Below are 123,316 nucleotides of genomic sequence, written 5' to 3' on the forward strand. Positions count from 1 at the left end.
TTTCGAGCCACGTGCTTAATTGGGTATCTAAATTATTGCTTGCCAAATGACTCAATGACGGAATGCATATGACTTGTTCTAGAAGACCGTTGTTGGCAGGAGAAAATGGTCTGATGTCATTTACCAGTTCATTGGTCATCGCGGGCGCGAGTTTAATAAATCAGAAAATTTTTGAATGAATCAATAAAAAGATTGTGCTGTAGAAGCGCTAAGGTCACACTAAAAAATTATCCTTGCGTTTTTCTTTCTAATAATTTAGATTGGACTAAGCGCACAATTCTGTGAAGAATGTTCAAATTGGTATAATATGAAATTAAAATTTTAGCGTAGTCTCTCTAAGCAACCAAAAATTCCGAAGTACCTGAAAAGTATCCACTTTATTAGAGCTCTAAAGTACGCGTAGCACTTTATGGCAACTTGAACATACAGAACAAGTTCCGAGAAAACTTCCTCGCTGCATAAAATCTGTACAAAGAACTGCTTCAAAGTTTTTTCTGCTGCGTCGGGTGAACATTCAAGTATTCCTTAAAAACGGACTATTCAGAATGCTTTGTATGCTGCTTAAGGGGAGGTAGGATTTAAATGATGCAAAAAATAATTATATTTGAGAATTTTTTTTTCAGAATTATCGTGCATCAAAATAAATTCAAATGTTTTGCTTGATAAAAAATATTATTCGAACAACATTTTGTAATTTTTTCGTGGAAAACTATTGAGAAATAAGCGAAAAGTACGATTTTTAACGAAAAAATCCACTATTTTGCAGCAGTAAAACCTCCCAAAAATAACAAAAAACGAAAAGGAAAACGTTGGGGTCTGGTTTTTCATATATAGAAAATGTGTGCAAAATTTGGAAAAAATTGGTGCAGTAGTTTTTGAATGACCATGGACACGAATTTTCAAAACCTGCTTTCGAGAAAAACGCGTTTAAAGTTTTATGTCTATAAAATCGAAGGAAACAATTTATTACTCTAGGGATCCCGTAGGGTCTAACATTTTCCAAAAATCATGATTTTTCTTTTATAATTTGTTATAATGAAACATATCAAGAATGTTTTGTAAAGTTTTTATGTCAATCGAAGCAGAAATAATGGACCTGTGCGCCGAACTCTCACTTCTTCGCAGTATGAAATAAGCATACATTTTTGGTGATATTTCGTTTTGAGCTAAAGCGAATGTGGATCGAATTCCGTTGATTGTAGGTTAAGTAATCAGAAAAATAATGAAGAGAAACATTAACCGTTTAGTCGTTTGACAATTCTGCTGTCCGAAAACATAAATTCGAACAAATAATTTGTGGGCGAGACGAAGTTCGACGGGTCAGCTAGTCTATATATATATATAAAAATGCAGAGATCATTCTTTGTAATCGCATCACGTAAGAACGGATGGACGAATTGAGATGCTTTTTTTTTGTTTGATCAGTTTTTACCCCCACCGGGTTCGTACATCAAAAAAATTAGGAAAACTTACCGGAAAAGTGGGAAAACCAAAAAAGTTATTTTGTATGGACAATGGGATTTTCCACTGAAAAAGTCGCCAATGATTGCTAGATCTACGATTGATGTTTGGCGCACAACGAGTTCCAACGAGTGTTTGGCCGTCGAAGAAAAGATGCTAGATCATTGAAAAAATCGTTTGGCGCGCTACGAGTTGTTTTGTGTGAAGATTTCACATGCATACTTGATGTGATGTGATTCGTCATTACGTCGAACCACGTGCTTAATTGGGTATCAAAATTGTTGCTTGAGAAAAAGTTCTGATATCATTTACCAGATGATGAATTGTGTTCAATGGAGTCAGATAAATAGTATTGGTCATCATGGGGGCAAGATTACCAAATCAGACATTTTTTCAATGAATAAATGAAAAGATTGTACTGTAGAAGCTCTAAGGTCAAACTAAGAGATTTCCCTAGCCTTTTTTTCTTTCTAATGATTTAGACTAAGCGACTTATACTAAGCGCACACAGTAAGTGACTATTAGATATCAATGTTCAAGATGATTACCATAAAGAATATTGAGACTGTCATTTCATATTGCATATTCTGTGAAGAATGATCGAACTGGTAAGATTATTAAATAAAATTTAAGCGTCGTTTCCAAGCAATCAAAAGTTTCGCAGTACCTGAAAATATTAGATCTCTAAAGTACGCATGGTACGCTTTTTGATAATTTGAACGTACAGAACAGATTCTGAAAAAACTTTCTCGCTGCTTAAAAACTGTACACACCTAATTATTTTTTTTTACGGATGTCGGTACAGTTTTACTGACTTTCAAACAGTTGAAAATAAAACAGTTGAAGAAGGCTTTTTGAATATATTCACTCAATGAAAAGTTACCGCCAGGAATTAGTGCATTTGTGCACAGCAATCAATTTGCACCATTATTTTTTGCTCCACAAATCTAGAAATTTTCACAGATTTTCGTCCGAAAATGATGTTATTTGACAGATCTGTATTTCTGCTGAATATTTTAGTTATGTTTACTGAAATTCTTCATTATTTTTTATTAATTTTCCGAATATTGGTAAAACGTCGTCAACTGAGTTCGTCAAGAGAAATGACTTTTCAGAGTTCACAGACCGTGTCAGTAAATGTATCGTAACTTTTACATAAGATTTTCCGATATTCAGTAGTTCCGTAGATAGATGACCGTAAGTTGAATAAATTTTAAGTATCTTTCAGTAAGTATCGTTGCCGCAAAAACTATTACCGAACACAAAAATAGATTTTTTTGTGTATAAGAAACTGCTTCAAAGTTTGTTGTTCTGTCGGGCGAACATTAACGTATGAGTACCTGTTCCTAAAAAACGGACTGTTCAGAATAGAAATCTGTGAATTTGTTCAATTTTTGCTTAACAGAAGAATTTCACACTAATTTTTTGTGATATTTCCTGTTTTGGGCTAAAGCGAATGTGTGCCGAATTTCGTTGATAGTAGGTTAAGTAGTTAGAAAGATAATGGAGAAAAACGTTAACAACATAGTCATAGGTTGACAATTCTGCTATCCATAACCATAAATTCGAACAATTAATTTTTGGGCGAGACGAAGTTCGACGGGTCAGCTAGTATAAAATAAAAATAGAATGAATTTTTCCAGTCTTTTCCAATATAATAATAACTAGAATATAGATGTTGGCTACAAGGGTAAGTCTTGCTGAGGAACGTGAACATGCCATTCAAATGCAAAGGAATTATTCGATTGGGCTCGAAAGCGAAAGGAGGAACAACTAACACGAATTTTCTTATAATGTTCAAGAAACATCTTTTTGTTTGGACCATGATTATTTTAATTTGTGTAAAATTTACATTTCTACTCTAATCATCTTGTATCTCCTAAACCACAAGTCGAATCTGACTAAAATCATGAAATTTTTATGGGATCTTTCGTTTGCATCTTAGATGAAAAAAATCGAGTCAGCCTTCAACGACAAAAATGAGTAACATAATTTCAATTTCGTCTCTTATATCATCCTGTAGCTCCGGAACCAGAAGTCGAATCCAAATGAAATTCAGAAACCTTATATGGTAGCAAAAGATTTCATATGAATCTACGTTTGTAGAAAACGGTTGTACCATCTCCGAGACAATTGAGTGAAATAGCAACGAAGACCATCCCGTTCATACGCACAGAGGTGTAGATACACAGAGGTGCGAGCGCATAGAAGTGACGAGTTACAGAGGTGCCATCGCATAAAGGTGCGAAGACGAAGGAGTGCAAAGACACAGAGGTGATAAAGCAACCCAGTGCTGATCTTACAGGTACCAGAATTTGTACGCTGCGTATGATCGAAAGAGATGACATATATCGTGTGGTGCTACACTGCAAGAATCACATTTGATCGACACCAAGAGCAATAGCACTGTACCTGGGGTCAGGTACAGGCATCACACCAAGTTCTGTGGTGACCACAACGACGGCAGAGCAACTGAGATAGCAGAAAACGACAGAAGACTGCCAATTGGAAATCGTTGGATGAGCTTCACGTCGTTCTTTACGATAGATAAACAGAGACAACAGTAACAAGGTAGATTCAATTTAATTTAATTTTTTTATTTTTCTCATAACTTAAATTTTTATAACTATACATAAGTTTTCATTTTGATATTATTAATTTACAAAAAAAAAACAGTTAATGTAATGGATGATCTTATGGAAGATCATCCGAATCCGATTCCGGATACTAGTAAAATCTTAAATACTCGAAGGGCTAAACATTATCCAGAGGGTACCACTGGGCCATGGATAGTCTATTTTCAAAAAAAGAGAATGTATTAAATTTGATGCAAATTACAAAGGAATTGACATCACATTTTTCAAAAGTTGTAGAAATCTCTAAAGTTAATAGAGATAAAATTCGAGTCGCTGTTAACGATTTGAAACAGGCAAACGATATTGTAACCTGTAAATTATTTGCTGTTGAATATAGAGTTTACATTCCATCGAAAGAGGTGGAAATTGACGGAGTTGTCACTGAAGCTAGTCTGACAGCCGATGATTTACTTAAAAATGGAGTTGGTCGTTTCAAAAGCTCCATGCTTGAGGAAGTTAAGATACTCGAGTGCAAGTAATTGTACTCAGTATCTATTGTCGATGGACTCAAGTCTTATCGTCCCTCAGATTCGTTTCGCGTATCATTTGCCGGATCTGGTTGCCTAGCCATCGATAAAATTCGTCTTCCTGTTCGGCTTTTCGTACCGCATGTTATGAATTGCACGAACAGTAACAAATTCGGACATACAGCTGCTTATTGTAGTAATAAATCTAAATGTAAAATGTCAAGGGCCTTATAAGGATAATTTTTGCGATAAAAATATTGAAAATGTGTTTATTGTGGGTAGAGTCCTCATGATCTTTCAGTATGCGCTGCATTTAGGATGCGTAAAGATAAAATAAAGCTGTCTTTGAAAGCACCTTTGGAAATCGAAAACGGATATTCAAATCTTGCGGAGCCAGAGGAATCTGGAAATAGTGAAGATACCTCGTTTGTCACTCCTCAAGGGTCTGTTAAGAGGAGATTACCAAACCACAATTTTCCAAAAAAGGCACCTAAAATTACACCTTCAAAAAAGCCAAATTTAAAAGCAAAAACTGTGCCTTCTGGTTTGTCAAATTCACAAACCAATCCAGGAACTAGCACAAGAAGAGACAATAAGCCAGAGGGCTCCGTTTTACAGCCACCATCAGGATTACTGAAGTTTTCGGAAAACATTCAATAGCATTCAGGGCGACGAGGAGACCTTTCATTTGGGACTGGTTTGATCGGTCCAGTCATATCTGAAATCTCGATCTCTATGTTGGCAACACACATACACACACATACACACATACACACACACGGACATTTGCTCAGTTCTTCGAGTTGAATCGATTGGTATATGACACTTGACTGCAACGGGTTGCAACTAAAATTTTGGAATTTTTTCGAGTATGTATGTGTTAGCTCTCTCTCTCTCCTCTTTCTGCTACTATTTTCTGTTTGCTTATGCTTGCTCAGTTTTGCTCAAAATGCCGTCGAAACAAGAAGTATTTCGCGAGCGCGTTGTACAGTTCTATGAACTGCACAAAAATCTCAGGCACAAAATATACGGTACAACATTTTAAAAGCGAAAATGTTGCGGTTCGACTCTTCACCATATCCTAAGATCCCCAACAACTGCTCGCAAGAAAGTAAGTGGAAGACCAGCCAAAATTATGGACGCAAAAGGACTTCGTTCTCTTTCTCGTGCCTTTAACAACAAGGATTCACTGAGGCAACGGGATGCCTCAAAAAAGTTTAACTGTTCGCACCAGTACATCTGCAAAACATTGAAAAGAGTCGGAATAAAGTGCCGAAAGAAGACACGAGCCCCGGAATATACTGACGCGCAGATTTCAACGCTGAAATTCCAATGTCGCTGGTTAATCAAAAATTGTTCCGGAAAAATTTTTGTTTTTTACGACGAAAATTATTTCCCTCTTTCGAAGACGTAGATTCCCGGAAACGATCAATACTATTCAACGGATAGTTCTATTGCACCTCCGAACATAAAATATTAGTTTAAACCTAAATTTGAACAGAAAGTGATGCTGTACATTGCCATTTCCGAGAAAGGTATTTCTAAGCCATGGTTCAAGCCCTCTGGGTTGGCAATCAATTAAGATGTGTACCAGAACGAATGTTTGAAGAAAATCTGTCAAAACTCAAAAATTTATCTGGATTTGTCTGGGTCTACTATATACAACGGCTTCATTTTCAGTGAACAACAAAAAAAAGGTCTCCCCACCTATTGTATAGAGGCCAAAACCGTAAAAATCTAGCGAGATCTGAAAAAATCTAGGAAAATTTGGAAAATCTGACAAAAGATCTGGTTAGTTTGAGTGTCTGGTGAAAGGAGAAAAGACAAATCTGGCAACGCTGCATGGACCTAAGCATTAATTTTTCTGACAGCTCACTTACAACCACAAATGCACATTTGTCATTTTGAAGTTAGTTTGTTTTCATCACGAGACACCTTACACGCTCTTCGAACATAACTCATGGTTTTAGTTGTGATTACTCAAATTCATAAACTGGAACAATATGTCAAAATTTGAGTATGGATTATAGTAAAATAAACTCGTTGCCATGAGTTCTTTCGCATTTATTCATACATTAGAGTAAGCGTTGAGTTTTTAAACATTTGAGTGAAAAAAATACTTCTTGCAGTTCAGTGCGTTTTCATTCTCGGAATATTCTTATCGAAATAAAGAATGCAAGAATACGTCGTTTTCCATTGCCGTTTCTAGATCCTGTTTTGAAAACATGAATCAACGTCAATCATAGATGTTTTGTGGTTTCAATTGTGCTTAGTGAAAAGCGCAACATATCAAAATAATTCAATTTAGACTCCAAACCGTTCAAAAGGAAACGGTTTTGATCACTATTTTGCGCATTCAAAAGAAAGAAGAATTACTTTGTATATGAAAATTAACGAAATTTCGTCCCTTAACGCAAAAATGAGTAGAAAGGTTGTAACTCAAGTTTAGAGTATGTGCACTTTTTCTGAATGTGAGTGATGTGTCACTTAATTTTGAGTTATGTTCAATGAGAGTGTACATCAAACAGTTTTAAGTACGATTCAGACGATCAGTCAATTTCCGTCAGTGTTAACGGGACTTCGCCTTTAGTTTTGATTAGTTTAAAGCTTTCAACAGTGAAACGAATACTCATTTCGGACGTAAAAACGTTCTGTAAGGTTGACATAGTGTTTTAATAAGCGTTACACACAGCTTCTTTCCATTACCATTCCTTGCTTGTGACGGTCGCCTGATATAGCGTGGGAATCGTACTTTAGCCGGATAATATATCGATAGTCCCACCACAAAAGGGCCTAACTGTAAATGAGAGCCTCTCTTTGTTTGCTTTCTCTTTTGATTATTACGGAGTCATTACTGCAATTTCTTGAAAGTTTCCAATATAAATCGAAAGCTTGTGGTTTTAACATGAAAATTTTGCGAAGAGTGAGGTGTCAAACATAAAATCAAGTAAATCGTGAAAGAAAAAGTAAAAAGTAAACAAAGAGAAACTGAAGACAAACACGAGAAAAGGTCGTAAGTGCAAATGACAGTTTCTCTTTGTTTACTTTCTCTTTCGAGTATTACGGTCCAATCAGTAATCTTTCCATCTAACACTTCACATAGGATAATAGTAAAAACCATCAACTTCCGATATGCACTGTAGAATTTGTTGGAAATAACTGGAATTTGCCGTAATTATTGAAAGAGAAAGTAAACCAAAAGAAACTGTCATTTGCACTTGGGACCTTTGCTAATGTTCATCGAGAACTGTCATTTGCAGTTAGGCCCTTTTGTCGTGGGACTATCGATATGATTTTTGTTTTCATCACGAAACGCCATCTCTTTTATTATCAATAATTTGCCACAAGGGTATAGAAAGCTCTACTGCAGAAAATATCAAATTGATCGGACCGACCCACTGTTTCTGAAATATATATCATTGAAAATTTTCAAGGGATTTTTGCTTACTCCCTTCGCAAAAGTAAGGCTAGGGTAAAATGGCAAATTGATGATGCGAATTGTATCTTTTGACCATAAAGAACATGCACTATATCACTATACGGAAGTAAGACGTATTTCTGTTAAATTTCTTCGATATACCCAACCCTATCAGGATAACAAAAATAACAGTGTCGTCGAATCGAAACATATCATATGCTGGAAGGGGAGCACAACTTGAGAATGCCGGCAGAGAGTCCTTGAAATCGAATAGGCGTCGCGCGTGCTAACACTGCCTCTTCATTGACAGCGAGCTGTGAGAGTAGTGTCGAGTATGCGACAGAGAGACTCAATTTTTCTCTTCTAGCTCTGCAATCTCCGTGTTTTGTACTGCAGCGGCTGACGCTCAATGGGTCTCTTCTATGTGTATGGTTTACGGTTGCTCCATCCTCGCTAACTAAACCCGGAATGGGGAGGGGAGCCTGTTTTTCTCTGAGTTTTTCATCTATCGCATCGCATCCAATCCATTCCCGTGACGTGCCGTGAGACGTGACCGCGAAGGCAATATTTAGGTACGCACAGCTCAGTGCCGGCCGCGCCAAGTCATTAACGATTCGGTCGTCGGTTAGCGCTGTTGTGTGTGCTTCGGAATCTTCGTTTGTGCGGTTTTTGGTAATCTCATTCTTCTTTGCAGGTGTGCGGTGATATTTTTTTCAATTTGTTTTTTTTATTATTCTGCACTGCATGGACCAATACCATGGAATATTCCGGAAATTTGTAGACAATCATTTCGGGACCTGAATCTGATCACCGGTGCGTGTGGTGGTCTGTCTGTCGTTCGTGTTGCGACGTGGGGGAGAACTTGGAGAAAATTGCAAAATCGCAATAAGTTGTAATTATTTGAAAAGCTATCGGTGTGCGGTTCCGGCGACGACGGGACAGTATGAAACAAGAAACGGCATACACGAAAACAGCAAACGTACACAGACAGAAAATTGTGCCTGTGGCTGCTGATCGGAAAATCAGCATCGTGAAGAAGATAGTCGTGTGCGTTTTTTTTGGTTGACCTTTGAAGGGTGGGGTGCTATCCAGAGTGCTGGAGCAATGTTGTTATGGAGCGTACAGCCCAGCACGGTCAAGGACAAAGTAGTGCAATGCTAGGCAGTAGACGATTTTGCTATGACGCAAAAGAAGTGACTGGTATCCAGTTTTCGTCACTAGTAGTGAATGACGGCCATAAAATTATGTACCTGAAATATGAATTGAGCGGCTTTTTATTTGAGTACAATCCAACTTATCAGAGAATGATCCAGTTTGATATATTTTTTTAATAACAGTTTGAATCTTTGGAAAATGGCGATTCTACTAAAGTTGGGCCGGGATGTTTTCGGGCTTCTTTCAACCTGTTTGAAAAAGGTTGTCTGCTGTGGTAAGGAAATTTTAAGTGACCAAAAGAACGCGGCTATTTAAACAATCACAGTATGCTTTGCTGGATTCCATAACTCGTATCTTAAGCCAAGGACATTTTTCGTTTAAAACAATTCCAGTTACTGAAGCTAATTTGTTATACTGTGACGAGTTTTTCTGTGTGTGGTTGACAGCCTAGTTAGCTTAATAAATATAATCTCATAAATTAGTTCAACGTGTGATGTGCAATTATTCTATTTGGTCGTACCGAAAATGAGACGTAAGGGTTTGGTACTGCATTCTGAAACGGTAAATTTCGCGGGTAATTCGCAGCGGGTTCCTGGTTCATATTCCCTGATTCTTGTGGTAAACTATAAGCAGTACAAGGTCAGATTGATTAGTTATCGGTTTGACAATCACATGACTCCTTGGAAGAATAGTTATAGTCAGCAAAAGTGAAACATCCGATTTGGAATTTCACACTTGATTTCAGTTCTTAACATAACGAGAAATGTTACATAATTGCTCTGAATTGACTTATTTCTTTCTGTTTTTACTCTGTTTATTCTATTTTTAAAAACATGTTTTAATCCACCTAGTGGTGTAATGATGCCTTTCTTATTAATATTTCATGAGAAATCGAGTTCCGATGAATTTTTTGTCAATCTATTTCTAGAGCCGGAATCCGGAAAGCGTCACAGTCGTAAAAAGTTTTGTGAAACCATTACATAGCCAGGCCTACAAGTTCAAATAGTCATAAAATCTGCTTTGAAAATTACCTATGTCATGAATTTTATGACGATTAGACATTTTCACATTTGATTATCAGCCTGAACGCTATTGTTTTTGTTCTTTGATTTGTTGTTTACTTTTTGAGTTATGCCCAGTTTAATGTCAAAATTTGCAGTTTTTTTACAATATCTATCACAATTGAAGCGAAGGACGATTTCAATATGCACTTGAAAAACTGTGTACAGCACCTAAAAGACAGTGTACAGCATCCTTTTTCATGACATTTTGTGCAGGAGATGAAAATCATAATTCAATTTTCTCAAGAACATCTCGACCAATTTTCACAACTTAGGTTCAAATGAATGATCATACAATTCAAAAGAACCCTGTCGAATTTTATCCGGATATATCTCCGGAATTACAGGCTGATAAGAATAAAAAAAATAATTTCAACAACGTGCTTTATAGATGAGATCAGTTTGGCAGGTCTGGTTAGTTGATGACCAAATCCACTGATTTCTCCAGAAGCATCTGCTCAGATTTTTACAAACATAGATACAAATGAATTATCGTCACATAAGTTGATGTAAAATTTGTCCAGACCCGGCTTCCAGTTCCGCAATTACAACTCATTTCAAATAGTAACACTTATGAACATAGAAAAAATATAAGAAAGGTATAATCCATCTATTAGCGAGCACTTGAAATGATCAAAAGTTTAAATTAATTTTTTTTATTACCCTTTTTTATAAATATAAAATATAGGTATAGAATTCGCTAAAACTTTAGAAAAAGGGCGAAGGGCCGAGTGCGTTTACCAATCGATTCAGCTCGACGAACTGAGCAAATGTCCGTGTGTGTCTATTTGTGTGTTGTCAATAAAGAGGTCGAGATCTCGTCGGCGACCAAATAAACTTATTTTAGTTTTACCTGTATTCGGTTTTCGATCCCGGAAGGTACGTAAAATTTTATGTGGAACGCACTACGATTTCTCTAAGATGGCTGCACTGAGTTTCGAAAATTCGATTCAAACGAAATGGTTAACAATCCATCCAAAAAATCTTCAAAGTTGGACTCAAAACTATTTCAATTTATTCGTCATACTAAGTCATGGACATACGTACTATTTTTGGTTATGCTAGTTTCTGAATACCGTTTCTGGAAGTACCATAAATAAAAAACAAAAACTTTCAAGAGAAACTCTTTTCTGCATCTCATGGAATGCTTAATCGATTGTCACACGTTTACATTAAAAGGAATAATGTTCTATCTTCGATTCGTCTTGCAGTTCCAAAACTACAAGGTAATGAGTAATTGAAATTTTAAACTGTCATTTAAAATTACGGTCATTAAAAATATTTCGTGAAAACTTAAAACATCGTAGAATATTCACGTACAAAATACATCCTGATTGAAAAAAGGTACCATTTCACAGCTAGGTGGTTTAAGCACATTTTTTAATTTTTTATCAATATAATCATTTGTAATTACAGCATATATATAAATAAAGGGTGATTTTTTGTTGGTATCTTTTTTGCAACACCGTTTTTGACAGATCACGCGTGAATCGTGTCTTGTGTCATTATCAAACTGTTTGGTCTATAATTTAATCATGAATCATCTTTTGGTCTATAATTAATTCATGAATGGGTGCTAGCAAAGCTGAGGGAAATTCACTTTACTATCGAAAAATTGTGTTCAGCGACGAAACTCATTTCTGGTTGAATGGAAACGCCAACATTATTGCAGTATTGCAAGCGCTACCAATGCATCTAAAAAAAGTCACTGCTTGGTGTGAATAAGATTTTAATGCATACCTTTTCAACCAAACTTTAATCCATTGAAATTCTTTCATTCTTTCTGCCACAGTGCCGTAAAGTGGCTATGATTTTATTCAACTGCAGCACCGTGATCAACCAAACCAAACACTGGTAACAGACATTTATGCCTGCACCGGCGTTGTGGTTTCTTCAACACGATTGCAAACACGTGCTCATGTGTGTTTGGTGCCGATGAATTCGGTTGTGTTTTGAAAACGGTGTAAGTTTCCGTTCTTACGTACACGGTATACGAAATTGAACAAAGCACGCTGTGTGCTTCGTTCACGAAGACGGTGGTGTTTTTTTCCAACATACCAGCACGTATAGTTTTGCCATTTCGGAACCGGAATTCGGATATGGATGAAATTGCTCAGTATCTTTTAGGCCGATTAGAGCTTTAATTTGGATCAAAATTTATGATAATTGTTTTAAGCATAGCTGAGAAATCGAAGTGAGCTCGGTTTTCGTAACCGGGAACTAGTTGTCCCAAAGTAAGTTCATTGTGTTCTTAGTGTCAGTAGGATCCATAGTACTAACCATGCAATGATTCTGTACACTAAGAATCGGCTGCGAAGTCTGTTGAAACAGAAAGGCCAAATTCCACAGAAGGAATGTAATGCCAAGACTTTGACTTTGACCTGACCTTTTAATTTCGAAACCGAAAGTTGGATAAAGATAAAATTCGATAGCAGACTATGGGAGCATCCCGATCAGATGGTAATAACAGAATTATATCAACTGGAGTAATTTATTTCAGTAATATTTTGTGACAAATTTTGAAATATTTTTGGCTGGTAAGCTGGTAAAATAACAAAAATCATAACAAAAAAGACTCTAGCGGGAACAAAATCGTAACAGATTTGGAAACGTTTGTATCACAGTTATTATTGAATTTTATATAACTACAGAAGTGCAAAAGCAGAAATTTATAACAATAGTTGTAATAAATCAGTTAGCAAATTTAACACAGAAACACTATATCACAGTCAACTTTAAGCATCGTTTCAATCCAAATTGTTGAATGATTTTTTATTAAATGAATAATTTATTTAGTAATCTATGGATCTGGTTTCTTGCTTTAGTTTTTGGAAATTCTGATCATTATATTTCGATATAATGGAACAGAAGAACTCATTTTTCCAACAAATGAACCTTATCATAAGTCTTGCAAACGAAAATAAAACATCATAACTGATTTTCATTCGTATCCGAGCAGTCGTCCGCGATACACTTGTTGTTTTTTCGCTCCGTATCGGGACGGTATCGATTACAAAACCTCGAGTGCGAAGGTGTTTCCCTAGCAAGGGCTGGAGGAAACATTTTTTTGTTCTCTTAGATCCAGTGGTTGATCGAGTGATAAACACCGGCAGCAGACAGTGGTATACACACTTGCTTGCGACCATTTATACCTGTCGCTTCAATAGCATCGGCACCAGCAGTGAGTGACTGGATCATCAAGGTCACGCGAGAGAAATAATCCAAGCAAAGGACCAACTCACCCATCAGCTCAACAAACCATACCGGTGAAGTAGTTTTTTCATTTTATATTTCAACTTTTTTCCTACTTCTCACTATCCTATCTATTTTTTCTATTTTCCTTGATAGTGTGGGAGACTTTGTTTCTCCTGCACAAAAAATATGTCTTCCGATGAGGGGAACCTCGGGGAAGATGATGATAAACCTAGAGATGAGGAACGTTTGGATGAATATCCTGATAGTGATACATCTGAAATGGATATCCCCGCTCCCCCTCTGGGAAAACCACCAATCCGTCAGAAGGTCTATCAGGATGACGGATCGGATGGCCCGTGGGTGGTTTACTTCCGGCTCATAGCTAAATCCCTCAGAGTCCTCAATATTTCTCGAGATCTGACTAAACACTACTCGGCAGTAAAACACATGGACAAAGTATCTCCGAACAAACTGCGCGTTGTCGTGACTGATCTAAAACAAGCAAACGACATTGCTACCAATGAGATTTTCACGAGGGAATATCGCGTCTACGTACCTTCTCGGATGGTGGAGATCGACGGTGTGGTCCACGAAGAAAGTTTAACTGTCGAAGATCTGATGAAGGATGGGATTGGCCGCTTCAAAAATCCCGACCTTCAACCAGTGAAGATATTGGAGTGCAAGCAATTGCACTCTAAATCGACACAAGATGGAAAGTATCATCCATCAAACTCTTTTCGTGTGACCTTCGCCGGTTCTGCACTTCCGAATTACGTTGTAGTGGGAGGGGTTCGTCTACCTGTTCGGTTGTATGTACCGAAAGTAATGCACTGCTCAAACTGCAAACAGATGGGACATACGGCTCAAGTCTGTTGTAACAAACCACGATGTGGTAAATGTGGTGAGGGACACAGAGATGACTCCTGCAGGAAGTCAATCGAAAAGTGTATTTACTGTGGTGAGAATCCGCATGCTCTTTTTGAGTGCTCTAAATATAAACAACGCGAGGAAAAGCTCAAGCGAACCGTGAAGGAGCACTCCAAACGATCTTACGCGGAAATCCTCAAACGAGCTACTCCACATATCTCTGACAACCCATTCGCTTTTTTGTCGACTGACGCTGATGTTTTAAATGACCCCGACGAAGGACCTTCTTCTGTTCAGCTAGGAACAAACAGGAAACGACCAATTATGTTCTCTCCTAAGCTTCCTCGCAAAGGTCTTAAAATACTAGAAACTAAAATATTAAAACGGAACCAAAACAACAATGTCACAGAGCCGAAGCCAATACCTCCTGGATTTCGAAAATCGAATTACAACCAGGAATTTCCAGCACTTCCAGGGACACTGAAAAACCCAAGTGATCCCAAAACACAACCAGAAAACCCGACAAACGTTGGATTACTGAAACTCTCTGATATCGTGGACTGGATATTAACAGCCTTCAATATAACTGATCCTCTTAAAAGTATTCTAACGGCTTTATTACCAACAGTAAGAACATTTTTAAAACAGTTGACTGAACAATGGCCCCTCCTTACAGCGATCGTATCTATCGATGGCTGAAATACCTACAGAAATCGAGAATATGATCACTATACTCCAGTGGAATTGCAGAAGTATCATCCCAAAATTAGATTCTTTCAAATTTTTGATAAATTCGCGTAACTGCGACGTATTTTCATTGTGTGAAACATGGCTCACTTCAAATATAAACTTTGACTTCCACAATTTCAACATTATACGCCTGGATCGAGGAGACTCCTATGGAGGGGTTCTTTTAGGGATCAAAAAGTGCTATTCATTTTATCGAATTAACCTCCCCTTGATCCCGGGCATTGAAGTTGTTGCTTGCCAAATCAGAATTAGAGGCAAAGATCTTTGTATAGCTTCTATCTACATACCTCCCAGAGTCTCGATAGGGCATCGACGACTTGCAGACATCATGGAGCTTCTTCCCACTCCGCGGTTAGTTTTAGGAGACTTTAACTCGCATGGTACGGGGTGGGGCTGCCTATATGATGATAACCGTTCTTCGTTAATTTATGATCTGTGCGACAACTTCAATATGACAATTTTAAATACGGGTGAAATGACACGCAATCCAAGACCGCCAGCCCGCTCTAGTGCGCTGGACTTATCCCTTTGCTCGACATCACTACAGCTAGATTGCAAGTGGAAGGTAATCCCTGATCCCCACGGTAGTGATCACTTGCCGATTTTGGTTTCAATATCCACTGGTGCACAAACACCGACATCAGTCGATATGACATATGATCTCACGAAAAACATCGACTGGAATTCCTACTCGATCGCGGTATCCCAAGCTCTTGAAACGAAACAACCAGATTCGCTTGAAGAAGAATACAAATCCCTAGCTGACTTGATCCTCAACGCCGCGATTCAAGCCCAGACCAAACGAGTACCCAAAACTACAATCACTACGCGACCTTCAACCCCATGGTGGGATAAAGAGTGCTCGGAAATATATAAAACAAAATCATCCGCGTATAAAAAATTTGGGAACAGTGGCAAGCGCGAAGACTACGAAAAATATGCATCATTAGAAAAGACCATGAACAATCTGATTAAAGCAAAAAAAAAAGGTTACTGGCGTCGGTTCGTCAATGGCCTATCTAGGGAAACATCGATGACCACTCTGTGGAATACAGCCCGTCGTATGAGAAATGCAACCACTAATAACGAATCCGTAGAATATTCAAATCGCTGGATATTTGACTTCGCCAAGAAAGTTTGCCCGGATTTTGTTCGGGAATCGAATACCTATCGCGTCGCGTCCTCTCGATACACTGAAAACGATACCCCCTTTACGATGACGGAGTTTTCTCTTGCCCTCTTATCGTGCAACAACAATGCCCCAGGGCGTGATAAAATTAAATTCAATTTGCTTAAAAATCTTCCCAATATCGCGAAAAAACGTCTGTTGAACTTGTTCAACAAGTTCGTCGAACAGAACTTTGTTCCTCAAGACTGGAGACAAGTGAGGGTTATCGCTATTCAGAAACCGGACAAACCAGCCTCCAACCACAACTCGTATCGGCCGATTGCAATGCTTTCCTGTATTCGGAAACTGCTGGAAAAAATGATTCTGTTTCGTCTCGATGAATGGATGGAAACAAGTGGCTTGCTTTCAGATACACAATTTGGCTTCCGTAAAGGCAAAGGAACGAACGATTGCCTTGCGCTGCTTTCTACAGAAATTCAAATGGCATTCGCTCACAAGAAGCAAATGGCATCAGTATTCTTGGACATAAAGGGGGCTTTTGATTCAGTTTCCATAAAAATTCTCTCGGAGAAGCTGCACAAGCATGGTCTTTCCCCACTTTTCAACAATTTTTTGCACAACTTATTATCGGAAAAGCACATGTTTTTTACACATGAAGACTTGACGACCTCACGAATTAGTTACATGGGCCTTCCCCAGGGCTCATGCCTCAGCCCCCTTCTTTATAACTTTTACGTCAATGACATCGATGAATGTCTTGAAAATTCTTGCACGTTAAGGCAACTTGCAGATGATGGCGTGGTGTCTATTATAGGATCCAAGTCTACCGACCTGCAAGGACCATTACAAACTACCTTAGACACTTTGTCTACATGGGCTCTAAAGCTGGGTATCGAATTCTCCACGGAGAAAACTGAGTTGGTAGTATTTTCCAGGAAGCGTGAACCTGCACAACTACAGCTTCAACTAATGGGTCAAACCATAGCTCAGGCCTTCACATTCAAATACCTCGGAGTCTGGTTCGATTCCAAAGGTACCTGGGGATGTCACATTAGGTATCTGAAACGAAAATGCCAAAAAAGAATCAACTTTCTACGTACAGTGACCGGGACTTGGTGGGGAGCTCACCCAACAGATCTTATAAGGCTGTACCAAACAACGATATTGTCAGTGATGGAGTATGGATGTTTCTGTTTCCGTTCAGCCGCGAAAATACACTTTATCAAGCTGGAGAGAGTCCAGTATCGTTGCTTGCGTATAGCCTTGGGTTGTATGCAGTCGACTCATACGGGGAGTCTCGAGGTACTGGCGGGAATTCTCCCGTTGAAAAACCGTTTGTGGGATCTCTCATATCGACAACTCATTCGATGTAGCGTCTTAAACCCGTTGGTTATCGATAACTTTGAACGGCTAGTCGAGCTTAATTCTCAGACCCGATTTATGACATTGTACTTTGATTTCATGTCACGTAACAATAATTCTTCTTCCTACAATCCTCACAGTGTTCGTTTCTATGATACTTCTAATTCTACGGTGTTTTTCGACACATCCATGAAAGAAGATATTTATGGAATCCCGGATCACGTATGCCCTCAAGTGATCCCAAATATTTTTAATGACAAATTTAGAGAAGTCGACTGTAATAAAATGTTTTACACTGACGGATCACATCTCGACGGGTCCACTGGCTTCGGTATTTTTAATGAAAATTTCACCGCCTCCTATAAACTCAGTGATCCGGCTTCAGTTTACGTCGCAGAACTAGCTGCAATTCAGTATACCCTTGAGATCATTGAAACTTTGCCCACAGACCACTACTTCATTGTATCGGACAGTCTCAGCTCTATCGAGGCTCTTCGCTCAGTGAAGCCTGGAAAGTACTCGCCGTATTTCCTGGGGAAAATACGGGAACAACTGAGTGCTTTATCTGAAAAATCATACCGGATTACCTTGGTTTGGGTCCCATCACATTGTTCCGTAAGGGGTAATGAGATGGCGGACTCACTGGCCAAGGTGAGCGCATTACAAGGTGAAACCTATGAAAGACCAATCTGCTTCAATGAATTTTTCAGTCGTTCTCGTCAAGAGGCACTCGTCAGCTGGCAAACCTCCTGGAATGATGGATATCTAGGACGGTGGTTACATTCCATTATACCGCAGGTATCGACGAAAGCTTGGTTCCGAGGGTTGGATGTGAACCGGGACTTTATTCGCACAATGTCAAGACTTATGTCCAACCACTCTTTGCTCAAAGCGCATCTTCATCGTGTTGGCCTTAGTGAGAGTAATCTTTGCGTTTGCGGAGACGGTTATCATGACATCGAGCATGTTGTTTGGGTGTGCTCCGAGTATTGCGACGTCAGACTCCAGCTAATTGATTCCCTTCGGGCCCAAGGTAGACCACCTTATGTTCCAGTCCGTGACGTTTTGGCAACCAGAGATCTCCTTTACATGACCTACCTCTATAACTTCCTCAAAGCTATAAACGTGCAAATCTAGTTCCCTCTCTTTCTCTTTCTTTCTTCTACAGTGGTCCTACCCCAAACGAACTAAACACTGGTCAAGCTGAATTGCTGGAAACCATCCATAAATGACACACCAACATCAAAGTACACCAACAAAGCATCCGAGTTTAGTATAGTCTCTTCCTCGTTACAATCTGGAGAACGTCGAGAACCCGGAAATGCAAAGTGTGTTTAAAAGATGCAAGCTATTAATGAATGATTTGTAATATCAAAATATGTTCAAAATCAATACAGTATAGGTCCCACCCTCCTGACACTCCTTTACTAACTCTAGGGGAGCAGGTCGCCCCATAATACGGCTTCCACTCTTTTCCACCTAACAACAAGACAATCGGCCACGTTAAGCTAACGCAAATGAGCCCAATAAAAATTTTATTATAAAAAAAAAAAAAAAAATCATAACTGATTTTGTTATTATATTGTTATCATAAGTTTTAACTTTCAACTGTTTTCATTTGTTAAAAATCTCAAAATAACACAAATTGTTATACATATCAACTGTTGATATACTTGTGTTATGATTTTGTTATGTGCATCTGATCGGGATAGCGTTTGAATCTGAGTTTGTGAAAATCGGTCACACCATCTCTGATTAAAGTAAGTGACAATTTTTTTTCTATATTTTTGGTGCATCCTTTAATTTCAGAACTGGAAGTCTGATCGGGATAAAATTCAAAGCTCCCTATGGGACCAGAAGACCTTTCATTTTAATATGAGTTTGTTAAAATCGGTTCAGCCATCTCTGAGAAAATTGAGTGACATTATTTGTCACGTACACACACAAACATTTGCTCAGTTCGTCGTGCTGAATCGAATGGTATATGATATTTAGTCCTCCGGGCCTCGGCTGAACAATCGGTTTACACAGCGATTGCATAGCCTATATGAGAAAGGCAAAAATCACAAAGTCTTAATAGAACTAGTTGGTCGCATAACTCCAATCTGACAAAGGAAACGAATCTTTCTTTTCTTCAAATTTCGATTTTATTTATTAATGTATTCTCCTTGAAGAGTAATGTACTACCTTGATAAAAACGTTCCCAGAATTTATTCAGAAGATTATAACTACAAGATTATTCATCGAAATCAATATTGTCCCCTTCAAAGTAATCCTCATCGCACTGCAAGCGCTTGATCCAATCGTCGAAGAATATTTTATGTTCAGTTTTCGGTATAGCCATCAGTGCCATCTGCGATTTTTCCATAATCTCATCTCGGGTGCTGAAACGCGTTCCACGGAGCGGTTTCTTGAGTCGACCGAATAGGAAAAAGTCGCAGGGAGCCAAATCAGGCGAATTCGATGACTTCTGAATGGTATTCGTTTCGTTTTTATTTCTCGACACTAATATTTGGTCCTGGATCAAGTTTAAAGCAGAGGTGGAAATAAGCCCATTTTGTGCACGAAAACGTGAATCACGATCTCCGATTGTGAACCAAAAAACCGAGCACCGTGATTTAAAAAATTGAGTAACAAACCTGAAATTGCGATTATATGGGAAATGAAATTGGAGACCTTTTTAAATTCTAAGTAAAGCCAAAATTTATCTTATCAAAAATAGTTCGTATCAAAAATAGTTCGTGTCAAAAATAGTTCGTATCAAATCCATTATAATAAATATGTGATATGAAAAGATAATACTGACTATTTTCTGAGAATCAAAAAAATTGATTATTTCCACCCCTGGTTTGAAGATCAAACTGTTGTCACTTTTGATTCCAGAGATAGAATGGCACACATGAAAATCGTTCAGTATCCTTTTGGGTACGCCGAGCAATTTATTGCTTTTCTGTTTGCGCTGTACTTATCCACCACACAAGTCCTTTCCATGTCTATTTTATCCTTCCGTTCTCAACAGGAAAATTATGAGAAGCCATGGTAAGGTACAAATCTCCAAATTTTCAGAGGAACGTGTCATTTGAGCCAATTTGTACTTTCTAGCATTCCGAAGAATAGGATTTCACAATATTGCTGTAGTGCGTAAAAACGAACCAAACGATTTAAGTTTGAGTGAGGGTAGAAAAATCAAATAACGGTATGGGGACAAAAGGTTGATGTGTAATGTTTGAGTTCGGCGAATAATTTACAATTTATCTTCGGAACTCCATCTGTCCATGAGTAAATGGAAAATGTTTTTCCTGTGGGGACTGGCTAATTTCGAAGCATTTAGCCAACCGTGCCGACCTTAATCTAGCTTCAACAGTACATTTATCGTCCAATTTTCCATTCCCTTCTGCAACATCAATAAATGCCTCCGCAGAAAATAACTTTCGGAGAACTGAGGTATCATGAGCAGCCACCGAGTTATCGCAGTAACGTTGCCAGCAGCCCTGATAAACACACATATTCGTGTGTGCGTACGTGCCATTTCAGACAGAGCCTCCGCCGGCAGTGGTAGAGGAGGCTCCCGTCGACCGACTCAACTCAAGCCAAGCACCCGGCAGGGTCACCTCGATCGACAGCCAGGAACCCGAGACCAGCAGCGATTGTGCAGGAAGAAGGCAACAGCATAATTGCGCTGTGAATGAGAATAAAGACCCTGAAACCATTGGCATTTCGCTCGCACCGGTCGGCAAGGGTTTTTCATTGTGCCTATCCCATGGTGGTTGTGCCTATACGTACTCGAACGGATCGACTTTCTGCAAGGCGACAACGAGTTTTCGCTTCGCACACCAAAACAATGTAGCCGAAACGGTTCACCGGGTGTTGTGGGTGGGTGGACAAAAACGGTCGATACTAGCGGAAAGCGGTAGCGGTGCTGGTCGTGGTATTGTGATTCAGATGATTCAGATCCGTATCGCAGCGCTAACTACATTGCTTTGAGTGTGTTTGCATACGGTGTCAATTTTGATACGGTCGTTGATGTTAAGAAGAAGAAAAAAAACGTTTACAACTTTCGATCGGCGTGAAAGGGATTTAAGTTTGTACCGTTTTTCGACTGCAGTAAAATTCAAATCAGTCGACTTATATGAGCTGCAAAATTTTTTGTACAATATTGCTTATTTATCGACATTGTTTTGATTTAGCAAGGAATCGCACGACACACTTTGCGTGTCAAAATGTTAATTTTATCGTTGGAAGCACGCTACACACCAAAAAAATCTAAATTTTACAGGTGACTCAATCCCTCATACGATGTAATTCATAAACAGTCGGTGTTGAACAGTCGTTCGCACCGCACGCGTATAGCTCTTGGCTCCTGGAATTTTTTTTTCTGGCTACCTAGAGTTTCATTGATTCAAGGCTTCAGTCTTTTTCAAGGCTACCTGAATCACTAACTAAGTGACTAAGTGATACAAAGAGTGATATTAGAGTGACTAAGTGATATTAGAGTGACTAAGAAATTAATCAGCCTTTTTTAAGGCTAGCTAGGAGTCTAATCGAAGACTAATTTAGCCTAGTTAATTTAATTTAAAATTTCATTAATTTCAAAAATGCCTGCGTCCAACCGGAAAGGCAACAAGCCTAAGGCTAAAAATAATTCAATACGGAATAAATCACAATCCGTTATTCAACATTTTTCTAATAACATTCATGATCTTATAGAATCTGAATGTAAAAATAAAAGACAACGGACGGATTTCCCTTCCGTTGATCCTATGCCGTCTAACAATATTTACGAGATTCTTCCTGAATCCGATTGTAGCGACATAGAAGAAAATTCTTCAAAAATTCCCAAAATGGACGCTTGTCGTTCTGGGAAGAAACATCAATCTATGCCACCAGTGACGGTGATGATTTCCGACTTCAAAGCATTCCGTACTGAGCTTTCTACTTTTCTCCCGGAAGTGAAAGTCTCATTTCAAATCGGACGAAGAGGAGAATGTCGAGTCTTGGTGGATGGATTGGAAGATTACGAAAGTCTTATTCGATATTTGTCCGAAAAACTTCATAAATTTTATTCATATGATATAAAATCAGACAGACCTTTCAAGGCTGTCTTGAAAGGATTATCAAATGATCAAAGTATTGATGAAATTAAAAATGAACTAAAAGAATTGCTTGGTTTTGCCCCTTCCCAAGTAATACTTATGAAAAAAAGAGCGAATGGTACTTCTAAACCACGCTCTGGAATTTCCCATGAACTTTACCTAATACACTTCAATCGAAGTGATGTAAACAATTTGAAAACTTTAGAAAAAGTACGTTTCATTTCCCACATTAAAATTCATTGGGAACATTATAAACGGCATAATCGTATTGCAAACTTAACGCAATGTCGTCGTTGCCAAGGCTTCGGTCATGGAACCAAAAATTGTCATATGGATATACGGTGTTTGAATTGTGGTAAATCGCATTCGAAAGACGCTTGTCCAATGAATGAAACCACTGATAAATTTTCATGTTCAAATTGCAATGGAAATCATAAATCCAATTATTTGAAATGTCCTGTCAGGGAAAAAAATTTTAAACGCTCGTTCGCTTAGACAACAAGTCAAATCAACGACCTTAAATTTACAGAACATACCTGAAAATTCTTCTAAGGCACCTGCCAATTCGTCTTCTAACGAAAACAATTTATTGACAGGTAGATCGACCTCGTCATCATCTTCTTCTAATGTCAGTTATGCTGGTATATTAGGTAGAAATCTATCTCCTATTTCTTCTAATGTAAATAATCAAAACACAGGACCGCCTTGCAGTTCTTCTTCTAACGAAAACAATTTATTAATAGGTAGACCGACCAAATCATCTTCTTCTAATGGCAGTCTACCTACAAATATTCCTTCAATGCCATTCGCTTCTTTAAATGAAGCCGATTTAGGCGATATAACTGAAAATAAAATGATCTACCTACAAGATCAACTTTTTCAAATGATCATCCAAATGAATTCGACTTCATCACTTTTTGAAGCATTTCAAATCGGATGGAAATTTGCAAATAATATTATAATGAATTTAAAATTTAACAGTGATGTTAAATAATTATTTGAATATTTTAAATTGGAATGCTCGATCTTTGAAATCGAGTGAAGATGAATTTTATAATTTTCTCAAAGTTCACAAAATTCATATTGCCATTGTGACAGAAACTTTTCTTAAACCAAATGTAAAATTGAAAAGTAATCCACATTATGTGGTTCATCGATTTGACAGGTTTACTGGAATTGGTGGTGGAGTTGCCATTTTTGTCCAACGGCAAATTAAACATCGAATTTTACCTTCTTTCAATACTAAAGTTATTGAAAGCTTGGGAATCGAAGTTGAAACCATTCATGGAATTTATTTCATCGCTGGAGCATATTTGCCATTCCAATGCACCGGCGAACAATTAAATTTCTTTAAAGGCGATTTGCAAAAACTTACAAGATATCGATCGAAATTTTTCGTAATAGGGGACTTAAATGCTAAGCATGTCCAGTGGAATTGTAGGCAAAATAACAGTAATGGTAAAATACTTCATAATCAACTCTCAGCTGGTTACTTTACAGTTCTTCATCCCAGTAATCCTACTTGTTTCTCTTCCGTGAAAAACCCGTCTACAATTGATCTGGTTCTAACAGAACAAAGTCACATTTGTAGTGAACCGATTACTCATGCTGATTTTGACTCAGATCATCTTCCTGTAACATTCAGACTTTCCAACGAAGCTATAATTAATCCAATTAGTTCTATTTTCAACTATCATAGAGCAAATTGGTTGGATTACAGATCTCACATTGAAAATCATGTGGATCATGAAACTATTTTAGAAAATTCTGCGGATATCGACACAGCAATTGATAATTTGAATCATTATATTATCGAAGCTAGAAATCTTTCAGTTCCCAAAGCTCAAACTAAATTAAATTCTCCTATCATCGATGACAATCTTCAACTGCTCATTCGGTTGAAGAATGTTCGTCGACGACAATATCAACGTTCTCGTGATCCTGCTATGAAAAACATAGTTAAGGATTTACAAAAAGAAATTAAACATAGATTTACTCTTTTGCGAAATGAAAATTTCGCTAAAGAAGTTGAACAAATTAAACCATATTCTAAACCTTTCTGGAAACTTTCTAAGGTTCTTAAGAAACCTCAGAAACCTATTCCTGCTCTCAAGGAAGGAAATCAAATACTTCTTACAAATGGCGAAAAAGCTCAAAAACTTGCTCAGCAGTTCGAGAGTGTCCACAATTTTAATTTGAACGTTGTGAGTCCTATTGAAAATGAAGTCTCACTGAAATATGATCATATTTCAACCCAAGTGTTATCACACGATGACATTATTGAGACGAATTTTGATGAAATTAAATCAATTATTAGAAAACTTAAAAACATGAAGGCTCCTGGTAATGATGGAATTTTTAATATTCTTATTAAAAATCTTCCCGATGTTGCCTTGAGACTCCTGGTTAAAATTTTCAACAAGTGTTTTTCATTAGCTTACTTCCCAAAAAGATGGAAAAACGCTAAAGTAATTCCTATCCTAAAACCTGATAAAAACCCAGCAGAAACATCAAGTTATCGCCCAATTAGCTTACTTTCTTCTATCAGTAAACTTTTTGAAAAAATTATCTTGTTAAGAATGATGACTCATATAAATGAGAATTCAATTTTTTTACCAGAGCAGTTTGGATTTCGTCATGAACATTCAACTACTCATCAACTTGTCAGAGTAACGAACATGATAAAATCAAATAAATCTTCTGGGTTATCCACTGGAGTTGCTCTTCTAGACATAGAAAAAGCATTCGACAGTGTTTGGCACAAAGGTTTAATAGCAAAAATGTCTGATTTCCAGTTTCCTATTTATTTGATCAAAATGATTCAAAATTATTTAACTGATCGTACTCTTCAGGTTAGCTATCAGAATTGTAAATCTGAATTGCTACCCGTACGAGCCGGTGTTCCGCAGGGTTCGAGTGTAGCTCCAATCTTGTATAATATTTTCACTTCTGATCTTCCAAATCTACCCGTTGGTTGTCAGAAATCGCTATTCTGTGACGACACAAGTCTGTTAGCCACAGGTAGAAATCTAAGAGTGATCTGCAGTCGCCTACAAAGAAGTTTAAATATTTTCAGTGATTATCTGTCAAAATGGAAAATTAAACCAAATGCAGCAAAAACGCAATTAATTATCTTTCCTCACAAGCCAAGAGCTTCTTTTCTTAAACCAAACAATAATCACATTCTCAAATTGAATGGCTTGGAATTGACATGGTCTGATCAAGCTAAATACTTAGGTTTAACGTATGACAAAAAACTCACTTTCAAGGATCACATTGAAGGAATCCAGGCAAAGTGTAATAAATATATTAAATGTTTATATCCTCTTATAAACAGAAATTCTAAGCTCTGTCTAAAAAACAAATTGTTAATTTATAAACAAATTTTCAGACCAGCCATGCTTTATGCGGTACCAATTTGGTCAAGCTGTTGTTCCACCAGGAAGAAAACGCTTCAAAGGATTCAGAATAAAATTCTGAAAATGATTCTGAAGCGTCCTCCCTGGTTTAGTACAAATGAGTTACACAGACTCACAAATATAGAACCATTAGATGTAATGTCACATAATATTATAAGCAAATTCCGACAAAAATCGATGCAATCTTCAATTGAATCGATTCGCTCTCTGTATTAGTTAGTAAGTTAGTATATAAGTTCCTTTTCCCCATTACACAATACAAGTAGGTTTAGAATTTTCCCTACACAAAAATCTCAGAATTGCGGAAGCAAATGATGTCTTCATGGTAATAACCAAATCATATATATATATATATATATATATATATATATATATATATATATATATATATATATATATATATATATATATATATATATATATATATATATATATATATATATATATATATATATATATATATATATATATATATATATATATATATATAACAGGGCTGAAAAGTCACCACTTGTGGCTGAACACCCAATTTAAATCTTAATAATTTAATTTTAACTCATATTCCAATAAATAGTTATTTAAAAAAAAAAAAATGTAATTCATAAAGACCTAATTTGTCATATGACGGAAAATTTCATTTTTAATCACTTAATGTTAGATTAGCTTGAATTTTACTGGTTTCAACTGTAACTTGCATTCTGTTAGCAGGTGCGATAGTATGAATTTGAATGCACCTTTTACCAGCCAAGCAGTTGTGTGCTTCTGTGGCTCAGTCGATTAACAGACGTGCTTTGCGATCCAATGGTTGTCGGTTCAAGTCGCGGCGCTCGCTATCAGTATTCATTTTTTATTATTTAAATGAATTTCATGTTATGGAATTTTGGACACAATATTAAATGTTCTTCCACGTAAATTTGCGTGAACTGCCACGCTCCATTTATGTGCATCTAATAAGATGTAAAATCACAGGGTTTTTTTTCGAAGTGTGTAGGTTTCATTTGTTTGGCAAAATCATGCCTAGCTTTTCATTGTGACGATGAAGGCGAGGAAGATTGAAAGAAGTGACATAAAAACTATGTATCTCCTTTCCATACTCTATTTTTGATTATTCACAGGGAGATGCGTTGAGGAGTCCTGAAAAGGATTGCTTTTTGCTGTGAAAATTTTGTTTATATTTTAAAATGAAAACTGAGGGATTATGAAAACACTGTCCACCACCGACCTTAGCTTTTGTGTTCATTAACATATTTCATACAATGATAAAGCAAAATCCTTTTTGCATTCATTAACTGATGACTCAGCGATTCATGAGTTATATCTGGATGTTCCTATTAAGCTAACCGTAATGTTTTTACTGTTAATTTTGGTAATAATTGATATTTAACAAATTTAGCACTACCGAGATTCAGAGCCGTAGTGAGCATTTCTGGTGCCCGAGGTGAACTCAAAAATAGTCGTTCTGCCAATTTTTTAACAAACATTATTTCATTTTTCTGTAAGGTTATCTTGAGTAACATTTTCAATTTTAGTAAATATTTGTAGCTCACGGAGTGTTACATCATAAATCTTGCGTTGAAACTGTAAACTCCACAAAAGCCTTCTAAAAAAACCATTATAAGCTCATATTGCAGCCAAGTGAACAGGATCATAAAGCAAAATGAAGAGCCAACATACCCCTGCGTCAAATCTATTTCGAAATGATTCAAAATTAAAGAAAGTTTCAAAACCGACTTTACGATCAACATTGAAATTATTAGAAGAGTGATTCCGTACGAAATCGAAGGTCGATTTTTTCTTGTATTTTTTATTTGGCTCAAATTTTGCATATGCATTCTTTATGATCAAAAGAGACAATTTGCATCCTAAGCCTTACTTTTCAAAAGGGACTAAGCAAAAATCCCATCAAAATTTTCAATAATATATGTTTCAGAAACGGTGGGTCCGATCGATTTGGTGTCTGCAATGGTTAAGGTAATTATAAGGATTATGTAAAAATATTTAAAATTTTTTGTTTGATTTTTATTTTTGTCTTTCTCTATAGAAGTATTAGAATTGCTGGAAAAACCGACTTTCGAACGGAGCCTCGGAGACCCATAGTGTTATATACCATTCGACTCAGTTCGACGAGATCGGAAAATGTCTCTCTCTCTCTCTCTCTCTCTCTCTCTCTCTCTTTCTCTCTATCTCTCCGTGTGTGTGGGTGAGAGAGAGAGAGTGTGCTCAAATTTTCTCAGAGATGGCTGAACCGATTTTAACAAACTTAGGCTCGTTTGAAAGCTATTATTAGGCCATTGATCAAGTTCGAAGATCAAATGATTGCGACTTTGGATTTCGAAGATATGATGGTATAAGTGACGTAACCGACAAAACGCGTTGTATTTTTACGCGCTCAATTTTCTCAGAGATGGTTGAACCAACTTGAACAAACTTAGGCTCGTTTGAAAGCTACTGTTGGGCCATTGATCAAGTTCAAAGATCAAACGGCTGTGACTTTTAGTTCCGGAGATATGATGGTATAAGTGACGTAACTGACAAAACGCATTATTATTTTACCGCGCAAATTTCTCGGAGATGACTGAACCGATTTCAACAAGCTTAGGCTCGTTTGAAAGCTATTATTAGGCCATTGATGAAGTTCGAAGATCAAATGATTGCGACTTTGGATTTCGAAGATATGATGGTATAAGTGACGTAACCGACAAAACGCGTTGTATTTTTACGCGCTCAATTTTCTCAGAGATGGTTGAACCAACTTGAACAAACTTAGGCTCGTTTGAAAGCTACTGTTGGGCCATTGATCAAGTTCAAAGATCAAACGGCTGTGACTTTTAGTTCCGGAGATATGATGGTATAAGTGACGTAACTGACAAAACGCATTATTATTTTACCGCGCAAATTTCTCGGAGATGACTGAACCGATTTCAACAAGCTTAGGCTCGTTTGAAAGCTATTATTAGGCCATTGATCAAGTTCGAAGATCAAATGATTGCGACTTTGGATTTCGAAGATATGATGGTATAAGTGACGTAACCGACAAAACGCGTTGTATTTTTACGCGCTCAATTTTCTCAGAGATGGTTGAACCAACTTGAACAAACTTAGGCTCGTTTGAAAGCTACTATCGGACCATTGATCAAGTTCGAAGACCAAATGGCTGTGACTTTAGGTTTCGGAGATATAATGGTATAAGTGGCGTAACCGACAAAACACGTTGTTTTTTACCGCTCTAATGTATATAAGGGTCCCAATATTTTGGTATCACCTCTAATTTAATCTAATCTAATTTAAGCGATATTGTTCAAAAGTTTAAGTGCCTCGAAAAAAGTATCCATGCAAAATTTGACCTCAATCGGAGATAGGTAAGGGGTGCTACCCAGCGGTTAAGATTTGAAAATTTTCGATCTTGAGAAATTACCATATGGAGTACATGAGATTTCCGAAATAACAATTTTTTTTTATATCAAACGTCTTGAAATTGCATGAAACGTCGAGATTTAGTGTCATCTCAAAAAAAAATTTTCAGTTTTCAGTCTCAGAAAGCAAAGACATCATAGTAACAAGATATCCAGCTCTCATATTTTTCGATAAATCTTTGGCAATATCCTTTTTTGCGAGTATGGCGCCCTCAGACGAGTCCGCATCGAATCTCGTATATAGAAGTAGGGGAGATAAATGTCAAATTCGTGCGCGCCAAAATAGCAGCACTGCGCATCCATATATTTGACATGATCTGTTGAATGTGATGCCTTGCGATGGCGTTGCTGAACTGAACATTGATTTCGCTCCAAGCTGACAGGGTCGGCAAAAAGTCAATTTTCCGAAAAAAAAATCCGACACTAAATCTCGACGTTTCATGCTATTCTAAGACTTGGCATCAAAAAAGTGGAATTGCCTCAGCCGGTTACTTCACAGTTCTTCATCCCAGTAATACGACTTGCTTCTCTTCCATGAAAAATCCTTCTACAATTGATCTGATTCTAACAGATCAAAGTCACATTTGTAGTGAACCGATTACACATGCTGACTTCGACTCAGATCATCTTCCTGTAACATTCAGACTTTCCAACGAAGCTATAATTAATCCAATTAGTTCTACATATCATTGGTTGAACTACAGATCTCACATTGAAAATCATGTGGGTCATGAAATTATTTTAGAAAATTCTGCGGACGTCGACACAGCAATAGATAATTTGAATCATTACATTATTGAAGCTAGAAATCTTTCAGTTCCCAAAGCTCAAACTAAATTAAATTCTCCTATCATCGATGACGTTCTTCAACTGCTCATTCGGTTGAAGAATGTTCGTCGACGACAATATCAATGTTCTCGTGATCCTGCTCTGAAAAACATAGTTAAAGATTTACAAAAAGAAATTAAACATAGATTTACTCATTTGCGAAATGAAAATTTCGTTAAAGAAGTTAAACCAATTAAACCATATTCTAAACCTTTCCGGAAACTTTCTAAGGTTCTTAAGAAACCTCAGAAATCAATTCCTGCTCTCAAGGAAGGAAATCAAATACTCCTTACAAATGGCGAAAAAGCTCAAAAACTTGCTCAGCAGTTCGAGAGTATCCACAATTTTAATTTGAACGTTTTGAGTCCTATTGAAAATGAAGTCTCACTGAAATATGATCATATTTCAACTAAAGTGTTATTACCAGATGACATTATCGAGACGAATTTTGATGAAATTAAGTCAATCATTAGGTAATTTAAAAACATGATGGCTCCTAGTAATGATGGGATCTTTAATATTCTTATAAAAAATCTTCCCGATGTTGCCTTGAGACTCCTGGTTAAAATTTTCAACAAGTGTTTTTCTTCAGCTTACTTCCTAAAAAGATGGAAAAACGTTAAAGTAATTCCTATCCTCAAACCTGATAAAAAGCCGGCAGAAACATCACGTTATCGACCAATTAGCTTACTTTTTTCTATCAGTAAACTGAAATTGAAAAAAATATCTTGTTTAGAATGATGTCTCATATAAATGTGAATTAAATTTTTTAATCTGGGCAGTTTGGATTTCGTCATGAACGTTCAACTACTCATCAACTTGTCAGAGTAACGAACATGATAAAAGCAAATAAATCTTCTTGGTTATCCACTGGAGTTGCTCTTCTAGACATAGAAAAAGCATTCGACAGTGTTTGGCACAAAGGTTTAATAGCAAAATCGTCTGATTTCCAGTTTCCTATTTATTTGATCAAAATGAGTCAAAATTATTTAACTGATGGTAGTCACCACTTGTGGCTGAACACCGAATTGAAATCTTAATAATTTAATTTTAACTCATGTTCCAATAAATAATTATTAAAAAAATGGGTACCTGTAACAACTAACAGGTACATTTTTGTAAGATCAGGAAAAATTTAACAATAGGCTCACCCTAAGAAAATAAAAGGTCTATTTATTTCAGAAAACTAGGGTTCATTCTTTACGATCACTGGGAAACATATGTTCTGATTCCTTTTTCATATATTTTATACATTCCATAAATAATAACATAGAATGAATACAAGCATTTGCTTAACAATTTGTTCACTGTTTGAAAAAAAAAATGCTTATATGCTAACAACCCGCATGAATAGATACCATAAACAAACTATACCAGATATCGTCAAACGTTAAGGAGTATGGTTTTGATTATACATGGCATAGGTTGTTAGGCAGATCTAATGATACTTTTACATGCGGAAAGATTCAAAGATCATCCAAAATCGTTAAAAAAAAGAAATCCTTATTTTTTATAACTTCTGAAATTTACAGTGAGATAAGAACTTGTGAGCACTCACTGTTATTTCAGCTTTTGCGATCTTCTTACATAGTCGAGCATTTACAAAACGAAAAATTTATGCTAAATTAAATTAATGGTAGATCGTTAGCTTAATTATCTGCCTGATCACGAGTGGAAAATAATTGCTTCATCTAACACTATTCTTTAGCTTGTCTGAGTGAAGCCAAATTGCAGACACTTAAAACAAGATACCAATAATGGTTTTCATTACCACAAATTACCAGGTAGTTATAATGAAACAAATTCGAAATAATGTCATCCCACCCAAACAATGCAACCATATTAAATGCCATGTCAAACTTTCCAAATGCTCGGACTCGGTATCTGTTTAAAGAAACATGAAGATGAATTGCTTTTCCTAAAAAAAGTCTCTTCTCCTCCTGTCACACGCACTCCTGCCGAAAGTGATACCAAAAAAATATTTGCACGTAGAGAGGCAAAAACATGATTCAACAAAATAGTACGAACAAAAAGTAAACGGTTGGAACCTTTTGCGTGTGGGTACTTCTTGCCTTGTATGTGCGACTTTTCATGCATGAAACTTGTGTCGAGGCAGGCAAACCACGATCGAACCCGACAGGCGAAGAGAAAACCATACGCGGACCAGAGGTTTAAAGTCTGTGGGGTGGCGCGCGCGACATCGTCATCATTTTCCCGGCTTTGGGATCCAAATCAAGTCCGCGAATTTACGGCGACCCCAACCGCGAACAGCAAGTGCGTTTGTGTGAGAGCTGGATGCATTTTTCCCCACACACTCCGCTTTTGAATCGATGCCAGATTATGCACCCAAGTATGTACATATAGTACTTAGCCGCACGGTGTGAGTGTTTAGTGCAATGGTGGCCGGTCTTCTTGGATGGCTGTGGTCATCATCCCGTACGAATCTGGAATTGTGTTTTACATTTTTTTTTCTTCGGAGGTAACAGTGACAGTGTATCCAGCTAATCGACACGGTTTCCGGGCTCTGTTTTTTGGACTGCGGTCGGAAGTGCAGTCAGTTCAGGATCGAATCGAGTACGACGGGGATGTCGTGAGTGATGCGATCGTTGGTTCTTGCGCCATACGCATTGAGAAGAGCAGTGTGATTGTACTGTGTAATATCATTAATCGATGTTGTGATGTTTTATTTTTGTACAGGTGTTTGTAAGTAGCTGAATATTTCGAAGCAATAATTCAAAAGTGATCAAAAGTAAGGGAAATAATTACAAAAGGGGGAATTCCCATTTCGGGTTTGTGTGTGGAAGTGTGTCAAGAAAAGTACGCGTACGTAATAACGACGTAATAAAAGTAAAAATAATTCAACTCAAGAAGAAGCCAAATATCAAGCATTTTTTGATAAGTAAAACGCAGAACCAGAATTCAACCGGAGAGAGAGAGAGTGTGTGTTGTTGCCGGTTTCGTTGCCATCAGCAGTAGAGCATTGCTTGAACTACCGAGCTTGCGTGAGTGAACGAACGGATAAAGAAGGAGAGACTTTGTAAAGTCGAGCAAGTGAGTAACGAAAATATAAATGTACCTTAGGCTAAGAAAATGAGCTTCAACGTGAAACATAATTTACAATACAAAATTTGTTCAATATGAGCAGTTATCGTAGTTATGTTCCAAAATCGACCTTTACCTTTTACGTTTTATGCGTGTTGTCATCCAACATTTAGTATTTGCTATCCACTGGAACTAAGCTATGTATTATAATATTTCACATTTTTAATATAAACCTTTTTACCTTTTTTTATAAATATAAAAAATAGGTATAGAATTCGCTTAAACTTTAGAAAAATTTTCCGACGCCCGGAGGGCCGAATGATATATACCAATCGATTCAGCTCGACGAACTGAGCAAATGTCCGTGTGTATGTCTGTATGTGTGTTGTCAACTAAGAGGTCGAGATCTCAGAGATGGCTGGACCGATTTTGATCAAACTAGTCGCAAATGAAAGGTCTCCCCGTCACCCTGAACGATATTGAATGGTTTTGAGATCGGATGTTTACTTTTTGAGTTATACGAAGTTTTATGTCAGAATTTTCAGTTTTTTATAGTATCTGTCACAATTGACCCTGAAAACAGAATATATTTTCAGTCTTAGATTCCGCACGGTAATACCTATCCAACAAACCCTAGATTGTTAAAATCCGTCCATTTTTAACGGAGATATCGCAATTTTTGTGTAAGCGACTTTTTCCCCTATTCCAGCAGTAGAAGTTTTGAGCGCTGTCTGGCAAAGAAATGCTTGGGAGCAACATAAAACACGATTTTTTATACTGTCACATACATTTGTTTTCTAAGTACCCAAAAGACTGCTATGATATTTTGCCTCGGACCGATTTTAGCACGGCTCGTTTTTGGCAACATAATTGTTCGAATATGACATAAATAAACTAGATGATGGCAGCATTTTCGAGTTGATAACAATTCCATAATTATATTGATTTGAACTACTTATAGCAATAAATGCTGGAAGAACATAACACCCATATACCATTCGAATCAGTTCGTCGAGATCAGCAAATGCGTGTGTGACAAATAATTTCACTCAATTTTCTCGGAGATGACTCAACCGTTTTCTACAAACTCAGATTTATATGAAAAGTCGTATGCTCCCAAACAAGGTTCCTGAATTACGTTTGGTTCCGACCTCTGGTTCCGGAGCTACAGGAGGACATGTGAAACGAAATTAAAATTGTGTAACTCATTTTTCTCGTAAATGGCTGAACCGTTCTAAGATTCAAATGAAGTCTAAGAATTTTCTAAGATTCAAATGAAAAGTCTTTAGATTCTATAAGACATCTTGCTTTTCAGTCAGATCCAAATTCCGGTTTCGGAGATACATGGTGATTAATATAAAAATGTCTATTTCACATAAATTAATCAGGTTTATCGGGTTTGCAGATTTGGATAGTCGATAACCAAATAAACTTATTTCATTTTTGGTTGTATTCAGTTTTCGTTTCGGAAGGCACCAAAAAATTTAATTCGCACTACGATTCCTCAAAGATGTCTACATTGGTTTTCAAACATTTTGAAACAAATGTAAACTATACAGCTACTCGTGAATTTATCTGACTTCGGCCATACCGACTTTCGAATTCCGATTCCAGTATCGAATCGTTTCTCAAAGCTAAATATCAAGCATTTTTTGATAAGTAAAACGCAGAACCTGAATTAAACCGGAGAGAGAGTGTGTGTTGTTGTCGGTTTCGTTGCCATCAGCAGTGGAGCATTGCTTGAACTACCGAGCTTCGTTTTCTCAAAAAAAGCCAAATCGAATTTCAATAACAAAAATTCAAATTGATATAAATAAAATTTTATCCAATTCTGACTTCCGATTCTGGAATTGTAGGAGGATGAATTTTTAAAATTCTAAGATGACGATATAGAAGATCCCGAAAAGTTTAAGCGATATAGAAGATCCCAAAAAGTTTTAAGTTGGTCTCAAAAATATTGCAATTTATTCGTCATATGCAAGGACGGAAAAAATCAATCATCACCCTGAATACACACGATCATCTTTCACTATGCATCATCGTTCCATTGCGTACTCAATAATACATAACAGAGTCACTCAAACTCGTTCGGTATCATACTGCGTGCGATGGCGGAGAATAAGAGAATTGAAAATCGCAAAATTTTGAAACACGAACCCAATTGCCAATGCATGAGTTAAAGAGTGCCAGCGAACATCATCGGAAGCGATTATGTTCGTTCGTAAAAATGAACCAACTGTTCGTGTGCAATCGAAAATCCGAACGATTGACAAGTGTGACTGGATATATTCAGCAGGAGTTAGATCGAAACGATCTGTTGTAGGGAAGGGTGGAAAAAAACTGGCTATGGCAAGATTGCATGATGAGTTCGGTCGGCTGAATATAAGTTTTTGCTTGAAGGGCAATGTGCATTATGATGATCGTTACATTGCCAGTTATGTTAACATGTTACAAGTTTGATGTGCTATTCTAGTCAGAGTTAATTAGGTCTTTTAAGACAAATAAGATGAGATTGTTAGTTGACGAATGAGGAAATCAATTAGTTCCAACTCTAACAAATTTGTCCGCCGATCATCGGTGCATTTCATATAAGTTTGTTTTGGAAATCTGGACATAATCATAACTGTATCTTCATGTAAAACCTCTCAATAGGCATAATATTCCAAAGCAGTTGTTCCCTTTGTTGCTTGCTCAATCTTCTCAAGCAACAGTTTATGCATTTCTGTTAATCATATCAATCAATGCATATTCTGACTCATTTCAGGAAGATCAAACAAGTAACACTGGGAAAACCTTCCTTCGAAAAATCTTCATACCACCAGTGTTTGCATTATAATGTTAACGAAATGTTTTTGATTTCCTGAGATTGATATTGGGTGCTGATCAGTGCTGCACAATTATCACCTAGTCCACCTCCGCTAAGTATGGGGAAAATTTCTTTCCTTTCAATATCACTACAGTAATATTATTTAAATACACACATGATTATGAATGATCATTCTCACTATTATCAGCCATGCAGCGATTTGCACTAGCAGATGATGATATTCAGATGTCGGAAGTCCAGTACGCAATAGCAATATGCGCAATAGGATACAGCGAAAAAAACAATACAATCTGAATATTGATTATAGAGACAAAGGACTTTGTTTTAATTCTAGGGTTGATTAAATCTCATGGTCTAAGTAACTTTATTGCCCTTATTAAACGCTATTTAGCACGAATTTTGTGTATAGAAGTAACAAGAGTGCAAATATTTGTGCGCAGCACTTGAACCAGCCCTCTACTGGGAAGCCTGTTGGCTACGATAACACTTGCTACAGCACTCTTCCACCGAGCTGGTTTGAGCGCTTGTTTGTGTTCGCTCTAGCCAAGTTCTCCGCTCCTGTTACTTCGGTGTATGAAAAGCAAGCAATAGTGACATATTTTTTTAAACCTGCATAAAAAATGTACCTGCAATTTACTCTGCATGAAACATGCTTCGTGATTGAAGTTATAATTGTCATTATAATTGTTTTTAATCACAGAGTGGCATATTAAGATCAGATTTAAATTGATTTTCAATACATCACCCACCATATTGAATTTCAGCATTTTCAGTGAGAATCTCTGCATGACTGATAATAGTGAGAATGTTTTTGAATGATTATGATTTTATTATCACGTTCGAGTTTATGGATCATCACTTCTTGTCAAGTACTGATACTTTTTTGAGTTTCATTGAATTCTTGAATGATTACGACATTCTATTCAGTTTTGTTTTCGAAGTTTTCGATAAAAAGACACTGAAATAAATTAGTTTGAATAGGAAAAAGTTTGGTTGGAAAACTTTATTTCCTTAGCCATATTATAAAAAAATTATTGCCCCATTACCCAATCACCAGACTGGTGATACACGATCACCTTCTGTGATTGCTAAATTTCTGGTGATCACCGCTTGATCACCGTACGTGATCCCTCCTCCGATACCCCAGAGGACAAATTTAGTTTCACTTAAACAACACCATAATTGACATATTAGACGAAAATTGGGAACTACTCTATGTTCATCGAATTTTAATTTATTGGGTGCTGATGGGACTAACATACACCAAGCGGTTATATTAATAATTTTAGACTATTAAAAAATCACGATTCAGGGTTTTAGATACAAGGAATAATATTGTTAACAGAATGTTTCCGCTGATTTGTAAACAACAACAGTTGAAATGTTTATTATTTTGGATAGCGCATGCGTTATTATAAAGAATTATTCCTATTTTTTTCGATATGTGTTATATTTATATAACCCCCCACTCAATATCTGTTAGTAGCTTTCAAACGGGATGCTTGCGGAAATCGGTTCAACCATATCTGAAAAATGGGACTCGGAGGATCCGTTTGAAAGTCGGATTTTGCAGCAATTCTTTTACCTCTCTATAGGGAAAAGCAATATATTCAGTTTGGTCCAGTAATTTTATTGTTATCGTGTGTTCCCTAACGGTTTCGAGAAAACGCGCAAAGGGAATATCTCCGAAAGAATTGTAAGACTGATTTTCCAATTTTGCATTCATGATTTCTTATAATTATTTATCGATTGAAGCAAACATTGTTCATTCATTTCTTTTGCTCTCTTGTAATATGCTGTTACAAAAGTTGAAAATATAATGTGCATAGAAAATAGGTTTTCAGTTGAAAATGTTAGTTCCTTTCGGCAACTGTCAAGCCTCTACTGAAATATAGCAAATCGAGATACTACAATCACCTGAAAATACGGTATCATAAATTTTCTAGGTGAGCGGGCCACTAGAAACAACATCGTGAAAACTGCAAATAATGTCGCTTTAATTTAGAAAATAACAACTTTTTTCACATATTTGCAGCATGAATCAAAAATGCACTTAAACTTCCCGTCGGCTCGTGAAATCACCCCACGGATACGATTATTTTGCGCCTGCCTTCATTATACTCCAGAGCGTTAAAAGAATGGATCGTCTTGAATCACGATTCAAAATACTTGCAAATATTCGGATTGCCGAGCGAGTTAACTCATCATTGGTTCGGATTGGTTCCGAACATGTACTAAGCAGAATTCAAATGGCAGCGCTCCATAACGAATGAAAGAGAGAATAAATGCGAGAGAATTAACTATTGCGCTTTGCCGATCGGGTGTTACTTGAGGCAATCGGGTGTTCGGCAGAAGCACACTTATGAACGAATAAAATCGAGTGACTCGCATCAGGTAGAAACGTGTCTATGAGTGCTAGCCGAGTGAAAATAGATACGATTATTCCCTTCCTTGGTCATATGGCCATACGAATCGGTTTGGACTATGCTGGTTCCTGAATACCGGCTCTGGAAGTACCTTAAATTACCGTAAACTCTAAAGTGGAAATTACTTCGACATATCATGGAATGTTTAATCGATTGTTACACTTTTAGATTCAAATTCGATCCGATGTGCAGTTTCGACATTACAGAGTAATGAGTGATTAAAATCTCAAATTGCCACTTAAAACGACGGACATTAGAATAATGTCATGAAAACTGAAACACCGAAGAATATTCATGCAAAAAACACATGCGGATTGATAAAAAAAAGGTATCATCTCACTGCTAGGTGGATTAAGCACGTTTTAGTAAGCATTTACTACGACCAGCAATGCCATACCATCACAAAGCCAATTTCGCATATTACCGTAGAGCGAAAAATGTATCAAAACAGTGTACAACATTATGAACCAAAAAAGGTTAGGTTATATTACCCATGTTGAATATTGGAAGCGACTTCGTCATTGCTTTGATTTTAGTAGACAACTTTCGTAACATGAAACTGTTTAAAAAGCATCATTGTTGACCAGGTTTTAAGTAAATGAATCTGAAATCTACACAGATAAAAATAATGAAATTTACACGACATGTAAATCAATAGTACCTGTTGAATCGAAAATCTGATTTAATACCATGACTGATGCAAAATTAAATATGAATTCAATGATTTTTCAATAAACAAGACTGTATGTTTAAAAAAAAACACTAAGTTTGGATTTGTTTATTTTATTTATTTATTTACTATTATTGTGTCCATCGGATACAATATCTAAATGGACAATTAGAGTGGGAAAAACCCATTTGAGTTGAACTGTTCGTTTGTCATTCTCAAACGGGCGCAAAAATCACTATCTTTTCAAGAACATAAACGAAAGTAATAAAACACAATGTAACTTAAAGCTATAGTATCACAAATGTCACTAATAAAATATCTTAAAAATTCAAATCACAGTGGATCGTTTCCGTTTTTTCGCAAAATGACTAAATGATTCACCAAACTCGAAAAGATCCTCAACAGCGGTAAAAGTTCGAATAGAAGCAGTAATCGGTTCATTGAAGCCAAAACGAGTCCTGTGAAATCTTTGCTGAAGCAGTGTTGTATTCCACAGTGTCCTATTCGGTATCCGAAAAGTTACATCAGAGCGTAATTCAGGAGCATAAATTTCCCCATTGATCAGTTTTGCAAATTATAATGCTTGTTGGATTTTCCGGCGCCGATGAAGCGTATCGATTCCTAATAGTTGACATCTATCCTGATATGAGGGCAGGTTTGCAGGATTTTGCCAAGGTAAGTTTCGTAATGCCAGACGAACAAATCGTTTTTGAACTCTTTCAATGCGTATGCTCCACGAAAGTTGATAAGGAATCCAAACTACTGAAACATTCTCTAGAATACTCCGGACAAGTGAACAATACAAAGCTTTCAAGCAGTGAGGATCTCTAAAATCCTTGGCGATTTTACTGATAAAGCTCAATTGACGTGATGCTTTTGCGATGATCTGTGATCGTTGTAAATCAAGTGATAATTTTTCATCTAGCAGTATTCCCAAATCGCGAACCTGGGAAACTCTAGTCCAGACTGAGTCATCGATGCGATAGTCAAATTTAACAGGTCTCAGAGTACGGTGAAACGTGATCACCTGACATTTTGCGACGTTGATTATAAGTTTGTCTCGACTACACCTTTCTACGAACGATTCAAGTGCATTTTGCAACCGCCAACAATCCTCCACAGTGCGAATAACGAGGTATAATTTTAGGTCGTCTGCATATGTCAGTTTGCAATCAGTTCCCAAAGCAAATGAGACATCATTGAAATATAACACGAAAAGCAAAGGTCCTAAATTACTACCTTGGGGAACTCCTGAGTTGTTAGGAAAAGATAAGGATGAACTGTTGCTCAATTTTACTCGTAGAACTCTCCCGGAGAGATATGAGCTCGACCAGGACACAAGATGGGCGGAAAATCCCAGACGAGATAATTTGCTGAGAAGTATTGTGTGGTCAATTTTGTCGAAAGCAGCTTTTAGATCCGTGTAAATGACATCCATCTGAGCTTTAGCTTCCATGCTGGCAATACACTTTGAAGTAAGTGTTAGTAGATTTGTTGCAACTGATCTTCCTGGCATGAATCCATGTTGATCGAATGGTATATAATTCCTTGCTCGATCTAATATAGCACTACTCACAATAATTTCGAAAAGTTTCGATGAAGCGGAAAGATTAGTTATGCAACGATAGTTTACAACATTACTACGATCGCCATCTTTGAATAATGGGCAAATGTAGGATTGTTTCCATATCCGCAGGAATTTAGCTTGTTCAAATGATCGAGTGAAAATAACACTTAGTGGTCCAGCTAAAGCGTCAATACAGCGATGTAAAATAACAGCAGGTAATAGTACATATGATTTGTATAAACTTGCATTGAGAGCACGGCAGGCATTGGCCGAGTGATGAAAGTTACGAACGTTAACAGCATTTCGTCGACGATGCATTTTTCGCTGATATGAGTTTCGCTTACGTTTTAATTGTCGTAGTTCCCAAGTGCTCCGAGCTGGGGTGACAGGTGGTCTGAGGCGAGGTACATTTTGATCAAGCCAATTATTTATTTCAAAGCAGAAGATTTCTGCCATGACATCAACTTCCCTGGTAGCAAACAATAAATCCCAATCTACATTGCTTAAATAAACGGACAAAGCAGAAAAATCCACCACCCTGTAATTCAATGGGCGCATGGCACCGCTATCATCATTCCTTGTCATATCAGTGTTATCGGCAATTGTATTGAAATTAATATCAAGCGGTGGGTGATGGGTGTTCGCGGGAAGTAGCAGGGTAGGACTACGATCGACTACACAATCGTTCGAACAAAACACAAGATCAAGTGTACGGCCAAGTGAATTATACACAAGATTCTTCTGACCAAGACCTAGAAATTCCATCCCATCGAGTAATCTGTCAGTCATATATGATCTCAACCATTTTATTATACGTTCAGAAATCAGTAGTTTAGATAATTTTGCAAGTAAAATCCCATGGTCAATTGTATCGAAAACAGCTTCAAGATCAGTGTAAATTACATCCACCTGCGCTCCGTGTTCTAAGTGTTCAGAACAAGTTGTAACAAATTGGAGAACATTTGTGGTAACTGATCGCCTGGGTATAAATCCAAGTAGGTTGTTCGAAATATAGCGATTAACTTTTTCAAGGAGAGCATTACTCACAATAATTTCAAAAATTTTGGATGTGACTATAAACAATTGTTTCCAGAACGCCGGAAATCGGGATTCGATAAGTGACTGATTATAAATTCTACACAATAGCTCGGCATTAGTCAATATTACGGCAAAACACGACAGAAGGTATACCATCTGGACCGGGCGTGAATGTACTTTTAAGTTTCCGAGTACCTTTCCTAACCATATCAGGTGTTACAAAAAAAAACATCAGAATCGACCTGGTTATTAGGAACATCCAATACTGCCAAGTCAATTGCACTGAAAATAACGTGAAATAACGTAAACGAAGAGAAATCCCGGTTGTTTAAAACAACAAAACCATAAGTTGCCCATCAAGCCAAAAAAATAATTTTTAGTCGATTTTTACGAACAACGCTCTTGTTTAGTGCTTTTCTCACAGTGAAACTATGCTCTATAACTTCAAGAAAAATTTTAAGCTTGTTCTGAGGTAGGAACCTCATATCCGGCTATCACAGTAATCGCCCAGACAGTTCAACTATTTCAACTAAAACTTTTAAAGACAATCAAGCCGTCTGGACCAAGAAAAAAATCGGACTTGGCCATTCGAAGGATCCGAACCCTACTCAGACTACAAAATTAATGCATTAATGCAGTTTGTTTAGTAAGAAAGTATGTGTGCTCGATCAATAAAAGAACGCTCATTATGCTGTTGGAGCATTTTTATTGCTGACGAATAGCCAATTGTGAAATAGAGGCTAGGAACGCGGACAAATTTGGATCATCACCATCCATAACCCACCCCTGTATACAACAATTTGACATATATTTATTAATCGTTATCACAAACTTAATGAAAAATTAAAACTAACCCTATATTTCAACTTAGTAATTAAAAATTGGAGTTGAAATATGAAAAAAATCAAGCTTTGGGAGAAAATTTCTTTGAAAACGTCTCGGCGACCGGATAACAAAAGAAATCAAGATCGAACAATTTACAACGCTTCTGATGCCTAGGTAATTCGTAGCCCACCCTTTAAGAAAATCACCAAAGGGCGAAATGAAGGATTTGATGCTACGATACGTTGAATGTCAAATGAAAATGGATTCGAAAGTACTAGGTGGTGGTTCAACGGATGGTCTTACAAGCCAGTTGTCGTGATCATTATTTAGAAATACTAAAATAATAAATCCTCCCTCTATCTTTTGGCGATATAAATTCAAAATTTCAAAAAAAAATTTAAACTTCTTTCAAAAGCCTCAAAGCTCGGAATGGACGAAAAAACAATGAAACAGATACTCTTGTCTCTACTACTTACAAATTACACCTTTCAAACGGGAGCGGATCATTTCGCCGAAAGTCGTTTCGCCGAATAGGTCATTTCGTCGAAAGTCGTTTCGCCGAAAGGGTCATTTCGCCGAAAGGGTCATGTCTCCTGTATGTTATGCCTCATGTATGTGGCGTAGCCGCATTCGATATTTATTCATTTTCACATAATAAACGGAAAACACCACATACATTTGCTTGGTAGGTACACCTATGCAATTGCTTTGATGCTTAGTAGCTAATGATCAACAAGTTTTCTTGGGAACTCCGTTCTGAGGTTCATGAATCAATCTTTATTCAAGTGTGCATTCGGCGAAATGACCCTGATCCCTTTCAAACAAGTAACCATATGGATCTTGGACCCACAAGAAATGAAATTGAACTATAACTTGATGTGAGGAAATTGGTGAAAATTCAATTAAAGACAGCTAGTAATTTGATGTTAGTACAATTTCACCAGGAACACGCTGCAGAATGTTTTGATATTAAAAACAAAAATGCACATAGTGTCGAACATAGAACTAGCAGTACAAAATTGTTAGTTTAAATCTTTCTTCAAATCAATGTGCGTATGTTGCTCATGTTGCTGTTTCTTTTTATGCTAAGTTGTATCAAGATTGTCTTATAATTTGTAATTGATTGCATGTCAACTTTACTATATACTTTACTATAAGTGGTACAAACATGTTTCAGGAAATACATCTACAGTAAACTCGCCAACCGCAACAAATAATCAACATTCCATGTCGGTTCTGGAATTGTAATTATGTATTATATAATCGTTCTCCTAATGATTGAGAGTTTCCATTGCCATCGTTTTCGATGATTTTACGGAAAGCTTTTCTTGAAGTTACTTGATGAAAGCCGCGAAGCTACCATTAATTTTGGGCACTCACTTCGAGAATCCGTATGGATCAGCTTTGAACATTTTTACACAGTGTTTCATAGTTATATGGGAAATTATCATCCTAGTTTTCGTTCGTGTCCAATGTATTTTTTTGTTTGGTAGTTCGTATTCGTAAAAATCAAACTTTCCATCGATCTTCGTTTGCGTTTTGCGTGAGTATTTTCCTGAAGAACAAAGATGATTATATAATATAATATAATATAATATAATATAATATAATAAAATATAATATAATATAATATAATATACTACAATATAATATAATATAATATAATATAATATTATGAACTGAAAAGTAGTACTGGTTATGATCTATTCTCTTGACCTAATAACATTAAAGTTTGTATGTTTCATCGTCTATGTCGAAAAATCTTTTCCCATACACGACACCTTAACCTAAGGACTGTTTGCGAGAGCTTCGATACCATCGTCCATCAAGCGTTGGCTGGAACGAAAGAGAGAGAAAGAGCGGCAATGGTGTTCTCAACGATCCCATACATACCCAAAACCTAGGCAAGAGACTGATAAAGAACGAGGGGAACTTGCAAATAGAATTAGAAATTTTCAATGTCAACTTTGTTTGTGTCGCGCTGGCTAGTCTGGCGCTGTAAAATGCCGGCAAATGAATAATCACGATGCAATTCAATAGTTTAGATCGATCTAAGTGAGCCTTTTGTCATCCCTCACTAGTTCCAATATGGTTTTCGCTCGAACCGGGAAATTTCGGGTGATGAAAATTAAATGACGTCTTCACTTTCGGTTTCTCATGTTTTTTTTTGAGTTAATGCAGATATACCTACTAACACACATGTATGCAGTGGGAAAGGTGTGTATGTAAACAGTAAACGATTGATGATTGGCACAATAAACGTGGCAGTAAAGTAGTCGTGGGTGGATAATACATTGTTATCGGTGTGGGAATTTATATTTCCAACTGGGGAAAAGTGAATTTCATAACTTTGAAGCCACGATTATTTGCGTCAACATACAGCTATTAGGAAAAGAAGTCGGGTGATTATTTGTTTTGTTGTGTCATGGAAACCACTGACACTAGAAATAAAAACCTGTTTACTTGGGGGCTGGGTTCTATCCTTAGGAGTTTGTTTGAACTTCTCTGTGAGTAAGTAAGATGTCTCGACTTCAAGTCTATACTATTGACATTTTCGCAGACTGCGGGTTCGAATTTCAATCTGACTCAGCTGTATCTATCATAAAGTAACAAAGAGAAGACGAGTGGAAACACAATTTCGTAGACGGTCGAGCCAAACCAGCATCAAAAGAGAACAGAAACTACCAAACGGGTTTTCGGGGTCTCATTAAACCAGACAGTAACAGTGCGCTCATGTAACTGTGATTGGTTTGGCAGACGGCTCAACCTGGTTTCGCGAATGCCAATCAGTAGGGGTAGTGCACCTAAAATGGATTTTCAATGATACTTTTCATATCGTGTTTGCAGATGTTGCCATAACTTTCGTGGATTGCTTTGTACCGGATTTAGATTCATTTTAGCTACTTTAATACAGCAGTTTTCCACTATTGTAGATGTCTGATATTTCCGTAGATCTATTTTACTTTTACACACAGAGAAATGAAGTATGTTACCGAAACTGTTAGTAGATTTTTAAATTTGATTTTTAATGATTTCTAACTAAAATATGATTGTTTTGAACAAATTTTTCCCTTCATCATCAACAATGTTCTGGAAAAAATTAGTTCAATTTATCTATGATCTTATTTGTGTTATGATACAACTAAGATTGATATTTAAATGGACCATATTAAGTTTATATCTTAAAAACCAGAGCAATTTTTTCCGTGTAAATAAACAACGTTTTTTCTCCCTCGGATGAAGTTTGTGCGCGTTTTGGAATTGAAATTTAATATTCTTTCATTCCATAGGGGGTTTTAAACAACTGATTGATTTATTTATTATCATTTGTTTATTATTTGATTGCAGAGATCTTGACCGGACTGATAGAGCACCAAAACAATGTATACTAATTAAAATACCTGGGTTCCATTGCAGTTTGTCAATAATTTAAAGAAATAATAAAGTAGTATAAAAATTTACCTTGCAAATTAATTTAAAAGAAATCATTTCATTTTTAAAAATAAACAAAAATATGTGACTATAACAAACAAAAGCGTTAGTTGAAATAGCTGAATCATTTATTTCAACTAAAAAGTTTGTAGATTTAAAGCGCTCAAAATAATTAACTCAAATTAAAGTTCGTTCATTTAAAACTAATTTTTCAAATTGAGTTTACTGTGAAATTGTTTGGCAAGAAATTGACAGGAACGCACAAGTAAAATATGTGTTATTTTTATCAAAGTATTAATAAGAACAAACTAATCCTCTGAGCAAAATAATCATCATGTTTTGCAGTTTCAAGTAGCAATATTAGCAATATCAATCCAGATTCTCTTTTATCACTATTTCAATAAAAAAAAATCGCCGTGTAAAACCCAAATTTGGTTATTTTTACAATATTTTTCTCTGCGTGTACGTAAAAAAAACTTTTACCTTGTCATTTTGAGCCGCTGAATTGAGCGGATTGTAGTTGTTGAAGGCTTTATATGAATACTGTGGCAAAAAAAAATAGTAAGACTCCATTTCAAAATTCTTTATTTATTCTTCCAAATTTATTTCGTCCCCCTCAAAATAATCGCCCCCGGCTCCAAGTTACTTGTGCCAAAGTTTTTTTTTCCAATCCTCAAAACAGTCGTTAAAGTCAATTTCCGGAATAGCCATCAATGCGCGTAGCGATTCACGTTTGATGTCTTCAATTGACTCAAAAGAGTTTCCCCGGTGAATAACCAGAAGTCACACGGAGCTAAATCTGGCGAAAACGGTGGTTGCAGAACGATATTGGTTGAATTTTTGGCGAAAAAAACACGAAGAATCAAAGAGTGATTTTGGAACCAATCGTGCTTCCACTTTTCTTAGACCAAAATGATCTTTCAAAAAATGGTTTTACTGGTCCTTCCGATATTCCAACGATTCCAGTAAGATCTCTGTTAATCGTTAACTGTTAATCGTCGATTCTCGAGCACCAGTTCTTTGATTTTATGGACGTATTTATCATCAGTTGATGTTGATGGCCTTCATGGCCTTCCAACGTGTTCTCGACCCTCTTTGAATAACTTGTACCAATCGAAAACACTTGCTCGCGACATACAATTATCACCGAAGGCCTTTTGCAACATTCGAACGTTTCGGCACCAGAAATTTGATTCCGCACACAAAATTTTATGGAATTTCTTTGTTGAATAATTTTACTCATTGTAAAAATCTCCGATTGTACTTTTAATACTTCAGAAAGACAGACGTATACTAAACACTAATGAATATTTTGACGTGACACTTGGCATACTGTCACTGACAGTCTTACCAGTCAGTCATTTCGACGAATAAGGTTTTTCACGCCAAATATAATTCAAAAGTCTCACTACTTTTTCCCCTCGGTAGTATAGCTTGGATTTCCTTTGTACTTCAAGTAACTTATTTAATAATAATGTTACGCCTCTACGAAACTGCGAACTGTAGACCGACGGAACGAAAATTGGCGAAGCGGTTTGGAATTCATCATGCCAGTGTTAAAAACATAATTAATAAGTTTGGGGAACATTATTCTTAGGATGAGCTACCAGGAAGAGACAGAAAACCCGGTTCTTCCAACCCGAAACTGGACCAGAAAGTTGTATCTCTAATCATGAAGAACAAATCAATGTCAATACGTGATTTTGCCAAAACAGCAGGAACGAGCGTCGGAATGGTCCAGCGTATCAAGAGGTGAAATCACCTAAAGACCTACAAGAAGCAGAAAATCTCAAAACAAAGTGTAGAACTGAAGAAGCGAACAGCAACAAGGGCCCGGAAATTGTATTCGCGTATTTTGCAGTGTCCGGATGCATGCGTTTTAATGACTTATGTAAAGAAGGACTCAAAAATCCTTCCAGGTTCACAATACTTTACTGTCGTCGTTGGGGAGGATGTGAGGGATGCGGACAGGTCGATTCAACTGGAGAAACTCGGTCGAAAGGTACTGGTATGGCAAGCAATATGTTCCTATGGTTGGAAGTCAACAATTTTTTACACTACCGGAACTATAAATGCAGAAATATATCGATCTGAGTGTTTCCAGAAGAGATTGCTGCCTGTATATAAGAAGCATAGTACACCTCCACTGTTTTGGCTGGATTTGGCATCGGCTTACTATGCCAAAACCACTCTCAATTGGCTTGCGGAAAAGGGTATATATTTCGTTGAGAAAAATATCAATCCACCAAATTGCCGTCAGCTTCGACCCATCGAACGTTACTGGGCAATCGTGAAGAGGGTCTTCAAGAAGACTGGTGAGGCAGCTGGGAACATGCAGGAGTTCAAAAAAATTTGGGCTCAAGCGTCCAAAAAATGCGATGCAACACTTGTCCGGAACTTGAGAACTCCGGAGCGTTCGATCAAAAGATCGAAAACTCGTGAAGGAATATCTTAAATTTCATCCGGTTTTCTTTATGCTCAAGTTTAACCTCGTACAATAAAGGATCAATTTTTAGTTTGAATAAAATATCGTTTTTTATCATAATTTGAAAGAAAAATTTGTGGATAGCTTATTTTCGATACATTCCTTAAGCGCCAAAGTACGGAATGGAGAAAAAAACTCAGTAAAAGCCAAAGAAACGCCAAAATCTCCTTCAAGAATCAAAACTATGCTTATCACTTTGTTAGGTACCAAAGGCATTATCCAAAAAGAGTTCGTTCCAACTGGTCAAACTGTCACTGGCGTATTTTATAACGAAGTTTTAAAGAATTTGATGGACAGAGTCTCGACCCGAATATCGCGATCTATAGAAATGGTTGCACGACAATGCGCCGAGTCACAAATGAATCGGTGTTCGTCAGTTTTTGGCTTGAAATCTGTGTGTTAGACCGCCCACCGTATTCACCTGCTTTGGCACCGTGGGAATTCTCCTTGTTTCCAAAGTTGAAGTTGACGTTGAAAGGATACTTTTTTGAAGATGTTGAGACCATCCAAACGGCTTTGACATGAGCTTTGGAGGCTGTTCCAAAAAATGAGCTGGAGCACGCACGTGAACCACTGTTGAATCGCTGTAAGAGATGTATTAAATCGAATGGAAAATACTTTGAATAATGAATTAAGCAAAACTCAAGAAATCTTGTTTATTTTGCGATTTATGGAATCAGTCTGGAAACTTAATGTAAAATTGCACCAAATGTTGAAAAAACACAATTTATTTTCTTTCCGCATGAGCCTAGAATCACGGTATCAAATCGAATGGTTTGGAATTCACATGGACTGATCAAACTAAATATTCAGATTTACAGTGTGATAAAAATGTTACTTTCAAGGTTCGCATAGACGAAATCCAGAGTAAAAATATAAAAAATATTGGGAGTGCAAAATTATTCAAATATATTATACATAAATATGGATTAAATATTCATCACTTCAACGAATCCAATACAAGTCGAAAAAGACATCACAGTAACACCATCTCATGACGAAAAAGGCTATTAGCTCAGTCATGTTTAGCAGTTTGCGTTTAGCGTGCACCGAGAAGTGAAATGTCAAAAATAATAGACCATGATGCCCACATAGAGATGTGGACTTTTTTCATATTTAAGTCTGTTTTTTTTCTGACGAAAGTAAATACGGTCAATAAACAATGTAGAATTACGCTTTTTTAGACCTATAGCGGTCCTTACACAAGTCATTAAAAATGTCCTTACTAAAAAGAATATCATTTTAATGAGCGTGTATGGTGCAGTACTGAGTTTTTAGTCATCATTAAAAATGACAAAAATAATTCTCGTGTAAGGGCCGCTTATCGGCTTCACTTTTAAGAGTTATAAAGTAGTATTTAACTTTGCTCATGAAAGTTATGAATAGTGTTGAAAAGACGAAACCTATATGCTGTGAGGGTAATCTTTGGCAGATCACTTCTAATATATAGAATATATCAACAAAATGAAATGAAGAGTGTATTACAAGTTACTTTGATTGCGATACTTTTTTCATTGCATTCATGACATTGAATATAAATTAACTGCACATTAACTTTTCTCTCAGGGAAAGTTAGAATGTAAAAGAAAATTGTCATTTTTATAAATTGTATTTAAATTAAAAGTTCATATACTAAGCGATCTGACCCTTGTTTTGAGTTGTTTTGCGAATAGTTTAAACTTTTAGTCGAAATTTGAAATTTTGATATTTATTTTCTAAAAAGTAATTGAATTTCAATCAATACACGAACCATTCAAAAATTCGACAAATAGAAAGTTTGTTTAGCACTGAAAAAATGTCAATAAATAGTATGATAAGTGCAATACAGTATGCATAAGAACAAGTCATACTTATTACTTTTACTTCAACTGACAGCTCTCGTTGAGGTGAATTGCATGTTATGTTTCATGTACATACTAAATTATTTTATTTTCAGACATTTATTTGTTTATTAAACAACCCGATATTGTTTATTTATTTATTTATTTATTTTCGGATGACCCCGCCGAAAACTGTTGGATCCATGTTTCGTTCATTGTTTCATGCCAACGCAAGAAATCTTTTCTATTGCGACTAAACAGTTCCGAACAGCTCTCTGGATCGTTGATGCGTAGTTTCTTTTGTTCTATTGTGAGTGAACATGGCACCCATTTGGAAAAGACCATTTTGATGCCCAGATTTTCCGCGTAAGATTGAAAAAGCATATTTTGTTGATGTGCTAACCATCTCAGCAGCTTTGATTTTGCGTGCATTACGATTATCAAAACATGCCTAATTTTTTTCCGGATGACAGAAATCTTTGTTTTCAATGGATCCGAGTGCGAGTAACACTTCTCAACTCATTGCTGAGTGCTGGACTTTCCCTTTAAGAAGAAATATTTTATCAATACAAGGACCTCGTCATTTCCATGTTTCCGTAAATTAAAAAATAACGTAACTAACGTAAAAGTAACTTATATATCGGTAGGCTTAGTGTTTGTGGAACGATTGAAGTAAAAATTTAACACATGTCATCTGAAGGTTGCTACTTTCGAAAAATAAGGTTTGTTTGACATCACAAATGTCATCTTTGGGTCAGTCCCGGGACTCTTTGAACAATGTGTTATGTGATTTGTTTCGTGCGCCGCTCGATACGCACGAGACACATTTTGATCGAAAATCAGCTGTTTCTTCGTGTTCGAGGAAATTCTCGGTGGTTTCGATCACGGATTGGCGGTTCAATGCATAGGACCGCTGGTCTTACAAGCCAGTTGTCGTATGTTCGAGTCCCGACCTGGAATGTAATACCAAGGCATTACTTTTCGATTATGAAGTACTGAATGAACGAGTTCAGCACCTTCCATCAGTGATTTTGAAACTAGTTATGTAGTCCTACATCAACAGCTCGAACAACCCCACAGTAGTTTTATGTCGTATGCGCAATTTTGTTTCAAAACAAAATACCAAAAACGCTTCAGAAATGAAGCGTAATTGATTCCTTAGTGGCCCTAAACACATCAAGTGTATTTAAAGAATCACATATTAAAAAAGTGTAGATTTTTAGCAGTATACTCTTCTATTATTTGCTAAGCGATCTCCACTCTTACCACTCAGTTCTTTGTATCAAATGATACCCGAGACCGGCTTTTGATCAGCACTGTAAAATCCATAAAAATCTTTAAAAATGCGTCACAATAATCCAAAGATTTTGTAAAAAAAGAGAAATTGTTACTTGCTTATACGGCCATTTGAAAACATCAACTGAGAATTACGGATGCAAAAGACGTCCTAAGTAACCGCTAAATCATGTGACATATACTTAACAATATAAAATTAATTAGTATTACTATAACTTTATTGATTCCGAAATAACAAATCGATTACGGCAGTCAAACGCAAGAACTCGCTCATTTTGTTACAAGCGCTGAAGGCAATAACATTCAATGGATCCGATTTTATTATATTATATCCGATATTAGAAAGGCAATAACATTCAATGGATCCGATTTTATTATATTATATCCGATATTACAAAGGCTCACGGGAAGCAGCGCTGCCAACTATACCGATTTTTTGGTATTCATACCGATTTTTGTACTCGATACAGGAATACAGATATGCTCTCTTTAAATACCGATAATTCAATTTTCATACATATAAATCCGATTTATAGTTTTTGTGTTTGGTCCCATACGCAATTTTGCAGACTTTTTACAGGTTTTTGAAACTTTTATATACAATTTACAGAATTTTAAAAATGCTTTGGGCTTCTTGTTCGTTTTCTCGTCATACTTATAAAATTTAACACTTGCATTGGAGGATTTTTAGTATGCAGCCGTGAAAATTTTACCTGGTATCTCTGCCAGGTGTTGGAAGTTGTTTTAACCCCTTCGCTGTCTGTTGTACTGTAGTTTACAGCATTTTATATCAAGCATTAGAGCGAATAGAGAAATAAATCCTCTGGTGGGTTAAACGCAATTACAGATTTAAAGGTAATATTCTCTTGTGACAAAAATTATTTGTTTGTTCACTAAAAGCATCAACGAGTATATATCTGTCAAAGACTGCTGAATTTTTAGAGTAGACGTTTTTCACAGTTTTTTTATAGTAGTTTATTTTTATAGTTAATATTGGTAATGTAAAGCACGAGTTTTTGAAGACAAAGACGTCAATTATTACGAAGTATCATTGTATAATTATTCTGGTTTCAAAAACATTATTATTTAACTGTTAATTCAAAAACTTGGTTTGTGGTCTCCAAGCGGTTTAATCGATGCGAATGACAGTTTCACTATCTTTGCGGCATTTTGTCGCTATCATGTCTCATCGCAATATTTTTAAACAGCCAGTGAAAATTGCAATAACATACATGTTTCGACAGGAACACGATTGACTCAGCGTCATCCAGCTCACTGACGTCTGTCTGTCATATGAAAGCGCCTTTGCAAATTCAATCCATGGATCGAAATATTTTTTGGTTTATAAGCCATTTAAACTGTCCGGTCTGGTTCCGGTCTCCCATACTTGAATGAGTATTATCTCTTCAATTAATACAAAACATAGCCAATTTTCATGCCAACGAGAAATCGCTTCAATACTAAATCATTTGAAAATTTTCAAATTCCCAGATTTTATTGCACTAAACAAAATCATTTAGTTCTTATGTACAGCAATTCTCATTGCACGTTTCTTCTCAAGTGTTCGACGTTCGCCTAGTTGCGAAAATAATCCAATAACACACGAAAATTAATACTATTGTACAATCCACCAGGTATGTCAATTTCTAATGATGACAGATTTTAACTTTATTCCGAAGTGGTGACGTATTCCGCACACTTATTTCGTGCGACGAGTGGGTGTAGATCGATAGCAGCGCGTTCCACCGAGCACCAAAAACAACGAAAGCAAAGGGTAAATGTTTGGGAGAAAAACAATGTTTCGAGATCAAAGCGCTAGATTGGTGCCGGATAAAACGTTTGCTTCGTCCTACAAACTTACAGAACTTGAACTCACTCGCTGCCATTTTCACTCTCACTTTACCAACACTAACAGCAGAGACATTCTCGGCGCTGTCAGTTTGTAGTATGAGTACTTGTGCGGTGCTGGAGTAGAAATTGCTTTTCTCTGTGATCAAACAAACTGGTTCGTGTCAAATTTTACTTAGGGGTTTACGATTAATAGTTTGATGTTTTTGTCTGTTTGTTTTGCTGATTGCTAATAGATACTCAAGATATCTCAATATTTAAAGGGCTAACATGCACACTCAAAACTGATCGGCACAATAAAATATCGAATCAGATCGACAACTTGAAATTTTGTTGATTCAGCAATCAATGTGCTTTGTTCCGAGACTCATGAAAAAATGTTTCTGTTGATTCGGTACAACGCTTCTTTTTACCGAACTTTGGCTTAGTAATTTGCTGGACGATCAGTAGATATACCTTAATCAACTACAGCGTTTACCAAAATATTGTCAAGATTTTTTTGCTATATTTTGCCGAAAATCAGCCAGACACTTGCCATTTTATGTTACCTTTCAATTTCGTTTCCACCACGATATAAATTACAATTGTTTTCACGATATACCGAAGAAAGTTGGATGCAAAAAATTTCAACGATGTATGTAGTAAGTGCAATTGAAAATAAAATTCAGCGTTTTTACTATTTCAACACACATTGATATCGGAAAGATGCGTTCAAAAATAATTCTATCGAACGGTAGTAATAGTGGAGACAGTATCCAATTGTTAATTTGAATATGATTTCCATGTATTTTATATATTCAAGAATCAAATATAAACATATTTAATAAAAAAACAATACTTCCATTCCTCCCTGCTGATTTCACACGTTAACACAGTTTTAAAACAACTCTTGATAGTAGCACTTTCACAAACAATTTTGGTAATAACTAAAAATTTGTAGAATTTTAAGGATGCCGTAATTCTCAGCACTTTTGTATATCGCCAATACGTTTACCAAACACTGGGCTATGGACATCTCGGTATATTTTTTACTGCGATTCGACAATAAAATTTAAGTGTGTACCCACGATTGTGCAATCGGAAATCATATTGAATGGGTTTAATTGTTTTTACCGACGTTTTAGAATAACTAGTTCTAAACCCTACTATGCTACACGCAGAACAATCCGGGCTGTTCAAAACTCGAAATTCGTTTATTTTCTAGTTATAACGCAAAATATGACTATTGCTGGGGACATATTGGATTCCAATGCAAATGATATTGAAGTATCCAGCCAACTCGACTGCGATCGCTGCGCCATTGAAGTGGCATAAATTGCTGCTTTTGACGTATTTTTGCTCTTGAATCGAATACTAACATACAAAAACAAGTACAAATTGGATACTCGATCATCAATGTTTTAGTGACTTTCCGCAATATGTTTGCTTCATAATTATGGAAAAATTTTAAAATGAAATATCAAATTAGATGCAGTGGAGTTGGTGCTGTTTGCAAATCTATATCTATATTAACCCCTTAACGCTCATGGGGAATAGATTTCCTTTTAATAAAAATCGTTATCGATTCTTCGATTATTATTGAATCGATGTGTTTTTTTTTACTGAATGTTAAATTTAAAATTTAAATTTACTTATTTGCAAGGCGACAAATGTGTTTCTGAACGAATAAAAAACAGAACTGTCAATCTTCATTGCACTAATAAAAAAGTTTTTTTGCAAAACGACGCATATATATATATATATATATATATATATATATATATATATATATATATATATATATATATATATATATATATATATATATATATATATATATATATATATATATATATACATATATATATATATATATATATATATATATATATATATATATATATATATATATATATATATATATATATATATATATATATATATATATATATATATATATCTATATAAAGAGATATTAAATTTGTTATGTTCAACGTGTCCACTTGTGCTAAACAAGTACACGAAATCGTTTCGTAGAATACCATAACTAACTATTTATTTTACTATTCTGATAATTAAAGCAATTAAATCAATAAATTAAATTACGATATAATAAACCCAACTCTTCGTTTATTTATTTCTGAGGACCATAGGGCAAAATATTTCCCTGGACATGATAAGAAACTAATGCACCCTGCTATGTTTTTCTGGTGATATTCTCTTACTTTACACCCACAATAGCTAAAATATTGTGTTGTACTGACATATTTCGTCCTGGACTTTCTTCTTATGTTCGTGAAAGGGTTAACCCCAAAACAATATCTCGGTTGATTTTTCATTAGGGCGTATAAGCAAGTGACAGTTTCTCTTTAATCACTCTCTCTTCCGATTATTGTGATGTGAATTAAAAGATTTTCTTTGATAGCACTATTCTTTTCGAAAGTCGAAAGTTTCGGGTATCATTTCATGCAAAGAGTTGAGTGATAAACGTGGAAACCGCTTGGTAACCTATATTATAGGAATAATCTGGAATTTGTTTTTATTAACTTTTTTTCTGCGTGTAGGATTTCAGTTTCTCATCATCTCATGCGAAAGTGCTCGATACATGAGAAAAGAGCAAGAGCGAAGAGAGCCTGAAAACTCGTTCTCACAACAGAATGGTTTTCACTTCGCTCTCTCTCTCGTTCTTTCTCTGTTTGCATGAAATATGCTCTCGTACGCATCACTCGCGTCAATGTATCGGTTTGTTGTGTTTTCCTCTGTTTTTGGTTCTAGTGGTGGGTGGTGGTAGCGGCTTCGAGCACCACTGCTCATCATCCACCGCAAGGCGTCTGCCGGTATCATCAACGAACTATCCTGATCAGTCGACCGTGAACTGTTTTTCGTACTCTTTCTCCCTCTCTACTTCTCTTGTTTGCTCTCGCTCTGTCTCCGCATTAGATTTGACATTGAACTTGAGACGCCATTGCCAAATATATGCACAATAATATTATTTTGGACTAATTTCGTGTTGATATTCTTGTTGGTTCATCGTAGTGAATTGATTTTTCTTGTTCATCTAAATACCGTTGGAACAATTTTAGAACTGCGGTAAGTAAACAGTGTTGTTCTCTTTCATCTGCAAGAAAAATTGTGCCACCCTGCGATTCTCATAAATCACGTGAATATAAATGCGTGCAGATACGGATTGGTGTCAGTGAGACTAAAGGAGGAACATTCACTGCATATACATGTACGTTTAGTGTAACAGGTGAATAGACACTCTAGGAAGTCACTAAACTATTAGTCGTAGCATAAATAAAATAAACCTAGATTCCCCAGTAAAATTCATGTACAAAGTTGCCTGCGCATTTAACACAACCACAGTTAAAAGGAAAAAAGTACACCCGTTTCTTACTAGAAGTGTCTCCGTACAATGGGAAATCTATGTTTATTTGATTTATGATATAGTTTATTATGTAATGGTGATATTTCCATCTGCTCATAGTTAACTTTCACAGTCTCGTGCACTTAAAGTTTAAATCGGCAGTGGGAATAGTAAAATCATCTATATCTCGGTAACGAATTGATGTACAAATAAGGTTAATACATCAATACAAAAATAGTTCACTGTACTTCAAGGAAAAATATCAATACAAATCATTTCTCTTCGTTTCTAATGAAAATTCGGACTTTCTTCTTGATTCCTGCACACCTCCGGAGTCAACTTCCTTGAAAAATTTGTTCCACATTTTTGTCATCTGAGTCGCGCTTTGTCATCAGCTGGGTGGATTTACGTTTTTTTTCTCCCCGGCTGTAGTGGCAACTCGTTAGATCTAGCCAAAACTTCACGGGCTTTAATGTAAGGTAATACGCAGTTTTTGAAGCATTCTTTCTTGTACAGCTTCGAGTCCATCATCTTATATGTCACGAACAATTTGGTCTTTGCTCCGCAGCTGCATATCCTTTGCCAAATCATCAGTTTTTTTTTGAAAATTTATCTATAGAAACAAACTTAAACTTCGCAGGAACATCATCACATTTGAAAAGAATACCACAGTATTATATATATATATATATATATATATATATATATATATATATATATATATATATATATATATATATATATATATATATATATATATATATATATATATATATATATATATATATATATATATATATATATATATATATATATATATATATATATATATATATATATATATATATATATATATATATATATATATACATATGAGAAAGGCATCATTACACCACTAGGTGAATTAAAACAAGTTTTCACAAGTGGTGGCGAAACAAGGTGCAAACTTGTATAAAAATTACTGGTAAATTCGTCTAGTTGGCAGATCTGGTTAGTTGGTGGGTATATAAACCTACTTTGGGACTATTACTCTCCGGTTTCCGATTCCGAAAGCACCGATAATAGAGAAGAAAAGCTCCAAAAACGGAACTCACCTCGATTCTTTGCAACGGTCAAACCGGTTTTCATACATCTTGATTGGATTAAATTCAAGCTCTCATTGTCTTAAAAGATACTGCGTAATTTTATCCAAATCCGACATCCGCTTCCGAAATTCTGAGGCGATGAGTGTCAGACCTTTGAAACCGTCATGCAAAATGACGATGCAGAACCGGTTCGCATCGGTACGTGCTGGTACGGAAGAAGAAAACACCATCGCTTTTGCTTCACTCGCAACGTGGTTACCACATTTAAATCTATATTTTCGAGAGAGAAGAATCTGTAAATCTGTATCGGGAGACCAAAATTCCGTATTGAAAATCTGTATATGAAAATAATAAGAAATTAAAGCGCAACAAAATGAAAAAGTCACTAAATCGAATCTGAAAATGACAGCTACATTTTGTTTGTGTGTATGTATGTGTGTGAGTATGTGACACATAATGTAACTAATTTTTCTCAGATATGACTTGATAGACTGTCACAAACTTAGGCTCAAATAAAAGGTCTCATAGGTTGCTATTGAATTTCATCAGGATCGGGATCGATTCCGAAATTTTAGGGAAAAGTATGGTGAAATTTGCATTTCGTCATTTAATGCAATATGAAGAAAAATTCCTTTCAACTAGACATAACTGTTTACATATTTAAAAGAGTTATCGAGCAAAAAAAACTTAAACGACGATCACATAGATCGGTCTATAAAAAATCGCATAATTACTTTAAAGCAGTGATTTTTTTATATTTATCAAAAGTTTTCGTTAAAAAATTACCGAACTGCGAAATTAAATCAACTGAACTAGCTCCAGCCTCAAGTGGAATCAGAATAAATTGGCTCTAGTGGCACGTTACTCGATTATTTTAAGGTTTGTTTCATACATTTGACATCAGTTGCACTTAGAACTCGATCCTGTAATTCCGGAAGTGGGATCCGGATGAAATTCAAAAATTTTACGAAGAACCATGAGACCATTCATTTGAACCTAAGTTTATAAAAATCGGTCACGCCATCTCTGAGAAAAGTATATAAGTCGTTTGAAATTGAAATTTTTACACTAATCACCCTGTAAATACGGAACCGAGAGTCGGACTAAAATTCATTTGAAATTAATTTTGTTAAAATCGGTTCTGCCACCTCCGGGAAAAGTTGGTGCACATATTTTAATGATTTTGCACATTTTACCCCATAATTCCGGAACCGGAAGTCGCATCTCAACCAAATTCATGAATTTTGTATAGGACCACAAGATTTTTCATTTGAATTTAAGTTTGTGAAAATTGGCTCAGTCATCTCCGAGGAAAGTTAGTGCACAAAAACGCAAGTTTAAAATGCTTTTTAATCAAAATTTGCTGAATCCATCTAGTCCCGTCCAGTGAGATTATTCCGTTTTTATCGATCCGCATGGTTTCTGCATCAATAATCGTTGGTTTTGCCAGTTTTTAAATGATTCTTAAAAGCATTTAGTTTAATTATTACTTATAAAAAATCTTGCTTCCTTAGCACTTTTGTTAAGTTTTCAGAACCATAAAATTGTAATTATAAAGAATGGTAATAGGACAAGACATTTTTCAGACGAATCTTCGGATTAATCAAATTATCAATAAATATACTATTTTCCTTAACGTATTTGAGCAATGTGAACAGCAATCGATTTAGTTTTTGAAATGTATGGGTTTTCACTTAGATTTAGAAAAAAATGCTGAATTTAAAATTTACCTTGATAATACGTCACAGGCGAAAAAATATGTTGCCAAAAAGGAACCGTGCTACAACAAATCGTGCCTAAACGCCATCCTAAAAAAGTACGGGTGTGTAATGTCAGAGACATAACTGGATGTCGTGAATACGAATATGACACACTTTATTTATGCTTCCGAATTCGAATTGGTAGTTCACCGATTGTTTGAATTGTGCAACTTTCCCATCTTTCATTACTAGAAATTTAAACGATGCGCCTAGACTAAATTACAGATTAGTTACATTAAAAATTCTGAAACGCACTTAAATACTATGAAATAAGCAGTATAGTTCTTTATAATAAAAAAATGGTGACGATTTGAGTTAGTTCAGCACGCAGACTCTGAATTCTAAACCCATATTCCAGAACTTAGCTCTAAAACATGAAGACGATTTTTCGCCATGACTACCAGAATGGGTTTTATAGAGTACAGTAAAGTAAATTTCCGCATAATTCTTTAGGAGTATTATTATGGTTCTAAAAAGAACCGAATAGAAGAAGTCTGGAATAAAGAACTGGATCCTGAGTTCAAGAACTAAATTTAGAACCAATAACAGACTCAGAATCCAGTTTCAATTCTAGAATTGCAATTTCGAAACTCAAATTAGTTCCGGAATACAGTTCCAGAATCCAGTTTCAGTACGCAGGCTCTGAATTCTAAACCTATATTGCGGAACTAAAATCTGAAAATTGAACTTCTCGTTACGGCTACCGAAAACCAAATGATGGCAGGTGCTCTCTCCGTCGCTGATGGTTTAACTCCCGCGATGCAGTCTGCTCGCCTTGAAGGCCAGCAAGCGAATGAGAGTTGCTACCTGAGCGTTTGAGCTTTTAACCACGCAGAAGGCGCTCTCTCCGTCGCTGCTGGTTGATGGTTTAACTCTCGCGATGGCAGTCTGCTCGCCTTGAAGGCCAGCAAGCGAATGAAAGTTGTTACCTGAGCGTTTGAGGTTTTAACCACGCAAAAGGCGCTCTCTCCGTCGCTGCTGGTTGATGGTTTAACTCTCGCGATGGCAGTCTGCTCGCCTTGAAGGCCAGCAAGCGAATGAAAGTTGCTACCTGAGCGTTTAAGGTTTTAACCACGCAAAAGGCGCTCTCTCCGTCGCTGCTGGTTGATGGTTTAACTCTCGCGATGGCAGTCTGCTCGCCTTGAAGGCCAGCAAGCGAATGAAAGCTGCTACCTGAAGCGTTTGAGGTTTTAACCACGCAAAAGGCGCTCTCTCCGTCGCTGCTGGTTGATGGTTCAGTCGCTGCTGGTTCTCGCCTTGGTGGCCAGCAAGCGAATGAGAGATGCGACCTGAGCGTTTGAGGTTTTTATTAACCACGCAGAAGGTGCATTCTCCGTCGCTGCTGGTTAACTCTCGCTGCTGCTGCTGGCTGGTCCTCGCGCCTCGATGGCCAGCAAGCGAATGAGAGATGCGACCTGAGCGTTTGAGGTTTTTATTAACCACGCAGAAGGTGCATTCTCTCTCGCTGCTGGTTAACTCTCGCTGCTGCTGCTGGCTGGTCCTCGCGCCTCGATGGCCAGCAAGCGAATGAGAGATGCGACCTGAGCGTTTGAGGTTTTTATTAACCACGCAGAAGGTGCATTCTCTCTCGCTGCTGGTGGAAAGTTTAACTCTTGCTGCTGCTGCTGGCTGGTCCTCGCGCCTCGATGGCCAGCAAGCGAATGAGAGATGCGACCTGAGCGTTTGAGGTTTTTATTAACCACGCAGAAGGTGCATTCTTTCTCGCTGCTGGTTGATGATTCCACTCCCACGACGTCTGCTTCCATCGAACGCACGAAAAGAAATGATCGATTTTCGACCACGGTTCCCCTTTTATACGCATTCAGTTGAAGATATGTGCCTGACTATCTCAAAATCGTCGTCCTTGCGCGAAAAACCCAAGCGAAAGTAAAAAGTTTTCCGCGTTGTTTTCAAATTTTAAGAAAACTTAATTTTTGAGTTGTTTGTGGTTATCGCACACTGTTCAAAATATTATCCTGAATTCCTGATCATATTTTTGATGAAATGGTGAAAGAATTATGTTGCTACCATTAATACAAGTCGAGATATTCGCGATTAAGTTCTGCCCATTCTTCCATATGGCTAATTTTGAAAAGGCACCCCATAGTAAAGTAAGTCGTATTCACGACAAAAGTTTGAATCCTATTACTCAGAATCGTTTGTATTGAAAATTGTGTCTAATTTTGTTTCCAAAAATCACTTCATTGTGCCTCGTTCAAAACTCATACTGTTGGAATATGGCGTAAAACTTATAATATCGTCGTAAATGGTTGGCCCTTCTGATCCCACCACTCACGTCATCTTCTATTCATTTTTTATAAACTATGGTTTGTTGAATATGTATAATACTACCATGAGGTATCTAAATTTGCAAACATCTTTTGTTTACAAGGTTAATTGTGGCAGATATTTTCAACAAACTGAAAATTTTAAAATAAAACTTTGTCTAACTTAACAAGTAATCATCAAATTTAAAATCAATAACAATTGTGGCTGACAAGGAGACCGTTTATTGGCAACTACTTTGATCTGAATCGAAATCTTCCCAGTCATCTCTGAGATCTACGCCTCTTTGTTCTGTATACACACATCCAGACAATCACACATACATACACAAGCATTTGCTCAATTTGTCGAGCTGAATCAAATGGTATATGGTATAATGGTATATGAAACTCGGAAAATGTATCCAAAGTTTGAGCGCGTTCTGTACATATTTGCTATATGTATAAATAACGCTCGTATATTTTTCTCGATGAAAAACATTTTGCAGAATAATCTGCAGTACTCATTTTATTTAAAAATAGTTAATAAAAATGAATCAAAATAATTACCAGATGATTTATTTTCATCATCTCAATAGTTTTTCTGAATGTTTTTAGTTCAATCAATCGGCATTACCATCACATGAACTTGAAAAAGTTACAAAACATGTTGTGCATAAAAATTCAAATTCTATTGTACTATTTTCGCAGATATTTCTCAGTTGATTTTTCATTAGGGCGTATAAGCAAGTGACAGTTTCGATTTAATCACTCTCTCTTTCGATTATTGTGATGTCGTTAAAAAGATTTTCTTTGATTTCACTAGTCTGTTTGAAAGTCGAAAGTTCCGGGTATCATTTTTTGCAAAGAGTTGAGTGATAAACGTGGAAACCGCTTGGTAATTAATACAAGAGAAAGTAAACAAAGAGAAATTGTCACCTGCTTATACGCCCTAATGAAAAATCAACCGAGATTTGGTATTTCGGCAAATCGGAATTCGATGCATCTAAGACTTAAAGTATTGAAGAATCCAACCAACTCTTTTGCGATCGCTGCGCTGTCCGAGTGGCGAGCTTTGAACTAAGCTATGGTGATAATTTTCAGATTTTGTTTGAAGATTCGAACAAAATGCAGGGTTTTTATTTTTTTTCTTATGAATCGAATACTAACATACAAAAACGTGTGGAAATTTGGTAAAAAAATCGATCATTAATGCCTCAGTAACCTTCCGTGGTATGTTTGATTGATATTTATGGAGAAATCGTAACATGAAATACCAAATTCGAAGAAGTGAGGTTGAGTACTGTTTTCATATCTGGGATATTCTTTGTTTTATGGGTTGGATTTGATTAGATTAATTGATAAATTATGATCAAAAGTTTAATGACTAAATCAAATCTGTATGTGAACTGAAAATTTCATATTTCATCCAAGATTGTCAAGAGTATAGGACAATTTGAAATCATATGTTTGATGACAACACGTGAATAATCGTTTTTCTTACCCATATTTGTAAGGTTTTGCCATCTGCATTCTTTCAAACTTAAGTAAATTGAAAAATTCATCAAAAATTTTTCTAAATACATGGGATATGTCAAAACAATCACCATAACGCTATCTCGTGGTGACCACGCTGATTGGATTGTTCAATAGGACAATTTGAAATCATGTGTTTGATGACAACACGTGAATAATCGTTTTTCTTCCTAATATTTGCAAGGTTTTGCCACAGACTAACAGACATGACAGTATGAGTAAATTCTTATAAAAATATTTTTTCGTGATGCACTAGTTCCACCTATATTGTACTGCGCGAACTATTTACTATCGGTACACCCCTTGTGTTACGTAAAAGTTTTTTTACTAGTTGGTTTCCCCTCGTTTGTCAACACCGATCAGCAGCTTGCAGGGTTGCCTGATTTCATCAAAATATTTGATAATGAATCGTCACAATAAATTATTGGATTACGTAGAGTGACTATAATCAGAGTGACGACAGCTGTTCGTTTGGAATGACAGCTACCAGTTCCAAACGAGCAAACGACCTGTCAATTCAATGTAAAGCTAATGGAATGTTTTGAATTGTTGCCAACATTACGGATGAGAAGTCGTCACTCTGGTTATAGGCACTCTAGGATTACGTTGGTAATATATTTAACGTTTTTAGCGATGTTGGAAGGTAAACATTTATTTTTCTCAACGTTGTTCATCTAGATTATTTTTGATTGTTAAGTGGCGGCAGACCAGAAGCAAATTTTGCTTCTTGACCCGAAATTAAGTGGCGGCAGACCAGAAGCAAATAAATATTGTAAAAAAACGGGTTCGATTTTGTATTGCGTTGGAGGATGAGAAGTAGGCACAATTCTGTATATAGTTTTGGCAATATGTATTAAATCTGTATCCTGCATGAAATTCGCATGGAGGTATACAAATCAATACATTACAGGTAATTCTGTATGAATGGCAACTCGGTTGTTAAATGAAAAAAAATAAACACAGTCTAGATGACAGACAGGATGTATTTGATAGGGTAACGTGGCGCCATCATGACATATGCGAGTACTGTCCCAACTGAAGGAATATTCGAAATGACCGTTTATATGGTTAAAGAATCTAATTCTAGTGTCCTGTCTGTTAGTCTGTGGTTTTGCCATCTGCATTCTTTCAAACTCAAGTAAATTGAAAAATTCGTAAAAAAATTTTCTAAATGCATGGGATATGTCAAAACAATCACCATAACGCTATCTCGTGGTGACCACGCTGATTGAATTGTTCAATTGTATTTCTCGATGAACATTAGAAAAGGTCCCAAGTGCAAGTGACAGTTTCTCTTGGTTTACTTTCTCTTTCAATTATTACGGCAAATTCCAGTAATTTCCAACAAATTCTACAGTGCATATCGAAAGTTGATGGTTTTTGCTATAATCCTATGTGAAGTGTTAGATGGAAAGATTGCTGATTGGACCGTAATACTCAAAAGAGAAAGTAAACAAAGAGAAACTGTCATTTGCACTTAGGACCTTTTCTCGTGTTTGTCTTCATTTATCTTCCGATATGAGAAATGTATACACTCAAAATAATAATCATGTTATAGTTACGTGAAAAGTTATGTGAATATTTTCCACCCTACTTTTCACGTAGATTTTAATGGACTGGCATTTAAAAGCTGTTTAATGCATAATCCAGTAAAAGTTACGTGTTTCATAGGTAAAATGTAATGTATTGTTCATATCCCATTTACCTATCAGTTCATATCAAATTTAGATACCAGAGAATTACTATTTTATATATTGGTTGAAGTCAAAAGGGAGATTTCAGATGTTTATTTAAATCTATGAAATGAAAAATACCATGAAAATACAGTACAAATTGGAATACAGTATTTTTAAGGGAAAATCGTTCAATGGGAGGGGGTTTCGATTGATGGGGAAGGCGCAAAAATTTTAAAGAAAAGTTAAGTAATTTGCGCTTTTATATAACAAGTACTCTATTGTTTTTTTTTTTAATTAAAATCTTTTATTGGGCTCATTTGCGTTAGCTTAACATGGCCGATTGTCTTGTTGTTAGGAGGAAAAGAGTGGAAGCCGTATTATGGGGCGACCTGCTCCCCTAGAGTTAGTAAAGGAGTGTCAGGAGGGTGGGACCTATACTGTATTGATTTTGAACATATTTTGATATTACAAATCATTCATTAATAGCTTTTAAACACACTTTGCATTTCTGGGTTCTCGACGTTCTCCAGATTGTAACGAGGAAGAGACTATACTAGACTCGGATGCTTTGTTGGTGTACTTTGGTGTTGGTGTGTCATAAGTACTCTATTGTTCATGAAGCTTATTTTTGAAAAATCTTCCAAGGGGGGGGGGGGGGTGGTTTGTCTTTCTGTTAATACACCCAACTCCTTGGTAAGAGTACCCATCCTGGCGTAGAAATAGTTTCTTTGAACATTTTATTGCATACATTTGGGGGATAGAAGAATATAAGTCAAAAACGAATTGAGACGAACAGTGTGTGTGTTCCTCGGTTCGCGGGTTCGATGTTTTTTTTTAATTTGCGTAAGTACCAATAGCTTTGCGATGCGAATAAGGATCGATCGACGACAAGAAACGGTTGTTTAAAGCAGTGTCTCAATATCTTATCGCATATATCATGGACCAATCAGGAACTTTTATTTCGTGAATGGAAAAAAATGGGTTCATTCGTTCCCATTCTAAGTCAAAATATATAGCGTTATGTTTTTGTTCTAATGCACAATATCTGCGACAGTGGAACAATTCAAAGGCAAAAACCTATTTGCACTAGTCCTGCATACGGCGACGGCGATGTATCATCACATCATAGTATTCCCATGCATGTTAGGCAGGTTTTTGTGATAAAAACAAGTTAGATCACGTGGCAATTGTTAAAGGGTAACACGCTTTACATGAGTTCTACGAGCCCGCGTAAGTAGAATGCAAATATTTGTTTAGATATTACACACGGACACTATTCAATCACGCTTTACATCCAATGGATACCAACAATCATTTTCGACGTTTGAAATGTAAATGTTAATTTTTTACGCATGCATAAACATACAATTTACATAGGGCGTGAGAAAATTAGATACTTCAAGGTAACTTATATCTCGCAATCGAACACAGGCAGCACTGCGTTATGTTCATTCGGAACAGGCAGCACTGCGTTATGTTTATTGCGTATCTTGGGAGATAGGACAACTCGGTTGAACTTCTGAACAAAAGACGATGCAAAGAAAACGTTTCTTTTTCAATGTTGAAATAAAACTGAAACTTTTTACGTGTGCTTCTTTCATTAATATATTTATTACCTAGAGCTTACATTTCTCTCCTCATTTCACCATTACTGTTTATGACTTTACAAATAGTATTTCAATCAACCGGTTTGAGTGTAATAAATCGTGACAACACAAGCACTACGGCTATCGTTGACAGTACGAAGCACACCACAAACACGTAAAAGCTCTCCTCGGTGAAAACATCGGTAAAGGCAGGAATCTGATGGTACCAGTTCTCAATAATGGCCATGTGACCACCTCCTTTCAATTTTTTCTCCGGCATTTTCAAGTAACAGTAACTATAATCTACTGATTTTTGCTTTCCTTCCCTGTCTGCGTGTTCACCGTCGCTTGCCACCGCCAACCTTTTCGGACTTCGTTTTTATCGAGCTCGTGACGACTTCCTTCGGAGCCAGGCTAGATACGTGCTTATTACAGAGCTGCAATAGTTCCAGCGTAGAAAGATTTGCACCGTTCAATTCGATTTTCTTCAGTTTTGTCTCGGCCTGAACCGATGGAATCAGTTGAAAGACTATCGATGGCTGCCGCCGGTCGCAAACTACTTCGGGTTTCAATAAGCAGGAAGGGTTGGTTTTAATTATTTTGGGTGACGATAGATGTTGAAGTAGTTCCCTAAAAAGAGGACATGTTTAGTCACACTTGATAATTCAAATAAGGCACGAATAATAATGCAAGTATGTTTTCTATTTTCTTTCCAGGGCCGGGTTTTAGCCCCGATAAGTCACGCTGGCGGAAATGTCGACAGAGCGGGAATTAACTCCCGGTGGACCCCCACAGATGCTTCCACTCTCGTATTCGGATTTAGCTAACCACATTCAGATGAACGGGGTCAACATCATCAGTAAAAATTTCAGCGGTATGTTTCTCGTCCAATGCATTAATATATTAGTTTCCCCAAACGGAAGCTTTTATTGTATTTTTAAAGAGAATCTTTTACTGTTTATTTAAAACAAATTATTCGGGTTGGATGGTACTTTACGAACCTTTCCAAACTTTCAAATTATTAACTCTTGCACTGTTGGTAGCACTAATGTAATGTAACGATTTTTTTTCTTCTAAAAATGGTAAATTTTTCGATACTTCTGCACAAACTGGCAGATTATTTTCTTCTGAAGGCAACCATTCTGTGAACGATGATGAAAAATGTACGTATTTGACGTACGCCTGCGCATTCAACCGTTCCGCAGAAAATCCGTCGTACTACTTGACTGGTCATCGATTTTATGTTTCACAGGTATTTCACGCTTACCTGGTGGGAACTGCATTTTCCTGGAAAGGGTCAAATGTCACGGTAATCCTTTTCACTGCTTTCAAGTTAAGCATCTTCAATTGCTTCCCAATCGCGGAAAAAACCCCACCAGAACGGGTAAAGGTGCCGCTAAGTTTAATGGACATACTCGATAGCTATTTATGTTAATTAGTATTTTTCGTTTAGAAGGATCACTGTTACGAACAGTTTCATAACACGCGCGTACGAAGTTTTGTCATCGGGGACTTTTGACCAGCGCTGCCAACTAGACCGATTCATCGGTATTTATTCCGATTTTTGGACACGATAAAGGAATACAGATATGCTTTCTCAAAATAACGATATTTCAACTTTCATGTAGATAAATACCGATTTTCAATTTTTGTGTTTGGTTCCGTAGGCGTAAACCAGGTTGAGCGATCTGTTTTTTTGCTTGCAAAATCAGTTTCGTCACTAAATCGATGTTTGATTTTTCGAGATTTTACAGATTAAAAAAACAGTTGGCAGCTTTGCTTTTGACAGCAATCGATTATTCGTCGTTTTGACATTTGCTTACATTACTCGTCTAAAATGCACAATTGAAGCAACTCGTCTAAAAGCGTAATGGCAAATGGATGTCAACTACGATCACGACGTAAAATACACTGGTGGCGAATAAGACAGTTTTCGTTGTGTTGATAATTTTCTCACGAAATTAAGTATGGCGCGCCGAGGTTCAAGCATGTAAACATAAACAAACGACCAGTTCAGATCGGGATTTCACTTCTAAGTTACTCCAGTTGTCGCGCAGCCTTGCGAATATTTGGCACTTATTGAAAATCTGGACATTTTTTCTTCAAGGGCTTGCAAGGTAACGTCGAAATATAGAAAATTTTACACACATCCGATTCTGTTCATTTCGTTGGAGGAAGGATTTGGCGGATCGCACTGTGGTATCTATTACAGCTATTATGGATAATGGAGTGATTGTGCTGTGGGTGACATTTCAAATGCAGGTGATGAAAACGATTGAAACATCCCGGAACAAAACACCGCATTTCACTGTCAATATTTTCGCAAACAGAATCAACTCTAAATATTTTCATAAAAGCAACTCCCGAAACGTCATTTGTTTATGATTTTCTTCTTCACGTCTCTCTGTTATTCCAAAATAAAATGACAACCGCACTAACACATAGAAAAACGTGATCACCAGGTATTTTACATCGTGGGCAACTACGATGTAGAATTTACAATGGTGACAGAGTTGCCAGGTTATTTTTAAAAAAATCTTTCAAAACTTAAATCTATCTGGATTTGTCTGCACGGAAAATAAAAACTACCTATTATTTGACTTCTTTTTACATAATTTTGAGTACTTCCTTTCATTCGCTCCTTCAATTGTTGTCAAAATACAAAGAGCAATACCACCCAACAGCGAGAGTTTCGTTCAATAAGCTAAAAATAAAGCCAAAAAATCAAGATTCGTTTTCATGTTTCCCGTACAGTCGACAGTTGAAACTACAATATGTTTTAGGAAATGGAAATGTTTTTTCAGTGTTCTCTATTACCGTTCGCAGTAAATAGTTAACGATTCAGTCAGTAAATAATTTTTTGATACATTACGTGATTCCTATATATAAAATTTAGAATTCCTCTTCAAGTTATAGGATTTGTTCATAATCTTTGATTGATAAAACGCATACTCGGAGCCTAAGTGATAACTTTCTGCTTTAAAAATTCTAAATTACTGAAATTTTGCTTGCTATCTTTGATATTGGAAATCTAACGCAAAACTAATTTTACCTGTAGCGCCATCCAAGTTTCATTATTTGAACCTTTCTTAGGATGACAATTAAATTTTACACAAGCTGCTACGGAGAACTCATATAATTTCAACTGTTTTGTGGAATTTTAGGTTCTGTCACAATATTTGTTTCCTCGAAAATGTAAAAAAAATATTTTGTTTTGTTTCGTATAATCATTTTTGGTTTTATTAGATAATATGTTGACCAATATCGAGATCCGGAATTTGTTGCAGTTCGGTTGAGGTTATTTTGAACGCTAGAGGAACGAATTCAAAATTTTACTGTTTCTCATCAAAATTTCGTACATTTGGTTATTTGCGCATCTGTACGGTCCTACAAGTTACATTTCGTACGCGATGGATAAAATCATTTGAAAATACTCCCCTACCTGTGAAACACAACGTTAGATCGCTCATACCGAATTCTTCATTGGAAGTAGAGGGCCTATAATCAGAGTAACAACAGCAATTCGTTTGGAATGATAGCTTTATTTGAAACGAGCAAACGACCTATCTTTACATAGTACTGTAAAGCTATCGAAATTGACTATATTTTAGATAAAACGTTTTGAATTTTTGCCAACATTGCGGATGACACTGGTTATAGACACTCTTGCTGGAAGTATTTAAATATATGTACTCTTTCAACACTCATAGGTGCAATTTACAATTAACATTTCTTTTTTCAATTAGAATTGTTCAGTTTAAACTTTTGACGCTGTAGGAAATTTCCAGGAGCATTTAAAGTATTATCAAAAATGGACTGGTCTATCAAGTAATTTAACCATGGACTGGTAAAAGTGCAGAACACCTTCTTTACGACGATTACCGTCAATCAAACTTTTTTAATAATCGAAGTCGATGAGTACTAGTGCATATTACCAAAGTGATCGCGCGACACGCGTTATATAAATGCATTTGTATTCAATCTATATCTCGAGAAGATACGTGAATTCTGTATAAAATGTTCAAAACGACGAATGTAACAATGAGAGATTCTCTTTGTTTACTTTCTCTTTCGATTATTGCGAAACATTCCTGCTTTTTTCGGTAATTTCTTCAGTGCAAATTCAAAAATGATAGCTTTAGTTATTATTATCGGTAAATAGTTGGAGTGAAGGATTGCTAAGAATACCGTAATAATCGAAAGAGAAAGTAAACAAAGATAATCTCTCATTGTTACATTCGTCGTTTTGAACATTTCATACAGAATTATAATTATGTCAGCTGTTTTTCAAAGGAGGGCGAAACCAACCAAAAAAGCAAATAGAGAAAAACGACGATGGAAGTTTCGAATTTGGTTTCAATTCCTATTTAGAAATCGTTGTATATTCCTCAGATCAGTTTTTGATAAGTCGATGAATTATTGATTTATCTCTAAAAGGTATGCACATTTTGCGCTTTCCTTCTATATCAACTGGATAAATCAACATAAAAAGAGTTTCGCTCTTTTTCGATTTGTTTACGATATGAAACGCATGAATTACGCTTTCGTGTATTTTTCATGAAACTGATTTGTTTTCGGGATCAAGACAAAGCCTAAAATGACGAAAAGGAAACAGTTTCGTCCTTCCTTGAAATATCGTTCTGTTTGTTGACATGGAGCACAAAGGGCGAAACTTTTGTTCGATTCGCCCTTCTTAGAAAAACAGTTTATGTTTTCATGTAAAAGTGACATGATCTATTTTTCGAGTGTAACGCGGTCTCACCCTGCACCAAACAGACTTTGGTTTTTGCTTTGTGTTCGGAACTCGTCTAAAATGTTCCCGTTGTAATGTTGCTGCCCCTGGTGGCAGGTGATTCAACTGATTGCCATACGAAATTCGCGACGAGTTCAGCAGACGTGTGTGTTGTTTAGCGCGACGGAAAGTGCGAATTTCGGTCGTTCTAGATTTACTTTTGTTCTCGCGAGTGCCTCTAATCGTTCGTAAACTTGCCCGGGCAGAATTAGCGATAAACAATGTACCCCGTAGGACAACGTAAGTAGCGTTTTGAGTCGATTGAAAAAGTGCAACTCGCGGAATGGGGATCTGTAAATAATCTTCCCCCATTTTTTTTTCTGGTGCTGCGTTGTATGTGTGTGCACTTGGCTGGTTTACTGTCATTGTGTGGGTGTGTATGATGGAAGCAGATGTGAAAGAACGGGGCTCGCGCTGCGACTGATATACAAAATGCAAATAGAAAATCGGTTAACCAGTAGCTGATCAGTATGCAAACAGTGTTCTTTTCTAATGGAAATGGTGAATGTGTTCTTCTAGTGATTATTGCCCCACCGAATATGAACCAAGCAAAAAATAAAATAAAAAGACTCGATATATTTGCACGTTCTTTGCACCAGGTTTGCTTTTGTGTAGTTGGAATACTAACGTTAATGCGTGTGTGTTTTTACGTTTGTGAAGTGATGCTGCTTGCGTGTGTTCGTTTGGGTCCTCTAATCAAGATCCAGAAAAATAGAATGACTAAAATCTGCACCTTAACCTCAGTGAGCACCGGTTAAGGGTCTGGAAATAGTCGATACCAGTAGAGTAATATCTGAAAAATATGATTTCGTTGAATTCAGTTTCCTGTGAAGAGCCAGCTTTTCCACATTATGGAAAAGATCTCTGCTACCTTTCTGACGTCCGTGGGAAACGAAAAGCCCTTTCCTCGTGTGCGCTCATGTTGCACCAACACAGTCATGGTTAAAAGTATGTTGGATGTCGAGTGTCAATAACGGAAAGCAGTCGCATTCGTAGGGTTTTCCCTTTTTGATATGTGCATTGACTCGACGATGGAAATGACACTCCATACTGTAGATGACCTCGGCATGAACCCATTATTCTGCTTTTGGTTGCCGTGGGCACTAAACACCTGCTACACCTCGTGGTGGCGGGATCATAAAGGAAACCAGTTTATAATATTCAGCATCGGTTCCAGAAAGAACGATACGGATTGACAGATTTACTATGCAAGAAGAATATCAACGTATTGTTGTATACGTTAGATTTAGGTCAAAGTAACTGTGTGGTTTGGTCGTGATTCATCCATTTGCATCGGAACACACAGTAACCTGTGGAACACGAAACGTTTGATGTCAGCTTGCAGTAACGTAATGTCAGTTCTACGATAATTTTCAGAAAAGCAAACAAACAACTAAAGATGCGTTGATGAATGAAAAACTGAACTTGTTTGAGTCTGACTCACTATATTAACGGCGACTAAACCAACAATTTATTATTCTAGTATGCAAATATTGTTCACAGAATCCAGTCTGTACTGACGGTGCATTAGCCCAATGATGTAAAATGAGATTGAGTGATTTTTGAGTACAAAATGCAATCAAGCAACAAGTGCGATAACATGGTCGGTTTCAGTTATTCATATTTTGTTGGACGATCTTACAATAATAGTGCGTTGCCCTCAATCTCAATTCTTCGCTGGATTATTCATCAAATGATATTCCATAATATTGTTTACTTTTTCCGCTCGAAGTTTGCATATTGCAAGACATTGGGAACATAATTTTTACACTCAAAAGACCACATTCCTTCTGCTTCGGCTATTCTGGTTCAACAAACTTTGCATTCAATTTTTAGCATACAAATCCATTGCATGATTAGAGCTACAATTAATTCTATTGTGTTCCGGTTTATGAAATCGAATTGAACTACTACGGATTTCTTGGAACACATACCGGAAAGCAACTTGATCCCTTTCCAAGAACATTTTTAGTTTTCTATCTTAGCTTATTGAGGTATGTTTTCTCTAGATAGTTTAATTGAAAATGGGTGCTACAAGTAACGCAGTCAATTTCTCGTTACTTGATGCTTGAAACATGTAACTAAAGTTTTAAAGTGGCAATTGCATCCACAAAACGGAAGATAAAAATAAAGCATTAACAAATCTTTGAAAATCGGAATCTTTTTTGTTTGAAAAGTATGCTATCTACCTAAAGAATGAGACTGCTTTAGTCTTACTTCAGAACAGTAGACACCAGTACCATCACTGACGAGATCGGTCAACGTTCATCAAGTTGTCGTTTTAAACAGTCAGACAACCATTCCCCGCGATGAGGATATTTCCTTTGATTTGAGATCCTACAGAGTGAAGATGAAATTGAATCAGTCATTACTAATTCATAGCAATACTATTCTAAAACCTTTTTTTAATCCACCTAGTGGTTCAATGATACCTTTCTCATATTACTCAAATTCTCATATATAAAATTACGGTATTCTTAAAAATACGGGTTTGTAATGTCAGAGACATAACTGAATGTCTTTCTTTATACGTCTGAATATCAATTAGTTGATTGATTGTGTGAATTGTGCAATTGTGCTTTACCTTTTTTCACTGCTAGAATTTGAAACGATGCACTTAAACTGAAGTGCAGATTAATTACATTAGACATTCTGACATTCAATTAAATATTACGAAATAACCAGTATAGTTCTTTATGATAAAATAATGGTGGTTCTAAAACGAACCTTTTATGAAGGCGTTTGTGTTGGAGAGTGGCGAGTTGAGTTCGAATCTACTCGGAGTCGGTGCTATGAATTTCATATAGCAAACCAGCAGAAAGCAAAAACTGGTTGAATAATGAATGGCATTGAACACTGTAGCGAATTTTGCACTGCGAATATTGCACAAAGCTAATTAAATTATCCTAGATTTGCACTACAATGATGGTTTTAATTTCCGATTTGCAAAGAAGCAATCTTTATAGTTCCTTTCCAGTGCAAGCGACCAGCAGCAGGATGATGCAATCGATCTTCTTTGAAGGGAAACTGGCTCAGCAACCTGTGCGTTTGATGCAAAAGGTCTGCTCTCATTACTGGCGACTGCTGCTCCCGACGATCGAAGTCCAAATGAAAGAACGATCTGAGCGTTTCGCGTTTTGTAATTGGTTTGTTCTTATTGATGTTGGTGAGAGAACCTCATCTCGACATCCAGTTCCGTCTGAAGCACTACACACTTAAATTTTTTAGCTGAGTCTCGGCAAAAAAATGCCGAGATTCGCACAGCCGAGTAATCAGCAATCATCTCGGCAAATATAAAATTACTGAGTGTCTCGGCACCCTCAAATTTGTCAAACGTCAAATATTGCCGAAATCGTCAGCATAAGATTTACTGTTTGCTCAGTGAAACGTTCACTGAATATTCGGCAATCCAATAAAACGAAAAAATGAAAAAACAAATTACCGAATCATCAGTAATTAAAAATGTAGTCAATTAATTTTGTTTGCAATTTCTCAACATTATAAACACGCCATTCAGGATCAAAAATTAATTTTATTAACTCTTAAAGGAGGCTTACAAATTTGTTGCCAGTTGTGCTTAAAGCCTCTACCTGAAAACATGTAGCATAAAAAAGCGGCGTTTCCAGATGCGACCACCTTGAGTCGAGCTGGAAATATGAAAATAAAAATATATATTGATCTCGGGCTTACAAAAATGTTCAATATTTAATGATGCATATACGGTATTGTTCAAAAAATAAACTTACTTTGATCTATTGAATTATTCCATGCATTGGGTTATTTTTTCGCATATCCTCCAAAGTTTTGTCTCGAGGACGCTTTGAGCCCCGTGTTGGGTGCTTTTCCCTTATAATCGCGAGTGCTCTGATAAAGTCGCTTTTTATAGAGCGAAACATGTCACTATATTTATTCAATATTTTTACTTGTAAGTGGTTCCACGCTTCTTCGAAGATTATCCATTTTTTCACTCGAGAATTTCATCAGAAAATAATCGCACAATGCGAAGCGAAAATGTAACGCGGCAATAAATGACAGCTGTCGTGCTGAATCTCGGCAACAGCTAGCGCATATTCCGAAATCTCGGCAAACGTCTCTGCTGATGTCGGCATATCTGTTGTTTACTGATAAATTCAACAAGCAATTATGCAAAATTTCGGCAAAGTGAAGCATTTTACCGAAATATCAGTGAATGCATTTAACGAAGCTCAGAAACATGCGTATTGATTACTGAGCAATCAGCAAATTTACGTGTTGCTGATCAGTTTCGGCATTTTATTATGCCGAGCTCAAGAAATTGTTTTAAGTGTGTAGGAGAAATGAACGATACGTTCGAAAGTATATCAAATTCGTATTCCCGTTTACGTTCGAATCGATCACACTTTAAAACATCGTACATGCATAAAAACAACGTCCATCCAATTTTAAAGTATCTGTTCTGGTACAGATTTGGGTTGTAATGAAAAATGTTTGATATCATTTTTTTATTTGACTTGTTTTCTTCGCTGATTTTGTATCATCATGATGCTTGCTTACGTCCGTATCGACTATTCGACGAACACATACTTTCGACCGAATGCGAACAAGCCATTCTTGTTTTCACTCCAATGTGTACGAACGCGATTCCTGTGCAAAAGAAGGATCGGCAGCGCAGATAGTTTTTTTAGGAAGATTACAAGCATCAAGGAAGTGACGAATGCTACATAATAAATAAATATCGTACTCAGGACAATTTAATAATTTAAGTCGGTAAATGTAATTTTCAAATTAAACTGCGCGCAAAGTAAAAAAAAGCATTCGGAATAGCAGTCACATCAGTAGTATCTGCGAAAAATATGTTGCATTTTTCTTGCAATTTTGTCATGTTTTCGATAGTCTACATATTTATTACATTGGTTAAATCATGCATTTAATATAAAATAAAGCATATTTACCCATGGCGTATTTGCCATAAAGTACCTAGTAGATGTTAAATTTAATGCGTAAAAACTTGGAACCCCGCATATTTTCGAAGGTTCGCCAGAAAAAAATAGCATTTTACTATGACTACTTTGCTTGCTAGTTTATGCAAAACACAAATTTATGATTTGATTTCAAATCACCTTTTGAATTGACGAATTGAAACCACGGCATTCCGCGTATTCGTCCGTAAACGAGAATGGGACTTTTCGTTCGTACGAATGATGTTCGAATACACGTATCGTTTGAAGCTAAACTGGCATACATTCTAGCGTTTCGCATATGGTTAATCAAAAGAGTTGGACTGATTTAATCAAGACTATTGGAAGAAGTTTACTGATATTCGAATATTTTGTTGCAAACGAGTCGCGTTCGAATTCATTCGAGTGAAAACGAGAATGGCCTATTCGTATTCGTTCGAAAGTACCCGTTCGTCGTATGGTCGATACGGACGTAAACCTCAAAACCGTCGTCCGAGTGCGAAAAAGGCAAGCAAGCGTGCCGAATTTTCCTTTATATTTCCAAAAGTTTTAGAAAACTTTGTTTTTTAGTTATTTATGGTTATCTCACACTGTTGTGAATTTAATCACAAATTCCTGATCATATTTCCGATGGCTTGTAGAAAAAATGATGTTGTTGAGTTAAGTACATCAAGAGATATTCGCGATAAAGTTCTGCTGATTCTTCTACAGGGTAAATTTTGGAAATACGTTTCTTTGATTCTTGAGAGAAACACACCTACAAATCGAAAGGGTTTGAGATTTGAAACACAATTCCGGATCCTGAAATTTCATATCCGAATGTCGGATGCGGAAAAAAAATTCAATAACATCCTATGAATCTCTGAGCAAAATGTTCGAGTTCGATTTTGGAGATTTTGATTACTATTTCGGTACTTTTGGAATCAGAATACGAGGTTTGTACTGCTAGCATCTAGAATAACATACAAGTTAAAATGGCTGGAAGCCCAATTTCTGATAATTTTTGTGTTTTGCCTTTCTCATATAAAAGGGCTACCTGAGCAGAGTGTGAGAAAACTCATTTTGATGTGAAGTTCGCATTTATCGATTACTCAATTCGCTGTTGTTTTGGTCGTTTTAAGTGTGAATCGAAAAATATTCCGATGATGTCAAACCGAAAACTGCTAATAGCGAATGCAAACTGAAATCTAAATAAGGTATAGAATTTCTCGGATATCAATTAAACTTGTTATCAATTTGAAGTTATTATCAAACAACGAAAACAAAACTGGAATGCAAATTCAGTTATTGATTTGCTTCAAGAAGACATTACTGAAAACAAACAAGTCGCGAGAATAAGCTAGAAATAGACTGAGCTAAAAGGGTCCGGAATAGTATACGTCTAGCCGCTTTGGTGTAGTAACCAAAGACGGACTGAGTTTCGAACCTCTGAACTCTCTCTGCGAATGCTATGCAGGTTCTTTCAGCCGATGTACAATCGTTTCATCGCATCCGTCCCGCATTTACCGTGAGTGGGGCTATTTGAAAAGTTTGGAAATGTGTTTATTACTTTTCGCGTATCCAAAAGCTGTAGCATGTGAACATCAAGATAAATGTTAGGCCAACTATCCAGAAACAATTGAAGACTTCAAGCACAGAATTGAAGTTATTATTGATGACATAAGGTCAAAAACAATTGAAGATGTATTCAAAAATTGGGTTGATCGGATTGGCTACTGCTAAGCCAGTTGTGGGGGTCATTTTAACGACATTATTTTTCATGCAAATTTCATGATTCAACCTTTCAAGAAATATAATCATTGAAATCTATCAAACCAAATAAATGTATAATCATTAAAATCTATTAATCTATAATTGCATTGTTAAATTCGAAATTTTTCGTGGGATCTAGCTAAAAACCTGAAATCTTCTAAGGTTTTGTCGTGAATAAGAGTTATTTTACTATGGGGCGCCTTTTAAAAATTTACTCTGTACGAGAATGGGTAAAACTCAATCGTGAAAATTTCATGTTGTACTTAACCCAACAACATCATTTTTTCTACAAGCTATCGCAAATATGATCAGGAATTTGTGTTTAAATTTTCAACAGTGTGAGATAACCATAAATAACTCTAAAATAAAGCCGGATGTCATGGTGTGGTTTTTCCACCAACATCAGTAACAAGAAATCTGGTATAATGCGTCAAACGCTCAGTTTGTAGTTTATTTACGTGTTGCTTGTTTACGTCCGTATCGACTATTCGACGAACGAATACCTGCACAGTGCATTTTTGGCACAGAATTTTTTTTACTAAAATGCCTTTTTTATCTACAGAAGATCATATCAGAGACAACGACACATTAGTCATTTATCAGTAGATCCTTTTGGTTACGACAACATCGAACCAACATTCACGGAAACATATATTGGTCGTGATTTTTTGTTAAAAAATATCCAGTTTATTAAAGGTTGACTGATGATATTTTCAACTATTTCAAATATAAGCTGGTAAGCTCAATCTTGCATTGTAATTGTTGAACCGGAATAGCCGAAGTCGGTTCGTTTAGTAAGTAACTAATATAGACTATAAATTAAATTAGTTTCAAGCCAAATCTAGAAGAATTCTACCCTTTTTTGCATCGTCGCTATAAATGACAGTCTGCAATTTTAAACCCCCTCTTACCCTATGAAAGCATGATGAAATTTAATAGCAACCGATGGTACTATGATATTTTTTATTTTATGGGTGCTTTATTTGACACATTCTCACACACATACATACACACAGACATTGCTCAGTTCGATGAAATGTCGAATGAATATAGAACACTTAGCCAATTTTCACTGGTCAATTTGTCAAGTGATTGCTGAAACTTTCTATATGAGAAAGGCAATAAGTGTACTTTGATAGAAAAGCATCGTTATCATGATTTTGTGAAAATGTTACCAAGTAGGTAAAAATTGAATAAAAGATTTACAGATTTACATATTTTGCACCTGAAAAATATAAATTTAAATGTAGAAATATGTGCAAATTTATGAAAAAACGTGCACACAATTTTCTCGGAAATTTCTTAACCGAGTATTGAAATTCTTTGGACGTCCCCGAAAAGTTGATCCTGATACGACTTCTGGTTCCGATATTACAGTGCGATTAGTGAAAATTTTCAATTTCATGAGTATTTTTTCACAAGCGATGCCGAAACGAGGTGCACATTTTTATAAAACTCACTGCTAAATTCATCTAGTTGGAAGATCTTGTTAGTTAGTGAGTATATAAAATTACTTTGGCACTACTAGTCCTTGATTTACTCTTCCGAAAGCACCGATAATAGTGAAGAAAAACTTCGAAATCGGAACTCACTTCGATTTCTCAGCAACGGTTAAAACGAAATTCACGAATCATGATTCAAATTAAAGCAAGATACGATGCAATTTCATCCAGATCCGGCTTCCGGTTCCGAAACTATAGGACGATGAATGTCGAAACATTCAAACCATTCAAAATGACGATGCAAAACTGGTACGCGGCGGTACGTGCGGAACGGAAGAAAAAAACACCACCGGCTTTCCCAGTTCGTGCTCGCATCGCAAACGACACAGTCGAAAATTTCTTACGGTCGCGACGACAGAAACAAAGACAATACAGTGCAGTGAGCAAAAGAGTGTACGAAATGGGCAAATACGATTTAACAAAGCCTGAAACTTGGCCTACAAGGCCAAATTCAATTTGTATTGATTTCAAGCGCTGCAAAGTTAGACCTGCAGCAACCGAAATTGAAATCTTGCTTAAGGAACGAATGCATCTAAACGTTAATGATGTAAGTGAGATTCAATTCAACAAGGCGTCGAACTGTGTGTACATTATGTTTAAACGTGAAAAAGATGCAATTGCATTTGTTTCGGTTAATAACGGGGTGCACAGTATTGATCATGACAATGTTAAATATAAAATCCCTGTGTACATGGTGGACAATGCCATAGAAGTACGCGTACATGACCTTCCCCCGCAGACCAGCGAGGGGTATGTTCGGGAATGTATGTCGCAGTACGGTGAAGTTCTTTCCATCGAAAAGGAAGTATGGCGGAATTTTTTCCCGGGTATCCGGAATGGCGTGCGAGTGGTACGTATGCAACTACGTAAAGCAATTCCATCTTACATCATTTGTGGTCAAGACGGGATACATCCGTGTAAAACGTTGATTACGTATGAAAATCAATTGGTTACATGTCAGTTTTGTGAACAACCTGCACACTACGGCAAACCTTGCACTGAAACTGCGAAAACAAACAAAACAAACAAAAACAAGGACAACCACCCAACAACGGAGACTAGTGAATGCAGTGCTCCTGTTTCAAAAGCACCTTCACCATCTAACCAACTATCAACTGCAATCAATGTACAAAGCGCATCTACAGCAACTGCAAATGAACCCAAGACTGCGATCAACAATGAAAACAAGGAAACGGAAACCACTCACAATTCCAACGATGTAGCAATGGATGATATGAGCAACGGACAAAATGACCTCCAATCTTCGCTAGAAGGAAATGGAAGCTCCCCCTAGAAGAAGGGTGACAACGAGATCCAACTATAAAAAAATTATAAACATGGGTAAATCGGCCACGTAAAGCTATACGCAAATTGGCCTGAATAAAAATTGTTATAAATAAAAAAAGCCACCGGCTTTGATTCGTTCGGAGCGTGCTTTGTTCAATTTCGTAGAGTGTGCACCATATTTCCTTGTAACGGAACCGGAAGTCGGATCCAAATGAAATTAAGAAACTTTGTATGAGGCCAACAAGACCTTTCATTTGAATCTAAGTTTGTGGAAATCGGTTGGGAAGTGGGTTTTCACAGCGAATGCATAGCCTTTCTATATGAGAAAGGCAAAAATATACATACAGATATACATACATACATAACGGGATTTTTCAAGATCGAAAATTTTCAAACTTTAACCACTGGGCAGCACCCCTACCCATGTCCGATTTAGCTCAAATTTTGCATGAGGACTTTTTTTGGGGTGCTTAAACTTTTGAACAATAGCGAAATTAGAGGTGATCCCAAAATATTGGCATCCTTATATACATTATAGCGGTAAAAACAACGTGTTTTGTCGGTTACGTCACTTATACCATTATATCTCCGGACCCAAAAGTTACAACCATTTGGTCTTCGAATTTGATCAATGGCCTAACAAAAGCTTTTAAACGGGCCTAAGCTTGTTAAAATCGGTTTAGTCATCTCCGAGAAAACTGAGCGGTAAAAATACAACGCGTTTTGTCGGTTACACAGGGTGATTTCACCGGGAAAGACCGGGAAAAAGTCGAGAATTTTAGTGCAAATCCGGGATCAAAATCTACTAGCCTTAATCTTAGTAACGATTTTCAGGATCATGATTTTCCTGATACAACAAATGTAATGTTGGAAGCATAACTCAATTATGTGTTTGAACGAGAAGTTCAGTACATGTTTTGAAACATGGGACAACCACACGGGTCAATAATGCACAATCCATTGGAAATGGGGTCAACATATCTCTTTAAACGGGTATTGTATGGGTTTGACAAAAATTTTAAATAAATAAGAGCTTCCTTAATTGTCATCAATAACAGCAGAATGCTTATATTGAAAAATAAGGATAATTTGGATGCTTCTGTTAGATTTCTATTAATTTTCAAAATAATAATTTCATCAAAATTTGCCTCAGTAATGTCAAATTGTGACAATATTTGTGTTGTAGTTTTGGTATTGATTTCAATAGGATTCACAAAATCGACAAAGCTGTCGACTTTTACCTTATCCACCGTTTGCAAGGAGTACTTGCTTTCCTTCTTTGACAGCTGAAATTGGTTTTTCAGAGTTTGTAAGATCCTTAGAAAGGCTTAGAAGATGGTTTAATTTGTTCAGTGAATCTATGTTTAATTTTTTAAGATTATCAGCTATGACGAGGATATTGTTATCGACGAAGAAGCAGTCAAAGATTGTCTATGATAGGAGAATCAAATTTAGATCATCTCAGTCACTAAAGGCACAGATTGCTGTTGTTTTTCAAAAGTGACAAGCGTACATTTCTTCCAACTTTTACTTTTAAAGAATATCTTCGTGTTGTTAGAAGGAATCGGTTTTACGGGAGGAGAGTTGTTCCTTAGTTCATTCATTTTTAACTGTATACTTTTTTCTAGACAACTAGCCTAAATAGTATTGGAATACACTAAAAATTGTCAGTCCTCGAACGGTCCAAAAGAACTAGTTCTCCTCGAAGAGTGAGTGAACTGGAGTTCTTTATTGAAGAATGATACTTCTCTATTCTTCTCAATAGGAATGAAAGTAATCGAATTTTTTGAATATGTATACAAATAAGTTGCGTCTTTCGAAACGTTTGATGGTTTGAGTAATCTGGTAGTTCGCGAACTTTGAAAATGTATACAAAAGAGAATGATTGTTGGTAGAACACATGCAAAAAGAACTCACTATTATTGAATATGTTTATTATAAAATATACTGTTCTTTACGTTACTAATTTATACTAATTCTTTTGGTACAACTATTCAGTTTTCAATGGTTCTTTGAAATGAACGGCTTTACCTATCTCTAGATAGCCTTAAAAAGACTGATTCTGTGGTAGACTTGCAAAAGATTGAAAAGTTCGAAAAATAATTGTGTATATTTTAACTGTAAGACTTAAAATTTATTTTTTTCATTATTTGGCTTTAAAATGTCCGACGGTATATCTAGCAACCTACAAAACACCACCCATAATCGAATTTGATGGGAAAGCTGCGCTTAAGACCTTTTTTAGGAATAGCATGAAGTCTGAATAAAATGTGTTGATTTTTCGAGAAAATTGCAAGAATTTTTGTGCTTCATTCCTTCGTGAAATGCAAGACTGATGACTTTTATCACCGTTGGCCGGATATGTTTCTTGTTTCAATCCTATTCTTACATCGAAGTTACTGGCAAAGTAACAGACAAAATAAAGATGGAATACATTGAGCTGAGAGGTACTGTCAGTGCAGAAGATGAACGTTTGGACAAACTGTGGATGAGATTTTTAAACGTAGTTTCAAGGAGATACCCGGAAAATACTTCATCTCTCAACTCTCGATGTTCTTTTGGACATGGGATCTCTACTTAAAGCTTGAATGAGAGAAATATTTTGAGAAATATCGAACATAAACTATTTGAGCCAGTTCTAAAAACCGGGAATCTTTATCTCGCGCACCGGGAAAACCGGGAAATTGAAATCTCTAATTCACTTGCCAACCTGGTTACGTCACTTATACAATCAAACGGGCCTAGATTTGTTAAAATCGGTTCAGCTATCTCCGAGAAAATTGCGCGGTAAAAAACTACACGTTTTGTCGGTTACGTCATTTATACCATCATATCTCCTGAACCAAAAGTCACGGCCATTTGATCTTCGAACTTGATCAATGGCCTAACAAAAGTTTTCAAACTAGCCTAAGTTTGTTAAATCGGTTCAGCCATCTCTGAGAAAATTGAGCGCGTATAAATATGTAGGTTTTCTGTGGTTCAGTCCATTCTGGGAAAAGCTTTCTGGTTTTTCTCACGTTCTACAGATTTGTTTCTGGGCAATAAATTTCCGGGGGAAAAGCTTCCGGTTTTTTCTATTCTGGAGAATTGTTTTCGGGGAAATCACCAATCGAATCGGGGAAAGAATCAATCGAGGTACCCGAAAAATACTTCAATTGTCAACTAGCGTCCCATCAGATTGTTTGTTTTTGGACATGGGATTTCTGTTTAAAGTTTGAAATATTAGAAGAAAAATACTGAACATGGGTGATTTGCGATGGGCCTAATTCTAATAACCGGGAGTTTTTATCTTGCGCTCCGGGAAAACCGGGAAATTGTCACCCTGAAAATATGAACAATTGCAATTGCAATCACTTAAAACATACTAGGTATTTCACCAAATATTATTTATCTGTTAAAATACAATATTTATAAAAAAATAGAATTCTTTCAAGAGAAACGGAGTTTTCAATTTGATGAACAATAATCCGGCTAGATTCGCCCGTCAGTTAAACTGCAGAATCAAACATTGATAAGTTCAGCCATCAAGCCACAATTGGGTTTAGTTTAATAAAAATAAAAACGTAATCATTTTCCGCAATATCCACATCTCCAATTGCAAGGGAAGACGCAAAATGCTTCAGATTGTTTGACCTCGTTTGAACTCGATTCTACATTCCGGCTGCGGCGCCATTTCAAAAGAATTTTAAACACACACAGTCCCACACACATACACATACACACAGGCTACCAGTAGCGAATGAACGTGCGACTGATGATTCCCCTTGGTCGTCCGAGGTCATCTACTCGGTCGTGGGGGGTGGATCACCGGGCCGGCGGTGCTGGCGCTTATCGAGGTTTTGGGTCATGTTAGAGTAAGCAAATTTGCAAAGATTGTTGTAAAGCCTTCGCAATCCACGCGATATCATGCTCGGCTCCAATTTCGCTGTTTTGAGATTCGCGATGCCGGCCACGATATGCCGCTCCGCGCGTTTCATATGCATTTGGTTTTTATGGGTCATCGACTTTGTTTTGCTCTCGTAGATTGGTTGCTGTTTGTTTTCGTTTTACTTCCTTACCACACTACTATATTCGTCAACACATTTTGGGTTTCGACTGGATTTGTTTTTATTATAAATATGTTATTTTTCCATATCGTATGGGCATTGGATTAATTTGAATATGTCGAAACAGTAGGTTCCATGGAACAAGTGTTCTTGGAATCCCGAAATATTTGTTTCTGGCAAATACCGATAGAAAGCTTTGGTGTGGTTTGTTTTCTTGTATTTCTATTTTGCATGGAATGATTTTTTTTGCTAAATAAATTGACAATACCGAGATCGTGGTTTAAATAGGTAATGGTTTTTTATTTTCATTTATAGCGTCTTCTGTAACGTCTGCTTCTATTTGATACCCTGTTCGAATGTTTGATTCTTTACTTAGATTACTCACAATCCAAATTGAAAATGAGCAATTTTTTCCAACTCTGTACCATCGTTTTTGTTTTGTCTACTGCTGTGAGTAGTTTGCTCTCTGCCATTTGGTTTTATCGTTGGATTTTATCTACTAAGCGACGTGCGTATCTTAGAAGAAAGCATCAAAAGAACATATGATGGACAAGGAAACCTTGTCCAAAGATTAGAGTACCCGCAAAGCAAAGCCCGTCCGCTACGAACGAAACCGCAAACAACAAAAAAAAAAGAAAGATTTTCTGTTATTGTTTTTTTCTCTTTTTCTTTCTTTTATAGAAACACCATGGAATACTTCGCCGCCAAGGCCTCCAAGTCCGACTCAGTCGCAGACCAGCTTCGATACACTCTCACGTAAACTGAAAACTGTTGAAAAATTGAAACTTTAGACTATTTCGAATGTTCATAAATTAGATTGCGAGCGAGAGATAATATTAACGCCCAACGGGCGACCAAAATCCCGATTGGTTTATGAATGTTTGAAGTCCAAATTTACCGGTTAGGTTGCAAAAATTCGTAGGGCCCATAGAAAGAAGCGAGCTTGTGTTTCGATTGGTTTCAGAGAGGGCTCGAGTAACTAGTTGAAACCAGAGCTCCTGCGAGTAAATGGTGAAATGATAAAAATAGTTTATGGAAATGTTCGAAACAGCTAAACTTTTAAGCCAAAAAAAACTGCATAAAACCACAGAGTGCCTTATTAGCTCGATAAGCAGGGATTCACAACAGTTCATGTTTCGTTTGATTTTAGACACTGTTTACAGAGGAATTTTGTCGCAACTTTGTTTTTTCGGTTTTGTTTTGGTCATTTAGAATCTTGGTCACTTTTGGAGTATCATTTCCCAGCTCCTTCAATCATTTCCAGACAAAACATGATCACTGTTCAGCTAGACAACTTCACATTATTCAGCAGCATACGTCGTATGCTGGGACCGTAGTAGTGCGTGTGTGTTCTTTGATCTGTGAATCTGTGCGAGATCGAGAGAGTCGTACACATATATTTTTCGCTATGCGTGACTGCTGTTTTCACATTCAAAAATGATGGCAAATCCGTAGATTGCTTTCATTGCCTAGCATCCGAACAGCAATAGTTTAGTTCCATACTCGTTTCTCACTACAGTTCTTATCGAAGTTTCTGCTTCACAGTTTCCTTTCGTATTTGATGAGTTGAATTGGATTTTGTAAATAGTTCACTTAAGTCTATATATACATGGTTACTACTAATTAGGCTACGATAAGTTCTGTCTGTAAAATCAACACATAAATCATCTGTATCTGGTTGCAACGCATAGCGCTGTCATTTCAGAATAATAACTGGTGGTTTTATTGTAGGTGATGTTTTATTTTTTGTATATATGCACAATTTTCTAATCAGTTTTACGTTCACAGGTGTTATGGCAAAAAAATGGCTCAGTATTTGATTTCACAGTATACACTTTTCTTTTAGAAATTACATGACAAGGAAGCTCTGCTTCAGATTTTTAAATCATCACAGACCGTTCAAAAAATAAACTGATACAAAGTCTGTGTCGGTGAAGATGCAAAATTACGCGAGGAATGCCGCAGTACGAGTGGTCAATTGAAGCAAATTGAAAATTGGAGACACAGTTCCCGTTGAGTATAATGCGCAAATCAACGATGCGTGTTTCCGAGATTTGCTGACTCGAGGTGCGATGTTCGTTTAAATTGTGTCAGTTGGTCATACTAGACAGCGATGAAATATATCAAAAGTCTTGTTATAACACTTAAATTTAGTCTTGATACAACACTTAAAATTCTGAATCTACCGATCATCGTAGCAGCAGACGCATCCAAAACACTGGAATCAGTGCAGTAATCTTTCATCAGTACCCCGCAGGAAGAATGAAGACTGTTCAACATGCTTCAAGAACACTCGGACACGCGGAGTGAAACTTGGATGATCTGAACAGGAGGCACTAACGTTAGCCTATGCAGTAACAAAATCCTCACTGACCACAAAACACTACTGTCTATCTTCGGTTGGTTCTAAGGAAAGCATACCGAAATATAGTTTCGGTTGATCGACCGAACCAACCAGAGGATACTATCGATTCCCATATTTTGGAGACCTCAATGTGAAACCAAAAGTCAGAAGTAGGTGCAAATTCACAAACAACAGCACGATCAAGAAAATGCTGCGGTGACCGTTAGAAGAACGATCCGGTGATGTGGCTCACCCGTACCAGGACAAAAGTTTGCGCAAATTCTATCACATAGTTGCTAGTAGATTGACCAGTCTGTCATTTTTACCGAGAAGCGGATTTGGTACAGCTTCACCAGCCGAGAATAAATACGAAACGGTGCAGCAACGATTGATCTGTTGACTCCAAGTGTCTATACAGCGAAGATTGGGACGACTTTTGAGATTTTGCGATATTGGAGTTGTTTCTATCCATCTTTTCGTGAAAATACAAGAAATCACATTCGGATTGAGTGTAACAGATCATCTAATGCATATCGGATGTTTACCGGGCGAGCTTAAATATCTGAACGCTTGGAGAACATTAGGACTATGTGCGTCCCGTATTTGATCGATTGAAGTCGGGTGCTAGGAGTGTTTCTCGATGAACAAATGATGTTGACATTGCTTGGAAAAATCAACATTAGCGTTCGATCACGCGCTCTTCGTAACTGCGCTTTTCTCCATCTTCAACGCTAGGTGCTCGACCTTCAACGATCATTAAACCTAACTTCGTCCAAATTTGATATTCATTCACTGCGGAACCGAATAAAATCTAACATTGAAAAAATTGCTAGAAACTGTCATTAAGACCACACTGTGTCCGTTGATTTTTAAGTAACAAATAAATAAGCTTAAATTGAGCTTCTGTTTATTTCTCAATTGGGCAAAATTTACGAAAAAAATACTCAATACCACTGTAGCACTTCTCTGTTATATTGTGCTTATTTACCTTTCCTAGCAGCTATATTCCTGTGGTGTCCTTCACTGTATCAAGTCCATGGCTGCTCGTCGCCAGTCACTCAAAGCCTTCCACTTGAACGATCCACCTTGTTCGCTGCGCTCCTCTTCTTCTTGTCCCAGCAGGATTAGATTCGAGAACCATTTCCACTGAACTGTCGTCCAACATTCTAATGTTTCTTTTGGAGAGCGCGTTGATCCTCTGCCAACATAGTCCAGGTCTCGTGGCCATAGAGAGGAACGGGTCTAATAAGCGTTTTGTAGATGGTTAATTCCGTGCGGTGGCGTACTTCACTCGAGCAAAGGGTTTTTTTGAGTCCAAAGTACGCACGATTCCCTAACAAAATACGCCTCTGAATTTCTCTGCTAGTATCATTATCGGCGGTCACCAATGAGCCCAAATACACGAACTCGTCAACAACCACTCGTGTAGATCCTCGGTCTCCGAATCACACCTCTACGAGCAATATTAAACATGAGCCAAGAGAGCTCGTCAACTTGCCGTAGCCCTCTCCGAGCGTCGAATGGACTCGAGAGCGTTCCAAATACTCGGCCAAAGTCAAATACTTGGCATTACATTCCTTTTGTGAAATTTGGCCTTTATGTTTCAACAGACTTTGCAGTCGGTTCTTAGCGTGCACAATCATTGCATGGCTAGTATTACGTTCCTACTGCTATTACGAATTCTTCCAGGTCGTGGTTCGAACATACGACAACTGGCTTGTAAAACCTTCAACCCGGGACAACGATATTCGGACGTAACACATCACTCTATACTTTAGACCAATCGTTTCAGTTTATCCGGAAAACCGCATTCGTGCATAACCTGCAATAGCTGCTTTCGATCGATTGTGTCGAATGCCGCTTCGAAGTCAACGAATGGGTGATGCGTGGGTACGTTGTATGTACGACACTTCTGGAATATTTGTCTTATCGCGAATATGTGATCCGTGGTGGCACGGGCTCTAGTGAACTCCGCTTGATATGGTTCTACGAATTCCTTAGCTATTGGTTATAGACGATGGCAAATGGTTTTGTAGAATACCTTGAAAGGCGGCGTTCAGCAATGTGCTTGCCAAATTAGGCCAAAACTATGCAGACTATCCATTGTGAGCTATGAAAGTATACACTGTTTCATGTACTCCTGCTTGTGCATTTCAGCATTCAAAGTCTTGTTTGTCTCGAAAACCTGGTATTTTGTTCCAAAGCTGCAAATGCTTTGCCGGATCATAAGCTTGTTTGCTATTTGAACACCTAAAACAATGGCTTTCTTAAAATTTTTCCGGCAAGCTGCCGATAATCTATTTTCAAGTACATTTTCTCATCCACGAGAATCACATTCTTCGTATTTCGTAAGAACCTCATTGTACAACTTTCGAAACCCTTTTCACAAACGAGTCTGTATGACGGAGCTTCGTACGAACCTCATTTTACAACTTCCGTTGTACTTGTAGTGTGTCAAGACCAATCAGCAATCCGCGACTTTCACAGCTCGGCAGTTGATGTGGATTATTCCAAGGTAATCGACAAATAACAAACGAATCTACGTTGTATAGATTCTATTCAATGAGCTCCATTGAGGTAAAGAGGATTCCAGACCACTGAGCAATATTCCAGAGTAGAACGAATAGGGACTTGAGGCAATAAATATCAGTGAAATGCTTGGCCATTCTAGTGATGAAATTTTCAACAGAACAATCTGCTGTCAAAATATTCCAGATCCGACTTGACTTCCGATGTGTCTGCAACTTATGCTATTAAATAATTTATCGAAGTAATTTACAGATTTTGTGAGGTAATTTCTTCAAACTGAGCCATTTTTGCAATAACATCGTGTGGAACGGTAGGTTTTCAATTCATTTATTTTTATCATTTCACTATTCATTCATGTACATTGTATTCCATTAGTTTCCTGTTATTGTTGTAGTTAACCTGAAAAAAAAAAACAGTTACAGTACAGTTACAGTACAAGAAGAAGTAAGACATCAGAGATCTTTCTCACACCAGGAGCTAGCTTGTGAGGGTATATGTAAATATAGTTTGTAAGAGGACTAGCTGCAACTAACCAATAAATACTCAGTTCTCCGCAGAGAGCAAAACTGAATCTGCTACAACGTGTTCCGAGCACATTTTAATCTCATCCGTATACTTTTTGTTTCTTTTCTTCATTCACGATCGAACCACTGTTCCCGGTTTGGTACAATACATTTGATAAACGTAAATTTTTCGCTGACAATTTGTTGCTTTTGTTATTTCCCACCATATCGGAACCAAAATAACAAAATCACAATTCCATATTGGCTCTGTTCAAAATTGTTCTAAAACATCGACGAAAAACAAAAATCGGAACACTACCCTAAAAATCCAATAGCTCCTCCAACTGGTGCCACAGTGAACCCCACACCGGTGTCTACCACGGCCGGAGCGCAGAATGTGGCAACCAGTGCGCTCGGGGTGGTCCCCGCAACGCCACCGGCCCCGCCAGATCTGCCCGTATTTACGTGTCCCCGACGACCGAATCTGGGGCGCGAGGGTCGTCCCATCGTACTCCGCGCCAATCACTTTCAAATTACGATGCCCCGCGGTTTCGTTCATCACTACGACATAAACATCCAGCCGGACAAGTGTCCCCGGAAGGTAAACCGGGAGATCATCGAAACGATGGTTCACGCGTACAGTAAAATGTTCGGTGCACTGAAGCCGGTATTTGACGGGCGGAACAATCTCTACACCCGGGATCCACTGCCGATCGGAAATGATCGGGTGGAGCTGGAAGTGACGTTACCCGGTGAGGGCAAGGATCGTGTTTTCCGTGTCACTATCAAATGGGTGGCCCAGGTTTCCCTGTTCAATCTCGAAGAGGCTCTCGAAGGTCGCACTCGACAGATTCCATACGATGCGATTCTAGCGTTGGATGTGGTTATGCGGCACCTACCCAGTATGACCTACACTCCGGTCGGCAGGAGTTTCTTCAGTTCACCGGACGGGTAAATTCGTTGTAGTGATGTCGTACTTCAGTTGACATGGATTGATTTCAATGATTTTCCTAGGTACTATCATCCCCTTGGAGGTGGTCGTGAAGTCTGGTTCGGTTTCCATCAAAGTGTCCGCCCATCTCAGTGGAAAATGATGCTGAACATTGATGGTAAGTACATAATGGTTTGCTAGATGAATGAAAATGACTGACTGGAATTAATCTAAATTTAAGTTTCGGCTACTGCGTTCTACAAGGCCCAGCCCGTGATTGAGTTTATGTGTGAGGTCTTGGACATTAGGGATATAAACGAGCAACGCAAACCGTTGACCGATTCCCAGCGTGTCAAATTCACCAAGGAAATCAAGGGGCTAAAGATTGAAATAACTCACTGCGGTACGATGCGTAGAAAGTACCGTGTCTGCAACGTAACTCGGCGGCCAGCACAAATGCAATCGTAAGTTTTTATTTTACCGCAAGTTTTAACCCATTCGTAACGAACTCATATCGATTTAGTTTCCCACTGCAACTGGAAAACGGACAGACAGTGGAATGCACCGTGGCCAAGTACTTCCTGGACAAGTATAAGATGAAGCTGCGATATCCGCACTTACCTTGCCTTCAAGTCGGCCAAGAACACAAGCACACCTATCTGCCGCTAGAGGTTTGTAATATTGTGGCCGGCCAGCGTTGCATCAAGAAGCTCACCGATATGCAGACGTCGACGATGATTAAGGCCACCGCCAGATCGGCTCCGGATCGGTAAGAAGATACTCCAGCCCGCTATCAAATAGGCACCAGTTTTCGTACGGAATAACGTTTTATCATTTTAGCGAACGCGAGATCAACAATCTCGTGCGTCGAGCCGATTTCAACAATGACGCCTACGTGCAGGAATTCGGACTAGCCATTTCCAACAGTATGATGGAGGTGCGCGGTCGGGTATTGCCACCACCGAAACTGCAGTACGGAGGTCGCGTCTCTAGCATGAGCGGACAAGTAAGTTTACTAAAAGACATTTTCGCTCTTGTGTAGTATGCTTTCGTTTCGATGAGTGACCAGTTTTTGTTTTCATCTGAGTGAGAAGGTTTGTGGTAATCGTCTGTCTGACTGAAATAAACATAGTTCGAGTGCAATTTATAATAAGGCAAATGGGACTAAATAAATTTCAATTGTCTTAACCCAGCGATGATAGACGATTGGGGGCTTACGATTGTGTGTCGTTGTAAATGTGGCTTGCGATAAGAGGCCATGTAGCAGTTAATACTAAAATGAGGTCCACACAGGTCGTGCTCCAGTTGCTACTGAGATGTTTTTTCACTATCTTCTGAGTAGCGCTATGCCAGGGCTATTGGGATAGATTAGCAGGTTTGAATTCTCCTCTATACAATTTCATCTATCTATCTCTTTCATTATGTTCTTCATACAGTTTGTTTAACGTATGGAGTTGCATTATGCACATCATGCATGTTTTATAGCGTACTTTCTTATCTTATGTCATTACGATTCCCTATCAAGACCGCGAGTCTAACGATTTTCCCTCTTAATTTCGATTATACGCCTTCAGGAAATACTCCAAACATTTCAATTCTTAACTTCTGGTGCATTCCGCATTGATTGAAGTATAGTTTTAGGCGGGGAATACGTATCGCTCTTAAACAATTCCAGAAACTGATGTCAAACAATATTTTTCAATCGTTTGGAACTGTTTTCTGAAATTTCCGAAACCAAAAAATTAAAACCATCTAAATACCACAGGGAAGCCACTCCGACGCTCTTTGATTTTCGTTCTGTACTTTAACGATGTTGTTTTCTATCTGGAAGTACTTCGGGTATCTTTCGCAGATGTCCTCATGATTTCTTGTTATTCGCGGCTCAGATGATGTGTACTTCCATCAACGGCAATTGGTTATATTTGCAGATTGGTAAACATTGAGCTGCATTATAGTAAATTCGAATACTATCTTGAGTGATTGATGAATAGTAGTTCGATGTGCTTCAACGATTTGTTTTAGATAGCACCAGAACTCGATGTTTCATGCATTTCTAAGACATCTGGTATCAAAATGAAAAAAATGCTCGAGCTTGAACTATAAACTGGTATGTTGTAATTGATGCAATCATGCTTCTCATGATGCATATTGTTGTTGTCTTCACCGTATTTCATTGCTTCACTCTTCCTAAGTGGGATGCTAAGGGTGATTCTTACAAAAAAAAAAACGGAATGTTTTTGCGTTTTTTGTAGCATAACATTCGAAAAATACGGTTATGGCAGTAACTATTCGAGCATGTGTCGAAGAAAAAGTAGAATTGCGGTGCCACTTACCACTTGGTGCTGGATCATCTGAAATCTAAAAAAGTTTATTAGTTAGATCATAGTTTTTCCAAGGTATTGCTTAAAAATTTCATTTTTTCAATGTTTTAAAAATTCTTTAAAGGGGAAAACGCAATGTTTTGCTATAACAATCGGTCAATTTGTTATTGTGGAATGAAAAATTATTTGATGAAATAAGAGAAAAACTCCAGCATTACCTCGTAAGTTATGTACGTAAATAGTGTGCAAAACTTCCAAAGGATTCCGGGTTTTCGATTTTAAAAAGATGGATTACTCCTTACTGACAAAATATACAGGTTTAGACGTTTCTATTTGCGTTGAAATTTCAATACATAGAACCTAGGCGTTATATCGAGAGTGAAACATCTGTCCGGTGCTCGGGTTGGGTAAATATACTCGTAATATCGTCAGTTTTGCTCTAATCGACTTGAAGTTTTGGCACAATATACTTTAGATATGAAATTAAAAATTAGAAAACAAAGGAAATACCTTAAATATTTCTTAAAAAATAAATGTATGTAGCATTATTCGTTTTGTTTAGTTGAAGCAAATATACTTACTTCAGATCGAAATGCATTTGCTCGTTAATAAACAGATTCTTCTACAGAAGTTCGAAAACTAGTTAGTTTGAAGTCAACAACCATGGTATTTCTTCGTGCTAACCATCGTGCCGTTTGTTCGTTTGGTTAACTCATTTCGAAATAGTTTTAGTGTTCACAACACTTTGTAAGTGGTAAGCGGTTTATTTTGTTTACTGCTACGAACAAATAATTAAGTTGTCTACCCCTCTCTGCACTGCGTGATCGATATGAATGTTCGCTTCGAGGTTTTTCAGATTTGGTTCTTCGATTTCAAATTGAGGTAATTCTGTTCAAGAAATTGAAATATTGCTTTAGGAGCAAAAGCATCTAGATTTAGAGATGGTGTACGAGATTTAATTGAACAAAACCAATAGTTCTATACGCAATAAATTCTACATGAAGAGTGAAACAGTTAAATTCGTAATTGTTAACAACAATAAACACTTATTTTCGTTGTATCGAACCTATGTGATAAGTTTCCTTGAGACAATGGGTGTTTCATACTATCGAACGGTACTTGAGACTTAACCGAACAAAGTGAGCATTATAAAGGCTTCAGGCACTGGAAGTCTTTGAAGTTCTTGATTGTTTCCATGATAAATTCGCTTATATTCAGTTGCTCATCGAGAAAGATTCCCAAATCTCTCACACAAATGGTGCTATTTGTCGCTATTCCTCCAGGAAGTAATAAAATTTGAGAGATACTTTGTTAGTTAAATCTTTATGATCGAGCACTTATCCGGCTTCAGTATTTTCCGATTGATGTCTCATTAATCTGCCATCTCTAGCTGTTGAAAAAATACCGTCTCATCGCTGTTGTAGTTTTTAAAATAGATTTTGAGATTATTGGCTAACGATGGCCCTTGTGGAGTTCCGAGAAAAATAAGTAACTTTTAAAGTCAGCTTCGAACCCGTTTGTAACGAAATTAAACATTAATTTGAGTCTGTTTCGAAACTGATTCTGATACTTTTCGGTGCTAATTGGGAACCCAATCAAGTTTTGCGAGAATTATTTGTTTGATGGAACTACCCAGGTTGCTCATGGCAATATGGCATAAGACAATTTTTGCAATACACGAAACCGATAGTAATCGATTGGTGCCAGATCCTGACTACATGGTGGATACATCCAAATTTTTCAACCAAACTCTCGTAGCTTCTGATGATTCACTGTAGATATATGTGGCTTGGCGTTGTCTTGATAGAACACGACACATCTTCCACTGGTCAATCCATAGCGTTTTTGATCAATCGAATATAGTGTTTGGTCATATGGAAATATCTCATATGAAATGATTCTTTTCCAGTCTCATCAAATGCATAGAATACCATTCCAGGTCATTGGTCCTGGTTTTGTTACACCGTTTAAGCTGCTTCTCCGCGCTTTGGCCGCGTTCGTTTCGCACATTGTTCTCGTATGTGATATAGTTATTATTCCCAGTCACCATTCGTTTAAGATATGGGTCGATTTCATTCTGTTAGTCCAAGGCTACGTAAATGGAAGTACGGTCTTTGATGTTTGGACACAAAAAGTTCAGTTTAGTCTCATCAGCTGGAAAATGATCAATGTTAAATCATTTTTCGTCTGCTCAGTCTCCTACCGGAATTAGAAGGTTCAATAGAAAGAAAATTTTTAAAAGTTCAAACTGTAAGTTCCGTCAAGGGACAAATCACTCTAAACTCTGGACTAACTCAGACTCATCTAATCCGAAATAATCTCACGGTCCCTCATAAACTTTTTTAATCACTGCCTCCTCAACTATTTTAATCCTTCGTAATACTTTCTCAACTTGCTCAAACTTGCTAATCTCACGAAATTCCTCCGAAACTTTTCTAACCCCGCTAAATCTTGTGTGAGTTCAGACAAAGTTTAGAGTAATTTGCCTCTCGATTTCCGTCATTTGTCTTCTGAAAGAGAATTTAAATTCTCGATGCTTACTCATAACCTTCTCACTCACCGAACACTCATTCCGTACGCTAGTAGTATACACGATCCCTTAGTTCTTAAGCACCCTGAAAATCTTAGCAAGTGGCACGTTAAAATCAGCGAACAAGTTACCATCTGGTCCACAGAATAAAGTGAGCTTAGCATTACCAAACCAAGGGGTTTGGGACATGCGAGGCAAACAATTTTTCACTGGCGTCGAGATTCGTGTTTGGGCGATTGCCTGCTTCGCGCCACAGCGAACCGTCCGGGAGGATGCCCTGAGGAACTTCACCCAGAATCTGCAGAAGATTTCCAACGACGCCGGGATGCCGATCATCGGCCAGCCGTGCTTCTGCAAGTATGCAACCGGGCCGGATCAGGTGGAACCGATGTTTAGATATCTGAAGAACACCTTCAACCAGCTGCAGCTTGTGGTTGTGGTACTGCCCGGAAAGACACCGGTTTATGGTAAGTTTCACTAGAATTCAATCAAAACTGATTGCCTATTTGACGAGATTTTTTTTTCTTGTAACAGCCGAAGTCAAGCGAGTTGGAGATACCGTACTGGGAATGGCCACTCAATGTGTGCAGGCAAAGAACGTCAACAAAACGTCACCGCAAACATTGTCCAATCTCTGTCTGAAGATCAACGTAAAACTGGGTGGAATCAATTCGATCCTTGTGCCATCAATTAGACCAAAGGTTTGTTGGACAGTATTTCTTAATCCCCATAAATTAGTAATCACACTTTATCAGGTGTTCGACGAGCCGGTCATTTTCCTTGGTGCAGACGTGACCCACCCACCGGCCGGTGACAATAAAAAACCCTCAATTGCGGCTGTGGTCGGATCGATGGATGCCCATCCGTCGCGCTATGCTGCCACCGTTCGTGTGCAGCAGCACCGGCAGGAGATCATCCAGGAGCTGAGCAGTATGGTACGTGAACTGCTGATTATGTTCTACAAATCCACGGGAGGTTTCAAACCGCATCGAATCATTCTGTACCGGGATGGTGTTTCCGAAGGACAGTTCCCGCATGTGTTGCAACATGAACTGACGGCCATTCGTGAAGCGTGCATCAAGCTAGAGTCGGAGTACAAACCAGGCATTACGTTTATCGTGGTGCAGAAGCGTCACCACACGCGACTGTTCTGTGCGGACAAGAAGGAGCAGAGCGGTAAGTCCGGTAATATCCCGGCTGGTACTACCGTCGATGTTGGAATTACGCACCCGACCGAGTTCGATTTCTATCTGTGCAGCCACCAGGGTATTCAGGTAAGTGGATCATTTGGTGTTTTACTACTAGAGCAATTCTAGAAATGTGTAGCATTTTATCAGAAGACTTTTCACCTACTTTGATTGGAATGGAAGTTTGCACACGTGCACAAACCATTTATTTTTTTTTATGGAGAGAGCAATTTGTTTCAAGACTGACGTTTGTAACGGACTAATGTTTGTTTGAATGCACTTTTTTCGAAAGCGGGACATTTCGCCAAACTTATCATTTTGTCGAAAAGAGAAAACCTGTAAATGAAAATATCGCACGGAGCATAATAATTCCCTGCCCTGGAAGGATTCTTATTGTCAGTAGAATCATAGTACCAGCCATGCAATAATTCTGTACGTTATCAATTGGCTGCGAAGTCTGTTGGAACAGAATGTCAAATTTCACAAATGGAATGTAATATCAAGGCTTTGAAAATAACTTTCAAATACAATAAAAAGATCGTAAATGTTATGTAGTATTGCATTCGAGTCTAGATACTGTTTTTGATAATTTCCAAACGAGAAACTTGAAAATATTTATTTGATATTGATAAAAACTAATGGTTGAAACGTCGGGTTATCATTTAAGTGACTGCTAGGGCCGAATACAACAATTCGAATAAATTAAATTTCGGCCCTTCATTACAAATATTTATTGGTGTGTGGAGCGGCCACATTGATTTATTTATTTATTTATTTATCCTTAGTATTCATTGAAGTCAACTAGTTTTCCTGGAAATTTTATTTCGAGGATCATAAATCAATCTGAAAAATTTCATCAAGAGAGTACGATTTCTGAATTACACACGGGGAAAAGAATCTATTCGTTCTTTCGACGATATGACCCTCTTGATGATATGACCCTTTCGGTGATATGATACTTTCGGCGAAATGACTTTCGGCTAAATGGTTCTCGGTGAAATGGCTTTCGTCTTTGATTGATTTGCGGCTCAATGCCGCTAAAACACTTTCCATATCACTGTAGCTCGGAAACGGTTGTCGAAGAAGAAGTTGTAAGAAAACGATTAGGCACTCCTTGTAAAGTACGCATTAAGAACATCGAATGCCTTTACAAGAATTGAAAAACTAACCGAGAAAACTAAATAAAAAAAAATAAAAAAAGCGCACAAAAATTTTGTTTTAAAGTTGAACTTAAAATACACTTTTGGTAATTTAATCTGTGTCAATAATGAAGTAAAGAAGTTACAGGCATTTCTCCAGCTTTAAGTGTCTGATGGAAAGAAATTATTTAAACAATAGAATATGATTCTACACATAAAAAGTATCAAATTTACTCTAAGTGACCTTCCCGCAGGAAAACCCATATTCGAAATATTTAATAATGAAATGCAAAGAACTTAGACATCAAATGAATTACACTGTGCACATACTGTATTGCGGACCTTACACGATCATTAAAAGTGTCATTACTGAAAAATAATATCATTTTAATGAACGTGTATGGTGCAGTAATGACGAGATTTCTAGCAAATTTGAAATATCATTACTTAAAGACTGTCCCAGAAAGTATGGACGCAACCAAAAACCGCTGTCATTTGGCATTGGTTCAGAATCTGTCAATTTTTATGACTGCGTCCTGTTGTTTACACTCTTCTCTAACTACTTGTGCAGTTGTTTATTCGTTTTCATTAGTTTGCTTCGAAATGCGTGGACTTTCAGCAGAACAACGTCGAAAAATTGTGTACAAATGGTGCACAGAACGCGGACTGTCACTGAGAAAGATAGCAAAAATGGAAGGAGTAAGTGAAAAAGCTGTGCGAAATGCAACCAGGAAGTTCGTTGAGGATAAACCGAAAACGGGTCGAAAAAAAGGTCCTGCTAACCCTCAGTTGGATAAACGTATACTGAAGGCGTTCGAGCAAAAGAAGGAGGTTTCAGTTCGGGATGTGGCCAAAAAAGTGGGCTCTTCGAAGTCAAATGTTCGTGCTAATGAACGTTTGAATCTTTGAACCTGTAAGAAGCAGAAACAACCAAAACGTAGGTTCGAAAGCTGTACAATACAATTCTTGCTGGAAATTTGAACTGCATAATCATGGATGACGAAACCTACGTGAAATTTGATTACAAATCCTTGCCGGGACCACAATATTATACGGTGCGAGAAGGGCAAGTGTTAAACCAGTCCGAGACATCGATTGAAGTCGAAAAATTTGGTAAGAAAGCTATGGTCTGGCAAGCAATTTGTAGCTGCGGTAAGATTTCGAAACCCTTTATCACCACTGCTTCAATGAACAGCGAAATATACATCAAGGAATGTTTACAAAAACGACTTCTACCCATGATTCGAAGCCACAAGGATCCTGTTGTCTTCTGGCAAGATCTTGCTTCTTGCCACTACTCGAAATCAACCGTAGAATGGTATACTACGGAAAATGTCACTTTCGTCCCAAAAGACATGAATCCACCAAATTGCCCACAACTTCGACCAATTGAGGAATTTTGGGCATTAATGAAGGCACATCTTAGGAAACATGTCTCGACAGCCGAAACCATTCAACAGTTCGAAAAAGATTGGAAAAAAGTGTCAAAACTTGTCGCCAATAAGTCTGTAATGAGGAACGTTCGCAAGAAGGTGCGCCAGCTAGTCTAGAATGGGTTGTAGTCTAATATTCACCCCGTTTCTGCAATCCGACGGATTTGTGATACGAACGAATCCACACTTTTGTCCGAGTTCGAATTTTGCATTCTTTATTCCGTTCGACTTGTATGATTCGATCGACTCTCGTTCGGGAACACTTGAAATTTCGAACACTAACCATCAAAGCTGTCAACACTTACACGTTCTATATTATTTATATTATTCATTTCTTAGTAAACGAAGCCGTCACACTTGTATAAACAAATTAGAACGATTCTAAACCGAACAGAAGTAATACGTACGCAAGTCGATCGAGTAATGTTCGAAAATTTAACAACTCGAATGAATGATATTCGAGTTCATTCCCAACTCGAACGGAATGCAGAATGGAAATTGCACAGTCGATCGGAATATTTCGAATCGATCGACGTACATAATAGGGGTGATTATCAGCATATCGAATAAAATTTGAATATCTAACACCTTATTTATTTATTTATTTATTTATTGTAAAATCAACAGACACGATGTGGTCCTAATGATTAATTCTAATACTATGTAAGAATTTGGTCCTTGTTTTATGCCGTGAAAGATTGAAGTCGAACTCAGATGACACTCGATTGAATGACCGTTGTAAGCCGATAATCGCCCCTTTTATCCCGTAGTTAGTGCGGCGTAAAGGAAGTCGAAGAAAAGCGTTGTTGCGGAGAGCTCGAGGACGAACATAGCTGTTGACTTCACGGAGCAATGTGGGGCAGTCGATCCTATCATTCAAAACATCTGCTATCATTGAAGCACGCGATAGCTCCCGTCTTACTTGCAGTGTGTCTAGACCGATTAGCAATCCGCGACTTTCATAACACGGTAGTTGATGAGGATTGGTCCAAGGTAAACGGCGAAGAGCGAATCGAACGAATCTACGTTGAATCGACTCGATTCTATTAACGCCATTGAAGTAGTGAGGGTTCCAAACAGCTGAACAATATTCCAGAGTAGAGCGAACGAGTGAACAGTATAGGGATTTCAAGCAGTAAACATCCGTAAAATGCTAAGCCGTTCTCATCACAAATCCAAGGTAGCGAGAAGCTTTAGCCACAATGTAGTTGGTGTGTTGCTTGAATGTTAACTGCTCGTCAAGAAAAACGCCGAGGTGTTTGATGCACGTCGATCTACCAATCATGAATCGCTCAATAAAGTATTCGAATTTTAAAGGCACTTTTTTTCTCGTATACGTAATAATCGAGCATTTTTCTGGGTTAACGGTCATGTGATTCAATTTGCACCAATCAGAAAAGATTGCCATTTGTCGCTGAAGGAACGTCGCATCCTCTGAGGTGCGAATAACACGGTAGATCTTGAGGTCATCTGCAAAAGATATGCGCGGTCCTTCCAGAGAAAAATTAACGTCGTTAAAGTAAAGCAAAAATATCAAAGGGCCGAGATGGCTCCCCTGTGGAATTCCAGATGTTGCAACAAATTCTTCGTCAATTTTAACCACTAGATGACGATTCCTGAGATATGATTGTATCCATCGAAGGACATTTGTACCAAAACCAAGTCGATCCAGTTTTGCTATTGTGATGTCATGGTTAATTTTGTCGAAGGCGAGGGAAAGATCGGTATAGATTACGTCCGTCTGAAAACCATTTGACATGGCGTTGGTCACGTAAGATGTAAAGGATAATAGATTGGTGGTTGTGGAACGCTTAGGTATAAACCCAAGTTGGGAATCATCGATATACTGCTTGCAATGATTGAAAATTGAAGTCAGTATTACTTTTTCGAACAGCTTGGGGATAGCGCTTATACAAGTTATACCACGGTAGTTGTTTATATCTCTTTTGTCTCCTTTCTTGTAGACCGGAAACATGAATGAAGCTTTCCATAAGTTGAGGAATACTCCCGTAGCTAGTGACATATTAAATAAACGGCAAAGGGGGGCAATTAACCCGGTTGAACATTTCTTTAAGATGACTGCTGGTATGGCGTCTGGGCCTGCAGAGGTGGAAGCCTTCATACCAACGATTGACGTTTGTATCGATTCATCGTCTATATCGATCGAGTGCATAGCATGATTGGATACAGGAACATTATTCGCGGCGTGTGCTATTTCCTGCAGAGATAGAAAATCGCAAGAGAAAACACTTGCGAACCTTTCCGAGAACAGCTGGCAAATTTCTTGAGTAGACGAACCAATACGATCTCCGAATTGCATTTGTGATGGCAAACCAAATTCTTTCCTTTGCTCATTAACATGCTTCCAGAAAGCTCTCGGGTTAGATTTCATTGTAAGTTGTATATTATTTAAATAACGTGCATGGCAACGCTTCGCGTTTTTTTTTTGTATATTTGATTTATCTTCACATAACGATTTCGCAGAACATATCCACCATGTTTGGAGTATTGTTTCAGAGCAGATTTTTGGGAATTTTCAAATGTCTTAATTCAACAATTTGCCACGGCGGATGCCGAGAATTTCGTCTGGACCGTTTTGGTACGAAGTAATCAATCGCATATATCAAAACATTAGAAAAGGTCTGAACAGCGGCGTTGACATCATCGTTGTCAAGAATTTCATCCCAGTCGATGTTCGATAGGAAGTCAGTCATGCTAGTATAGTCGGCTCTTTTAAAATTATAGCTGATGATGGCAGGTGCGTCACGGTTGCTGGACAAACGTTTAGTCTCGAGAATAATATGCAGCGGAGGATGATGTCGAACAGGTTTGACAAGAGAAAATGTTGCAGCACTGATCCTGGGTGCGACGTCAGATTTGCTGGAAAAGCAGAGGTCGAGCATTCGGCCGATCTCATTGACGGCATTATTTAACTGTCGTAACAAATTAAGATTGTACCTGTCGAGCAGAGTGGTAATCCCAATACGGAATGTTGATAATATGGGGTCAGCAAACGAAAATCCATCGGAAGTGGCACACTAATGTAAGCCGGGAAAGTTGAAGTCAATGGGCAGCGCTTGAGCAGACGAAATTTCGTTCAACGACACAATGTGTGCATTAATAAGCTGTAAGTCACGACAACGGTCCGGAAGAAGATAAATCGCACAAACGAAAAGTGTGAAATCGAATAGTTTTATGCGCACCCATACCTGCTCGACACAAAATCCTGGTGTGTTTTCAACCAGCTGAGCCTTCAGACGACGATGTATCGCAATAAGTACTCCACCTCGTATGCTCTTGGGACTGTTACGAATGTTACGATCAGTACGGAAGACTTCGTAATTAGATCCGTACCCTAGAACGGATAACGTATTTCCGTTAAGCCACGTTTCAGAGAGAGCGATGATGTCGTAACAATCGTCCGCACATGCTAGCCGATAATCGTCAATACACGTGCTTATGCCGCCTACATTTTGGTAGTAGATGTGCAAATTTGATGTATGATTGCCGTTTGTTGTGGTTTGGAAGACTCCTTCCACGCCACCACGCACAGGATCGGGACGACTGATGAACGCAGACTGCGGAAGCTCTACTGTGGGGGACGTATCAGGAGCTTCCAGAATGCGAATTTTGGTGTGTCTCGGTGTGGCATCAATCGATGCGTTGTGCTCAGCGCTAGAGCAAGACGGCTGTTGAATGAATTCAGGATGCTGACATCTGGAAGTGCGAAGCGGGTGAACACTAGAAGGCGACGATACAAAACAATACTTGCCTTGAGAAGGCGTTTAGAAGACTCTCGTAGCACACCCACACACAGGACCGGGACGGCTGGAGAACGCTGGCGGCAGTGGCTCGACCGTGATGGGGGATACGAGGGATACGAGAGCTTCCATAGCGCCAACTTCAGCGCGACCCAGCATTCTCACATCACACTTGCGAATTATTTACAGCGAAATTAAAGTGCGTTCATACTTTCTGGGACAGTCTTTACAGACGTGAATACATCTTACTTTGCTATGGGGTGCCTTTTCAATTTTTTTTCCATCGGAAATATGATCTGCAATTTATGATGGAATTTTTAGTTGTATGACATAACCACAAATAATTCATATCGAAAGTTTTGTGAAATGTATGGTATCAACGAGTATCATGACTGAGCAGGAAGTAAAGCAAGTAGATCTTAAGTACTTCTTTTTGGTTGGTTCAAGTCAAGGCTCGATTCCAGAATCCATTTATGCGTTACTTTGCCATAAGCTATAATTGTTACGTAGCATTACATGCGTTAAGTTTTGTATGTTACAGGCGTTACGAAGTGTTACATGTGATACTGTCATATATTGATTTTATTGATAATTACATCTGCATTAAATTAGAGGAAACTATTTGTATTCGTGTTAATTCGGTTATGTCTGACATTACCCACCCTCATTTTTTTGAGAGCCCAGCCCCCACATCTTTCTCATTACCACTGTTGTCTTCTAAATATGATTGGAAATAAATTACAGTGCTATAATTCTAAGAACGTACTCCAACGAAACGAAATATACCATCTGGGATCTCTTGTAGCCATGCTCGCTAGCGTACAACACGTATATCATTTTATATAAAAGTTAAAATAGAACAACCACTTTTTTCTATCAATAATAGATTCCGAGTTAAAAACGATTTTTAAATTTTTCTCGCAAAAATACTACCTTTTTTGACAACAAATTGATTTCTTCATCCATGCAAAACAAATGGTTTGTCATACTGCAGATGGGTGCAAAGTTTCATTCAATTTGGAGCAAGTCGATTCTGATTTTGCCACCTTTTCTGCTGTTAATTTTTGTAGGTGATCGCTATAAGAACTATCGTAATCATGTTTTCCTGTTGAATTTTTTTCCCCGCAGGGTACCAGTCGTCCATCGCACTATCACGTCCTATGGGACGATAACCATTTCGAGTCAGATGAGCTCCAGTGCCTCACGTATCAGCTATGCCACACATACGTCCGGTGTACCCGTTCGGTTTCGATTCCGGCACCCGCCTACTATGCCCATCTGGTGGCATTTAGGGCTAGGTAAGTGTGCTCTAGACATGGACGATCTCCGTGCAACGGTTTGATTTCTTTCGTTTGTTTCTCTTCCCCCACGCAGATACCACCTTGTTGAAAAGGAACACGATTCCGGCGAAGGATCTCACCAGAGTGGTTGCTCTGAGGACAGAACACCCGGTGCGATGGCTCGTGCAATCACCGTACATGCCGATACCAAAAAAGTTATGTACTTTGCTTAAACGAAGTATTTTTTTGTCTGTTTAGTTTATTATTTTGTACTAACTTATACTAATACGAAGCTATTTTTCGTAAAACATTCAGTAATTGTACATTCTGGTAGCACACTAGAGAAGAATTATTATGTTTCAAAAAAAAAAACCATCCATTGGAGGAAAATATTAACAGTAGGACCACACTGCCTAACAGTGCGCGGTTTGTGGCCATAGTCAGGATTAGCAGTTGGAATTATTTAAATATTGATGGGACGTACAATTGCTTCGGATTAGATGGTTAGTAGATTTGTTCTCGTACTGAGGTAGACAACATTGTAGGAGAATCAAACCTCAAGCAAAGGCGAATTATTTACATTCGGTGGACGAGCCACTCAAGCAATAGCAATGCAAACGTCGTGTATAGGTTTCAAAGAAAGTTCTTTCCTTTCTGATGTTATTTGTCATTTTAATGATACGGCAACTCTTCGCAGTTTTGTAGGTTATATTTACTTATTTTCTAGGCAACACGTACACGCAAACACCAAGAAAGGTTTCTTTAAGGATTAGTATACTTTTGCTCAAAGACGTATCACATCTTATAGGTTTCGAATGGCTTTAATTCCAAAACGAGAGACAGAATATGAAAAAATGAAACAAATTTTCTAAGCTTCCAATTTAGTTTTAAACTAGTATACGGCTAATAGTGAAGGCGTACCCCTTTTTTATGCCCATATGTATCAAATTCTAATTCAGCACTAGCTTTTAAGTCCAGAGGCTTTCCGACGTGACAGTGAAGAAAGATGTTTCACAATGGTTAACACTTATCATCCTTACTTAGAGTTTTTATATCGCTCATGGATATCTCTCGTTCGTTAGTTTATTGTATTTTTTTTAAATCAAATTGAAATGTGTGAATGGAAAAAGTCTAGAAACGAAAAAAAAAAAGATTTCCAATGAACAATACACGCAAACCAGCTTTAAAACTAATCTCGTATGGAAACTGTATAAACAAAGAAACACTTTTAGGGAACAATCTCATCCAGACGCAATAGAAAGTAAATTGTAGACATTCCTCAAATCAGACAATCGAAAGCATGTCGAGAGCAAGCAAGCAAGCACGTCAACTATCTCCGATGTCTGGTAGAACAAGTAAACGAAAGCAAAGCAAAATAGAAAGCGAATTGTTTCACCTGTTTTTGTTGTTAATGTATTTTTATGTTTAATCGAAAATGAAGCAAGCAAATTGAAAACTAAGTACTCAAGAAGCAGTTTAACTTATGGATGATAAAACAACAAGGATGTAAACACGAAATCAAACAAGGGAATAATTTTATAAGTAGTAAAAATTTCCTATCACTCGACGGAACATAAGCTATTATTCATTAAAAAATTTTGTTTCTGTTCTGCCAAAGCAGAAGCATGCAAGTGAAGAAGAGAGGCCGGAGAAGAGATCGAGAGGGTCAGAGCAGATCAAGGAAGCCAATCCCAAGTGAGAATCATCCAGCAAATAGGGGGAACTTAATGCTAAATGCTCCTTGCGCAGAGGAACCGAACGAAGCCAAGCCACTAAACGTCAAATATGGGAAAAACAATTATTCGATAGTAAGCATATAGGTCGTAGTTTGTACTCTAATAGCTAGCTCGTAAGTCAGCCACAATATTAAAACAAACAACTCGTACACCGTTATATTGTATAGGATCAAAGAAACATCTTCTATTGGAGAAAATCTCTAAATGTGTTTAGAAGTAGAATCAAACCGGAGTGAATGATGACGGCGGTAGTGTATGACATCAAACTTTATGAACAAATGCTGATCTATCATTTATAATACCTACCGAATCATGTCGATGTGTATGATTATTTAAATCAAACGTGAGTATGTACCGGACATACTAATTTTAAACACGCGAAAGAAAAAGTAACATATTAGCACATAAGAAGAATTTTAACCAGAACAGTTAAAGTCACATTTTAACTGTTGAAGTTATGAACATTGCAGAACAGAAACAACATAGTGAACAACATTCGAATAGAAACATCATTAAGCTCAAAGAGTGGAATACACTGCACACATACAAGGAAAATAACACTTGATTGCACCAAATTCTGAACATTACTGTTTGTTTTTTAGCCATAATATGAAAACCGTAGAGAAACTACCAAAAAAAATTAACGAAACAATTTCTGTGTCTGTCATGAGAGTTAAGTGGACGGGCTGTTTTTGTTTGAGTTGATGCGATCCTCAAGCTTATCACACATGGATTCGTTTTATGAACTGCAATCTCTTGTTGTTGTCGTCAAATCAAGAAAACTCAGGAAATTTGTTTTTGTTTTACCTGGAGAGACCTTGAATTTTCAGAGAATCTTCGCTCGAGTCAAGAAAATTTTCACAACTGTGATTTTTGATGTGGAAGCAATCGGAGCATCACATCTTTGTTTTCTATATAGGTATGCAAATTAAAAATTCAAAGAAGTAATTATACAACAAATGTTCAGGTTTTGAACAAGTACAGTTCATTCAATTTTGTTTCGATTAGTAATATTATTTGCACCTGCTGATTTGAAAATTTTCTGCACATCGTTTCGAATAGATAAACCCGAACCTTCTCCAGAATATCTTTCGTTTAATGGTACGATTCTAAATCCGGCCAGAGAGTCATTGGACCATTGTGTATGAGTTGACGTTTTGAAGGCATTCCTTTATATACATACGTGCCTATTGATTGTACCGGTTGTCACAAAAGGAGTGCTCCGCTTTCCACATGAGCACATTGGTGACAAATCATGTATTTTTTGGCAAAGTAGTATCTGCTTTCTAACGTCTTCAGGGACATCTAACTTTTGAGGGGAAGTGGAAAACAATAGTCCCGGAAGCTACCAGAAGTCAGCTCTCACGTATGTCTCGATTTGGAGCCTTTTGGGCGTTTTTTCGCGAAATTTTCGAACCCGAACGAAAGTGTAGATTCGTTCGTATCACAAATTCGTCGGATTGCAGAATAGGGGTGATAATCAAATACACACTTTTCGCAAAGTGATTTTGGGCCGATGCTGTTCTTTCGACTCCATTTTCGCAACGATTAGGCTTTTTACCGTAACTTCTAACTAATCGGATGAACACATTTTGACAGTTCAGCGATACTGTTTGTAAACAGTACCGCAGAACTGTCGAGGATCAATTTTTGTTCATTTGTGACGTCACGATAAAAAATTGCGAAACTGCTACTGTCACACAATGTTAACATTGCACATTGAACAAGTCTCACCCAAAATTCTAATTGAAAAATACTCAATGGGTAAAAAGTTACAGCGATTTGAAAGTGACGCAATTTAAATCCGTAAAGCGACATTTCAGTTGGAAAACATTTGGATTGGCTTTTCAAATCAAAAGCGAAACGTACGCGAAACTTCAAACAAAATTGAAGTCCTACAGAAGTATCCCACGAGAGCCGCCAGAGGATGGATCGTGTTTGTCTGATTGCGAGTTCAGATAAACTTCAACACTTTTGTCACTTTTCACCGAAACTAATCAATTCCGTTCCAAATTGCTGTCATTCCCGAATCTGGATTGTTTTTAAGCTTCACGCAAAAATGTCATTAAGGACTGAGGCCAGTAGACCGCGTAAAACCACGTGGCTCGCTATGCGTATTACATTTCTCTCCATGCTCTCTCGCAAATGTGCAAAATTACTCTCGATGTGACCGGGTTGCCAAGAAAGTTTTGATATTTTCGGTTACAAGTTTGACTACACCACAAAAAATCCAAGAAAGCTACCGCTTGTTTGGCAGCCTTTTTGAGCCGATTTTATTTCTCTCTCATGTTTCGTTACGTTACCAGGGAACTAGAATGGCGCCGCCATAGAAACCGACTTACCTTTACAATAATAACTTTCCCTTCACTTTTATCGCGACAACATATATGTTTTTATGCACTAATCGCATCTAAATTAAATTATCTAGACATTGTCAGGATAGACTTTTGATCCATGCTTTTGGAGGCGAGATATTCAATGAACAAGTTGAAGGTTGCCATTTTCAGCTATGTAATTCTTCCTTCAGAAAAAAGACTCCCGACCGCTAAAGTCAATGAATCATTCTGAAATTTTCACAGAATAATCTAAACTAATTTTCTAAGAGATTGTCAATTAGATTTTTTGATTTTCGTCACCGTTTCTGAGAAAATCAGATTTGAAGCGTGAAAATAGCCCTCTAAAACGCCCTTAAACACACTGGCCTCAGCCCTTAGTTAGGTGAATTTTCAATTGAGAATTCTTGGATCGTTTCTATTTGAAACGCAAGCGCGCAAAAATGTAGCACGACCTAGAACTGTTACGTTACATATTTCAAGGCGACACCTAGCGTCATAATTATCACCTTATTTCTGTCACCCCAATTACGTATTTCGTTCAAAACGGATGAATTCGATCGAATACGACATTTTACATTCTGTATCTCGATCGAGTTCGAGTTTGCCATACAATAGCATCGATCAAACTACAGAATGTAAATTTTTACGTTCGATCGAAATGCAGAACAGGGGTGTATATTTGCATGTAACCGAATTTTGAACACAAATCTGGTGCAAAGTGACTGAATACCGAAATCTCGGACATCACTCGCTGTACCTGTAAACACAATTACGTTTACGTTCTAATCAATCACACTTTCAAACGTTGTACATTAAGTAAGAATAACGCCAATCTAATTTTAAACCATCAGTTCTGGCACAGACTTAATTTGTAATAAAAAATGTTTGATATCATTTTTTATTTGACTTGTTTTTTCGCTGATATTGCATCATCATGCTTGTTTACGTCCGTATCAACTATTGGACGAACGAATACTTTCGAACGAATACGAACAAATCATTCTTTTTTTCACTTGAATGTGTATGAACGCCATTTCTGTGCAAAAGAAGGATCGGCATCGCAGGTAGCTTTTTAGGAAGATTTCAAGTATCAAAGAAGAGAGAAGTGAACAATTTTATTCAAGTCGGTGTTTTGACACAGATAGTTTCTTTCAAGATATTGTAACAGAAATTTAGTTACAATATTTTTGTGTAGAATTTCATAAGAATTTAAACATGGTTAGATTGACCGATGCCGCCTCTCGTCCTTGGTTCAAACCATGAATGCGTTCATGAATTACTTGATATGATTCTTCTCCGCTCCGGACCTTCGAGATATATTTAAGTCCACCGGGTTTATATCGATGCTGGCAGGATTCGTCTCTACTACTCCCCAGAGGAATCGCGACACTTATTTGTTGCTGTCGTAAGCAAATAACATGGCACTGATAGTCCAAATGGATTAACCGAAGAACCGGTTGCATCTGGGTTTGTAATGAAAATGGTAGTATTAGCGAGAATCTGGCGTCGTTCAACTATTTCTCATAGGAGTTTTTTACCGTTGCCATAACAATGCTTAGTAGTAGTGCAGGTAATACGATGAAAACAGTCGCAACATGTGCAAATGAATGGAAATGAAAGTGTCACTTATGAGAAATGCACCAATGCATTGTGTTAATGTGTTATTGGCACACTGCTCTATGCGACCTGCCCCTTGTATGCCGCTCACATTTGTGTTTTCAGGAAAATCCCCAGAAGCGAGTTTCGATAGTGAACGTAAGAACATTTTTCAATGTGCAATTGGGGCATAATCAAGGCGGTTGTACGAAAACCCTTTCCCAGAAAATAAAACAACGAAGTATTTTCCCCAGAATGTACCGTTCTCCAAAAAACATATTCACGAAGGTACTAATTAGTAGAAAGACACACAAAAGAATTTACCATTCCCTAGAATGCCATCTCCTAGAAACTGTTTCCTCAGAATGGAAAATTATACAGAAACAACTTGGGAACAGAAAAGCATCTACGGCGGTTAGGGGTTCGAAACCAAACGAAAATAATTTTCCATAAAATTTCGGGAATGCTCATTAACTGTCATTTTCAAGGCAACTATGCTTGCGCCCCCGCAGAAATCACCTCTGTCTAGTGGCGGGCGTTTGCCCGGATTATCCAAATCTAGGGGCTATCCCTCAGTTAAGTCCGAACGTGCGGCAGCGAGGTCGGACAGTAGGTCATTAAAAACGATGAGGCGTAGCCGCATTAGACCTTTCAAAATCGCAGTAAATTAGAACAAATTCTATTAAGCAGCATGTTGATCTGTTATGCCAAATGATCATTATGCCAAATAACTATTATGCCAAATAACCATTATGCCAAACGGTATTATACCAATAATATTCTAGCGACTGATGCCTTCGAGTATATGGTTTTCTGGACTTTGGTACATTCTGGGAATTTTTTTTCTGGATTTTCTTACTTTCTAGAGTTTGTATTTCCGGAGATTAGTTTTTTCTGGGCAATGAATTTCTGTGGAAAAAGCTTCGGTTGTTTATGTTCTGGAGAATGGAATACATATTTATTCTGTAAATGTTAGCTTTTCCCTGCTCCAGAAATAAATAAATGAATAGGAAATTACAGTTCAACTGAAGTCGCCCGGAATCGAATTCGCAGTATCGGATTCTTTCAAGCTTATTGTAGACTGACAAGCGTCAGTAGCTTTGAGCCACGAAAAGAGCGAATTGTAGGTTAGTGCTGCAGCAACAATATATCAAAACAGTTGTCCGAGCATGCGGAAGGTAAACACGCGTCATGGTGTTTCCTTTTATATGGAAAACTTGAATTTTGCGCTGTCATAATACGCATATAATCTCATAATACTAAACATCGTTCTGATGGAATGACGTTGAGTACAACAAGAGATTTTCGCAATAAAAATCTCCCATGTTAAGTTCGAAAAAGCCCCCCTATAGTAAAATAAGACATTTTCACGTAAAAAAATTCATATGCAGAATAATTTTGCACACAAACACGTGTTCTGGATGAAGCCTGGTGGATCGCATCAGTCATCAAATAAACGGCAACTTCAAATATTACTAATACTCTTTCATTTTATACCCATGTTCGCATATATTTTAAATGTGCTTTTTCATGGTTAGGGTCGAAACCCAATTTCATCAACGAGCTAAGGTTTCAATGTGCCAAGTGGCAGCCAAATCACACACACTTCTGACGAATAGTCGCTCCCACATATAAAAAAGCATACACACTCACATTCTGTATCGAATAGTAAAAAAAAAGAATCCACCAACAGGAATCAAACTTAGATCCCACACCAAATTATGCACGCACGGAAACGGTTAAACAGAAACAATGACAAATATCTCAACTGATGAATGCGATATATATATATATATATATATATATATATATATATATATATATATATATATATATATATATATATATATATATATATATATATATATATATATATATATATATATATATATATATATATATATATATATATATATATATATATATATATATATATATATATATATATATATATGTACTAGTGTATAAGAAACATGAATGAATATATCTAATAATACATGAGTAACAAGAACCGGGAAATTTCTATTCAATGTTAGATCGTACTTTTTTGTAATTTATTGAAACTAAACCAACTGTCCTTAACAAGTGAACCAGCAGCATGAAGAAGATAAAATTATCTAGGATTAAGCGATTAACTTGAGAAGTTGAACATGAATCAAAGATATCAAACAACCTAAATATTATATATAATGATAGAAAAACGGTAATTAAAAATGAGGGAGAATTGATTGACGCAGTATTGATGATCAATCTGAGAATCAAATCATGCTGGTACCGAGGAATAACGATCAACAAACAAGGGATTTTCATCGCTAAAGTAGACTATAAGCATTGATGGGTAGTGGATGGAAGGCCTTCGACTAGGCGAGGTAAACGCATGTTTCCCGACAGGCTGCGGGCTGTCCGGGAGAAGTGATTAAAAACCAATACATTGCAACTGAAAACACAAACAGCCGAGTGTGTAGCTTGTGCTAGGAATTATTTTATTGGATATATTTAGTTAAACTAATTTGTAAGACCTCTAGCAAAAAAACAAAAAAAAATAACACGAAAAAAGGAACTTCAGCAAAGCAAAAACAAACACCATCGAAGCCAATTGAACGTACGCATAATTGATCTTCATTATAGTGAAAGTAATTAAACTAGCATAACATTGTACACCCCCCCCAACTCGATCACAGGTTTCTTTTATGATACTTTTTTTTTTTTGCTAGTACAGTGAATTCTGTTAGGACACTATCGCAGCTCCTTTCGTATTTATTTGTTTGGAGGATTTCGTTTCCCTTTCAAGCAAACAAAAAATAAAAACAACTTGAATTGTATGCATAAATATAGAATAAACTGTTTCAAGTTTAGATTAATTGTAGCTGAGTTTTGTTTCATGTGTCCGTTGTTGTATATCACCAACTTTTTAATATTTATTATAAAAAAAAACTCTTAAAGAGAAAAAACATTTTTTTAAATTTTCCTTTACGTTTCGTCTTAGATTCATCAGTGCATAACAGTTTATGCTGAGGTGTTATGTCACTTAGCAGATCAACATAAACCGCTAGACAGTTGATGCTATATGCAAAACACGTGTAAAACAATCATCGACTTTTGGTAGACTTAGCGATTTATGTTGAACTTGAAAGTGGCATAACAGTTCAACAAAAACTGTTACATACTGACGAATCTAAGACGTAACGTGAAGTAAAATAAATGCGGATGTCGGGCCTAATTAACTTCAAACTGCTGTGTCCTCTCAAAAGCCGTAAATATTTCGATGATTGTTGTTCTTTTCATATAGGAAGGCTATGCAATCACTTAGAAATCCGGCTTTTGAACCGAGATCCGGAGGGTCGAGTGTCATATACTATTCGAATCAGTTGGTCGAAAACGCAAAATATCTGTGTGTATGTATGTATTTTTGTGCACTCACTGGCCCTTATCACCGGTATCACTTCACGGTGAAAATCAAGTAAAGAGAATGAAGATCACTATCAGGAACATCGCATGAACAAAATTTTGTTGGGAAAATGTGTTTTTTTTTCAATACAGTGATTACTTTACTGTGCGTGATACTGGTAATAAGGAAAATCAAGTGAAGTGACATGTAAGCGAAATGAATGTGAAAGTGGATGTGAGAACGGTAATAAGGGCCACTTTTCTCGGAAATGGCTGGGACCAGGGCAGCCGAGAGAAAATTCGGGCCCGGGGGGACTGCAATATTACGGGCTCCTAAAACGAGAATAAAAAGAACATTGTGATCGTGGGAATATCATCGTATCAAAAGATTTATAAATACATTATACTAACAAAATAATTCACAAGCCGAATTTGTTTTTTATACTTGCTCTTCTTTGATATTACTCTCTCCTCTCGCCGGCCCTGGCTGAGACGATTTACACCAACTTAGATTCAAATGAACGGTCTTACGATCCTGAATTTAATTTCAATAAGGCATCCGGTTCCGGAATGACGAGAGGTGAGAGAAAGGTTTTAAGATTTTGAAGAAATTTCTTGAATTTGATCTTGATCACACTTTTGGTCCCGGAATGATCTAATTTGGAGATCTTGTTAGCAGATGACCAAATGATCTAACTTTAGCTATGCCGGTTCTCAGTTTTCGGTTCCAGAAGTACTGGAAACGGTCCTGGACGTCGACTTTAACTTGTTTCGATTTCTCAGAGATAGCAGGCCGATTTTTACAAACTTAGATTCAAATGGAAGATTTTATAGTACTTTTTTTATTTTTTTTATTCAATATTATAATATAATTTTATGGCACACTGCTTAAGCTCTAAGATGCCAAGGGTATTTACTAATCTTAATTGCGACTAACTTAAAACTAGAATAGTATCATTATGTAATGTAGTATCGGGGTAGCGGATTCTCGAGAATTCAGCTTTCAGCTGGCGATCGGCAGTGGCCGGTGAATTGAATATTGCGTGAGGGTCTTCCATATGGCGTTGGTGAATATTCATGTTGGCCGCATCCTTCGGTCCGTGTGGGTCCGCAGGAAACACCCCCAGGCTACGAAGGGTAGGCGGGTGGCCCGCATGGTGACAATCGACTGGAGCGGTCTTCCGTGGGCGGTGATGATGATATTGCCAAAGAGAATGAAAGAGAAGTAAATATTGTGGAAAACGTGGTAAAAAGGGGATGTGGGAACAAAATGTCTGAAAACGACAGAGATCTAATTAGTTGCCATCGAGATGGTGAAGAAACGGGGAAGGGGGAACGAAAAAGTTAGTGACAAAAAAAAGATCTTGTTAGTTCCAATGAAGATGGTGGACAGGGACGAGGATCGAGAGAATTGGGCGGATGTTAGTGTCGAACCTGTAGGTGGAGATAATACTTTCGGAGCGAGGAATAACATATTACACTTGTATATCACTGTGTTTAAGGTACTGGTATATGAGAAGCATATATAAACTATCCCGACTCGCCAACACATCCCGAACCGGAACCTCAGGCGGTCTACCTCGGGCCCTAAGGGATTCCAGTGTCGCGATACTCTACGCACGACCACACGACATGCTCGATGTCCTGATAACCGTCGCCACAGGTGCAGAGACCGCTCTCCGCGAGCCCAACACGCCGAAGATGTGCGTTGAAAGTGTAGTGATTTGACATGAGCCGCGACATAACACGAATGAAATCGCGACTCACGTTCATCCCCCTGAACCAAGGTTTCGTCGATACCCTAGGGATAATGGAATGTAGCCATCGTCCCAGTTCGCCATTGCTCCATGAAGTTTGCCAACTTTCGAAAGTTTTCTGACGAGAGATACTGAAAAATTCAGCAGATTGGTCTTTCATAAATATCACCTTCTAATGCGCCCACCTTAGCCTTTTCATTGCCCGGAATGGAACAATGCGAAGGGACCCAGACTAACGATATTGTATAAGACCGTTTAGATAAAGTTCGCAAGTGTTCCAGTATTTTCCCCTGGAAATATGGGGGATATTTTCCTGGCTTCATTGCCCGGAGAGCTTCTATTGAGCTTAGACTGTCCGTCACAATGAAGTAATGGTCTTTGGGCAAGGTTTCAATGATCTCAAGGATGTACTGAATAGAAGCTAATTCTGCGACGTAAACTGAAGCCGGATCACTGATTTTGTAAGAAGCGGTGATGTTTTGATTGAAGATGCCGAAGCCTGAAGATGTGGACCTGTTGATGTTTGATCCGTCAGTGTAAAACACCTTTTCACAGTTGACTGTTCCAAATTTATTATAAAAAGTATTTGGGGCCACTTGAGGGCGCACGTGATCCGGAATTCCACGAATCTCTTCTCTCATGGGTGTGTCGAAAAACACAGTAGAATCAGAAGTATCCAAGAAATGAGCACGGTTGCAAACAAACGAAGAAGGAATAATATTCTGAGCCATGTAATCAAAATACAAGGACATAAAACGGGTCTGAGAATTGAGCTCGACAAGCCTTTCGAAGTTTTCAATCACCATCGGATTCAAGATATCGCATCGGATAAGCAATCGATATGAGAGATCCCAGAAGCGATTTTTCAACGGTAAACGCCCGCGAGCACTTCGAGACTCATCGTGTGAGTCGACTACATGAAACCTAAGGCAATACGCAAACAACGATACTGAATTCTTTCCAGTTTAATGAAATGGGTGTTCGCGGCGGATCGGAAGCAGAAGCATCCATATTCCATTACGGACAATATCGTTGTTTCGTAAAGCCTGATCAGGTCTCCTGGGTGGGCACCCCACCAAGTTCCGGTTATTGTGCGAAGAAAATTGATTCTATGCTGGCATTTTTTGTTTCAGATACCTAATGTGACATCCCCAGGTGCTTTTGGAGTCGAACCAGACCCCGAGATATTTAAATGTGAAGACCTGAGCTTTGGTTCCACCCCTGTAATTGTGCTGGTTCCTGCTTCCTCGAAAATACAACCAGCTCAGTTTTCTCTGTAGAGAACTCGATACCAATTTGAAGAGCCCATGTCGACAAGTTGTCGAGGGTATCTTGCAGTGGTCCTTGGAGATCGGCAGCTTTGGGTCCTATAATAGACACAACGCTGTCGTCGGCAAGTTGTCTTAGCGTGCAAGATGTGTTGATACATTCATCAATGTTGTTTACGTAAAAGTTGTATAAGAGGGGGCTTAAGCATGAGCCCAGAGGAAGACCCATGTTAAATTTCATAGTACTTCAAGTATATTCTTAATTTTATCCGGACCCAACTTCTGGTTCCAGTATTATAATGTAATGAATGTTTAAAACTCAAAGTGATGATGCAAAAAAAATTATTTGGGAATGTACCGAAAACTCCAGTACCTGTCACCAACCAACTGGTTTCATATTACGGAAATACCGGAATTAGTTGTCAAATATTCCAAAACGAAAATCATTTCGATTTCTCAGAGAATCATGGGGCGACACTGGTCAACCATCTACATCAATCGCAAAATCAAATCGCTTCAGAAGAAAAACGATGCTGTGTATTTGGTGGGGTCTACGAGCTTCTCAAACCAGGGAAACTGTAAATAATAATCGGCATCGAAAGCAAATTATGAAATCCGATCCTGAATTGACCCTTTACCGAAAAGACATTTTCCGGATTACCTTTTGGAAAGTAATTTCCCATAATACACAATGAATTTTCGCATGCTGTCTTATTTAGGCTAATATGAAAAAATTTCGCCAGAAAATTGTGCCTTCAGAAAATTTTAGAATTTAAATGATTTTCGTGCAGGTGTCAAGTGTTTATAGTGAGTTATTATTTTGAAATTTTGAAACGTCCAAAATTCAAATCGTCCAGACAATGATGTCATAGAAAACTAGTGCAAAATGAGTATTTCGTTTATTTTATATTTGTTTATAAACAGCTCAAAAGTGTAACGGAAATTATCATTCACTTTGGATGAGAGTAATTAGACTAGAGCTGAAACTTTCACTCTTCTTCCGTTTAACAATCATCAACTTAACCGACGACACGATCAAGCATTCCAATTTCACTCACTTTCACTAAAAGTATAACTACCATATAGCGAGTAAAGTTAGATTTACTCACTTCTTAGTTATGAGTTTACTAAAAACTAGCTCAAATGAGCAAACATTTTCACAATTTTCGTTGAACAATTTCTTGAAACTTACCTTCAACGGAACAAAATTCTGTTCTCGCCACTACAGTGAGAGCCTCGAAACTCGGTTCGACTCTGGCAAAAAGTTCAATCAATATTGTAAGCAATATTGTTCAATCATTATTGTACTTCAAATAACCGTCGAAAATCGGTAATTGCTTCTACAATCAAATTTATCCCAATTTTCTCGCATGGTGAGTGAACATCGAATGTGCAATTTCCATTCTGCATTCCATTCGAGTTGGGTATGAACTCGAATATCATTCGTTCGAATTGTTAAATTTTCGAACATTACTTGATCGACTTGCGTACGTATTACTTCTGTTCGGTTTAGAATCGTTCTAATTTGTTTATACACGTGGGACGATTTCGTTTACTAAGAAATGAATAATATAAAAAGAAAAAGAACGTGTAAGTAGTGTTGACAGCTTTGATGGTTAGTGGTCGAAATTTCAAGTGTTCCCGAACGAGAGTCGATCGAATCATACACTCAGAAAAATATTATAGTAACCGCAACCTGTTCCTCATGGTCATTTCAACTATGCACTCAAATAATAGTAACGACCATGATATCAGATTATTTACCATCTGTATTGTAGTACGCACTAGAACAAAAAATCTACTACTTGACTATACTATTTGTCTTTATGACGTTTCTGGCGTGGTAATTCTGACAATCATTAAAATAAGAACAAAAAAGTCCCAATGACAATTACAAGTAAGGTGAAATTGAGCTTTCGGTCATAATAAAGTTGAGAAGTTATATAGTTATGAGATAGCGTAGATAGCGAAATAGACAAAAACAAAAGTCTCAAATCAGTATCGTGCGGCAAAAACAGATGGGTAGAAATAGACTCGTGATCATTGTATGTGTTTCTGTTGAATTTGTTTCCGTCGATACGGGACTGTAAGTGAATACCGTAGTGGCTAAGTAGAGCGAAGCATGCTTAGTTTCGTCCAATCAATTGGACTTTCTCTTCATGTGTTTTCATATGCAGGGTAGTTTAATTGGTAAAACAATTTCCCCGGTTAGGAGTTAGCTACGGGTTCGAGTCCCGTCTCTGCGGTAACATTTTCGCGGTTTTCATTACATCATTGTGTTCACATGTCGGTTTTCCAATCTGTTTCCCCGTTACATACTGATCATATTAAAACTAGCTCAAGGCGGCTTTACGTCTTAACAGTCTAAAACAAAATCGTTGAAGGACAATAAAAGGTTTGTCTACCTTTACCATTGTGTTTGAGATCACACAATCGTCACTGCTGCTACCACACACTAGTGGAGATCCATTAAATCGATGGATGAAACTATCGTGTGTTATCCCGTAGATAGCGAAATAGACAAAAACAAAAGTCTCAAATCAGTATCGTGCGGCAAAAACAGATGGGTAGAAATAGACTCGTGATCATTGTATGTGTTTCTGTTGAATTTGTTTCCGTCGATACGGGACTGTAAGTGAATACCGTAGTGGCTAAGTAGAGCGAAGCATGCTTAGTTTCGTCCAATCAATTGGACTTTCTCTTCATGTGTTTTCATATGCAGGGTAGTTTAATTGGTAAAACAATTTCCCCGGTTAGGAGTTAGCTACGGGTTCGAGTCCCGTCTCTGCGGTAACATTTTCGCGGTTTTCATTACATCATTGTGTTCACATGTCGGTTTTCCAATCTGTTTCCCCGTTACATACTGATCATATTATATAGTTATGTCTAACATGTGAGTAAGCTCTTATTCAAAATATAAAAATGTTACCATGAATAAACATATAGTTATATAGAGATTGTCAAGTTTGAAAGCTCTATACATTTTGTTCATATCAACATAATTTATGTAAAAAGAACATCGTCGTATTGTTTTTTTTTCAACCGACTATGTATTTTCTTAGTGCGACTATACAAATTGTCAATCAACGCGTCTTCTTTTTTCAATGTCACATAAAGCTTTATTACAGCGGCAGATTTCATATTCCAACGACGAAATTGCGATATCTTGTATTAGTGTTTAATTTTGTAATAGTGCGCAGTTGTACTTCAGTATTGGTATTGCAGGTGAGTAAATTTCATAAGAAATAATGATAAAGGAAAAAATGTTACAAATTGTTTCAAAACCTGCAGAAAACTCAATTCGGAGCATCGTAAACACTTGGCACATGAATATCTCTAGCGGATATGCAGAAAAATTTGCTGAGTTATCCGCTAAGTTTCTGTGTAAATACTTCTATTAGTAATTTATATAAAACGTTTTTTCTACACTTATAGGAACAGTATTATTCCCCAAGACATTCGCTGGTAAAAACCCGAACGATTTCATAGCAGAAACATTATAATGTTAAAGAGAGCAACGAGATGATGATTTTTAATGCCTACAAGCGTTCAAAAAACAAGCTCTTGCGCTAACTAGTGAAGGTAAATTTTTCATCATAGAAAAGTTTAAAGTAACGAATATTCAAAATCAATTGTTAGAAGTCGCTCGTTTCATTGCTGAAAAAATGGCTCAGAATCAGAAATACTATAAATTAATGTTCAAAATGTTATAGATAATGTTCATATATAATGCTAAATCAGTGAAAAATGTATGAGAAAAATAAAGCAGGTTTTAATGTATTCTTGTTATTTTTGCATCGAAATTTCAATAAATATAACTTTGAACATTTTTGCATGTTCGAATGATCTTCACCATTGTCAAATTAACCAGATTTCCGTGTTTCGAAAGAACCAGGAGTGAAATGTCAAAACTACCATGGCACTAGTTAAAACAATAAGCACAATGTAAAAATAAAATGCTTTCACGGTTATGCTAAACATTCCAATTGTAGTAGTTATTCATACCATACACAGTTCAATATTACTATTCTAGAGCTTGCATATTGTTAACATCATCTGATTTTATTGTGTGCTGAAAACCACTATACTCGTATGGTTAAACTAACCTCCCATATGGTAGCTGTTACCATATTATTTTTCTGAGTGTACAAGTCGAACGGAATAAAGAATGCAAAATTCGAACTCGAACGAAAGTGTAGATCCGTTCGTATCACAATTGCAGAATCGGGGTGAAAATGTCACGGTGAGTAAATTTTGTTGTCAATTTCTAAATGGAGTACAAGTTACTTGGTTTTCTAAATCAATATTATTCACTTTCTGACATATACATCCCGATTCTGTATTTCGTTCGAATCGGATTGTTTCAATCGAACACGAAATTTTGCATTCTGTAGCTCGATCGAGTTCGAGTTTTCCATATACAAAAGCATCATTCGATCGAATTACAAAATGCAATTTTTTACATTCGTTCGACAAAATCCGATTCGATCGGAATACAGAATAGGGGTGATAAACTGAATAAAGCTGGCCACCGAGAGAAAATTAGTGAGTACAAAATGCTCACTTGGGAGTAAAATTGAACGAGAGTGTGGGAAATCACTACACCCTCATTGAACATAATTCGAAATTCAGTGACACGCCTCCCAATTTCATAAAAATTGCACGTAGTTTAAACTTGAGTTACCTTTTATCTACTCATTTTTGAGTTAAGGGGCGAAGATGTCAAAATTATAGTATTTTTTACTCAAAATGATTTTTTTTTCATAATTTGAGTAAGTTTAACACAAAATTTGAGTTTTTTGGCAGGCGCTGGGGTTCACTAGGAGATTGATAGTACCTATTATCTTTCTCCGGACAGTAACAGCCTAGATGCCGTGAGGAATCCGGCGGAAAAAAATGATCCAAGAATAGATCCACTGGGTTCCTGCTTCCATGTCATAAAAGGCGACAATTGCACGAGTTCCTTTTTCCTTTCAGTTATTAGATATTTTCAACGTTTCACTTCTGATTACTCTATTTTACTAAATTATCTCTTCAATCAACTTATCAACTCGCGACTAGCTTTGTATACAAGTTTTATTTGTTATGTTTTCTTCTTCTATGCTATTGTTTGTCTTTCAAGATTGTAGATTGAATGATGGAAATCAACTATTGCGCAAATTCGTTAATATTACAAAGCTAATAACAGAGATAACATATATCGGTATATTGAATAAAATAGTCCAGGGGTGGTCGCTCAAGCTCAAGCTCATGCTCAAGCTCAAAATTTGAGTAGGAACTCAAATCATTCTTCTTTCTGTTAAATGGGAAGAGCAGAAAAATGATTCAAAACCCGAGTAGAGTGTGAGATCAAAAAGACAACTCAATTTGATGTTGTGCTGTTCGTATATATCGATTACTTAATTTGATATCGTTTTGGTCGTTTAAACGGTTAAAAGATCAAAATCGAAAGCAAAAACAATAAGGATCAGCCCCATGGGGTTGCTCGAGCCATTGATGTGGAACAAGGCAACCAAAATTTCTAATGATCGACATTTTCAATTAATCGTTACACTTTTGAATCCGCAAATGCACGAGAGTCTGCTTAGTCTTTATTATGAACCAACACCGAACACGCGAACTCAGAATATAGACTATATTTGTCATGATTTATATTTGTTTTTTAGCCGACGAAATTACATCAATAGCTCAAATGTATGCAATGATATGTTTGTACATGCTTGCGATACAGATATCGATATTTAAGTTTCTTTTCGCCAAGCTTGTGTTCAAGTTTTGAATGCAAGTAGTTATTTTTATAGCGTTTCTCTACCATCCATTACTACCATTCTGCGATTTCGGTTGAAGCGATAAGCTTTTTCTCATTATCAATCGAGTTCATCTTATATAAATAAGAAATTAACCTTATGCACTCAAAATTTACCCTGGGGTAGTTGTCAATTTCTCAGGCGAAACGACATAACATGAGATTTCATCCAATCATTCATGACACAAGATCAGGGCATAGCAATTAAAGCTTCAAATCGTTTTATGTCACTTTTTGTCTTGCTGTCTAGCAACAACCTACCTCTAGCAAGCTACGTGTAGGACTGAAACGTTAGCTATAATTTTGCTTATATTTATAGCTTCGCGTGCTTCTAACAGCTTCGCTTTTGCATCGATTGACCGATCAGAGCGCT

The 123,316-nt window shown here is 37.2% G+C and overlaps 3 protein-coding genes across 4 annotated transcripts; 1 reads left to right on the forward strand and 2 right to left on the reverse strand.

The window, feature by feature from the left end:
* Positions 1 to 8,583: 8,583 nt before the first annotated feature.
* LOC131439546 (protein argonaute-2) lies at positions 8,584 to 107,375 on the forward strand. Of its 2 annotated transcripts, none has more exons than XM_058610695.1 (14): positions 8,584 to 8,676; positions 32,952 to 33,305; positions 67,500 to 67,657; positions 85,781 to 85,855; positions 90,811 to 91,426; positions 91,490 to 91,584; positions 91,648 to 91,870; positions 91,930 to 92,175; positions 92,247 to 92,412; positions 96,385 to 96,724; positions 96,792 to 96,958; positions 97,013 to 97,531; positions 104,906 to 105,075; positions 105,152 to 107,375. In XM_058610695.1, the coding sequence occupies exons 3-14, from the start codon at positions 67,537 to 67,539 to the stop codon at positions 105,288 to 105,290; spliced, it is 2,877 nt and encodes a 958-aa protein (XP_058466678.1). In that variant the 5' UTR covers positions 8,584 to 8,676; positions 32,952 to 33,305; positions 67,500 to 67,536; the 3' UTR covers positions 105,291 to 107,375. The 2 variants fall into 2 exon arrangements, with proteins under 2 accessions (XP_058466678.1, XP_058466679.1); XM_058610696.1 differs by having other exon boundaries at positions 96,403 to 96,724.
* Positions 66,777 to 67,063, reverse strand: LOC131439555 (uncharacterized). Its single transcript, XM_058610708.1, has one exon. The coding sequence runs from the start codon at positions 67,061 to 67,063 to the stop codon at positions 66,875 to 66,877; it is 189 nt and encodes a 62-aa protein (XP_058466691.1). The 3' UTR covers positions 66,777 to 66,874.
* LOC131439553 (uncharacterized) lies at positions 67,122 to 68,362 on the reverse strand. Its single transcript, XM_058610706.1, has 2 exons — positions 68,051 to 68,362; positions 67,122 to 67,413 (listed from the first exon to the last, which is right to left on the reverse strand). The coding sequence occupies exons 1-2, from the start codon at positions 68,194 to 68,196 to the stop codon at positions 67,122 to 67,124; spliced, it is 438 nt and encodes a 145-aa protein (XP_058466689.1). The 5' UTR covers positions 68,197 to 68,362.
* Positions 107,376 to 123,316: the final 15,941 nt, after the last annotated feature.

This window comes from Malaya genurostris, chromosome 3 (genome assembly GCF_030247185.1).
Source record: "Malaya genurostris strain Urasoe2022 chromosome 3, Malgen_1.1, whole genome shotgun sequence".
NCBI lineage: Eukaryota > Metazoa > Arthropoda > Insecta > Diptera > Culicidae > Malaya > Malaya genurostris.

Coding starts and splice junctions, on each gene's coding strand:
- LOC131439555 (XM_058610708.1), bottom strand. CDS start 67,063: ATGCCGGAGAAAAAATTGAAAGGAGGTGGTCACATGGCCATTATTGAG.
- LOC131439546 (XM_058610695.1), top strand. CDS start 67,537: ATGTCGACAGAGCGGGAATTAACTCCCGGTGGACCCCCACAGATGCTT. Junction 97,532..104,905: donor GCAGCCACCAGGGTATTCAG/GTAAGTGGATCA, acceptor TTTTCCCCGCAG/GGTACCAGTCGTCCATCGCA. Junction 105,076..105,151: donor CTGGTGGCATTTAGGGCTAG/GTAAGTGTGCTC, acceptor TCCCCCACGCAG/ATACCACCTTGTTGAAAAGG.
- LOC131439553 (XM_058610706.1), bottom strand. CDS start 68,196: ATGTCCATTAAACTTAGCGGCACCTTTACCCGTTCTGGTGGGGTTTTT. Junction 67,414..68,050: donor GAAAATGCAGTTCCCACCAG/GTAAGCGTGAAA, acceptor TCCTCTTTTTAG/GGAACTACTTCAACATCTAT.